This window comes from Cervus elaphus, chromosome X (genome assembly GCF_910594005.1).
Source record: "Cervus elaphus chromosome X, mCerEla1.1, whole genome shotgun sequence".
In the NCBI taxonomy this organism is placed as follows: Eukaryota; Metazoa; Chordata; class Mammalia; order Artiodactyla; family Cervidae; genus Cervus; species Cervus elaphus.
The window spans coordinates 113,449,371-113,593,549 of NC_057848.1; the positions used below are offsets into that span (position 1 = coordinate 113,449,371).

Genomic DNA, 144,179 nt, shown 5'->3' on the forward strand with positions numbered 1-144,179 from the left:
TGACTTCGGGTTATACTACAAAAAAGCTACAGTCATCAACACAGTATGGTACTGGCACAAAAACAGAAATATGGACCAATGGAACAAGATAGAAAGCCCTGAAATAAACCCATGTACCTATGGGTATCTTATTTTGGACAAAGGAGGCAAGAATATACAATGGGGCAAAGACAGCCTCTTCAATAAGTGGTGCTGGGAAACCTGGACAGCTACATATAAAAGAATGAAATTAGAACACTTCCTAACACCATACACAAAGTTAAACTCAAAATCGGTTAAATACCTAAATGTAAGATCAGAAACTATAAAACTCTTAGAGGAAAACCTAGGCAGAACATTCTATGACATTATTAAAAGCAACTAGAGAGAAAGCCCACAAGGCAGCAATGGAGATCCAGCACAATCAAAAATAAATAAAGATTTTAAAACATTATAAAAAAGACTAGTAAACAGAAATCCTCAAGAATATAACAGAGCTGAATAACATTATCAATCTGCATTTGCTTATTAGCTCAAATAAATTTTTGCTGATTCCTTGTAGTTTCACTTCTTTGATTTCAATCTGGATGTCTTTTCTCTTTTTCTTGCCTAGATTTCTCTGATAGAACCTCCAGTACAATGTTGAATAGAAGTGGCAAGAGAAGGGACTTCCCTGGCTGTCCAGTGGTTAAGATGCCAAGCTTCCAATCCAAGGGTCTTGAGGGTCAATCCCTGACTGGGGGACTAAGATCCTGCATGCTGTGGGTGTGGCCAAAGAAAGTGGCAAGAGCAGAAATCTTTGTCTTGTTCCTAATCTCTAGGGTGGGGAGATGGGAGGGGGCACTCAGTCTTTTATCAGTAAGTAAGAGGCTGGATGGCATCACTGACTCGATGGACATGAGTTTGAGTAAGCTCCAGGAGTTGGTGATGGACAGGGAGGCCTGACGTGCTGCGATTCATGGGGTCGCAAAGAGTCAGACACAACTGAGCGACTGAACTGAACTGAAGAGGGTAACAGGCAGGAGGGCTAGGGGCCCCCAAACAGAGGAAATAGGCTGCAAGGGTCAGACATTTTTAATCTCTCTTAAGCAGCAAGAGAAAACAAACTACAAGTGTCAGATTATACAAATTCAAAAGGGGGTTTCTTTTAAAATTCTGTGTTGCCATGATGACATCTGAACTTTTCTCAAACCTTGAGCTAACCAATGCATTTTTCTTATGGAAGTGTTCTTCTTAAGCCATGTTAATGAACTACACATTTACCTTAGACTCTATCTTTCTTCAAGTTGGTTCTGCCTAAGATTCAGAGCTGGCTTGACACACCAGTATGTTTTACTCAGCAAATCAGTATGTTTTACTCATGGAAATGTTCTCTTAAGCTATGTTAATGAGACTATGTATTTGCTTGGAAACCTGCTTTTCTTCAAGATTCATGTCAATCGTTTTATGGCCTGAGATAACTCACCTTGTGCCAATGTTATCTCAAAATGCATGTTGTGGGTGAGGAGCCTGGTGCCACTCTCTGAGTTTTGAGACATTTCCTTTCTCTAATTAACAGCATGCTAGTAGGTATATAATCTCCCACTAAAAACTAGCAGGGGACACTCTTTCTGCCCCCTTCTGATGTCTATGTCAGAAGCCTTCTCTGTCTCTTTTATACTTTAATAAAACTTTATTAAGCAAAAGCTCCTAGTGACCAGGCCTCATCACTGGACCCAGATTGAATTCCTCTCCTCTGGAGACCAAGAATCATGGTGTCTTTCATGGCTCAGTAGCAACCTTTCATCTTGGGGGCTCATCCGGAATTCTTCAGGACAAGGTAAGGATGCTTGGAGCTCTAGTTCTTTGTTCTCCTAGTGAACACGTTTTCTGCTGTACTTTACTAGTTCTACAGTGTGCTTGTGTGTGTGATTGAAAGAGACACACATGTGCTAACCAAGTGAAAGTCGTGTCTGACTCTTTGCAACCCCCTGGACTATACAGTCTATGGAATTCTCCAGGCCAGAATACTGGAGTGGGTAGCCTTTCCCTTCTCCAGGGGATCTTCCCAAGCCAGGGATCAAACCCAGGTCTCCTGCATTGCAGGCGGATTCTTTACCAGCTGAGCCACAAGGGAAGCCCTGTAGCTGTGTCCTAATCTATGGTTCAGAGGTGACCTCATATGGCTTATGGCAGAAACCCTGTCGGGGGATTATACCGACCTGATAATGTCAAGAGGTACCCAATGTCTCCTCCGGGGGAGTGGCCAGAGATGGACGAAGTGTGTGGACTGAACTCTCCTTTCTCAGTCAAACTTTCCAGTTTCTTTGACCATTTCATAACTTTCTGGGAATTAGAACTACTAACCTAATCTGTCAGATCATAGACTTTGAAGAGACTCATGATCTATGCTGTTACTGTGTACTGTTACTTAGGTCCCAAACTAGATTGGTAGTCAGGAAGCACGTAGCCTCACTAGGAGTTGAAAGTTCCGAAGCTAGATGGAGGTCTAGCTCCAACAGCATCTCTCAGGTTAAAGTTTACTCAGATAGGAAGTACAGTGGGCTTCTTCCTTTAGTAATGCTAGCTCTTAGTAGACCAGAGGAGGCTCTACAGTGGTTTTGTCCCAACTCCTTAGATATTCTTTCTGTGGAATTTATGGGAATGAACTGGAAGGACTGACCCTAATAACTTGAGGACCAATATCACTTTTTCCTCACTGGCCAGCCCTTCACTGTTTCTTTTGCTATCACTTATACTGGTGTAGTAATGCTCAGAAGGAATTTCTTTGCCTTATGTTTGTCTCTTTATGATTTACTGGTCTTATTGTGGTCAGGAATATACTCAAGGTTGTGCACAGGCACTCAGGAGACAAATGTTTCACTTAGTGGTCTTAGTTTGGGAGACATTCTGAAAGGTTACTCTGATTGCACCTCGGGTGGCATCAGAGGCAAGGAAAGGTTTTAATGATGAGGAACTGGACATTAGTCTGGGATGCCATCAGGTTTACCCCTGATGCATCTCCACCCCACCCCGGTGGTATAACGGAGGGACAGTAGTGGCATACCTGTGTCAGTAAGAGACAGGTTAACTCTGGCCAGGGAAGGAAGCTTAGGTGGAAGACCTGTCTCCACCTCCATCTAGAGCAGGGAGGGACGCCTCCAATAGAAAGATGGCACTGGTCGCTTTTTTTTCTCTCTTACAGATGGGAGCTAACAATTCCAGCCTCACTCCTTTGAATTGTATCCTGAAAAACTGGGATAGATTTGATCACCAGAGCTTAAAGAAGACACACCTGATCTTCCTATGTGATACTGCACGGCCACAGTATCCACTGGAAGATGGCAAACACTGGCCGGTTGGAGGGTCTCTTAAATATAATACTGTTTTACAATTAGACAGGTTCTGTAGAAAACAAGGGAAATGGGTAGAAGTAGCATACATGTTGCCCTTTTTCTCTCTGTGAGACAAGCCAGATTTACGTCCTAAGGGTATAGATTTGGGTATGAAACTTTCAGCTCCCTACTCTGCTTTATGATCTTACTTGGAGAGAAGTGATGTATATCCTGGGACAGACACTAACTCCTGACTCAAAAAAATCGAATTTGGGGGAAAGCTGTTGCCTATGGAGATGAATGGTTTGGTAATAAATCAGTAGGAAAGAGGGAGGATGAGATAGCCGCCCTCCACCCTGGGAATAAGGTGGTCCCGACTATAGAACCAGGTTGGGACAATACCGTGGTTAAATGAAGATGGGATCAGAGTCATTTTGTCAGATGTGTTATTGAAAGACTCAGGCAAGCATGTGCTAAGACATTATGCCAAAGTGGCAAACATAGAACAGGAAGAGAAGGAAGCTCCTGATAAATTCCTAGATAGCCTGCTGCTGCTGCTAAGTCGCTTCAATCCTGTCCGACTCTGTGCGACCCCATAGGCAGCAACCTACCAGGCTCCTCTCTCCCTGGGATTTTCCAGGCAAAAACACTGGAGTGGGTTGCCATTGCCTTCTCCAAGATAGCCTGAGGGAAGCCCTTTGCAGATTCACTGAGACTGATTCCAAAAGTTAAGAGGGAAGAGTGATCTTCAAAGATAGATTTCTCGCTCAGTCGGCTCCAGATATCTGCCGTAAGCTACTAAAACGGGCTTATGGACCAAATCAGTCTTTAAATAATCTGTTGCAACTGACCCAGACAGTCTATTACAACAGGGAATATGAGGAAAATAAAGAAAGGCAGAGAAAGACCAAGAACAGGCGGAAGCCCTTGTAATGGCTGTCAGAATCGTTCTTAAACAGCCTGAGGAAAAAGGCAGGAGGGACCTAGGTGAAAACGGATGAGCTTACTATTACTGTGGAAAAGGGGCACTTCAAGTGGGATTGCCCTCAGGCATTTAAGCCGCCCCTGGCTCCATGTCCAGTTTGCAAGGGACCACCCTGGAAGAGAGACTGCCCCCAGAGGCATAGGTCCCAGGGATCGGACTCTCAGGACAATCAGAACTGAATGTACCTGGGGATCCCCACACAAGCTTCTATCCTAATTACACCTGAGGGACCCCAGGTATTAATGACTATGGGGGGTGTCAATCTGTTGATTTCCTTTTGGACACCAGGGCAATTTACTCTGTGCTTACTGGACCCCCTGGCCCACTTTCTCCCTGATTCGCTTCCATAATGGGACTGTCTGGGTGAGCCAAACATTATTATTTCAGTCATCCTCTAAGCTGCAACTGGGACTCTGTGCTATTTTTCACACGAGTTTCTGATCGTGCCAGAGTCTCCCTCACCCCTTTTGGGGAGGGATATACTGAGCAAGGTCCATGCCTCTGTTTTCATGAATATGGAACCTTCCCTTTCTCTCTCATTAATTGAACAAAATGTAAATCTTAGAGCATGGGCTAATGAAAAAACTGTGGGCCAAGAACAAAATGCTATTCCTGTAGTTGTCAAGCTCAAAGACCCACACGTATTCCACATCAAAAGCAGTATCCTCTGAAACCCGAGGTTAAGGAAGGGTTGAAACCCATCATTGATCATTTAAAGGAGCAGGGGCTATTAATACCCTGTAACAGTCCATGCAACACTCCTATATTGGGTGTAAAGAAGTCAAATGATAAATGGAGGCTAGTTCAAGATTTACAAATAATAAATGAAGCTGTAGTTCCTTTACACCCAATAGTGCCTAATCCTTATACTCTATTGTCTAAAATTCCTGAATGACCCAAATATTTCTCAGTAATTGATTTAAAAGATGCCTTCTATTCTGTACCATTGGTGGAGGAAAGTCAATTTTTACTTGCCTTTGAAGATCCTACTCAGCCAGCTTCTCAGTTAACCTGGACAGTTTTGTCCCAGGTATATCAAGACAGCCCCCATCTATTTGGGCAAAGTTTGTCATGGGATCTACAAAAGTTTAGTAGCCCCAAGGCAGTGGTGCTACAATATGTAGATGATATTCTGCTCTGTGCTGAGACAGAGGAATCTTGCTCACAAGCCTCAGAAGACTTCCTAAACTTTTTGGCTGGCTGCAGTTATAAGGCATCAAGGGAAAAGGCTCAGCTTTGTCAATAATCTGTTAAATATCTGTGCCTGATCATATCAGAAGGGACTAGGGTCATAGGCCCCGAGAGAACTAAACCTATACTAGGTCATCCTCTACTTATGATTTTGAGACCATTGAGAGGGCTTTTGGGAGTCACAGGCTACTGCTGCATTTGGATTCTGCATTATGGAGAAATTGCCTGGCCTTTATATAAACTTATAACTGAAATTCACCAAGCCCAAACTGACAAACTGGTTTGGTCTCCAGATACTCAAAAGGCTCTGAAGGCTCTTCAGACTGCTCTCCTGAAAGCTCCTGCTTTGAGCTTGGCCATAGGGTCAGAATTTAATTTGTCACTAAAAGAAAAGGTATGGTCTTGGGAATTTTGACACAACCTCAAGGGCCTCACCAGCAGCCTATTTCCTCTGTTTGGGGGTCCTTAGTCTTCCTGCCCAGTTGCACTCATCACACATGCTATTAAAGTAATTCTCAAAATTCTCCAAGCCAGGCTTCAGCAATATGTGAACCGTGAACTTCCAGATGTGCAAACTGGTTTTAGAAAAGGCAGAGGAACCAGAGATCAAATTGCCAACATCCACTGGATCATTGAAAAGGCAAGAGAGTTCCAGAAAAACATCTATTTCTGCTTTATTGACTGTGCCAAAGCCTTTGACTGTGTGGATCACAATCAACTGTGGAACATTCTGGAAGAGATGGGAATACCAGACCACCTGATGTGCCTCTTGAGAAGCCTGTATGCAGGTCAGGAAGCAACAGTTAGAACTGGACATGGAACAACAGACTGGTTCCAAATAGGAAAAGGAGTACGTCAAGGCTGTATATCGTCACCCTGCTTATTTAACTTATATGCAGAGTACATCATGAGAAATGCTGGGCTTGAAGAAGCACAAGCTGGAATCAAGATTGCCAGGAGAAATATCAATAGCCTCAGATATGCAGATGACACCACCCTTATTGCAGAAAGTGAAGAGGAACTAAAAAGCCTCTTGATGAAAGTGAAAGAAGAGAGAGAAAAAGTTGGCTTAAAGCTCAACATTCAGAAAACTAATATCATGGCAACTGGTCACATCACCTCATGGGAAATAGATGGGGAAACAGTGGAAACAGTGGCTGACTTTATTTTTCTGGGCTCCAAAATCACTGCAGATGGTGATTGCAGCTATGAAATTAAAAGATGCTTACTCCTTGGAAGGAAAGTTATGACCAACCTAGATAACATATTAGAAAGCAGAGACATTACTTTGCCAACAAAGGTCCATCTAGTCAAAGATACAGTTTTTCCAGTAGTCAAGTATGGATGTGAGAGTTGGACTATAAAGAAAGCTGAGCGCTGAAGAATTGTTGCTTTTGAACTGTGGTGTTGGAGAAGACTCTTGAGAGTCCCTTGGACTGCAAGGAGATCCAACCAGTCCAACCTAAAGGAGATCAGTCCTGGGTGTTCACTGGAAGGACTGTGACTGAAGCTGAAACTCCAATACTTTGGCCACCTGATGCGAAGAGTTGACTCATTGGAAAAGACCGTGATGCTGGGAGGGATTGGGGACAGGAGGAGAAGGGGACGACAGAGGATGAGATGGCTGGATGGCATCACCGATTCAATGGGCATGGGTTTGGGTAGACTCTGGGAGTTGGTGATGGACAGGGCGGCCTGGTGTGCTACGATTCATGGGGTCACAAAGAGTAGGACATGACTGAGCAACTGAACTGAACTGAACTGAACTGAGTCTTCCTGCCTGTTACCCTCTCATGCATATGGTATTAGCTGTGGATATCTTGTATATGCCCTTTATCAGGTTGGGGATGTTCCCTTCTACTCCTCATTTATTGGGTTATATTTTTTCTTAATCATGGAGTGTTGGGTATGTTTATTGACATGATTTTTGTTCTTTGTTCTTTTAATATGGTACAGTACATTTACTTTTGTATGTTGAACCAACTTGACTGGGATAAATCCCACTTTGTCATGGTCCTTCTACTTAATCTGAGGGTTAAAGTCATGAAATTTGTGTTGTATTAGCAAAAGGAAAGTCACAAAAATCAACAGTACTAAAGTGAGTCCAGAAATAGATGACAGAAATATGGCTGATTAATTTTTGATAAAGTTATAACAGCAATTCCATAAAAGGTAGTTCTTTCAATAAATATATGGATATCCATATGCAAAAAACTGAAAATTGACTTAAACTGACACTTTATACAAAGTTAATTAACAATTTATAGCCAAATAAAGCTGGGAATAAATTAATTCAAAATCTGTCATAGATATAAATCAAAATTTCATGAACCACACAAAATTGCCCCTGATTAAGAACCACTGATACAGATATAAAATGTAAAGCAGAAAATACAGGAGTAAATATTCATGACCTGGGGTTATCCAAATAGGTCTTAGACATGTCACCAAAAGTATAATCCATAAAATTAAAATCTGATAATTTGGACTTCATAAAAATTAAAAACCTTTGCTCTGTGAAAAATACTGCTAATAGAATAAAAAACAGGCTAGAGATCACGACATAATATTTGCAAATCATATCAGACAAGTGATCTTTGTCTGGCATATATAAAAAACTCTCAAAACCGAACAGAAAAAAATACAAGCAATCCAACTAGAAAATGGGCAAAATACATAAACAGACATTTCACAGAAGATATACAAGTGGTAAATAACCACATGAAAAGATGTTAAACATCATTTGCTCTTAATGAAATGCAAACAAAGTCACACATGAACTTTAACTACAAACTTACTAGAATGTCTGAAATTAAAAAAATACTGACAACACAGGGTGTTGACAGCATGCAAAGCAACTAGAAATCTCCTATATTGCTGGTCAGAATGCACAATTTTATAGCCATTTTGGAAAACAGTCCAGCAGTTTCTTATAAACTAAACCATACATTTACCATATGATTCAGCAATCCCTTTCCTAAGTAATGCTATAGAATTTAAAACTTATGTTCACATAAAGATTTGCACAGGGATATTCATAGCAGCTCTATTTATAATAGCACAAAACTGGAAAACAACACAAATGTCTTTCATGTGGTGGCTGGATAAACTGTTGTATAATACTTACAATGAGGTGGTAATCCACAATGAAAAGGACACATTCACACAACTTAGATGAATCTAAAATGTATCAATATTATGTTAACAATGATAGAAGTCAGTCTCAAAAGATGATAGGTTGTATGATCCTGTTTACATACTATTCTCTGTAAGACAAACTGTAGCAACAGAAAACAGCTCAGTAGTTGCCAGTGTTTGGGTTGGTGGAGGGTATCATAGGCTATAAATGCACAGCACTATGGGGATATATTTTGGTTGAAGGAAATATTCTATATTCTGATAACACAAATTTATTTCTATGTATACACATAGAACTGTATACCCCACAAAAAGGTCAATTATTACTGTGAGTGAAAAAAAAAAAACAAATCTGGCAACTGTAAAATATCTGTTCCCATTGTCAAATATCCTAGACAAAGCAATACACTCCAAAATTACATCACAGTTTATTACAAAGTGCTTTCACATAATATAGTCCACTTAACCTTCACGATGAATTCAGAAACAGGGATATTATATTCCCATTTCACATAAGCGGAATATGTGACTTACTGGAATTGACTCCCTCCAAGTTGTTTATATAGTATATATATCTATAATACAATAATATAAACAATTATATATGTATATATAGCCAGTCTATATATCAAATATATGTGTGTATACATATATATATATGTGTGTGTGTGTATACATATATATGATGTATATTATATGAATATATTATATAAATTATTTATAAATATATTATATATATTAATATATTATATATATATATATATATATGACATAGTCAGTGGCCAAAGCCAGGGTGAAATCCAAATCCAGTTTATCTGATCCATAGTCCAGAGCTTTGTCCACTTTTCATGCTGCCTGTTCCAACTCAGACTTCCAACATTTTAGGTGTGTAATACAGAGCACATCACTTTATCTTAGTGTCTTAATTTGTAAAATGAAGATGATAATGCTTATTTGACATAGATGAAGTGACGTCTATTATGTTTTTGATTCCTCACGTCTCTTTCTATTAGGGACCTGTCCCTCATCCACTGTGTGATTGCCGACAGTTATCAATGTGCAGGAGTCCATCTCCACCACCACAGAGAGAGACACTTAAAACAATTAATTGGATTGCTCTATTCCCCTGGACACAGTGTTCCAAGGGAGTGCAAGTTACCCAGGCCAGCTTCATCCTTGTTGCTATGAGAGAAAACGCCTGTCCTTCAAAGAGCTTGATTTGAGCTCTAAGGACCATGTACACTGTGAGCAGCTGAAGGCCATATTTGCAATTATACACTGCAGATGGTGACTGCAGCCATGAAATTAAAAGATGCTTACTCCTTGGAAGGAAAGTTATGACCAACCTAGATAGCATATTAAAAAGCAGAGACATTACTTTGTCAACAAAGGTCCATCTAGTCAAGGCTATGGTTTTTCCAGTGGTCACGTATGGATGTGAGAGTTAGACTATAAAGAAAGCTAAGTGCTGAAGAACTGATGCTTTTGAACTATGGTGTTGGAGAAGACTCTTGAGAATCCCTTGGACTGCAAGGAGATCCAACCAGTCCATCGTAAAGGAAAGCAGTCCTGAATATTCATTGGAAAGACTGATGCTGAAGCTGAAACTCCAATACTTTGGCCACCTGATGCGAAGAGTTGACTCATTTGAAAAGACCCTGATGCTAGGAAAGATTGAGGGCAGGAGGAGAAGGGGACGACAGAGGATGAGATGGTTGGATGGCATCACCAACTCAATGGACATGGGTTTGGGTGGACTCCGGGAGTTGGTGATGGACAGGGAGGCCTGGCATGCTGTGGTTCATGGGGTCGCAAAGAGTCGGACACGACTGAGCGACTGAACTGAACTTAACTGAATACAGTCTATCAGAGAATGAAGCCAATCCCCAGGGCTGACAGATGGGTGAAGACACACAACAAGTCTTAAAGACATTGTTTGAACATGTGGATGATTCAGTTGTGCCAGAAGTTAGGCCAGCCCTCTGGACTTCCAGGTAAGTGAATATGTATATAGCTTAAGTTAGTTGATTTTCTGTTACTTGCAAACAGTTTATGAATATTGTAAAATCAAAGAGATTTTATATATATATATATATGTATATATAAAATGTCTAGTCCCAGGGTCTGGCACATAGCTGCCACTGAATAAACATTAATACTGTTATTTAAATCTCCATCCACCCCAATCACCTCCTTATTTTTTAATACACTAAATTAACAAATATAGATCAAATACTATGGAATTTTTTTCCTCTTGCTATTCAGCTCATCTGAAGACCATATTTTGCTTATTTTCCCAGCATTTCTGCATGTATTTAGATGAAAGCCTCAAAAAAAAAGGAGGGGGGAGACATGGCAGAGCAGGGCAGGTCTTCACATTCTTGTCCTACCAGGGACCCATTTCCTACAAAAAATTGCCAATTATTTACTTCATAGAGAGCCAAGGATTTACATATTCTGGATATTTCATGTAAATATATTTTCTTTTGTGCCTGTTTTCTGTTATTTCATATAACGTTTTAAAGTACATGTTCTACCATTTAACAGTACTTCATTCCTTTCCATGACTGAATAATGTTTCTATTTTTATTTGAGAGTCTTATCTTAGTTATATACTTGTTCATTTACATCTCCATTTATTTAGCATTCCTTACAGCATTAATTTCATTCCTTTTTCTACCTAATGACTTAATATTTTTTCTCACGTCTTCCATTCTAGTGCTAGGCATCTCAGATAGTGGAAAAAGCACAGGGTTTTTACTCAGACATGTCTAGGGTCAAACTGTGGTTATGTAAGGGATAAGAAGATGGTAGTCAATGACACACTGCTACACAAGCACTAGGATAGCTAAAATTATTAACACCAAGTTTATAAAATGAGAAATACCAAGTGTTCAGGAGGATGTAGAACAATGGAACTCTCACACACCCACTTGGTAAACTACTTGGCAATTTTTTACAAAGTTAAAAATACATACATTTACCATGTAACTCAATAATTTCCTTCCTAGGTATTTACCCAAGGTAAATGAAAGAACAGCTCATAAAACGACATGAAAGACAGCCCTCAGATTGGGAGAAAATAATAGCAAATGAAGCAACAGACAAAGGATTAATCTCAAAAATATACAAGCAACTCCTGAAGCTCAATTCCAGAAAAATAAATGACCCAATCAAAAAATGGGCCAAAGAACTAAACAGACATTTCTCCAAGGAAGACATACAGATGGCTAACAAACACATGAAAAGATGCTCAACATCACTCATTATCTGAGAAATGCAAATCAAAACCACAATGAGGTACCATTACACGCCAGTAAGGATGGCTGCTATCCAAAAGTCTACAAGCAATAAATGCTGGAGAGGGTGTGGAGAAAAGGGAACCCTCTTACACTGTTGGTGGGAATGCAAACTAGTACAGCCACTATAGAGAACAGTGTGGAGATTTCTTAAAAAACTGGAAATAGAAGTGCCATATGACCCAGCAATCCCACTTCTGGGCATACACACTGAGGAAACCAGATCTGAAAGAGACAGGTGCACCCCAATGTTCATTGCAGCACTGTTTATAATAGCCAGGACATGGAAGCAACCTAGATGCCCATCAGCAGACGAATGGATAAGAAAGCTGTGGTACATATACACCATGGAATATTACTCAGTCATTAAAAAGAATTCATTTGAATCAGTTCTAATGAGATGGATGAAACTGGAGCCCATTATACAGAGTGAAGTAAGCCAGAAAGAAAGAACATTACAGCATACTAACACATATATATGGAATTTAGAAATATGGTAATGATAACCCTATATGCAAAACAGAAAAAGAGACACAGATGTACAGAACAGAGTTTTGGACTCTGTGGGAGAAGGCGAGGGTGGGATGTCTCGAGAGAACAGCATCGAAACATGTATATTATCTATAGGGAAACAGATCACCAGCCCAGGTTGGATGCATGAGACAAGTGCTTGGGCCTGGTGCACTGGGAAGACCCAGAGGAATCGGGTGGAGAGGGAGGTGGGAGGGGGGATTGGGATGGGGAATACATGTAGCTCCATGGCTGATTCATGTCAGTGTATGACAAAACCCACTTCAATATTGTAAAGTAATTAGCCTCCAACTAATAAAAATAAATGAAAAAAAAAAGAAAAAAAGAAAAAAAAACGACATGAACAAAAATGATCATAGCTACTCTATTCAAAATAGCCAAACACTGAAAGTCATGTGTGTGAGTCTGAGTCCTCTGATAGGGCTGGGTAAAATGTGCTAGATATGTATCAGGGAAAATCCCGAGAGAAAAAATGAGGACAGAGTTAAGGGAGATTAGAAGAGCCATCAGATCATCATGCAGGTCTGATATCGACTGAAGAAGAGAGAGAAGGAAAGTTGGCTGAAAGCATTTTTGACTATAGTGCTGTTCTAAGAACAGTATAGTGAGCCAGTCCAGGAGTCCTTAAACCAAAATCGCCCATCAGAAAAATCCCATCGTCCAGGAATGAACCTGTCTTGGTATTCATATCACACTCTCATTGCAGGAAGCACCCTGTGGGAAATGTGGCTTTGGTGACAAATTACAGAGTGCAGATGAAATGTTCCTTAACAGGAGAATGGACTTTACTTATTTTTAATTTGAAAAAAATTTCCACATACAAGAAAGTTCTCTATTTTTTCTATATATGCTAGCTTTTATTATTATTATTTTATTGGAGTATAGTTGTCCAAGTGGATAGTACTGTTGTTTAGTTTCTACTGTACAGCAAAGTGAATCAGTCATACATAAACTTATTGGGTTGACCAAAAAGTTCCTTTGGTTTTTAAGTAAAAATAAGACACATTTTTTTCTCATTTTCACCAAGAACTTTATTGAACAACATATTCACCATTTTGTTCCACTACTGTTTGCCATTTTTCAGGCAACTTGATAATTCCATCTTCACAAAACTTTTTATCTTTTTGAGCAAAGAAATGTTGCAGGTGCCTTTTACAGTCTTCCAGGGAGTTGAAAATTTTTCCATTAAGAAAATTTTGTAAAGATCAAAATAAATGGAAATCTGAAGGTGCAATGTCCAGTGAATACAGCAGATGAATCAGAACTTCCCAGACAAGCTTTATCAGTTTTTGCCTGGCCATCAAAGAAACATGAGGTCTTGCATTATCCTGATGGAAGATTATGTGTTTTCTGTTGACTAACTCCAGACACTTTTCATCAAGTGCTGCTTTCAGCTGGTCTAATTGCGAGCAGTACTTGTTGGAAATCATCCTTTGGTTTTCTGGAAGGAACTCATAATAGAGGACTCCCTTCCAATCCCACCATGTACACAACATCACTTTCTTTGGATGAAGACCTGTCTTTGGTTCATTTGTCCCACAGTCTCTTCTGTTCCACATTATTGTACAGTATCCACTTTTTGTCACCATTTGTTTTAAAAACAAAATGTTTTAGTTACATTTCGGTAGAGAATCACATTTGGAAGTATGGTCAAGAAGTTTTGTTTTGTTTTTTTCTGCTTATGTGGAACCCAAACATCAAAGTGATTGACATAACCAACCTGGTGGAAATTATTTCAATGCTTGATTTGGATATTCTGAATATGCCAGTGATCTCCTGCATGACATAACATTGACTGTTCTCAGTTAATATCTTGATCACTATCAACTTCAACTGACCTACCCAGCCATGGAAAATTGTCACACAAGAAATCTCAGCACAAAATGACATGTTCAATCACACAGAGCACCTTCTCCATACATGGCACATTTTTTTGTGTGTTTCACTTGCATTTTTAACTTTCTTGATATAATAAAGCATAATATGCCAAAAATGTTGCTTTTTCCTTCCATCTTCAAGATTAAATTCACTAAATTTTGTACCTTTTTAAATGCATGGTGACAAAACAGCTGCATTCTAACAAAATTGTTAGAATGTTAAAACCAACTAGGCCATACTAGAGACATATTACCAAAAAAAGAGAATGAACTTCTTGGCCTTCCAGAACTCTTTTTTAAAGATTTCCTTCCCATTTAGGTCACCACAGAGCACCAAGTGATTTATAGTAGGTTCCCTGTGCTTTACAGTAGGTTCTCATTAGTTATCTATTTTATACATAGTAGCTTATATATGTCAATCCCAATCTTCCAGTTCATCTCCACCCTCCCCCCATTACCCTTGGTATCCATACATTTATCCTTGATGTCTGTGTCTTTATTTCTGCTTTGCAAATAAGTTCATCTACACTATTTTTCTAGATTCTACATGTATGGATTAACATAGGATATTTATCTCCTTCTGACTTACCTCTGTGTATGATACTCCCTAGGTTCACCTATGTCTCTGCAAATGACACGATTTCATTCCTTTTTATGGATGAGTAATATTCCATTGTGTATATGTACCACATCTTTATCCATTCCTCTGTTGATGGATACTTAGGTTGCTTCTATGTCCTGGCTATTAGAAATAGTGCTGCATTGAAAACTAGGGTGCATGCATCCTTTTGAATTATGGTTTTCTCTAGGTATATGTCAAGCAGTGGGAATCCTAGATGATATGGTAGTTCTTTTTAAGGAACCTACGTGATGTTCTCCATAGTGACTCTATCAATTTATACAATTTATATTCCCATCAACAGTGTAAGAAGGTTCCCTTTTCTCCGCATTTATTGTTTGTAGATTTTTTGATGATGGCCACTCTGGCCCACGTGAGGTGATACATCATTGAAATTTTGATTTGTATTTCTTTAACAATTAGTGATGTTGAGCATCTTTTCATGTGCCTCTTTGCCATCTGTATATCTTCTTTGGAGAGATATCTGCTTAGGTCTTCCACCCATTTTTTTGATTGTGTTGTTTGTTTTTTTGGATATTGAGCTGTGTGAACTGTTTGCATATTTTAGAGATCAACCCCTTGTCAGTTGCTTCATCTGCAAATATTTTCTCCCATTCTGAGGGTTGTCTTTTTGTGTTGTTTATGGTCTCTTTTGCTGTGCAAAAGGTTTTTAGTTTTATTAGTTTTGTATTTATCTCATTTGTTTATTTTTGTTATTCTCATTACTCTAGGAGGTGGGTCAAAAAAAGATCTTTATGTGATTTATCAAAGATATTTATCAAAGATTTATCAACACTCTTGCAAATAGTATTCTGCCTATGTTTTCCTTTAAGAGTTTTAGTGTCTGGCCTTCCACTTAGGCCTTTAATCCATTTTGAGTCCATTTTTTTATGGTGCTAGGGAATGTTCTAATTTCATTCTTCTATATGTAGCTATCTAGTTTTCCAAGCACCACTTATTGAAGACACTCTTTTCTCCATTGTATGTTCTTGCATCCTTTGTTGTAGATTAATTGACCATAGGTGTGTGGGTTCATCTCTGGACTTTATATCCTGTTCCACTGATCTGTATTTCTGTTTTTGTGCCAGGGCCATACTGTCTTGGTTACTGTAGCTTTGCAGTATAGTCTGAAGTCAGGGAGCCTGATTCTTCCAGCTCTGTTTTTCTTTCTCAACATTGCTTTGGCTATTTGGGGTCTTCACTATTTCCATACAAATTACAAAAATTTTTTGTTCTAATTCTGTGAAAAAATGCCATTGGTAATTTGATAGGGATTGCACTGAATCTGTAGAGTCCTTTGAGTAGTAATTTTCACAATATTGATTCTTCTAATCCAAGAAGATGGTATATATCTCCATTTGTTTGTGTCATCTTTTATTTCTTTCATCAGTATCTTCCACTTTTCAGAGTACAGGTATTTTGCCTCCTTAGGTAGGTTTATTTGGAGGTATTTTATTCTTTTTGTTGTGGTGGTAAATGGGATTGTTTCCTTAATTTGTCTTTCTGACCTCTTGTTGCTAGTGTATAGGAATGCAAGAGATTTCTGTGTTTTGATTTTGTATCCTGCAACTTTACTATATTCAATGATTAGCTCTAATAGTTTTCTGGTGGCATCTTTAGGATTTTCTATGTATAGTATCATGCCATCTGCAATCAGTGACAGTTTTACTTCTTCTGTGCCCACTTGGATTCTTTTTCTTTCTTTTTCTTCTCTGTTGTGGCTAAGACTTCCAAGACTATGTTGAATAGTAGAGGTGAGAGTGGACACCCTTGTCTTGCTCCTGATCTTAGAGGAAATGCTTTTAGCTTTTTAACACTGAGAATAATGTTTGCTGTGAGTTTCTCATATAAGGCTTTTATTATGTTGAGATAGATTCCTTCTACGTCCACTTTCTGGAGAGATTTTTTTTTTAAATCATAAATGGGTATTGAATATTGTCAAAAGCTTACCTATTAAGGTGATCATATGGATTTTATTCTTTAATTTGTTAATATAGTGTATCACATTGATCAATTTGTGTATATTGAAGAATCCTTGCATTCCTGGGATAAATCTCATTTGATCATGGTGTATGATCTTTTAATGTGTTGCTGGATTCTGTTTGCTAGTATTTTGTTGAGGATTTTTGCATCTATGTTCATCAGTGATATTGGCCTATAATTTGTGATGTATTTGTCTAGTTTGGTATCAGGGTGATGGTGTCCTCATAGAATAAGTGTGGGAGTGTTCCTTGCTGTAATTTTTTGGGAAGAGTTTGAGGATAGGTAGGTGTTAACTCTTCTAAATTTTTGATAGAATTAGCCTGTGAAGTCATCTGGTCCTAGACTTTTCTTTGTTGGAAGACTTTTAATGATGGTTTCAACTTCATTACTTGTGATTGGTCTGTTCATATTTTTATTTCTTCCTGGTTCAGTCTTAGAAGGTTATACTTTTCTAAGAATTTGCCCATTTCTTCCATGTTGTCCATTTTATTGGCATATAGTTGTTTGTAGTAGTCTCTTATGATCACTTGTATTTCTGTGATGACAGTTGTAACTTCTCCTTTTTCATTTTTAAGTTTATTGATTTGAGTCTTCTCCCTTTTTTTTCTTGATGAGTCTGGCTAAAGGTTTATCAATCTTGTTAATCTTCTCAAAGAACCAGCTTTTAGTTTCATTGATCTTTGCTATTGTTTTGTTTGACTTCATTTATTTCTGTTCTAATTTTTACTTTGGGTCTTTTGTTCTTCTCTCTCTAGTTGATTTAGGTGTAAGGTTGGGTTGTTTATTTTTCTTGTTTCTTGAGGTAGGATTAGTTTGCTATAAACTAAGAAATGCTTTTGCTGCATCCCATAGGTTTTTAGGTCATCATGTATTGGTTGTCATTTATTGCTAGGTATTTTTTTTAATTTCTCTTTGATTTCATCAATGATCCATTGATTATTTAGTAGCACACTGTTTAGCCTCCATGCATTCCTGTTTTCTACTTTTTTTTCCTGTAATGTACTTCTAATCTCATTGTACTGTGCTCAGAAAAGATGCTGGGTATGATTTCAACTTTCTTACATTTACCAAGGCTTGATTTGTGACCCAAGATGTGATATATCCTGGAGAATGTTCCATGTTCACTGGAGAAGAAACTATATTCTGCTAATTTTGGATAAAATGTCCTATAAATAGCAATTAAATCTATGGTGTAATGTGTCATTTATGGCTTGTGTTTCCCTACTGGGGCTTCCCTGGTGACTCAATGGTAAAGAATCTGCCTGCAATGCATTTTCTGTCTGAATGTTCTATCCATTGGAAAATGGGATGTTAAAATCCCCCACTATTGAGTTACTGTCGATTTCCCCTTTTATGGCTGTTACCATTTGCTTTATGTACTGAGGCGCTCCTACATTGGGTGCATGAATATTTACTATTATCTTTTTCTTGGATTGAGCCCTTGATGGCTATGCAGTGTTCTTCCTTGTCTCTTACAATAGTCTTTAAAGTCTATTTTGCCTGATACAAGTATTGTTACTCCTGCTTTCTTTTGCCCGGAATATCTTTCTATTCCTCCACTTTCAATCTGTATGTGTCCCTAGGTCTGAAGTGGGTTTCTTGTAGACAGCATATATACTGATGTTGTTTTTGTATCCATTCAGCCAATCTGTTTCTTTTGGTTGGGGCATGTAATCCACTTAAATTTATCAATATGTATGTTGCAATTACAATTTTCTTAATTGTTTTTGGCTTGTTTTTGTATATCCTTTTGTGTTACCTACCTATAGAAGTTCCTTTAACATTTGTTGTAAAGCTGGTTTGGTGGTACTGAATTCTCTGAGCCTTTGCTTGTCTGTAAAGCTTTTGACTTCTCTGTCAAATCTGAATGAGATCCTTGCTGGGTAAAGAATTATTGGTTGTTGGTTTTTACCTTTCATCACTTTAAATACATCAGGCCACTCCCTTCTGGCCTACAGAATTTCTGCTAAAAAATCAGCTGATAACCTTATTGGGATGCCTTTGTATGTTATTTGTTGCTTTTCTCTTGTTGCTTTTTATTTTTATTCTTTGTATTTAACTTTTGATAGTTTGATTTGTGTCTTAGTGTGTTTCCCCTTGGCTTTATCCTGTATAGGACTTTCTGTGCTTCCTGAACTTGGGTGACTATTTCCTTTCCCATGTTAGTTGTCAACTATAATCTATTCAAATATTTTCTCAGACCATTTCTCTTTCTTTTCTCTTTCTGGGAACCCTATACTTCAAATGTTGGTATATTTAATATTGTCCTAGATGTCTCTGAGACTGTCATTTCTTTTCACTCTGTTTATTCTGCTCATCTGCAGTTATTTCCACCATTCTATCTTAAAACTCACCTATTTGTTCTTTCTCCTCATTTATTCTCCTGTTAATTCCTTCTAGTGTATTTTTCATTTCAGTTATTGTTTGTTCTCTAGTTCTTCTAGATCCTTGTCCCTCTAGGTTTCTTGGATCATCTTGACATACGTCCATTTTATTTCCAAGGTCTTGAGTCATCTTTACTCTCATTACTCTGAATTCTTTTTCAGTTATATTATTTATTTCACCTTCATTTATCTTTTTCTTGTGGGTTTTTACCTTGCTCCTTCATCTGAAACATATTTCTCTCCCATCTTATTTTGTCTAACCTACTGTTTATGGTATCCTTTCTCCAAGCTGTAGGGTCATAGTTCCTCTTGCTTCTGTTGTCTGCCCCCGGTGGGTAAGGTTGGTCCAGAGGCTTGGGTAGGTTTCCTGGTGGGAAGGACTGGTGCCTGCACTCTGGGGGACAGGGCTGCATCAGGTGTTGTGTTCTGGGGTGTCTGTGAGCTTACTACAGCTTCAGGCAGCCTGTCTGCTAATGGTTGGGACTGTGTTATTATCTCTCTGGTTGCTTGCAGTGAGGTGTCCAGGACTAGTACCTGCAGGCAGTTGGAGCTGGGTAGTGATGTCAAGATAAATACCTCCAGGGAGCACATGCCAATTAATATTCCCCAAGTCAGGGAATTCTCCAGCACTCCAGTATCTTAGACTCAGTGCTCCCACCCTGGAGACCAAGGCCCAACTCCTGCCTGGGGAACCAAGAGCCTGTAAGCTTCATGGCATGGTTAGAGAAAAGGGAAAAAAGTAAATAAAGAAACAAAGCCCAAGACAAATTATAAAAACAATCCCAAACAAACAGAAACAACTCAGCAAAAAAAAAAAAAAGAAAAAAACCAAGAGGACAACCAAAAAAATGACCTCCAAAATGAAAACAATCAATAAAGACTAAACTAATAAAAACAAAAAATAAAAAACATAAAATAACAAAAAAGTAAAAAGAAACATAAAAGACACATTTTAAAAAGACATATTAAATATCTTTAAAAGAATAAATAAAACAACTGAATAAGATCAAACAATTGTAAAAGAATAGTAATAATATTTTCCTGTGGCTTCCACTATCAGTGTCCTTGCTCCCATAGTGAGTCACAGCCAACCCTCATCTCTCCAGGAGGCTCTCCAATACCTCTATCTAGTTCTCTGGACCTGCGGTGGGTATTGTGGGGTAGCTCAGACACTGAGCGCTGGGCTTATCTTTGGTTTTGGCCTCACCTCTGCATGTGCACTACCCTCAAGTGTCTGTTCCCCACTCAGCTGAGAGGGAGTAAAACCAGGGGCTGATTGGGGCACACTTACTTACTCAGGAGGGGCATGGCACCCACAACTGGGGTATGCACATAGTGCCTGTGGCAGCAGACAGCAGCATGCAGTTGCAACAGACTGAGGCATGGTCTCTCTGGTGGAAGTCTCTCCCAGAGCCCACAGAGGCAGGAGTTGGCATGTGGGGGTGGTGGTGGTCCCACCCTTTGTGCACCACTCAACAACAGCTCCTTATTTCCTAGGCAGACCACACTTCCTCTAGGAGCATTCCTGGCCACGGAGCCCCTAATTCCTGTTCCCTCTGTTGTATCCATGCAGCCAACAGCAGTCTTTTCCCCAGATCTGATCTCTCAACCCCACACTTTAACACTCAGTCCCCTCCAGCATTGGCTGAGTTTCCCAGGGCTGATCTCTTGAGATGTCTTTGGCATGGGTGGTACTCAGGACCTCAGAGCCTACGTGGGTAGAGGCCTTGGCTTGAGGGGTGGGTGACTCTGCTCAGATGAGTGCCCTTCCCAGTGCCTGCAGAGGCAGAAGCCAGCAGGTGGGAAAGGGGGTTGCAATGGTGGCTCCAACCCTTGCATGCCACTCAACAATGATGCCTTGGCTCTATGGTGTTCCAGGCATCTTCCACAAACTTCTCCTGTTGTGGAGCTCCTCACTCCTGTCCCTGCAGGCTGTCTTTTCACACCCAACAGCTGTCCCCTCCCTGGATCTGCACTCCCAATCCCACTTTCCAGCACCCAGTCCCCCTCCATAAGAGAAGACACATGACTCAGTCTGGGGTGTGCTGGGCTGTGACCCAGACCATGCACACAGTCCTTACTTTGTCCTGCCTTCCACATACCATTTACTGCATTCCCCTTCAGTCCCCCAAAATGTCCCAGCAGATTTCCCCACTGTGAGGGAGTTTTTCGTGCAGGGACCTCTCCTCATCTTCAGCTTCCTGCCAGGCATGCTGGTCCCTTCCCAATTCCTCTTTTCTTTTTTTCTTTCATCCTATCTGGCTGCAAAGGGATTTTTCTTATTCTTTGAGGTGTCTGAAGTCTTATGTTAATGTTCAGCAGGTGCTCTGTGAGAATTGTTCCATTTGTATATGTATTCTTGATGTATTTGTAAGGAAAGCTGAATATTGCATCCTTCTATTCTGCCATCTTGACTGAGAATGGGTTTTTAAAACCGTGGGATATTTATACCATACAATACTCTTCAGCCATAAAAAGGAACAGACTATGGATACATACAACAAAAAGAATCAACTTATAAAACATGCAGAGTGGAAGAAATCAGACACAAAAGACTACATGAAATTCTATTGGGTTGGCCAAAAAGTTCACTCAGGTCTTTCCCAAATGAACTTTTTGGCCAAACCAATAGAATGGGAAAAACTAAAGTGACAGCAAATCGCTGATTGTCTGGGAACAGGGATTGGAGGACATTGCTTACAAGGGGACACAAAAGGCCTTTTAGAAATGATAAAAAATATTTAATATCTTGATTGTGGTGCTGATTATACAACTACTTACACTTGTCAAAACTCATCAGCTTGCACATTTAAAATGAGCACTTTATTATATGTAAATTATTCCTAAAATGTACTGAAACAATATTTTTACAGAGATTGCTTGGTGCACTCAATGCCTAGTCCCTCTTTTTCTTTAATAGCAATAGTCCACCTTTATTTGGGGCAGCAAATTCACTTAGCTGAAAGAGTGCATTTCTCCAACCCCACCTCCCCACCCCAGCTATATATGCCTGATATAAGTTTCCTAGCAAGGAGATATAAGCAGAAGTGCTGTGTGTAACTTCTCAGAAGATAGCTTAAAGGGAGCTGACTTGCCTGGGGAAAAAAATTACTCTTTTGTTTTCCCCTACTTCTAACTGCTGCCTGGTATGCATATATAATAGACTAGGCTCAGCAGCTGTCTTAGACCATGAGGTAACCTCCAGGAAGGAAACTAATACTGAGGATGGTGGCACCAAGAAATTGGAGCTTAGGTCCTAGGTGATGCCAGGGAATCACCATACCAACTCCAGACCTCCCACCTCTAGACTTTTTTATATGAGAGGGAAATAAATCTCTATCTTATTTAATACATTCTTATCTGGCATTTTTTTCTACTATATGCAGTTGAACCTAATAATAACTGATTATGCTGTTTAGAATCAGACCTGGGCTCAAGTCCCAGCTCTGCCACTTACTGTGTGGCCTTGGATAAATAATTTCACTTCTGAGTCTCTGCTTTCTCATTAGTAAAATGGTACTAATTATACACAATTTGCAGGGCTAGTGTGAGGGAGGACTCAATGAAAGCATACACTAAACATCAGCATATAATCTCTCCATTATAGTAGAGCAGCAGGCTTTCCCCTTTCCAGAAAAGATTGCTAACCATACAGAATGAATAGCCTCATGGGTCACCAACTACTTCAATACACTGCATAAAAACACATCTCTGGGCTCCCATAGCCTCTACTAACATGCTTCCCACATTGTAGTCAAATTTATCCCTTTATCTCTCTCTCCAGTCTCTCTTTCCCTGTCCCCCCTGGGATCAGACCTAACCCTACTCCTGTTTCCCTCCTACCCGTCTTCTGGAATGACCCTCCTGAGTCTAAATCAACCAACAAATATTGAGTGTCTATCATGTACCAGTTTCCTGGCCAGGTTCTAAGGATAAAAAGTTAAATTAGCCATGATTTTTGTCCTTTTATATCTCATGATCTAGCAGAAAAGTCAAACAGGTGAGTATAATTCAACTTAATTCAGTATAAAGTGCAGTGACTGATATGAACTTTACCACAAGGCAAGAAAATGTTACCTCCATGAAAGGAGAGGCTATCTTGTTCACTTTAATCAGCACTCAATAAATATTTACTGATGGAATGAAGGGTATTATGGTAGCACAGAAGACAATACCTAAACCAGGTGGAATAGGGCAGGAGTTAGAAACTGCCCAGGAGGAGGGCAGTTAACTTCCTGAAGAAGTAAGGGTGGGCTGATTTTTAAAGGAAAAGGCGGGTATGGAGAGGAAACAGCATGAGCAATGGCACAGAGGTGAGAAACAGCACAGTGGGTATTTGGGAACAAGTAGTTCATTGTTGCAAGAGCACAGAATTTAAGGCCAGGAACTGAAGCTAGAGAGGAAAGCTGGGTCAGATAACAGAAGGCCTTATAATCCATGTTATAAAGACTTTCAGCTTTATCCTAGAGAAGATGGGGAGGCAGTGGAAAGATTTAAATTGAGGAGTTGTTGTTCAGTTGCTCAGTCTTATCCGACTCTGCAACCCCACGGACTGCAGCATGCCAGGCTTCCCTGTTCTTCACTATCTCCCGGAGTTTGCTCAAACCCATGTCCATTGACTTGGTGATGCCATCCAACCATCTCATCCTGTCCTCCCCTTCTCCTCCTGCCTTCAATCTTTCCCAGCATCAGGGTCTTTTCCAATGGATCAGCTCTTAGCATCAGGTTGCCAAAGTACTGGGGCTTCAGCTTCAGCACCAGCCCTTCCAATGAATATTCACGGTTGATTTCCTTTAGGATTGACTGGTTTGATCTCCTTGTTGTCCAAGGGACTCTCAAGAGTCTTCTCCAGCACCACAGTTCAAAGGCATCAATTCTTTGGCACTCAGCCTTTTTTTAAATATATATATTTTATTGAAGTATAGTTGACTTACAATGTTTCAGGTGCACAGCAAGGTGATTCAACTATATAAATACACATATATTATTTTTGAAATTATTTTCCATCATAGGTTATTGCAATGTATTGACTACAGTTCCCTATGCTATACAGCAAACCTTTGTTGCTTATTGCATATCTATTTTTTAATTAGAAATCTAGCATTCTATTCATACTAAGTCAAACAAGTGGAATCAAATGTCATAATTTTTTAGTTAGGCAAAAATTTGTAAGTTTTCTAAAATATATATTATACATATTTATATCTATGTATACAAAAGCTTTTTACTACACTTGATAAAGGCTTGAGAAAGAACATAAAAAAAAGAGATGGAGAGATTGGAGAACATAAACTAAATGAAATGGGAGCACTGAATACAAAATAACAAATGTGAAACAAAGTAGATAAAAGTAAAAGATCATCATATAGTCCGGTTGTTTTTAAACATGACTATTCAGACACAACTCAGTGACTGAACTAACTAACTAACTAATTTATTAGAAACATATCTGGAGCTCTGGAGAAAAAAAGCCTTTTTTATTGCCCAGCTCTCACATCTGTACATGACTACTGGGAAAACCATAGCTTAGACTATATAGACCTTTATAGGCAAAGTAACATCTCTGCTTTTTAATAAGCTGTCTAGGTTTGTCATTGCTTTTCTTCCAAGGAGCAAGCATCTTTTAATTTCATGGCTGCAGTCACCATCCACAGTGATTTTGGAGCTCAAGAAAATAAAGTCTGTCACTGTTTCCGTTGTTTCTCCATCTATTTGCAGGAGAGCTGTGGTCAAATCTATAAAGGAGGTAACTCTGACAACAGTATGACAAATAGATTTGAGCAGGTCAACTATATAGAGGTTTCTTGCTATAGTCCAAACAAGAGAAAATGAGGACTGAAACCAAACTGTAAGTGAGGATAGACAGGAAGAGATGGAGTCGAGCTGAGTTCAGTGAGTAAAACTAGCAATATTGTTGAGAATAAATATAGGAAAGTAGGAAGAAGTTTAGGGCAAATTTTTAGATTTTTAACTTGGGTAACTGGATATAATGGTAATGATCTTCTCTACAATAAGGAACATAGGAGGAGGAGCAGACTTTGGGGGGACCAGTCAAATCCAGTTAAGACATGACAAGCTTAGAGACCATATGGGACTTTCAAGTGACCATCCAGCAGGCAATTATTTCTATGTCATGTTAGATATCATACATCAAAGTTCTGGATAAGATTTCAAATTTATCAGAATTCTTCAAACTAATTATTGGCTCATCCATCCAGGAGTAGAGCTTGCTGTGTTTGGACACAGCTAGATTCAGGGCTCAAGCCTCCTGAAGTGTTCCTCAGTTGTCAGATTCTCTTTCTATAACTCATATTCTTTTGCTGTCTTCCTCCAGGTGGAGAAAAAGTTGGCCACTGACCACCCTAGGCCTGTATCTTTACAACTCACTATCCAAAAGGAAGACAGTCTTTCCTACTTTTTCTAGCAGAAAAGACTAAGGAGGCCTCTGATTAGGCCAACTTGGACAGATACTCATCCTTTCATTAATTACTGTGTTGAAGAAAAGGAAATAACTTGATTGGCTCAATTGGGGCTTCCTAGGTGGTGCTAGTGGTAAAGAATCTGCTTGCCAATGAAGGAGACATAAGAGATGTAGGTTCGATCGTGGGTCAGGAAGATCCCCTATAGGGTATGGTAACCCACTCCAGTATTCTTGCCTGAAGAATCCCATGGACAGAGGAGCCTGGAGGGCTACAGTCCACAGGGTTACAAAGAGTTGGACACAATTGAAGTGACTTAGCATGTGCACACAGGTCTCATGTCTACTTCTGTGGCAGGGAGGATATGAGCACCACAGATGACACCTCACAGTACCAGTGAGGGAGGAATTCTTCAAAAGAACTAGAAAGAGGATGGAAACGCACTTTGAACAGGCAATAGCCTACTGTGGCAGTTGAAATTATGAGAGTAGATTTCATTGTGTAGGGAGTTTGTAGATTGAGAAGAGCAGCAGGCAGAAAGGAAGAGGAGCCCATTAGTAAGAAATAGATGATTATGAGAACCAGCAGTTTGATTATCATGGACAAAAAGAGGAAATTATTTCCAGGAGAAATTAGGAGTGATAGTGTCAATGCAGAATAGTAATGCAAGGACTTGGCAATTAGGAATGAGAACACTAAAGTGAGCATAAAAGCCAGACTGCAGTTAGTTGAGGTGTTAGTTACATGTGAGTGTAGACAAGTTTTTTTGAGAAGTTTGTATGACAAGCTCTAAAGCTTAACCTATCAACTATATTCTGAATCAAAGTCCTTTTCATCTTTGGGGTGTTACTCCCTCAATAAACTCTTTTCCTTGGAGCCTATAACTCTCATGTGCTCCTTCCTATTTCATTGTTAAATATGCACCTATCCACTGACCAAATAAAGTGCTGGTTTCCTTTTTTCTTTCTTTTTTGATATCAAGTTACAGTCCTATTTAGGTATTCTACTCTCTGATGTTATAGAAAGAACAGACGACCAAAAGCAAAGAAAACTAGGTTATATTCTGATTCCTTTCAGTAACGTTGGATAAGTAACTTTCCCTCTCTGGGACTTAGCTTTTCATTGGTAAAATGAGCAAATTGAATCAAAATGAGCAACTTGAATCAGTTACCTCTTAAATTCCTTTCATGTCTAATGTTCTGTGCCTGAAAAGACCCCTCCTTCCTTCTCATCTTTCTTTTTGCAGCCCTGCCCTCTATCAACTATGCTTGTCACCAAGACTGAGACAACGCACTCTCAACATGCATCACATCTGTCAGCTCAAACCTATGTATCTATGATTTCTACAACTCTCCAGACTCCCATTTCCAGTTGTCTTTAGGATATAACCATTTTGATAGCCAAACTTGGCACCTCTACAACTGTTCTCAGAAACATGGCATTTTCCCAAACATACAGAAGAGCATCTTTCTTGCTCCTGGCACTTTCTTCCACCTTTCTCCCAATCCAATTTCTCGTGTTCTCACTTATTCCTTCAAAGTCACTCTCATCAAGACATTACCATTTCAGAACATTTGGAGATGCCTGATTTCTTACCATGAGACCTAGCTTATGATTTCCTACTTTTCAATACTTTCAATAATTTGGTCTCACCTTATTCCACTAACTTCATTTCCCAAATTCAGTTGAATTCACTTCATTAATGTGAGTTATTAGAAAAATCACTGTATTAACAACTTTCCAATTGTGTTCTTAAGAGACTGGCTGGCTTTGTAACCCAAGGCATACTACTTCATTTCCCAAGCCTATTTCCTTAACTACAAAATAAGCTTAGTTTTACCTACCTCACAGAGTGAAGGAAGATGTATAAAAACAGCTAGAAAACTGTCACAAAGCACTGTGATTGTGTACAGGACAATGTGCCACACTCACACGTGCACACAGATGGCTTTACAGGCTTGCCTGCTCCCTCTCACCTTTGCTCATCAGTATTCTCTGCCATCTGGAATGCTCTTCCTCCTCTCCTCTTGGATGAAACATTCTCAATATTTCAAAGACTTTCCCCTAGTCTTACCGACGACTATGACATCTTATGTGGTACCAAAAATAAGAATCACCATGTATTTCAACTATTATGTGTCAGTGGAGTAGGGAATATAGTTTCTCCACACAGACTGTATACTGAGGGGGGATAGTCTACAGCACAAAGCTGAAAGCTGTTTCTCACCACACTCGTTTAAGCTGCATGATTGATGTGGTTTAGTTTCATTTACGTGGGTAAGCATATATTTTAGTTTGGCAAGAAACTGATATAGGGGACTATGGAGTCATAAAACGTGAGTCTCAATCCTGGTTGCACCACTATGTCCCTTTGGGCAACTTTTTTAACCTCCTTGAGTCCCAGTTTCCTCAACTGTGAGATTAATGATAATACCATCAACCTCAAAAGACTGCTGTGTTTAAAGATACTGTTGCAGCAGGCAGGTAGCTAGATATGAGCAGAGAAATGGGGGCAGGAACCAGGGTGCAAAAGACCATGCAGCTTGTAAACAGCAGGGGTCCATGGACAGACAAAGTAAAGCAGACTGACAGGAAACCATACCTTTTGGGTGATAAGTGTTGGAGAAGCAAAGAAAGGTGGGGAATCTCCTATGTTCAAATGTGACCTGTTGCTCATTAGGCTCTCATTACAATAAAATTGGCCTTATATATAAGGACCCATCATGAACCAACACCATGACAATTACAAGCTAAATAAGGACAAAAATCCCTCCCACCCTCTGAAAGATGAAGCTGGGATGAAAATCAGGGACTACTACCCCGAAACCCCTCCTTCCCCAGTAATTATTCCATCCCTTCATTTGTATACCTCTCATAACTGGCTTGCCAAAGAAATCCAGAGCAATAGCTCTGTCTGCCCACTCCTCCTGAGAGAGTATTCTTGCTCAAAGTCACTTTACTTTCTTAACTTCTCTGCTTGTCTCCTAATTCTTTTGCAATGAGGTAAGAACCTAACTTCACTGGCAACAATAGTGATTACAAAACAACTATTATGGAACTTTCCTGGTGGTCCAGTGGTTAAGACTCCATGCTTCTAATGCAGGGAACACTGGTTCCATCCCTAGTCAGGGAACTAAAGTCCCACATGCCCGCGGAGTGGCAAAAAAATTTTAAAACAAAACAAAACAAAAAAAAAAAACAGCACCTGGTAAATATTCTTTGATCAGTAAATGCGACTTCCTTTCTAACTTGCTGGCTGTGCAATCCTACACAGCATTTGATATTTTCTGATGACAGTATATCTGAAAATACTATGCAGCAAATATCCCACTGCCTTTCAGCACAAGAAAGGCACATGCAAATTCTCCATTTCCAGTGTTTTTTATTTGTACATTTAATATTCACAAATCATTTTACAGATTTATTCTTTTCACAGGTTCTTTATAGGAAAGATGAGGATTAAAACAGCATATTGAAGAAGACCAAGAAATACCAGCAGTGATGATGCAGAGTACAAATGCTCTGAAAGAGAACAGAGTGAACAAGAGCAGCATGTGGCCACTTCCTAAGAGGCTGGAACACTAAATTCATTAAGGCAAAACCTTTATTTACTGTGTTATTTCTCCCTCCCACCTAGTTTACCCAAGTAGAAATGCATTCTATTCTCATACTACTGCTCTCTGAGGTCTTAGGAATATAGCTGGTACTATATGTGACCAGCGGCATCTCTTGACTATAAACACCTGAATAGACAAGTTAAATTTTGATGTGTTAACTATCCCTCTAGAAAAAATAAAACAAAGAGGCAGAAGCTGCTTGATTATTAAGACCTGATTCTTAAGATTCTTAAGATCCCTTAAGGGGGAGGGATATGTGTGTCTGGTGGTGTGAGGAGGGGAGGGGCTCAAGGAGTGAGGGCAGCAAACCTAACTTCCCAATGTACAACTGCTCTTGTGTTTTCCTCAGATGCTGCTAAATGTACTGCTCTAGTACTCAGAAAAAAAAGAACAGGTTATTGACCACCTATAGCTGTAGGTTGTAATGGCTAATAATGGGGAACATACCCTGGGGAGGGTTTATTTCATATGCATAACAATGCAGTTCAAAACTATTGTCCTACTATGATCTCAGATAATGTGTTTTCCTATTTTAAATCAATTTACTGTGTGACCTTGGATGATTTAATTAATCTTTCTGTGCCTCAATTTTCTACCAGTAAAATGAGGATTTTGGAAAAGACCCTGATGCTGGGAAAGATTGAAGGCAGAAGAAGAGGGCGACTGAGGATGAGATGGCTGGATGGTATCACCAATTCAATGGACATGAACTTGGGCAAACTCCGGGAGACAGTGAGGGACAGGGAAGCCTGGCATGCTGCAGTCCATGGGGTCATGAAGAGTCGAATACTATTTGGTGACTGAACAACAACAACAAAATGAGGATTGTACCACTTTATGTTGAAGACTGGAGGAGACACACTGGCCAAATCAACAGACACAGAAAGAAGACTGATAGCTGCCAGGGGGTGGGGAAAAGGGAAACAAGGAGTGACTGCTAATGGATATGGGGTTTCTTTGTGGAATAATAGAATGTTCTAAAATGAGATAATGGTGATAGGCGCACTATTATGTAAATATACTGAAAAATCACTGAACTGTACATTACTTTAAAAGGGTGAATTTTGTGGTAAGTGTATCCCAATAAAGATGTTATAAAAATTCTTAAAAAAATAGAAGTGTTTGGTACACAGTAAGTGCCCAATAAATGTTAGCTATTATTAGTAGTAATATTATTGTTACATTATTATTTAGCCATCCTATGGCCTAAGTAAATCCCTAGAAATTATTTTTAATAAAAGCCCACAGAATCCAGAAAAGTATTTCTATTTTACATATATGATATATGGATTAACATTCACACATTTATTCTATCCAAATTGTCTGAGAAATGAACAGTTTAAGAATCACAATTTCAGTATTCTAATCTGGAATGAAACAACTGCATGCAATGGATGTCTGATCATATCAGGATAGGTTTTAGGTAAATTTCAATGACCTGAAGCTACCCAAGAATCTGAAATGATGGGAGATTTTCATTTTCATCTCCAGGAATAAACAAGAAGTCCAAATACAGTTAAGTGCTTAGATTATGTAGTGTACACAGTTAAACTTTCAAATATATGCTTACTAGCCTTCTAATCACTTTTTGGGGACACTTTATAAAAAAACAACTAAACAGTATAATGTTTACCATGCCCTGTGGTCCCCCTCACTTTGCACAAAAGAAAATCCCCAACACAACAAGAAGATACAACTCAACTCACGCAATAAGTCACTTAAGAGGCAAAAGGCAAAAGATCTGACAATTAGTGACTGAATTTTAACACTACTGCATAAAGATATTTGCATCAATTGAGTTTTTTATAATCTGAACAGCAATTAAATCCAATCTTCAACTTTCCTATTGCTAGAAGAATATGACAACAGTCAATCTCAGAAGTAGGAGCAGCAAGTGATAAACCACAATGGCAGTAATGCACCACATTAGGCAATGATGCTCACACGCTTGAATTTCATCTAAAACATGAAACCTTCCAATTCTTGGAACAGAGTTTCCTTTGTTCGAGTCCTTTTCCCTTCTGGTCTTGCTTTCTATAATTAGCCATGTGCCTCTGCAGCAAATCAGGGAAAGTTGTTTTGAGGGTTACGACTTCCAGATATTCAGATCTTCTGTGCCAGAAAGCAATGCACTTTTTTGCATATATTAATATTTATTTATGCCCTCAAACTGACCACTCATTTTCAGAAAGATAATTTCAAATAAAACTATTCCCTAAGTCACCCAAAACCAACAGATTAAAACAGAACAAGTTACCTTAACACCCAATATGTGTAATACCCTCCCTCTACCCCCAACCACACACAGACCCCCACCAAAGTTGTGGCCTTAGGAATTTCTGATCAAATATTTAGCCTGAGTAAAATTCAGTAAAGATTTAATTCCCTTTTAAGAAGCATGATTATTTCTTTCATTTTACATTATAATCATTGGGACAGATTACAAAACAACTTTGGAAGAGAGTGTGTTTCGTGAGAAGTTAGAAAATTTCAGACAGTGGAAACAGATGACAAGTTAGGACCAATTTCAAACTTAGAACCAGTTTCAAAATATTTCAAAATATAAATATTTACCAGTTCAAGAATGAAATATTGGCTTTGTCCTAACAGGATTTATTTTGAAATTGTAAAGGGAAATTGAAACAAATACATAACCAAAATATCTGGACAAGACCGGGACAGAGAGACCCACTTTGCAATGCTCTATAATTGAATATCATTCCAAGGACTCATTTGTCCTAGTACTGTTCACTTGGTCTTGGTTAATCCAGGGATGAGGAAAATATGCTTTTAAAATTACATATCAATGTGTAGGTCATCTTCAAATGCAAATGAATAAATATTTAAATTTCATGATAAAGAAAAAATGTGGAATAAGAAATTGCTATATTTGTAAGTAACTGTATATTTACAATGTTTTCTGCCTGACTCCTAATTTTTGTCTATTAAGAGTTCTTCACTGTGCAATTTACAGAAGTCAGCAGCTCATATTAACTTAAAGGAGCCCCAATTAGCTCAGAATCAGCCTGTCTCAGACACTCTGCTCCCTTCAGACTTGTGTGCATAAACAGCTGAGAATACAAGTAGGTGCACATGTGCAAAAAAGTAGCTGTCTAAAAGAAATCTAACTAGCTTTACAAATAGAAGTTTAAAACCAAGAAAATAAACCATTATTTCCCAACCTGAAAAACGCACCTAATCAAAAAACTGCTAAGCCCATTAGTAGAAAAGGTGGCAGCTGTAAACTCAACTCATCCTATGTAATGCTTTAAGCATGTAGCTGTTCTGTCAATCAGCCATCAGAACACTAAATCCCTCCATGTTCACATGGTTGAATGCAGCCTTCTGATTTAGCTTTACTTTCTAGTTAGAGGCCAGACCACACAGAACAGCAAGAAATTCCTTAGAGTTATGTTGTATCCAAACTGCCTCATTCTACCCTGAATAGAAGGTGCCCACATGATAATATGCATCAGGGACCTACCAATCTAAATTTCTGAGGTCTTCTACTTGGGTAAGTTCAAGCATTGGTCCACTAAGAGCTTCAGTCGAAGAAAAATTACATGTTCACTGCTAATATCTTAGCTTGCAAATGCAGAACTTGGGAGTAAGATTAAAATTAAAGTGTCACTGAGAAAATTAAAGTGTCACTGAGCTGCTATTTAACATGGCAGAGAGGTGACTATACAGAAAGACTAAAAAAACTTATGCTTTAGATGTCCTTTGATTTTTTTTAAGCAACAAGTGCAGAATTGTCTCTAATCAAAATCTGAATTTTGGTTAGTGCATGTTTTCTCCTCCCACATCTATGAACCCCCTTCCCAACCTCTGTCATTGTCTTTTTATGCTTAAGAGAAATAAAATAGACAGGCTATCCCTTCTTATTTATGAAAAGAGAGGAATATTCTAATAGTCATAAGGCAATATGTTTAAGAGCTGCACCTGAACTGGTATTCTCAAAACTGAAAATATAGTTACCAACTCTATTCAACTTGCAGAATGAATCCATGTTGCTTTCCAAGTCATTGGCTGTCACCCAAATGAACCACAGTGATCCCATCATGCCTTAGGAGGCATTATATTGTGTGTACTATGCACACATATTTTAAAGAAGTAACATTAAGAGGGAAAGGACAGCTTTTCAAACAGTTCCTTACATAAACTGTGACAGTGCTTTATGGCTCCCTTTAAATCACCTCACACACCCAGTTACCAAGTAACTCCAAAATAGACAAAAGAGGGCCAGAGGCAAAGCTTCGTGGTGAACTGCATCTTTGAGATGAGTTTTGAATTCCCTGGTTTTTAATTTCCATTTACTGAGGAGTGAAGGTGAGAATCATCCAACTGATGACAAAATAAAACAAGAACACAGGATAAACGGCAAGGGCTTTGCGGTTTGGAGGCTGGCTATCAGCAAGAAAAGCTGTAGAAGCTAAACAAAACAAAACAAAAGGAATATTTAATACAATACGAGTGCCACAACTATTAACATTTACTAAACTTGAATGTGCTTGGCATAGTCTGGGACACAGACTTATATACTACAAGTTCAGTTGTATTTGTGACCTTAAAACTGCATTTGGCAGCAGCTGAGAGCTGCTTGGTTCAAGCATGGAAAGCTTCTTTCCAACCATTTTAGATAGAAACCTTTCTAAAAAGGGGTTTCTTACACTTTTCTGAGAAGCTACTGAACTGTGCTAAAAAGGCTTACAAAGCTCCTATGCCAAATGGTCTCACACTGTTGTTATTTTTTGAGTAACTGCTCTTATTATCAACTCTTTTATTATCTATTTCTCTGGCTGTGCCAGGTCTTAACTGCAGCACACTGGATCTTCACTGCCACATGTGGGATCTTCACTGTAGCATGTGGGCTCTTTAGTTATGCCATGCAGGCTCTAAGTTGTGGGATGTGGAATTTTGTTCTTTGACCAGGGATCAAACCCCAAGCTCCCTGCATATGGAGCATGGAGTCTTAACCACTGGACCACTAGGGAGGTCCCTATCAGCTCTTTTAGATGCCAACCCTCCTGACCATTCAGGAAACACCTACTCACCTTTTTATTCAATAATGATCCTTCAAGGAAATCTTTCCTGAACAACCATCTGGCATCCTACCACCCCAGGTAGAACCACCCACTTACCTCTTCTGTGTCCCCACTATACCTGGCACAGACTTCCATTGCCCACCTGGAACACTTCATGGCCCTTAAGTGTTTACATGCCTAGATTGTGAACTCAGAGGATAGACACCATGCCTAGCACAATGCCTGACACATAGTTTGTGCTTAATACACATTAGCTGAATTACAAGTACCTTTCTCTCTTCTAAGATTCTACTTGCTGAACCCTGGTGGGCCTGGACACTGCACAACTAAGCTATTGAGAACTACATGTACAGTAAATCATCAGACTCTAAGTGAGGAAATGAGGGGTTTTTCCATAGGCAGTTGAAGTGCTCAAGCTTATAGTCTTTGGGACAGCAGTTCTGGCATTCTCAAACCTTAGTTTGGGTCACTTCTTGGCTTTTAACCATTTTCTAAAACAAAGGGATGTTACTGCACACAAAAATATTAGGCAGCCTATCTATCCCATTAAAAAGAAGCTAGTGAACACTTTCAGTTTAAGGTGGGATTTCAAGAGAATTTTAGGGATGTACAAATAATGAATAAACAGCATTCATCGCCACTGCTATAGGCTCTCCTTAATCTTTAGCAGAATTTTCTACTGAAGCAGAAACGTACTATGTAATGATATTTAACAACCTATACTGGGTGGTGCTATAGTACAGTTCTAAAAAGGTATGTGATCTACTTGGGTTTGACACTTGACTCCCCTATTCTCTAGTTATGTGTCCTAGGGCAAGTTGCTTAACCTCTCTGTGTCTGTTTCTCATCTATAATTATGGGACCAATAATAACACAGTTTTTATTTATTACAGTTGTTGTGAGGGTTAAATGAGATGACATAAATCAAGTACTTATGACAGTTCCTGGCCTATAATAAGTAATCAGTAAATGCTAACTATTATCATGATTAATTTGTCTGGAAAAGGCTCAAGTCATTTCTCAAGTCACCTATGCCTCCTATATGCCAGGACTAAGCTAGTTCTAGTGTAATGTCCTTTCCCAACCCTATCCATTATTTAAAGACTGAAGAAACAAGAAAGATGTGACTCCACATCTCAGATGTCCAGATAGTCAACTCAGATAAGATGGATGTTATCCCTACTGAAAGCAGATGGTTCTATGGATGACATTAGCAAGAATCATACCATTAATGTGACTTATAAGTTACACTGCTCCTCACCTGGTCTTCATCTCTAACCCATATTTTCAGTCTGCTCTGCTACCACAGAGATTAAGTACATTCTTACCTACTATAGACCAGGCAAACATGATGATCACCACAAAAAGCCGGACCATGAAGTTTATTGGTCCTGGCTCAGCCAAAAGTACCAGCCGGCAAACCAGCATTGCCATTGTCAGGGGAAGTATACAGTATCCCAGCACACAAAGGCTCTGAAAAAAAGATCTAAAAAACAACATATATCCATAAAGATCATAAATATAGTTGATCTATATCATGATGCAATTTATTATACAGATTTCTATGTATCATGGATCATTACTTTCCTCCAGATAGATATTACCTATACCCTAATGTTCATTTTATGAGGATAGGCCTCTGTATTAAACATATGCCTTAGTTTTTCTCTCCCCATACTCTCCTCCTCTCTACTTGAATGCCTTAACAGTCAGCCATTTAGGATCTAGATGATCTACTCTAATTCCTAGAGACCTCTTTCTCCCACTAAACTGCTAAGATTTTGTTTCTTAATCTTTTCTGGTTTATAGACCTATTTGAGCATTTGTTGAAAGCTATGGGGCATCTGTTCCCAAAGACAAATGTAATCTTCTAACACAAAACGTTCTGCACATAATTTCAGGGGCTGGAGAGAGAACATCTGAAGCTTATCAAAGGACCCCAGATAATTTAACATAATTTAATTCAACTAGGTTATTTCTGTTCAGTGTCTTTAAGAGAATTTTCCTTTTGCTCTCATTTATTTTGATTTTTCTTTTTGAAAAATACATAACAAGCCAGACTTCCTTAAAAAATCTAAGATATGCAACCTAGAAATGGAAAAAGGATGCATTTTAATAATACTCACATGTTTCCTCCAAGAAGTTTTGAGTTGAGGGTGATGGTAACTGCACCAAACCAGACAATGACAAACACTTCTGCAAACTGGGGCCCTCCATCTTTTTCGCTATCTACAGAGCCTCTTTGAAGCATTCTGTGACAAGGAAATGGCATGAGAATTGCCTAACCTTATTTAGAGCAACACAGTTAAGGTACGGGTTCTCAAACTTTGAATCAGGGTGCTGCTCTATATCTTACCTGAAGATCTCTTATAGGTTGTACAAAAGGAAAATGCCACAAGCATATAGCAAGGTTCCTTTATTTCAAATTCCAAATCCCTCAGGACTATAAGGGATGCCCCCTTTGATCCTGTGGGAATGTTTAAATGGATTACTGAAGACCTTTTTTGGTTAAGCAGAGGATATAAACTGAAGGCCTAAGTGTGACTTATGGACACGAGGTTGCTGGTCCATATAATACTTTTAAAAGGTCTTAAATTCAACTTGATGTTATTTTAAAATTGGGAGATTTCACATAAAAATATGTCTATTTCTGGATTTTCTTAAAAAATCAGAAGAGTTTCTTTCACCGGGCCTGCATTTCTACATGGCAACAATCAGGTGCAGTTGACACAGCAGCAGATTCCTTCACAAGGGCTTTTGGTCACCAATTTGCAACACACGCATATACACATTTGAATTTGTAATTCTTGGGTTAAGGTTCTAGTTCTGGCATTTAAAAATGCAAACAGCCTATCTATTTAGTTGTTGATCTTTTAAAAATCAAAACATACAGATTACCACTAAAAAGCTTTCTTTGAAACTGAGTAATTGAACAGTCACTTAAATCTTAAAAATTTAACACATAAATAAACTGTTTTGAATTTTGGACTTACACTTGTACTCTGTGTCATTATTTTCAGTAACAGAATAAATAACATCACCTCAAAACTTCTTTTTTAACAACCTCTTCTTATTACAAAGTATAGACAAATCACACTGTAAGTCTTGTGCTGCTATGCTATTTGCCAGCACAGGCTTTTGTATTCTATGGTTCTGCATACTCCATTCCGAGTCCTGACAATTTGATGAGAAGAATGCTAGCCCTGATCACTTGTTCTCTGGAACTCCTATTACTTCAGCATGGTATGATAGAAAGAGGATTAACTGGCCTGGAAGGCAGGAGACTCAGATATTGATCCTAATTCTGTCACCAGATATGTAAACTAGAGCTAATCACTTGATGTCTTGGGACTCCGATTTTCTTCTCTGCAAATAAGCAGGATTAAATTCCATAATCTCTAATCTTTCAAAACTAAAAAAGTATATGCTCAGAGCTTTTAATATAAACACTTACATCAAGGCACTGGATTATGTCCCTTGATATGGTTATTAAAAGTATAAGATAGAGCACTCCACGTTTTTACCTAAATTACCAGGCACTTGACTTTACATTTAAAAAGGGTTAGAGAAGCCAGTAAGAAGTTTCAATCTACAGTCACAATAGGTTAGGCCTGGAAAGGACCCTCAACCATCTACTTTTATAGATATGGAAAAGGAAACCCAGAGAGGTTAGGTAGGAAGAGATGTGTAATAATCACAGAGGTAGAGAATGGGCAGTCAAGGAAACCTGAAGTGGAATTCCAGGTCTACCACTGATTGATTATGTGGTGTTTAGTTCAGTCCTCAATCTCTTTGAACCTGAGCTTGTCTGTCAAAAGAGGAGAATAATATTCACTTCTTGTTATGGGGATAAGAGAAGGTATTTAAAAGTTTTTTTTAGAGGTCCAAAGTTACTCTGCTGATAGCAAAGTTAGTATTAGAACCCAGAAATGGATCCTAGTGTAGTATTTTTTCCACTCTACCAGTGGTTATATTACCCTCTCCAGCAAACTTTTGCTTTCCTTTTTCTGTCCTCTTCCCCTTTACATACAATGAGTATGAAAAATACAACACTTTGTGAAACAAGATCTTGCTTTGAACTCAACCACTTCTACTTTAATCTCACTTATACTTTTAGTAAAATTTTAATAGAATTATGTTTGCAAATAAATACTACTTTAATTGTTTAGTACTTAAACCTTTAAGATACTTGATTCACTTAGCTTAATGATGGGGAGGTAAATGAGTGTGAATAAATATTGAATAGAAATGACTAAAACAGGGTAAGAACTCACTGATAAATGAGGGTGGGCATAATTTTCATATCTTTAATTCCATCACTCTTTGAACTGATCTAGAAAGCTACTTGACTTTTTAGATTTAAATGCATAAGGAGTATAATTTGTCAAAGTCCAAAATGAAAAATTCAGTCAAAATCCCCTTCAATTTTGAAACTCCATGAAAAAAGTTTAGTCTATCTCAAATGACAAAGAAAGGAAATATAAGTACTTACAATGCAAGCGTCACACAAAGGATCAAAGGGCCCCATAAATCCCCTACAAGAAAAGAAAAGACAGAAAATTGTTAAGACACAGGCATACATTAACCTAGAAGTTTTCTTATCAGGGCTGTATAGTTGGAGAAGTCCTGAGACTACAGGAAGAATAAAACTGAAATCCAGAGGCAGGAGACTTAAGCCCAAAACCTGAGAACACCAGAAAACTCCTGACTACATGGAACTTTAAGTAATAAGTGACCGCCCAAAAGCCTCCATACCTACACTGAAACCAACCACCACCCAAGAGCCAATAAGTTTTAGAGCAAGACATACCACGCAAATTCTCCAGCAACGCAGGAACATAGCCCTGAACATCAACATACAGGCTGCCCAAGGACACACCTAACACATAGACCCATCTCAAAACTCATTACTGGGCACTCCATTACTCTCCAAAGAGAAGAAATCAAGTTCCACGCACCAGAACACTGACGCAAGCTCCCCTAACCAGGAAATCTTGACAAGCCAATCGTCTAACCCCACCCACTGGGTTAATCCTCCACAACAAAAAGGAACCACAGACCTCCAGAATACAGAAAGCCCACTCCAGATACAGCAATCTAAACAAGATGAAAAGGCAAAGAAATACCCAACAGGTAAAGGAACATGAAAAATGCCCACCAAGTCAAACAAAAGAGGAGGAGATAGGGAATCTACCTGAAAAAGAATTTAGAATAATGATAATAAAAATGATCCAAAATCTTGAAAACAAAATGGAGTTACAGATAAATAGCCTGGAAACAAAGATTGAAAAGATTCAAGAACTGTTTAATAAAGACCTAGAAGAAATAAAAAAGAGTCAATTAAAAATGAATAATGCAATGAATGAGATCAAAAACACTTTGGAGGGAACCAAGAGTAGAATAACGGAGGCAGAAGATAGGATAAGTGAGGTAGAAGATAAAATGGTGGAAATAAATGAAGCAGAGAGGAAAAAAGAAAAAAGGATCAAAAGAAATGAGGACAACCTCAGGGACCTCTGGGACACTGTGAAACGCCCCAACATTCAAATCATAGGAGTTCCAGAAGAAGAAGACAAAAAGAAAGGCCATGAGAAAATACTCGAGGAGATAATAGCTGAAAACTTCCCTAAAATGGGGAAGGAAATAGCCACCCAAATCCAAGAAACCCAGAGAGTCCCAAACAGGATAAACCCAAGGCGAAACACCCCAAGACACATATTAATCAAATTAACAAAGATCAAACACAAAGAACAAATATTAAAAGCAGCAAGGGAAAAACAACAAATAACACACAAAGGGATTCCCATAAGGATAACAGCTGATCTATCAATAGAAACCCTCCAGGCCAGAAGGGAATGGCAGGACGTCCTGAAAGTAATGAAAGAGAATAACCTACAACCTAGATTACTGTATCCAGCAAGGATCTCATTCAGATATGAAGGAGAATTCAAAAGCTTTACAGACAAGCAAAAGCTGAGAGAATTCAGCACCACCAAACCAGCTCTTCAACAAATGCTAAAGGATCTTCTCTAGACAGGAAATACAGAAAGGTTGTATAAACGTGAACCCAAAACAACAAAGTAAATGGCAACGGGACCACACCTATCAATAATTACCCTAAATGTAAATGGGTTGAATGCCCCAACCAAAAGACAAAGATTGGCTGAATGGATACAAAAACAAGACCCCTATATATGCTGTCTACAAGAGACCCACCTCAAAACAAGAGACACATACAGACTAAAAGTGAAGGGCTGGAAAAAAATATTTCATGCAAACGGAGACCAAAAGAAAGCAGGAGTCGCAATACTCATATCAGATAAAATAGACTTTCAAATAAAGGATGTGAAAAGAGACAAAGAAGGACACTACATAATGATCAAAGGATCAATCCAAGAAGAAGATATAACAATTATAAATATATATGCACCCAACATAGGAGCACTGCAATATGTACGGCAAACGCTAACGAGTATGAAAGAGGAAATTAATAGTAACACAATAATAGTGGGAGACTTTAATACCCCACTCACAACTATGGATAGATCAACTAAACAGAAAATTAACAAGGAAACACAAACCTTAAATGACACAATGGACCAGCTAGACCTAATTGATATCTATAGGACATTTCACCCCAAAACAATCAACTTCACCTTTTTCTCAAGTGCACACGGAACATTCTCCAGAATAGATCACATCCTGGGCCATAAATCTGGTCTTGGAAAATTCAAAAAAATTGAAATCATTCCAGTCATCTTTTCTGACCACAGTGCAGTAAGATTAGATCTCAATTACAGGAAAAAAATTGTTAAAACTTCAAACATATGGAGGCTAAATAACACGCTTCTGAATAACCAACAAATCATAGAAGAAATCAAAATATGTATAGAAATGAATGAAAATGAAAACACAACAACCCCAAACCTATGGGACACTGTAAAAGCAGTGCTAAGGGGAAGGTTCATAGCATTACAGGCTTACATCAAGAAACAAGAAAAAAACCAAATAAATAACCTAACTCTACACCTAAAGCAATTAGAGAAGGAAGAAATGAAGAACCCCAGAGTTAGCAGAAGGAAAGAAATCTTAAAAATCAGGGCAGAAATAAATGCAAAAGAAACTAAAGAGACCATAGCAAAAATCAACAAAGCTAAAAGCTGGTTTTTTGAAAAAATAAACAAAATTGACAAACCATTAGCAAGACTCATTAAGAAACAAAGAGAGAAGAACCAAATTAACAAAATTAGAAATGAAAATGGAGAGATCACAACAGACAACACTGAAATACAAAGGATCATAAGAGACTACTACCAGCAGCTCTATGCCAATAAAATGGACAACTTGGATGAAATGGACAAATTCTTAGAAAAGTATAACTTTCCAAAACTGAACCAGGAAGAAATAGAAGATCTTAACAGACCCATCACAAGCAAGGAAATCGAAACTCTCATCAAAAATCTTCCAGCAAACAAAAGCCCAGGACCAGATGGCTTCACAGCTGAATTCTACCAAAAATTTAGAGAGGAGCTAACACCTATCTTACTCAAACTCTTCCAGAAAATTGCAGATGAAGGTAAGCTTCCAAACTCATTCTATGAGGCCACCATCACCCTAATTCCAAAACCAGACAAAGATGCCACAAAAAAAGAAAACTACAGGCCAATATCACTGATGAACATAGATGCAAAAATCCTTAACAAAATTCTAGCAAACAGAATCCAACAACATATTAAAAAAATCATACACCATGACCAAGTGGGCTTTATCCCAGGAATGCAAGGATTCTTTAATATCCGCAAATCAATCAATGTAATACACCACATTAACAAATTGAAAGATAAAAACCATATGATTATCTCAATAGATGCAGAGAAAGCCTTTGACAAAATTCAACACTCATTTATGATTAAAACTCTCCAAAAAGCAGGAATAGAAGGAACATACCTCAACATAATAAAAGCTATATATGACAAACCCACAGCAAGCATCACCCTCAATGGTGAAAAATTGAAGGCATTTCCCCTGAAATCAGGAACAAGACAAGGGTGCCCACTCTCACCACTACTATTCAACATAGTGTTGGAAGTTCTGGCCACAGCAATCAGAGCAGAAAAAGAAGTAAAAGGAATCCAGATAGGAAAAGAAGAAGTAAAACTCTCACTGTTTGCAGATGACATGATCCTCTATATAGAAAACCCTAAAGACTCTACCAGAAAATTACTAGAGCTAATCCATGAATATAGTAAAGTTGCAGGATATAAAATTAACACACAGAAATCCCTTGCATTCCTATATACTAACAATGAAAAAACAGAAAGAGAAATTAAGGAAACAATACCATTCACCATTGCAACAAAAAGAATAAAATACTTAGGAGTATATCTACCTAAAGAAACAAAGGACCTATAAATAGAAAACTATAAAACACTGATGAAAGAAATCAAAGAGGACACAAACAGATGGAGAAACATACCGTGTTCATGGATTGGAAGAATCAATATTGTCAAAATGGCTATTCTACCCAAAGCAGTCTATAGATTCAATGCAATCCCTATCAAGCTACCAACGGTATTTTTCACAGAACTAGACCAAAGAATTTCACAATTTGTATGGAAATACAAAAAACCTCGAATAGCCAAAATAATCTTGAGAAAGAAGAATGGAACTGGAGGAATCAACCTGCCTGACTTCAGACTCTACTACAAAGCCACAGTCATCAAGACAGTATGGTACTGGCACAAAGACAGAAATATAGATCAATGGAACAGAATAGAAAGCCCAGAGATAAATCCACGAACCTATGGACACCTTATCTTTGACAAAGGAGGCAAGGATATACAATGGAAAAAAGACAACCTCTTTAACAAGTGGTGCTGGGAAAACTGGTCAACCACTTGTAAAAGAATGAAACTAGAACACTTTCTAACACCATACACAAAAATAAACTCAAAATGGATTAAAGATCTAAATGTCAGACCAGAAACTATAAAACTCCTAGAGGAGAACATAGGCAAAACACTCTCCGACATAAATCACAGCAAGATCCTCTATGACCCACCTCCCAGAATATTGGAAATAAAAGCAAAAATAAACAAATGGGACCTAATGAAACTTAAAAGCTTTTGCACTACAAAGGAAACTATAAGCAAGGTGAAAAGACAGCCCTCAGATTGGGAGAAAATAATAGCAAATGAAGCAACAGACAAAGGATTAATCTCAAAAATATACAAGCAACTCCTGAAGCTCAATTCCAGAAAAATAAATGACCCAATCAAAAAATGGGCCAAAGAACTAAACAGACATTTCTCCAAAGAAGACATACAGATGGCTAACAAACACATGAAAAGATGCTCAACATCACTCATTATTAGAGAAATGCAAATCAAAAACCACAGTGAGGTACCATTACACGCCAGTCAGGATGGCTGCTATCCAAAAGTCTACAAGCAATAAATGCTGGAGAGGGTGTGGAGAAAAGGGAACCCTCTTACACTGTTGGTGGGAATGCAAACTAGTACAGCCGCTATGGAAAACAGTGTGGAGATTTCTTAAAAAACTGGAAATAGAACTGCCATATGACCCAGCAATCCCACTTCTGGGCATACACACTGAGGAAACCAGATCTGAAAGAGACACGTGCACCCCAATGTTCATCGCAGCACTGTTTATAATAGCCAGGACATGGAAGCAACCTAGATGCCCATCAGCAGATGAATGGATAAGGAAGCTGTGGTACATATACACCATGGAATATTACTCAGCCGTTAAAAAGAATTCATTTGAACCAGTCCTAATGAGATGGATGAAACTGGAGCCCATTATACAGAGTGAAGTAAGCCAGAAAGATAAAGAACATTACAGCATACTAACACATATATATGGAATTTAGAAAGGTGATAACGATAACCCTATATGCAAAACAGAAAAAGAGACACAGAAATACAGAACAGACTTTTGAACTTTGTGGGAGAATGTGAGGGTGGGATATTTCAAAAGAACAGCATGTATACTATCTATGGTGAAACAGATCACCAGCCCAGGTGGGATGCATGAGACAAGTGCTCGGGCCTGGTGCACTGGGAAGACCCAGAGGAATCGGGTGGAGAGGGAGGTGGGAGGGGGGATCGGGATTGGGAATACATGTAAATCCATGGCTGATTCATATCAATGTATGACAAAACCCACTGGAAAAAAAAAAAAAAGACACAGGCATATAGCATTTTCTGTCTTATATTCTGCCATTCTTGGCATTCAGACATCAAGGCTTTCTCTGTCTGCCCAAAGCTTCCACCTCTCCTATCCCTCTATTGGCCTTCTCTGCTCCCCAACTCTGAATGCCCTTCTTCATATATCCTTTAAATTTTGCTCATTTCATACAACACAAATAACCCCTCTCCCCAGCTACTATGTTAAAGAATCTGCCTGCAATGCAGGAGACCAGAGTTCAATTCCTGGGTCAGGAAGAGCCTCTGGAGAAGGGAATGGCAATTCACTCCAGTATTCTTGCCTGGATAATCCCATAGACAGAGAAGTCTGGTGGGCTACAGTCCACGGGGTTGCAAAGAGTCAGACACGACTGAGTGACTAACACACACACCACCTACTAAGCCACATTCCAGCAAGCTATCATTAAAGACCAATAGGCAAGGAGTCAGAAAACGTAAATGCCCCACCCTGCACAGTCGGAAAGAAGACTAAAGCCAAGTCACTTCACCAATCTGAGACTACATTAGACAAGGCAAGTATAATCAGGCTCACCTCAAAAATATGAAAAATGAAGTTGAGAAGAAGAGATGTGCCCAAGTTAATATAAACAGTTAAGTGTGTGGGTAGGACCAGAACCTAGAAACAAAACCAGAATCTTCTGATTCCTACTACAAAGTCCTTTCTACTCTACAATACAGCTTTCCTTTCATAATTACTACACTGAACCAGTACAGAACTGCTGTTCTCATAAAGTGAGAAAACAGCCCAACATTGGTAATTTCATAGGGTTAAATGTTAACAAATAACATGAAAACTTTTTGAAAACTATAAAGGCTCTGCCAATATCAGATCTAAGCACGCTGGTTCTCAACCAATAGCTGTTGGGTGATTAATACACCAATAGTTCAGTAACATAAAGCTTAAAGCACAATTATCTTCCTCAAATAATATGAAAAAGGGTACATACTACTTCCAACTTTAACTTCACTTGTACATAACTTTACCTGAAAGAGTAATTTTGACACCACTGTGGAATGTTTGTAAAAGATGTAAAAAAAAAAAAAAGAAAAATCACAATCCTAATACTCTAATAGACTATGTTTACTAGGTAAACAATAAAATTTTCATCTCCCAAACTGAAACTCCAACCCATTAAACAATAACTCCCCAATATCCCCTCAGTCCCTGACAACCATTTTACTTTCTGTTTCTATAAATCTCACTATTTTAGGTACCTAAGTAGAATAATACATATTCTTTTGTATCTGGCTTATTTTACTTAGCATAAAGTCTTCCAAGGTTCATCAATGTTGTAGCATGTATCAGAATTTCACTCTTTTTAAAGGATAAGTAATATTCCATTCATATATGATATATACCATGGTGTATATAACATACTTCATTTACTCATCCATCCACTGATAGACATTTGAGTTGTTTTCATCTGCTGCTATGAACATGGGTATACAAATATCTCTTTGAGTCCCTGCTTTCTATTCTTTTGGGTATATACCCAGAAGTGGAAGTACTGAATCATGTGGTAATTCTCTACACAATTTTCCAAGGAACCACCATGCTGTTTTTCACAGTGGCTGTACCATTTTACATCCCCACCAGCAATGCACAAGGGTTCCAATTTCTCTACATCCTTACCAATATTTGTTATTCTCTATTTCTTTGAAATAGAATTTGTTATTCTCTATTTCTTTGAAATAATGGATCTGAAGTGGCATCTCATTGAATAATACAGCTTTTGTGAGGAAGAAACTTCAACCTCAGAAAAGTTAACTGTCTTATCCAGGATCACACAGCTTGTGATGGAACCACTATCCAAAATCACACAGCTAGTGACAGAATCACTATTCAAAACCCAGATTTGCCCATGCTCTTTCCACTATATACCAGCTGTAGCAAATCCTGTGTTAGCTTCAACCCACAATGTACTTTGCTGAAAAAGTATTCTGACACTGCAGCCAAACACCACAGTGATGGCACATTTGCCACATATTTGACATCCCTATGTTACAGCAGAAATGCTGCCAAAATAGAAGGTACACTCATATCCAACATCATTGTTACTATTCTCAAACAAATGAGTCATTTTTTTTTGATAAATGGTACTAAGAAAAACCAAGAATGTTTGAAAAGGAAAACTAAAAGTCTAACAATTTTGAGAATAAATTCTAAATAATAGCATAATTTTCTGCAAAAACTGTTTTGAAACTCTTAAAGCAGTCAACAATGATCATTCTGAAAATAGAAATGTCAATAAAGTACTATTAATTTGTTAATCCTTAGTGGGTATTAGCTATTACTCTTACTCTAATGTAACATTTTAACATTTTGTCTTTCCCTTGGAGATCATTAAGTTTCTTGGCTGAACAAAATCACTACGTGTTTGCCATTTACAGAAATACTTTTTGCAGGGTCTAGTACAGCAGGTGAAAATATACAGTCTATATTTATTGATGAAAACAATATATTAAGCAAAATCTTCCAATCTCTGAAATTCCATCCTCAATTTTTAACTTTGTTCAAAAATGTCATCTATAATATATTCATTTACATATTTTTCATCCTGCGAAATGATATCAGTTTTATTATCACAAAGCCTTATAAACGCTTATGATAAGGTATGATGAAAAATAGCAAAGCCTCGAAAACCACACATACTTACAATCTCTCAAAAGAGTATTACTTTTCCTTGGGTACAAAACATGCATGAATTTTTTCCCAACAGCTTTTAGATCACGCATCTGAAAGATAAAAACAATATGCTGTACTGTAATAACCAAGGCTGCTAAGTAGCCACTTCAATTTGCTCAAGTTTTTTATTTCAATCCCCCTAGGAGCCCTTCATTGAATTTTAGAGCCATAACTCCAGTCTAACTCCTTCACCATACAAACAAACCAGAGAGGTGGGGTTTTTGTATTAACTCCTTTTTCTATTAACTTTTCCTTTAACTCCTAAAGCCAACATCTAACTCTACTACATTCATCAGTTCTGCTGATTTTGATTTTTTAAACTCTGCAAAAGAGAAATATAGCCCTCTTAATATGCTACTTAAAGAAATGAAAATAATAGCACTAGTAAAATCTGTTCTGCAAAACACAGCATCTAACTTTCAGTTCATACATAAGGTCATAAGAGCCAAAGGGCCTGCTCCTAAGCTACCACACTCTTCACAATATGTAAAATCAATTAATTTTCAACATTCCCATTCATTCTGGCAAAAGAATCCTAGAAGTCAGATTTTAAAAAATCAAGACATTTTAAAAAAAAATCAAGACATTTGAAGAAGGGAACAGTCATTTAACTTCTCAAAATATAGTTGAGGTAATTCTGTCCTAATTTTTTCACCTAGAAATTTCTTCACATCATTAATATTCTTTGAAAACATGATTTTCAATGGTTGTTTACCATTCTACCACATAGATGTAACATAATCTACTTAGCCGATTACTCTTCTGTTCAACTTTTCCCCACTATAAAGACTGCTGTAACAAACATCTTTGTATAAATATTTTTCTTTTAAAATTATCTTTGTATTGAATTTTTTCTCCTTATACTATACAGAATTATCACCTTAAAAAATGTGAACATTTTAAGTTCCTTAATATCCATTACAGCCAAACTGATTTCCAAAAAGGCTGTATCAAATTATTCTCTAGGGGAGAATCTTAAATTTCAATAAATAAAATACACTGAAAATTAGTGAACCAAACAAAAATATTACAAAGTGCTATTAGTTATTTAGCATATGACACTGAACAGAAATTCTTTCAACTCATCTAACTTACAATGGTATTCTGAACAGACTCATTTAATGTGGAGCTGTCAAATTCCCGAACGCGCGATCTCACAGGAATGGTGATTTCTCCTTCCACAGGGATGTCTTGTGGGATAGATATATCAGAAAGGCCTGCAAACTGAGAAGAGTTAGGGAAAAAAATTTAAAGCCTGTAATATACTGCAGGATTCCCCCAAAGATATCATTTCCCAGTGAGCAGGACTGTATCTTTTTATAGGGTTTTATACAGTTTTTAAAGTAAGGTGTTAGTTCACCAAGCATTGACCAATACACTTAACTAAAATTCTCAAATACTTGCTTCTTTTAAAGGAGATGGAATATCTTTTTTTTCCCCAAAGTTTCTGTATCTTTATGTTTTTTTTTTCATTTATTTTTATTAGTTGGAGGCTAATTACTTTACAATATTGTAGTGGTTTTTGTCATACATTGACATGAATCAGCCAGATGGAATATGATGAAAAAAATTATCAAGTAAATGGCATAGATATTTTATGGGCTTTCCTAGTGGTGCAGTAGGTAAAGAATCTGTCTGCCAATGCAGGAGACACAGGTTTGATTCCTCAGTCAGGAAGATACCCTGGAGAAGGAAATGGCAACCCATTCCAGTATTCTTGCCTGGGTAATCCCATGGACAAAGGAGCCTGGTAGGGGGTCAGTCCACAGGGCCACAAAAGAATCAGACACGACTTAGCAACTAAAACAACAACAATAGATATTTTCTTGGCCTCAAATAGTTTCTTTCAAGCATGAAATCTTAACAGGACATAGCTGGTAAGATTGTAGAACTATTGAAAAAAAGTGACCTTTCAGTGATCACATCTTAGCACTGTCATGATTCTTTTACACTTCTGCTCTTTAGTTAGCTCTAGTGGCCTCTGCTGGCTAAGAAGGAGCATTATGTAAAATCTAAAAGAAAACTGGGAAGAACATAGAAACAGTAAAGCACACTATTTATCCTCTTTTTTTTTTTTTACCAGATTATTGGCAACCACAGATCAAATAACATTTCCAAAGTGAACTGCAAGACTGTAAACTTTTAAACTCTTACATTCATATGCCAAATTTGATTATTGTGATTGAAACTCTAGAATCTTCAAGTTTCTAAGAGAACAGAAGCAAACCCTCCTCATATGGTTCTTGGTCCAATGGGTCTAATGTTTAGTGTACAACAGTTGCAGATAAATGAAAAGACAGTACAGTAAAATTCTAGAAAGAATGAGGTTGTTCAAAAAATTTATTAAAAAAACAACTTTTTGATCACAGTTTTATTAAACGTACTTGAAAATTCTTCACCCATTAGACTGGCAAAAATCCAAGTTTGACAACACACTCTGCAAGTAAAGCCGAGGGGAAAGAGCATTCACGGTTGGTGGGAAGGCAAAATGGTACTAGGCCCTACTGAAGATGAATCTGGCAATATCTGGCAAATTTACATATGGATTGCTCACCACTTTTAGGAGTCTAAAGTGGTAAATATACAAAAAGACATATACACAAGGCTCCTCATTACAATACTACCTGTAAAAGCAAAAAAAAAAAAAAAAAACCCTGAGAATAGCCCAAATGTCCATCAACAGAGAATTAGTTGAATAAAGCATGGTATGTCATAATGGAAAGCTATGCAGCTGTAAGAAGAATGAGGATATCTCTAAAGAACCATCTGGTTGGCCAAAAAGTTCCTTCAGTTTTAAAGTGAAAATAAAAGACACATTTTTCATCTTCACCAAGAACTTTACTGAACAATGTACTCACCATTTGTTCTACTACCTTCTGTGATTCTTCAGGCAACTACATAATTCCATCTTCCCAAAACTTTTTATCTTTTTGAGCAAATAACTATTCTAGGTGCCTTTTATAATCTTCTAGGGAATTGAATTTTTTTTCCATTAAGAGAATTTTATAAAGACCAAACTAAATGGAAATCTGAAGGTGCAATTTCTGGTGAATACAGTGGATGAATCAGAACTTCCCAGCCAAACAATTATGTTTTTGTCAGGTCATCAAAGAAACCTGAGGTCTTGTGTTACCCCGAGGAAGATTATGCATTTTCTGTTCACTAATACCGGACACTTCTCCAAGTGCTACTTTCAGTTGGTCTCACTGGGAGCAGTACTTGATGGAAGTGATCCGTTGGTTTTCCAGAAGGAGCTCATAATAGAGGACTCCCTTCCAATCCCACAATGTACACATTGACTTCTTTGGATGAAGACCAGCCTTTGGTGTGGTTGGTGGTGGTTCATCTCATTTGCCCCATGATCTCTTCTGTTCCACACTGCTGCACAGTATCCACTTTTCACTGCCCAAAACAATTTGTTTTTATTTTTTGTTTTTTTATTTTTTCATTTATTTATATTAGTTGGAGGCTAATTACTTTACAATATTGTAGTGGTTTTCACCATACATTGATATGAATCAGCCATGGATTTACATGTGTTCCCCATCCTGAACCCCCCTCCCACCTCCCTCCCCATCCCATCTCTCTGGGTCATTCCTAGTGCACCAGCCCTGAGCACTTGTCTCATGCATCAAACCTGGACTGGCGATCTGTTTCACAATTGATAATACACATGTTTCAATGCTATTCTCACAGATCATCCAACCCTCGCCTTCTCCCACAGAGTCCAAAAGTCTGTTCTATACATCTGTGTCTCTTTTTCTGTCTTGCATATAGGGTTATAGTTACCATCTTTCTAAATTCCATATATATGCATTAGTATACTGTATTGGTGTTTTTCTTTCTGGCTTACTTCACTCTGTATAATGGGCTCCAGTTTTATCCACCTCATCAGAACTGATTCAAATGCATTATTTTTACTGGCTGAATAATATTCCATTGTGTATATGTACCACAGCTTCCTTATCCATTCATCTGCTGATGGGCATCTAGGTTGCTTCCATGTCCTGGCTATTATAAACAGTGCTGCGACGAACACTGGGGTGCACCTGTCTCTTTCAGATCTGGTTTCCTCAGTGTGTATGCCCAGAAGTGGGATTGCTAGGTCATATGGCAGTTCTATTTCCAGATTTTTAAGCAATCTCCACACTGTTCTCTATAGTGGCTGTACTAGTTTGCATTCCCACCAACAGTGTAAGAGGGTTCCCTTTTCTCCACACCCTCTCCAGCATTTATTGCTTGTAGACTTTTGGATAGCAGCCATTCTGACTGGTGTCTAATGGTACCTCATTGTGGTTTTGATTTGCATTTCTCTGATAATGAGTGATGTTGTGCATTTTTTCATGTGTTTGTTAGCCATCTGTATGTCTTCTTTGGAGAAATGTCTGTTTAGTTCTTTGGCCCATTTTTTGATCGGGGCATTTCTGGATGTTTCTGGAATTAAGCTTCAGGAGTTGCTTGTATATTTTTGAGATGAATCCTTTGTCTGTTGCTTCATTTGCTATTATTTTCTCCAATTCTGAAGGCTGTCTTTTCACCTTGCTTATAGTTTCCTTTGTTGTGCAAAAGCTTTTAAGTTTCATTAGGTCCCATTTGTTTATTTTTGCTTTTATTACCAATATTCTGGGAGATGGGTCATAGAGGATCTTGCTGTGATTTATGTCGGAGAGTGTTTTGCCTATGTTCTCCTCTAGGAGTTTTATAGTTTCTGGTCTTACGTTTAGATCTTTAATCCATTTTGAGTTTATTTTTGTGTATGGTGTTAGAAAGTGTTCTAGCTTCATTCTTTTACAAGTGGTTGACCAGTTCTCCCAGCACCACTTGTTAAAGGGGTTGTCTTTTCTCCATTGTATATTCTTGCCTCCTTTGTCAAAGATAAGGTGTCCATAGGTTCGTGGCTTTATCTCTGGGCTTTCTATTTTGTTCCATTGATCTATGTTTCTGTCTTTGTGCCAGTACCATACTGTCTTGATGACTGTGGCTTTGTAGTAGAGCCTGAAGTCAGGTAGGTTGATTCCTCCAGTTCCATTCTTCTTTCTCAAGACTGCTTTGGCTATTTGAGGTTTTTTGTATTTCCATACAAATTGTGAAATTATTTGTTCTAGTTTTGTGAAAAATACCGTTGTTACCTTGATAGGGATAGCTGAATCTATAGATTGCTTTGGGTAGTATACTCATTTTCACTATACTGATTCTTCCAATCCATGAATAGATTCTCCATCTATTTGTGTCCCCTTTGATTTCATCAGTGTTTTATAATTTTCTATATATAGGTCTTTTGTTTCTTTAGGTAGATATACTCCTAAGTATTTTATTCTTTTCATTGCAATGGTGAATGGAATTGTTTCCTTAATTTCTCTTTCTGTTTTCTCATTGTTAGTGTATAGGAAAGCAAGGGATTTCTGCGTGTTAATTTTATATCCTGCAACTTTACTATATTCACTGATTAGTTCTAGTAATTTTGTGGTAGAGTCTTTAGGGTTTTCTATGTAGAGGATCATGTCATCTGCAAACAGTGAGAGTTTTACTTCTTCTTTTTCAATCTGGATTCCTTTTGTTTCTTTTTCTGCTCAGATTGTTGTGGCCAAAACTCCCAAAACTATGTTGAATAGTACTGGTGAGAGTGGGCACCCTTGCCTTGTTCCTGATTTCAGGGGAAAAGCTTTCAATTTTTCACCACTGAGGATGATGTTTGCTGTGGGTTTGTCATATATAGCTTTTATTATGTTGAGGTATGTTCCTTCTATTCCTGCTTTCTGGACAGTTTTTATCAAATACATAGCTTTTATTATGTTGAGGTTATGTTCCTTCTATTCCTGCTTTCTGGAGAGTTTTAATCATAAACGTATGTTGAATTTTTTCAAAGGCTTTCCCTGCATCTATTGAGATAATCATATGGTTTTTATCTTTCAATTTGTGGTGTATTACATTGATTGATTTGCAGATATTAAGGAATCCTTGCATTCCTGGGATAAAGCCCACTTGATCATGGTGTATGATCTTTTTAATATGTTGTTGGATTCTGTTTGCTAGAATTTTGTTAAGGATTTTTGCATCTATGTTCATCAGTGATATTGGCCTGTAGTTTTCTTTTTTTGTGGCATCTTTGTCAGGTTTTGCTATTAGGGTGATGGTGGACTCATAGAATGAGTTTGGAAGTTTACCTTCCTCTGCAATTTTCTGGAAGAGTTTGAGTAAGATAGGTGTTAGCTCTTCTCTAAATTTTTGGTAGAATTCAGCTGTGAAGCCATCTGGTCCTGGGCTTTTGTTCGCTGGAAGATTTCTGATTACAGTTTCAATTTCCGTGCTTGTGATGGGTCTGTTAAGATCTTCTATTTCTTCCTGGTTCAGTTTTGGAAAGTTATACTTTTCTAAGAATTTGTCCATTTCATCCAAGTTGTCCATTTTATTGGCATAGAGCTGCTGGGGTAGTCTCTTATGAACCTTTGAATTTATGTGTCGTCTGTTGAGATCTCCCCATTTTCATTTCTAAGTTTGTTGATTTGATCCTCTTCCCTTTGTTTCTTGATGAGTCTGGCTAACAGTTTGTCAAAATTGGTTTTAAAAAATGGAATGTTTTCATTATGTTTCAGTAGACAATCACATGTGGAAATATGGTCAAGAAGTTTGGGGTTTTTTTCTGCTTAACTTATGTGGAACCCAAACATCAATTAACATAACCAAGCTGGTGCAAATGATTTTCAATGATTGATATGGATATTTTGAGTAGGTCGGTGCTTTCCCACCTGATAATATAACTTTGATTGTTCTCAATTAATCTTGATTTGGTCACTTTCAAGTTCAACTGTTCTATCCAACCATGGAGCATCAACCAGCGCACAAAACTTCCCAAACCACTTTTGACATGTTCTATCAGTCACAGCACTTTCTCCATATACTGCACAAATCTTTTTGTGTTTCAGTTGCGTTTTTACCCTTCTTGAAATAATAAAGCATGATATGCCAAAAATGTTGCTTTTTCCCTCCAATCTTCAATATTAAAATGGCTATACAAAAATTCACCATTTTGGTAAGTTTTTACAAAATGAATGTGATATGACAGCAGTCACAAGCTAACAAAATTGGTTCAAATGAAGTTAAAGACAACTAAGCATTTCTTCTCAGCAATCATCCTCTCTGTTTTTTTCAGTCTAACCTTATTGAATCTTTTGATGGCTAAGTTTAAGTAATCTCTCTTGGTAAATGTCAAAATGCACTTGAAAAATGTGGATTATTTTCAAATATCTTTTGATATTGATTTCTAACATAATTCCACAGTGAGTGAAAATGGCAACCCACTCCAGTACTCTTGCCTGGAAAATTCCACGGACAGAGGAGCCTGGAGAGTCCATAGGGTTGCAAAGAGTCAGCCACAACTAAGTGAGCACAAGAGAACAGATTCTGTATAATTTCAATACCATTAGACCATGATAATTTTGCACTTTATGTCCCTGGATATGTTCCAGTGTCTCTGAGTCTATAGTCTATGGGAATGTGAATAGAATTTGTATCCTACTGTTGTGTGAACTGGTTCACAGTGCTTTTCAGATCTACTATATCCTTCTACTTCTCTGTATATTCATTTATTAATTTTTGAGAGTTTGATATTGAAACTCCAAATAAAAATCATAGTTTACTTAAAATAATTGTAATATACAGTGGAACTATATGCAATCTTGTTCTGTATTTTCCAAGTCTCCTATAAATGTGTTATCATACTTTCATAATTAAAAAAAAATTAAAAAAGACAATGATGCACTCCTTGGGGCCATCTTACAGATAAAACCAAACAAACTTTTTCACCACCTCAATATTATGGCGTGTTAAAGAAGAATGTGAAGAAAAGTTTGTATACATGCTACCTCTAAGAAAGGAAGGGATACACACACACACACATATCTGAATGTTAACTTTTAAAAATAAGAAATAAATCATGCAATATGACTTAGAAATGATCCCTGAAAATACAGTATTCCCTCGTGGCTCAGACGTTAAAGAATCCGCCTACAATGCAAGAGATCTAGGTTTAATCCCTGGGTTGGGAAGATCCCTTGAAGGAGGAAACAGCAACCCACTCCAGTATTCTCACCTGGAGAAATCCATGGACAGAGGAGCTTGGCAGGCTACAGTCCATGGGATCACAAAGAGTCAGAATGACTGAGAGACTGAGCATGCACACACAAAGTGACTTAAGTCACATGTAATGTAAGTAGTATTTATAGATTTTTTTTTAAAGCTTCCTATTTTGGAAAGGAGGGGGAAAGGTGGAGGAAACAAGGAGACAAGTTAGGCTTCTTAGAATACACACTGTTCTGTATTTATGACTTGAAATCATATAAATACTTCACAAAAGTATTAAACAAAATTAAAATTTAAAAGTAGTCCCTAAAACTGAAAGAAAAATGGAACAAATGAACCTGCTAAATTAAATACATAACCACACAAAGAGTAACTATCTCAAGTGAGCTTACAGCACTGTAGTTTGATTTCTAATCAGGATATAGAAAGCTGGAATAAGCATTCCATCCACTAGAACAATGAAAAAAAGCCAGATTAATTACAAAATCATAATTTTCCTTGAACCCATCTGAGCTGAGGTTTTAGGGCAACCAAGTAGCATGAAAGAAATCTAAGCAAAGACAGGCACTTCCAAGGAGATGGGACATGAACACTTGCTCATCTGCAGCAAAGCATGAGAACAACACTGGGCAACACAGATGGCACTCAGCTTTCTTTATAGTCCAACTCTCACATCCACACATGACCACTGGAAAAACCATAGCCTTGACTAGATGGACCTTTGTTGGCAAAGTAATGTCTCTGCTTTTTGATATGCTATCTACGTTGGTCATAACTTTCCTTCCAAGGAGTAAGCGTTTTTTTTTATTTCATTGCTGCAATTACCATCCTGCAGTGATTTTGGAGCCCAGAAAAATAAAGTCAGCCACTGTTTCCCCATCTATTTCCCATGAAGTGATGGGACCAACATTTAGTTTTCTGAATGTTGAGCTTCAAGCCAACTTTTTCACTCTCCTCTTTCACTTTTATCAAGAGGCTCTTAAGTTCTTCTTCACTTTCTGCCATAAGGGTGGTGTCATCTGCATATCTGAGGTTACTGATATTTCTCCTGGCAATCTTGATTCCTGATTGTGCTTCTTCCAGCCCAGCATTTCTCATGATGTACTCTGCATATAAGTTAAATAAGCAGGGTGACAATATACAGCCTTGATGTACTTCCTTTTCCTATTTGGAACCAGTCTGTTAGTCCATGTCCAGTTCTAACTGTTGCTTCCTGACCTGCATACAGGTTTCTCAAGAGGCACATCAGGTGGTCTGGTATTCCCATCTCTTTCAGAATTTTCCACAGTTTATTGTGGTCCACAGAGTCAAAGGCTTTGGCATAGTCAATAAAGCAGAAATAGTTGTTTTTCTGGAACTCTCTTGCTTTTTTGATGATCCAAAAGATGTTGGCAGTTTGATCTCTGGTTCCTCTGCCTTTTCTAAAACCAGCTTGAACATCTGGAAGTTCACGGTTCACACATTGCTGAAGCCTGGCTTGGAGAATTTTGAGCATTACTTTGCTGGCGTGTGAGATGAGTGCAATTATGTGGTAGTTTGAGCATTCTTTGGCATTTCCTTTCTCTGGGGTTGGAATGAAAACTGACCTTTTCCAGTCCTGTGGCCACTGCTGAGTTTTCCAAATTTGCTGGCATATTTAGTGCAGCACTTTCACAGCATCATCTTTTAGGATTTGAAATAGCTCAACTGGAATTCCATCACCTTCACTAGCTTTGTTCGTAGTGATGCTTCCTAAGGCCCACTTGACTTCACGTTCCAGGATGTCTGGCTCTAGGTGAGTGATCACACCATCGTTATTATCTGGGTCGTGAAGATCTTTTTTGTACAGTTCTTCTGTGTATTCTTGCCACCTCTTCTTAATATCTTCTGCTTCTGTTAGGTCCCTACCATTTCTATAAGAGTCAAATGGTAATGCTAGAAATAAAAGAACATAGTAACAGACTCAACAAGGTCAAATAAAGAAATCAGCGATAGGTCAGTGAAAATTATCTAAACAGAAACAAGAGCTGGAAAAGAAAATAAACACATATATCAAGTCATTCTATTGTATACCTTAAATTTATACAATGTTATATGTCAATATTTCAATAAAACAGGAAAAAAAAACATAAGACCACCCCAAACAGAATACAGCATGCAAGAACTGTGGGGTTGATATTAAATAATCTAATTTGTATATTATTGAAATCCCATGAGAGATAATGGATCTGAAAACATATCTGAAAAGGTAAAGGCTGAATTGTTTTCCAGAATGACGAAGACCTCAAATGATAGATCCAAGTCCAGAAAACCCCAATCAAGATAAATACCTAAAGACAAAACAAAAGCAAAAATCCACAAACCTAGACACATTCACACTACTGAAAACCAAAGATAAAGAGGAAAACCTTAGAGGTAACCAGAGGAAAAAAGACATTGCGATCAAGAGAAAGACACAATAGACATCTCACTCAAAACAATGCAAGAAAGAAGACAAACACACCTTTAGAGTGCTGAATGAATAAAACTTTCAACCCACAATTCAAAAAACAAAAATAGCTATTAAAAATGAAAGGCAATACATGTCTCAGGTTCATGGGAGACCACCAGCCACATCCATGGACTATGGGGCTCTGTGCAAGACATATCCGCCTGTGCCTTTGGCCTCTCCTCCAGAAAGAGGAAAAAAAAAAAAAAATGGAGCAGAGGGAAAAGGCCCTGAGGTCATCCATACTAAACTCAAAGGCCCAGAAACTTGGAGCCTTCCAGAATATCCTTGACTTCCTGTTCTTGATGTCCTGTCCCAAGTAACAGGACATCAGTGAAAGTTGAAATGACAGCTGTCTTTTCAGGCATATGTGATTTTGCCATGCAAAGGAGCCAGAATCACAGATAACAAAGATGCTTCTCAGGACTGCAAACTCCAAACACTTTTATTCATTCTCCCAGTATGATCTCAGAAACAAGCATGTTTTGAAAACCATCTACATACTTAAAATGGGTGATTTTTACTGAACAGGCATTATACTGGAGTAACACTGATTGAATTAAAAAGCCATTTAAAGAGGGACTAGTTCCAACTTCTTTGAAATGACAATGCTGCTGTAAAGCAATAATTGACTATTTCCTGCCTTGGATGAGGGATAACTGCTTTCCCTTTTTGTTTCTCAAAGAAAACTGTAAACCTCTCCTGCTCCCTAAAATAAAATGAAATAAAATTAAAGTTTAACAGCATCAAAACATGAATTATGACTTTATACACTTACAACATACTCTAACCAACTCTCAAGGTAACACTGTCTTTGCTGAATAAAAGTCTTATAATAACCCCCTCCCAAAAAAAGGCAGCAAAATAATGACTTTTCTCAGATGAGCAAAAAGCTGAAACATGCATTCCAAGAAATGTTAAACAATAATCTTCAGAAAGAAATATGATATCAGAAGAAGGTTTGTATTTCCACAAGGAAATGAAGATCTCCAGAAGCGGTTTAAATGAAAGTCAACATAAAATGCATTTTTTCTTATTTTTAATGATCCTAAAAGGTAACTGCCTAAAGCAGAGGTCACCAAACTTTTTCTGTGAAAGATCCAAATGTAAATATTTTAGGTTTTGAGAGCTAAATGGTTTCTGTTGGAACTACTCAACTCTGCTTCTGTAGCATGAAAGAAGTCAAAGACAATACATTAAAAAATGAAGTGCAGCTGTGTTCCAATGAAACTTAGGTGGTGGGTCAAAATTATAAAAATACAACATTTAGGAGAGAGCTGGAAGTTTGAACACTGACAAGATATTTGATATTAGGGAAGTATTGATTTTTTACATGTACTGATATTGTGGTTATGTTCTTTAAAAACAGAATTCTTATCTTTTAAAGATACATATTAAATATTTATTAATGTAATGGTGCTTTGGATTTGTTTTAAAATAGTATAGAAGGGAGGTGGGAAGGGCTACAGAAGAAAGAAGACTGGCCATAAACTGGTAATTATTATTGAAGGTTGGGTACACAAGAGTGCACTTTACTATTCTACTTTTGTATATGTTTGAAACTTTTCTCAACAGAAAGTTAAAAAATAAACAAGAAATCCTAATTTTAGGGGCCACCTAAGTTTGTTTTTCTTTCTGCCTCCCCTACCCAAGCCAAAATGAACCTAAATATAAACAAATCTCTAGATCTTAAGAGTTTACAGGAAATATGTGGACAGAGGCACCTACTAAAAATAGAAGGATACAATAGGCCAAATACAGAAAGTGGAGAATTCTATAAGACAAATGACTTTAAACAAATACATTACATCAAAAAGAGGACACATATATTAAAAGAAATTTATTATCCAAATGCAATTTGACCTTGTTTGGATCCTGATTTGCACAAATTGTAAAAACACATTTTTTTTTAGAAAATTGGTAGATGAACTGAGATTAGATAATATTAAGGAGTGATTATTATTATGTTATGTGTGATAACCAAAGAAAACAAACAGTCCTTACCTATTAGAGAAACATACTGAAGTATTTATGGGTAAAGGGATACATCTGGGATTTGCTTTAAAATACTCATAAAAGATCATGAAAGACAAGGAAATACTGAAGAACCATTACAAACTGAAGAAAACTAAGGAAAAATAACAATTAAATGCAATGTGAGATCCTGGACAAGATCCTGGAAAGGGCATTCGTGGAAATCCTAATAAAATTCAAATAAGAACTGTAGTTTAATAGTGTTGTATAAACATTAGCTTCCTGGTTCTGATCTTTGTACTATGGTTATATACAATGTTACCACTAGAGGAAGCTGAGTGAGGGGTATACAGGAACTCTCTGTGCCATTTTTGCAATTTTTCTATGTCTAAAATTAGCTCAAAATAAAAGGTTATTTTAGAAAAAAATGTGGTAAGGGAATAAATGAAATAATAGCAGAATGCTGAAAGTTATATGAGATTTGTTATACTACTCTTTATTTTATTTAAATGTTTGAGGAACTCTCCTGGTGGTCCAGTGGCTAAGATAAGACTCCCAAAATAGGGAACCCAGCGTTCCATTCCTAGTCAGGGAACTAGATCCCACATGCCACAACGAAGACCTGTCACAGCCAAATAAACAAATATGTAAGCAAACAAATAAACATTTTTAAAAATAAAAGTAAATATATGAAAGCTCAAATAATAAAATGGTAAAATATTTCACTTTCTTGCTTCTTTTACCACCTCAAACTGCTCTCCTTCTTCTCCTCTTCTCTGATCAAACTGCTCTTCACTCTCTTACTTGCTTAATCCTTTGTAATCTGTACTGGTCTTCCCACAACTTTAGTGACACTGCTAACAGTGACCTCACAATCAAGAAGTATATGAATCCTGGGATTTCCCTGGCAGTCAAGAGTACTCTGTGCTTCCAATGCATGAGGCATGGGTTTGATCCCTGGTCAGGGAACTAAGATCCTACACACTACAGGTTGTCCAAAATAAATAAATAAATAAAATCTGCAATTAAAAAAGGGAAACATAAGAATCCTTTCTCAGTTTCATCTTCTGAATATTCTTCAGCACTTAATGTGTAAACCATCCCATTTTGAAGTCATTATTCTCTCTTCACTACTATGATACTGTCCTTTCAAACTCCAGGATTTCGTGTTTTGAGTTATCTTGTTGCCTGCTACAGCTAGGGTAGGCAGGGCAGTGCAGAACCAATGGGCTTTGAAGCTGAATGGCCCTTCCTTGGACACAACACTGCTATGAGAATTAGGTAACACCTGCAAGTCATGTAGCACATAATCAATGCTCAACATGTGGCATGTGGACAGCCTTGGTTAAGGGTGCAATTCTCCTGGAGGCTGCAAGAGTTCTAATCCTAACTTCTTCATTTACTACCTGTGTGACAATGAGCAGGTTCCTTTTCCTCTCTGTGCCTCAGTGTCCTCATCTGTAAAATTGAGATTATGGTACCATCATCACAGCGTTGTCCTGAGGAAGAAATATACTAATAGAAGTAAAGCACTTAAGTAGCAGGCTCACAGCAAGGACTAAATAAACATTAGGAGCTCAGGGTCCCAGGGAGTCAATTCAGGTTCTGTCACTGTTGTAGAATAAAGTATTTGGCTAACCTTTGTTTCCTGTTCCTGGGAGGTAGACTCTAAACTCTTGGGTTTTCCTAAAGGATAGTAATGTTTTCATTATTCACAATGAGCCTTAACAGTTTAGCTAACAAGTGAGTCCTGGTAGATCCTTACTTTATGCTAATAGATGACTCAGCATAGGGGCTAACCACTCCTAAAAGACCAAACGTAAGATTAGAGGATTGAGGTTAAGTTTGAGTACTGTGAGGACTTCCCTGGTGGCTGAGATGGTAAAGCGTCTGCCTACAATGTGGGAGACCTGGGTTCGATCCCTGGGTTGGGAAGATCCCCTGGAAAAGGAAATTGCAACTCACTCCAGTACTCTTGCCTGGAAAATTCCATGAATTGAGGAGCCTGGTAGGCTTCAGTCCATGGGGTCACAAAGAGTTGGACACGACTGAGCGACTTCACTTGAGTACTGTGATACAAACCTGGTCTCTTGGGAGTGGAAGAAAAAACGATCCAGTCAATCACACCTATGTAATGAAACCTCAATAAAAACTCTAGGTATGTGGGTGAGTTTCCCTGGATGGCAATATTCTGCCTACTGTCTGTCATACATCAACGTATCAGGAGGGTAACAAGGTCCTGCCTTTACTCCCCAGAGAGAAGACAAGGAAGCTTTGTGTTACAAACTATCTCAGACCTCAACCTACACATCTCCCCCTCTTGCTGGTTTGGACTGTACCGTTTTGCTGTAATAAAAGTGTAATTTTAAGTATACCATTGTCCTGAGTTCGGTGAGTCATTCTAGTGAATTACAGAGCCTGACCATAGGAACCCTTGAACTTGTAGGCAGTAGTTCAGAAGTGAGGGTGGTCCTGGGAACCTCCAAACCTGTGGCTGGTATATGAAGTGGCCAATCTTTTGGAAGACTGGGCCCTTAACTGGGGAAGTTTGGCCTAACTCCAGTTACTTGGTTTTGGAAGTGACTGTAGTCACTAAAGTGCCATGTGATTCCCACTCACCCCTCATCCCAACCGTTCCTCAATATCTCTTCTCCAGAGAATCAGTAACATTGCTCAGTGAACTGAGCCAGGATATGAAGCTCACCAGCCCCATATATGAGACAGTGCTACCAGGCCCTCAGCTAGTGGACCTTGCTCTCTGACTAGCCCCTTGGTGAGGATGAAAGGTGACTTGGACCTCAGGTCCTTCCCCTTCCTCTGTGCTGGCAGGCTTGTGCACATACATACATATGTGTATAAACACATGTGCACACTTTGCTGCCTGGCTTGGGCCAATGAGGGGAGCAAGTAAAGGCAGGGCCAAAAACACACAATAAATGTGGGGACTGCAGCCTTAAGAAAGCACTTGGGAGCAGATGGGTCATACTACTGGACAAAATTCTGAAGAGAAAAAAAAGTCAACAAGGTCAACAAGTGGGCTGGGGCGGATGAAATCAAGCAGGAAACAACTTGGTCCAAGCAGGCGGGAAGGGGCTTAGTGGCATGGTCCACCTGGGACCAACATCCTTCCAGACCCTGGGCTACAGTGATTATTATGGCTCTTTTTTTCTGCTCCTTAAATAGATAGGCAATAGACAAGCATTACCCAAGATTCTATATTCTCAGCTCTATATAGATGATTCCAAATCAATCTCTCTAGTCCTGACCTCTTGTGAGCCCTGAAGTCCAGATTTTAGTGTCCAACTACCTGCTGGATATCTATTGGATGGCCTGCCAATATCTGGAACTAAACACTTTCGAAAGTGAATGAATGAATCAACATTTAGGGCCCTCATCCTCTTCTGTATTTCTGTTTAGGGTATCACTTTCCTCCCATTTATCTATAGTCTTGTTTTTCAAAATGTGATATTGGGAGCAGCAGCACCATCTGGGAGCTTATTAGAAACGCAGAATCTTAGGCCTCATCTCAGACATACTAAAAGAGAATCTGCAATTTAATAAGATTCCCCAGATGATTGCTAGCATGTTAAAGTTTGAAAAACACTAAGACACATTCTCCCTAGCACTGTAAATCCTCGAGGATTCTGCCTTTCTCAAATCTTCACATCTACCACTGCTATAATCCAGGTAGCCATCACTTCATCCCAGAACTACTGCAACAATTGCACTGGTATTCTAGATTCCACACATTTCCCATGGCAACTTTTCCTTTGTTATGCTGTCAAATTCATGATTTAAAACCCTTCCCTCCTCAAAAATTTCCACTGACTTGTTGCCTGTTAAACCTCCCAGCATAGTAGTCAATAAAAGGAAATAACACTTATTGCATGATTATTATGTGCCAGGCACTCCACTAAGGGTTTTATGTGTATTAACTTATTCAATCCACCGAACAACCCTGTATTACTTTATCTCCATTTTACAGATAGGGAAACTGAGACATGGAGAGATTTTGGTAATTTCCCCAATATCCCACAGCTAGTTAAATAACAGAGCATAGAACCAAACCTAGACAATTTGACTCCCAGAGCACACAAAGCCACTGTTCTATACTGCTTCTCTACTTCAGTAGCTTTATCTTTTAAGGCTTCTTTTCTAATACTTCCCTGTGCTTCAACTAAAGTAACCTCTCTGTTGTTCTACAAATACATTAGTATCTCCTAACCTCTGTATCTTCACCGATGAGAGTCTGTGTAGCATTAATGGTAATAGTCTTGGTTTCAGAAGCAGACCCAGGTTCAAATTTCAGCCTTGTCACCCTACAGAAATCATCAAATCTCTCTGAGTCTCATCTCCTCACCTACAAGTAAAACATAGTCTAAAAACCACCTAACTGAAATAGTTGCTATAAAGTTTAGAAAATATGCAAAGGATGTCTAGCACAATCCTGGCACATATCAGGTAGTCAATCATTCATAGCTCTTATGTTCACATCCTACCCATCCTTTGAGGCTCCCTCAAATATAACTTCTACCATGTTGCCTGCTTCATCACCTCAACAAGACATGATAGCATCTTTTAAATTATGTTAAAATGTTATTTGTAACTTTCTTACATACTGTCTTATGTTAGCATTGTATGTTTGTCTTATGTCTAAAATCAGACTGTAAGCACCATAAGGACAGGCCATTTGTATTTCTTAAAGCAACTAGCATAGTGTATTACACTTTGTGGGAGTTCAACAAACACGGCTGAATAGAATTGTATCAGATACTGAGTAATGAGTAATCAGAACCACTAAAATTAATTGGGGGAAAGCTTCATAAAAGAGAAGTGGGGCAGTTTAGATGAAAAACAGGAACTAAAAACATCTAAACACCTGTAACTATGGCATACCATGCCCTATGCTTATATTAGTTCATTCAGTACTCTGACTCTGTGGTGACTTACTATTATTTTCCAAAAGGCAAAACGGGTTCAGAGTTATTTCCTCAGGGTCACAAGTACTCCATGAGAACTTGGACCTACTCACTCTCTTTCACTGTTGTATCCACCATGTCTAAAAGAGTGCCTGGATCATAGTGGATGCTCAATAAATATTTGTCAAAAGAATGAAGAGATGAACAAATAAAGCTAGTAAGCAGAACCATAACTGGAATCAGTTTCACCTGACTCCCAGGTCAGTCCTCTACTATGTTGACAATTTAAAACAGAGAAAAGGAATGTACCATTTATTGAGCACCTACTCATAAACACTATTTGGGACATGACTAAACGTTGTTTGGGAGGTGGGATGGGGGGCAGAATGTTGAGTTGACACTACTCAATTATGGTACTAATTTTATTAGACACTTCACATAAATTATGTCATTTCAACTTCCTAAAAACTCTTTGAGGCAGGTATTTTTATCTCCATTTTACACATGAAGAAATACTCTCCATTAAATGACTTGCCCAAATTCACACAAGTGCCAGAATGGGTGATTCCAGGCCAAGTAATTTTAACTCCAAACCCTGTGTTCTTAAATACATGTCCAGGCTTTGGACTTGTAGTACTTGCAATAGAAATTCTGTCCTCTGCAGAGACAGGCGCAAGAGATCATCATGAAGAGGACTGCAAGGAGCTGTGACAAGGGAGGGCAGGGATTAAAACAGGACGACTGGGGTTCACTGAGCAAATAAATAATCAAGTTATCATGTCCCATGAGAATCAATCTCTCATTAATCTCAGAACGCTGCTACTCCATCGAGGACTAGTGACAAGTCTCGATAAAATAGGGGATAGCAGATGCAGATACTTAAATCGCCTAAAGCTCAGCATTTAACAAAATGAAGGGGAGGAGGACAAGTGGTGAGAGCCTGCGAAAGGAAAGTGAATGAGAGTTTCACAAGAAAGCGTGGAAAGAAGTAGAGGGGCGGTGGCGAGGGGGATGAGGGGGCAGTTAGCCCAAAGAACAGGTAGAGGGTTGGGACTGGATCTGGCATCTGATACAGGAAGGGCCTGTCGGGAGGAAGGAATTCCAGTACTCTCAAGTACAAGCCCGTCATCCTACTTCCTTAAGGGGCACTTTGCCTCACCCTCGGTCCCCTTTGTCGCAGATCCCAAGCTCACCAGGGGCCTGGGCGTTGTTGTCCCCGGGTCTCCTGGAGACTCCACCGCTTCTGCCATCCTGGCCCTCCTACCGGTCGCTCCCACAGGCCTTTGCGGAACCTGCGACGTGGAATTCCGTGGCCCGTCACAGCGTCTGCGCGCGGCGGCCGCGTCACCAAAAAGCGCCTAACAGCTGCTGGCGGCCCTGGCACTGGTCTCTCGTCTTCTGGGTGTTGGACAGGGGGTTCGTGTCGCCTCAGTTCCTTTCTTCGGGGCCAGGAGTGTCGCTAAATACGCTCCCTTTTTAACATTCAACCCTGATTTTCAGCTGGCTCCGTATGCCAGAAGACTGCTGCTTCCTTCTCTCACTCCTCCCCCGGCTCAGCGCCACTCCCCTTCCAGCGCATGCTTCCGGCTCTCAGGCGGAGGCTCGGTGTGCCGCCCCCAACCTCACACCACAACTGCACTTTAGGGAAAAACCCTGCCCCTCCCCCAGCGGCCGAGCGGCTGTTTCCCAGCTGCTGAATAAAAGGATGAAGCCTTCCCTACCAACTGCTCCTTCTACTGTTGGCCCTAAGCGATCTGGGGCAAGTACTGAAGATGTTCCAGGCTGAAAGAGGATGAATATTAAAGTAACTTTTTAAAGAATACTCCTACATGTCCCTATCTCTTTTTCTGTCTCATCTCGGGACTTTCTCAGTGTTTCAGACTCCAGTTCACCTCGCCCCAGGCTAAAATGAGATCAGGCAATGCATCCATTGTTGATGTGAGCAATACGCTAGAGTGCCTCTTGGGGCAAGTAAATACTAGTTTTCCACTTTTAACAAACAGGGTAGGGGATGATGTGAAATAGGGAGTTTTATTTTTGGGGGGCAATCTAGGAAAGCACACAAGTAGTAAACGTAAAAGAATGTGGCTATAGTGTGATGAAATTCCCAAACTAATGAGGGGTGTGTGTGTTGTTCTGTTTTGTTTAAATATTCTTATAACTCACCTTGTAGGACCAAGCACATTTTCAGTACTTGGGCAAATACTGATGGGAATAATATTAAAAATTAGGCCAGTAGATATGAAACTTTAAAAAAATGTTACAAGAGAATATTATGTACAATTCCCCAGGCCCCGCTTCAGCCTCTCATACCTCCTCCACCATCCCTGCCAGTACCATTCTCACCCCCCAATGCCACCCCTACCCTGTCCTGACCTCAGCACTCTTATCAGGTTACCAAGTCCCTTCTGGCTTCCCTGAGGCCTTTAATAACCTTTTCTGTTTCCTTGCCAACCTCCAAAGTTAGTTATCTCTCCCCAACTGAAAACCACAACTATAACACCTAACCTTATCTCTTGGCCTCTTTGCCACTGATTTCAGGATGGCCTTGGTGCTGGCTTAAGAGGAGGACAGGCCATACAACAATTGTTGAGAAAGTCAGTGTTTGGCTTACCTAGGCGTTATTTCAGTCTGAAAATGCCAGTGTTCCTCATTTAACTAATAGGGTACAAGTTGAATGTGAGATAATATGCTATGAAGAGAGAAACTCAGGAAAGAAAGTTGAAGAGGAAAGGGGTGGCATAGGGTTACACTCCCAAAATAGTAATTGTTTTATGTTCTTAATTGCAACCATATCTTAACAAAATTTCCAAACTGATTCATTACTCTAATATGCTACATTCATTACCCTCTGTTACACTGTGAACATTTACCCTACATCACCAGTCACAGGACTTGGCCCAAATTGCTTAGAAACTTTGTAAGTGGTGGAAGTGGGATTAACAGACCAATGGGTATGAAGAACTTTGTTAGTTGTTCTAACTCTGAAAACAACTGGAAAATATTGAGGGAACAGGCAGTTTCCTGAAGAAATGGTCAAAATTAACTCAAAAAAGAAACAGCTTATTTCATTAGGACAAAATTTTGGAAGAAAATAAATTTTAATATAAAAAACAAGGTGCAGAACAGTTTACATGGTATGCTATCATCTCTGTAAAAAAATAGAAGGGAATGTATATCCATGTATTTGAATATTCAGACTATGTCCCAATGGCTACAAAGAAACTGTTAACAGTGGTTGCCTCTGAGGGAGAAACTGGTGGACTGGCAATAAAGTGGGAGGGATTGTTTATTGACTTTCAAGGGAAGGCTATTCATTGTATGAACTTTCATCCAGTTTGAAATTTTTACTATATACATGTGTTATGTGTTACTTAAAAAAAAAAAAAGAGTTGACAAAGAGCTATCCTCCCCTCCCACCCCCAAGGTACTGAATGGATTTGAAGGCTACTGTCAGGGAGGAAGAAATTTTCCTCTATTCATCTACATTCTTCTGGCTTGTCTAAGAATTAAATTGACAGGAGAAAGATTAACAGGAGAAAATAAAACAAGGTTTAATAACATTTCTGGGAAGAGACCCAGAAAAACTGGTAACTCACCAAAATGGCCAAAACCGTCACCTTAAATATCATCCTCAGCTAAAGACAAAATAGGATTTTGAGGGTGGGGAGAGTGAGTTACGGGAGGTTACCAGGAAAAGCAACAGTAAACAAGGGTGATTAAGGAAGATTTAAGTAATTCATATTTATGACCATGGTCAGAACAAGTATGATTGGTTGTCCAAGTGAAGGCCTCCGATCTAGCAATATCAAAAGTGGCTCAAACAGAAATATAACTTCTTTCTTCTAGAGTAATTTTTCTAAGGGTTGTCCAATCAGAGCCTTGGAGAAATGCACCAAGAAGTTCTTGATGTAGGTAACTGACCATAAATCCAACAATTGGATTAATTTTTAAACTCTACATGGGACTTGTGCCCCTGATATAAAAACATTTGAGTTATGTGCAAAAGTCAAAGAAATGAAAAAAACACTATAAATAATCATGTGGGTCAGATCCAGCATCTGGGCAAAGCTATCTCCTTCTAATGTCTTCTTCTTATCTTGGGGTGGAAGTAGTTTCTCCTCTGTTTGAGTATTATTATAAGGTGAGTTTGAGGTCAGCAGTCCTCTCTATTGACAAGTCCAGTGCAGGGTCCCTTTCTAAGTGGGAAATAGGAATCCAAGAATCAATTCTCTTCAGTTATGCTGTGCATAACTGGGGCTTCCCTGGTGGCTCAGATGATAAAGTGTCTGCCTGCAATGTGGGAGACCTGGGTTCTACCCCTGGGTCAGGAAGATCCCCTGGAGAAGGAAATGACAACCCACTCCAGTACTCTTGCCTGGAAAATCCCATGAACAGAGGAGCCTGGTAGGCTACAGTCCATGGGGTCACATAGAGTCAGACAGGACTGAGCCACTACTTAAGTAAATAAGTAAGTAATGCTGTGCAAGAGTTAATTAAGAGAATCTGACAAGGGTCCTTTAATCTAGGCTGGAGAGAGTCATTTCAATGATCTCTTTTATATTATACATTATCTCCTGGGTGTAGGCCATAGGTCACCCAGTCTTCATTCAAAAATAGATCCATGTGATAAGCTTCAGAAAGAATCTTAGTATATCTTTTAAATAATTGGACTAAACTTTTGTCACAATGCAACATAGTGACAAGGATATCCATGAAGTGAGTCTTGGGCAGTAAATACAAAACCTCAAAGACAATTAACAACATTAGAACTCAGAATTCACAGAAACAATCATTTTCTCTCTAAAATTACCCTCATTTCTACAAAATATACCCAAATGAAATGAAGACTAACTTGTTTGCAAAAGAAGTCTGGTTTCAGTAAATTTTGCCTGATTATTTGCATAACTAATCATGCAGGCTTTTTTAAGTTGGCTCTGCTGGAACCTTCCATAAGGAATCTCAGATTGAATTTTAATAAAAGGCCTCTTAAGATCAGAAAAGTCATACCAAAGACTTGTCATCAGATCTGCCTGTACTATTTATATTTATATAGATACATATAGATCAGGTGAATACCCGTCTGCTTGGGGTCCTCAAAATATTTTGAGGTTCTTGGCCTTCAAGGATGTAACCTTTCTTATTTACCTGGTAAGGCTGCTGGGCTCCCTGTAGTAAGGTAACAGGTTGTTTTTCCAAAGGGCTTTGTTATGGTTGTTGTTCAGTCACTCAGTCGTGTCCAACTCTTTGCATCCCCATAGACTGCAGCACACCAGGCTTCCCTGTCCATCACCAACTCCTGGAGTCCACCCAAACCCATATCCATTGTGTCAGTGATGCCATCCAACCATCTCATCCTCTGTTGCCCTCTTCTCCTGCCCTCAATCTTTCCCAGAATCAGGGTCATTTCCAGTGAGTCAGCTTTTCACATCAGGTGGCCTAAGCATTGGAGCTTCAACTTCAGCATCAGTCCTTCCAATGAATATTCAGGGTTGACTTCCCTTAGGATTGACTGGTTCAATCTCCCTGCAGTCCAAGGGACTTAAACGAGTCTTCCCCAGTACCACAATTCAAAAGCATCGATTCTTTGACACTCAGCGTTTTCCACAGTCCAACTCTCACGTTCCACTGGAAAAAAAGCACATGACCACTGGAAAAAGCACAGCTTTGACCATATGGTCATACTCATTGGTTTTTTCCAGTGAGTTGACCCTTTGCATTGGATGGCTGGCGTGTTGGAGCTTCAGCTTTAGCAATAATCCTTCCAATGAATATTTAGGATTGATTTCTTTTAGGATTGACTGCTTTGCTCTCCTTGAAGTCCAAGGGAATCTCAAGAGTCTTCTCCAACACCACAATTAGGGGCATCAGTTCTTCAGTGCTCAGCCTTCTTTGTGCTCTGGCTCTCACATCTGTACATGACGACTGGAGGAACCACAGCTTTGACTTTGTGGACCTTTGTCAGCGGGGTGATGTCTCTGCTTTTGAATATGCTGTCCAGGGAATATAGCTGAAGATGTCAAAGAAATTAGAAGAGTGTGAAAAGAAGTGGAAACAATTTTTTAAATGTGTGGATTGAAACTTTATATAAAATTTTTAAGTATAATGTGAATTAACAAACAATAATGGGAATCCTTGTGCACTGTTAATGGGAATGTAAATTGGTGCAGCCACTATGGAACACAGTTTGCAGTTTCCTCAAAAGAGGAAAAATAGAACAACCTTATGATCCAGCAAGCCATTCCTGGGTATATATCTAAAGAAAATAAAAACAGATATAAAAAGATATCTGTACTCCCATGTTCATTGTGTGTTCACAACAGCTAAGGTAGATTCATAGGTGTAGCAGTGCTGGACTTTCTCTGCTCTCAGTGTAGCAACTTATCTGATTCATAATCCTCAAGATGGCAGAGTAGAAGGATGTGCACTCACCTTCTGTGAGAACACCAAAATTGAAACTAGCTGCTGAACAACCATCAACAAGAGGGTGCTGGAACCCACACAAAAAAGATACCCCATGTCCAAGGACAAAGGAGAAGCCACAATGACATTGTAGGAGGGGTGCAATCATGTTAAAATCAAATCTCATACCTGCTGGGTGGTGACCCACAAACTGGAGAACAATAATACCAAAGAAGTTCTTGCACTGTTGGGAAGGTTCTAAGCCCCACACTTCAGACTTCCCAACCTGGGGGTCTGGCAAAGGGACTGGGAATCCCCAGGGAATCTGACTTTGATGTACAGTGGAATTTGATGACAGAACTTCCACAGCACTGTGGAAACAGAGACTCTTGGAAGGCACAAACAAAACCTTGTGTTCACCAGGACCCAGGGGAAAGGAACAGTGACTCCACAGGAAACTGAGCCAGACCTGCCTGTGAGTGTTTGAGGGTCTCCTGCAAAGGTGTAGGTCAGACTTGGCCTGCTGCGGGGACAGGAACTCTGGCAGCCATAGTCCAGAAAGGTGCATGTTGGCATAAGTCCTTTTGGAGGTTGCCTTTAGCCCTACCATAGAGCCTGTCGACTCCAGTACTGGGCACCTCAGCCAAACAACTAACTGGGAGGGAGCACCGCTCCACCCATCAACAGAAGACTGAATTAAAGATTTACTGAACATGGCCCTGCCCACCAGAGCAAGACCCAGTCTTCCCCACAGCCAGTGCCTCCTGTCAGCAAGCTTGCACAATCCTCTTACCTTCTTCTTTCATCAGAGGGCAAACAGAAGAAGCAAGAACTACAATCCTAATGGGCTTCATGGCTCCATAAAGTTCACCTTAGTTCTTTAAAGCTATCTGGTCACATCTGATTCTATGGATTTTCTCAAATATGACATTCCAGTCAAAACCATGGTAATGTAACCCCAATGTTTCCAGTATGTCTTGTTCTAAGAACAGATTCTTATCAAACTTATGCAAATAATTATATTGCCATAAAAATAAGAATCCTCACTAAGAGTTTCTAAATTCTGTAGGAATTTAGAGAGAAGAGATGAATGTTACAGTTCTGCTTACAAAGTTATAATGTATCAATTGCTGTAAGTCCTAGTTAACTTAAGGGGAACAGTTTCCTTATATTTGGACAACAAAGATTAAAAGCTAGTAATATTTCAGACAAAAAGTCATACACACTAACATTCAGCCTATGTAATTAATTCTTGTTGATCATGATCTTCTGTTAACAGTCTTATGAAGTCATCAGTTTCCATTATAATTATTTAATTTCTTAACTAGTTCACTGGTATGAGCTGAAAGTTATCAGAAACCTGATGTGTCAAAAGGCCCTTTCTATGAATATTTTTGAACATGAAACATTTTTGCAAAAGCATCAGAGTACAAAAATGACTATCTATTGAAGACAAAAGACTTAAAAAGCAAGGTTAAAAACCTGTTTACAATGAAATTGTCAAAGAAATTTGCTATTGTAGTGGCATATAATATTAAAATAATAGCTAGAATTATGATTGATGACATCACACTGGGACATATTTAAATTTTAGAAATTTCATTTGATTTCTAGAACATTTATATTAATGACATTTATCTATACAATGCAACCTAAGAAGGTTTATCACTATTCATTTAACAATTCTTCCCATGTAATTTAACTTACCAAATAGGTCTTAATTAGTTTAATGTCTTTCTTTGATAAGCAGAGAAAACATCTTGAGGTGTTCCAGGGGTGTTCTAGAAAACCTCAAAGTTAGCTAGAGGTAAAAAAACTTCATTTAGAATTTGATTTGGGGGAAGTTTGTCAATTATATTAAAAGTGTTAAAACAATCAAATAGGATCATAGGTCACTATGTAACAATACTTAGTTATCCACCCAAAAGTGATGAAAGATTTCAAATGCAAATACAGAAATTACAACAGTTTACTCAAAAGGTAACAAAAAAAACTTTACATATATACATATATATATATATATACATTCTTTTACATGTTCTTTTTCATTATGGTTTATCACAGGATATTGAATATAGTTCTCTATACTAGACAGTTGTTTACCTGTTGTTTACCATTCTATATATAATAGTTTGCATCTGTTAATAAAAATATAGAATGCTTCTGAAATTTGTGTGTCATCCTTGCACAGGGGTCATGCTAATCTTCTCTGTGTGATTCCAATTTTAGTATATGTGCTGCCAAAGCCCGCACTCTCTCTTTCTATTTTAAAACTACCTTTAGGAACTAAACAGACATTTCTCCAAAGAAGACATACAGATGGCTAACAAACACATGAAAAGATGCTCAACATCACTCATTATCAGAGAAATGCAAATCAAAACCACAATGAGGTACCATTACATGCCAGTCAGGATGGCTGCTATCCAAAAGTCTACAAGCAATAAATGCTGGAGAGGGTGTGGAGAAAAGGGAACCCTCTTATACTGTTGGTGGGAATGCAAACTAGTACAGCCACTATGGAGAACAGTGTGGAGATTTCTTAAAAAACTGGAATTAGAACTGCCATATGACCTAGCAATCCCACTTCTGGGCATACACACTGAGGAAACCAGATCTGAAAGAGACAGGTGCACCCCAATGTTCATTGCAGCACTGTTTATAATAGCCAGGACATGGAAGCAACCTAGATGCCCATCAGCAGACGAATGGATAAGGAAGCTGTGGTACATATACACCATGGAATATTACTCAGTCATTAAAAATAATTCATTTGAATCAGTTCTAATGAGATGGACGAAACTGGAGCCCATTATACAGAGTGAAGTAAGCCAGAAAGAAAAACACCAATACAGTGTACTAATGCATATATATGGAATTTAGAAAGATGGTAACGATAATCCTATATGCAAAACAGAAAAAGAGACAGAGATGTACAGAACAGAATTTTGGACTCTGTGGGAGAAGGCGAGGGTGGGATGTTTCAAGAGAACAGCATCGAAACATGTATATTATCTAGGGTGAAACGGATCACCAGCCCAGGCTGGATGCATGAGACAAGTGCTCGGGCCTGGTGCACTGGGAAGACCCAGAGGAATAGGGTGGAGAGGGAGGTGGGAGGGGGGATTGGAACGGGGAATACATGTAACTCCATGGCTGATTCATGTCAATGTATGACAAAAACCACTACAATATTGTAAAGTAATTAGCCTCCAACTAATACAAATAAATGGGGGGAAAAAAAACAAACTACTTTTAGGACAAAATTATTTTATCTTCCCAGAAATAAATGTGTTTCCATTCCTCATATCTTCTTTTTTCTTGAAAGCAAAGATGTTTTCTTTATTAATTTTAGTGGTTTTAATTACATATTTTAATTAGAATTCTCAACTCTTAAAAACCTTCATTTCTAACAAAAACTAAGAAGTAAGCCATTATGAATATTTACATTCTGTAGATTGGCAAACTTCTAAATACTACTTATGATTTTTTAAAACTATGTGCTTTTTTATAGAAGATATCCCCAATGGGCACCAAACATATTTACTAAATAGCCCTCAATATCTTTAGTTTCTCTGTAAAAGGAAGCTTATGTTTAGTAATTAATGTTACAGTATCTTATTAGGGGATGATCTAGATAGTCAATAAACTTCTGTCATTTACCTTAAATTAGCAAAACTCTAAAGTTTGAAGTTGCCAAAAATATTTAGAGAAACTCTTAAGTAGACACACCATAAAACATGATTACTCTTAAAGAGTTCGCTTAAAAACTCTGAACACACACTTAATTTACTATTAAAAATTTTATTATATCAAGTCATTTTTCTGGCTGACAAATTTTCAACAGATGTAATAAGATCTTATTTAACTTCTTATAAATCTAGGTACAACAAAAGTATTATATTTAATGCTGATAACTCTAAAGACATATCTATATTAATAAAGAACTAAACTATCTAATACCAAACATTAATTCAATACTGAATATTTCCCAAATCTTGTGAAACTGAAATTCATTTTAGTTTCTTTTATATTTCTGAGAATTTATCTAAGTGCTTAATTTTCTTTAAACCAACCAAATAGGACTCTTTTACAAATTAATTTTGACTATACCACACATCTACAACATACACATATATGTAGACACACACAAATAGAGATCCCTTAGTTCCAATTCCAAATTTTCAGCCTTGTCAGGTACAATAAAACAATACCCATTCGTTATGGAAAAGGTCAGATTTGAATTGGGTTTCTGGCAGATGGTCACTTATTTAGGTGGCTAAACCCACCCTTTTTTTTTTTACTAATATTTATTGAGAAGACACTGAAGACTTATATTTGTCCTTGACAAGTCAAGTTCCAAATGACCTATCTCCCCATTCATTTTCTTTCCATAAAAATTACATTCTTGAAATTTGCACTTTAAAAAGATGGCCTAGATAAAACCTTCTGGAGAAGACCAAGTTTTACATCTCAAAGGCTCAGGGAGAGAAATGCAAGATCCTTCTAGGAGGGCTTTGTTCCCATAAGGCCAGAATTTTTTTGTCTTTTAATACTTACAAACCTCTGAAGATAAATAGGGGAAATTTGGGTTAATTAGTGTTGGTTGTTGCTCCAACCCTTTGTGTCCAACCCTTTGCGATCCCATGGACTGTAGACCACCAGGCTCCTCTACCCATGGCATTCTCCAGGCAAGAATACTGAAATGGGTTGCCATTCCCTTCTCCAGGGGATCTTCCCAACCCAGGAGTCAAACCCATGTGTCCTGCATTGCAGACCGATTTTTTTTTTTTTTTTTTTTTTTTTTACCATCTGAGCCACCAGGGAAGACTAGGAGATGTTTGAAGGAGAGAAAACAACAACAAAAAAAAGATTGATGGGCTTTGAATTGTTTCTCAAGCCATTCCTCTGGTCCTGAAAAGAGTATATCTGTAAAATTGAGTACTGCTGTACTCAAGGAATTGAGTGCATGCATCCTTTGCCCAGCCACTTCAGTTGTATCTGACTCTTTGCGACCCTATGGACTGTAGCCCACCAGGCTCCTCTGTCCATGGGATTCTCTAGGCCAGAATACTGGAGTGGGATGCCATGCCCTCCTGCAGTGGACCTTCTCAACCCGAATCTGCCTGTATCTGCCTACATCTCCTGCACTGCAGGCAAATTCTTTACCACTGATCCACCTGGAAAGTCCATCAAGGAATTGAGTAGCCACATCCTTGGTGGCTCAGCTGGTAAAGAATCTGCCTGCAAATGAGGGAGATTGGATTTGATCCCTGGGTTGGGAAGATCCCCTGGAGAAGGGCACAGCTACCCACTCCAGTATTCTGGCCTGGAGAATGCCATGGACTGTATAATTCATGGGATTGCAAAGAGTCAGACACAATTGAGCAATTTTCACTCACTTTCATAAACATCAAAGGATGGACATACCCGTCCACCTATGTTGGGATGCTTTTCTTTCCCTCTGGGTATGTTTAGCTTGGGGGAGAAGGCCAAAAAGTTCCTTATCAGGCTGTGAATATCAGCTGTGTTCACTAGTTTAATCAGACCAATGGCCTCCCATCAAGGTAATCCATTTACAAAAACTTTTGAGGATCCTCTCTGCATTTAAGGAATTCTTTAACTATGGCCCTCAGTTCACCCCTTGACCCAAAGAGGATTTTCCTACAGCCTCAAGTGGTCCCATTTCTAAAGGTAACTGCTTAACAGTCTCTTCAGAGTGGAAAAGCAATTCACACAGAAGATTAGAAGAATGAGTACTCAAATAAAGGAGGATAGAGGGGACTAGGAGCTATGTCAAACTTACAGTCTTTTGTTTTAGATACTTTTTATATCTTTAATCATTCATTAGCCTTATACCCACAAATCCTTCAAAGAAGCTGTTTTGGAAATTAGAAGTCTTTGGGGACTTTGCATACCAATTAAAATAGGTACAAGTGTTTAAGATGAGCACTTTCTAAAATTTTAACAATTTCAAAGTCTTTCAAATTCTGAGGATCCTGTTGTCTATTGATGTTGTTCAGTCAGTAAGTCATGCATGCCAGGCTTCCCTGTTCTTCACTATCTCCTGGAATTTGTTCAATTTCATGTCCGTTGAGTTGGTGATGCTATCTAACCATCTCATCCTCTGCCACCCTCTTGTCCTTTTGCCTTCAATCTTTCCCAGCATCAGGGAAATGAGTTTTCCATTGAGTTGGCTCTTTGCATCAGGTGGCCAAAGTATTGGAGTTTCAGCTTCAGCATCAGTCCTTCCAATAAACTTTCATGGTTGATTTCCTTCAGGATTGACTGGTTTGATCTCCTTGCAGTCTAAGGGACTTTCAAGAGTCTTCTCCAGCACCACAAATCAAAAGCATCATTTCTTCAGTGCTCAGACTTCTTTATGGTCAAACTTTCACATCCATACCTGACTACTGGAAAATTCATTAACTGTGACTGTACAGACCTTTGTTGGCAAAGTGATGTCTGTTGGAGTAGGATCTTAATAGCGACTCAACTCAATAAGCCTTTTTGTAGCTAAACCAAGTATGTAAGAGGCTTCCTGCAAGAGATCACAAAGGATGCAGCCCTCACAAGATGCAGACATTTCACTCCCAAGGATGTTCTAAGAAAGTAAAGACCTTCATTGTACAAATGGAAACAACAAAGTTTGAGATGACAAAGGTTGCTTATGGACTGAGATCCCTTATGACAAACTCCCCTGAGAGCTGACTCTGTCAGACAAAGAATTTCTCAGTTTGGAATTCCAGTATACTGAGTGACTGCCAAATGTACATGCACCTTCTGTATTTTAGAGACAAGTCTTCAGGATATATAACAAGATTAAAGGAAAACCTAATCAGACCAATAATTTTCCTCCATATGACCAAAGACACAAAAGACAGAAACAACAACAAGAAAACCTGACTGTGTCTGGGAGGAAAAGGATTAACAAACCTAGAATACTCTCCCACGTTTCAAACCAAAAGTCACTGAATCCAAGGAGCTAACTCTACAAAAATTTATTCCCACTAACCTAATTTTAGAAAAGAGAACTCTTACCACTCTAATTTCCAGCAAACCCTGCAGGCAGAGGTCAAAGAAACTGACAGATACGGTAAGAATTTTTACCTTCTGCCAGCTTTCTCTAACTGCATGCATAGAAACTAAATTTGGAATGTCAACCGAGTCTCATCTTGGCCATTTCAGGGCAAGAGTTCCTTTAATTCACAGTGTAAAAGGACTTGTGAATATAAATTCTCTAAACTGGGAAAATCCTCTTCAGTGTCTGTTAACTGAGGAGTCAGGTACCTTTTTATTCACAGCCAAATAAAACTCAGGATTGTCAACCAATAATTGGTAGATCTGAGAATAAGAGACGCTTATTCAATTTCATCTGGACATACATAAACCTGGCTGGGGTATTAAGTCAGAGGTTTTCTGACTCCCCTCATTTCACTGTTTGGGAAACTCTTACCCACTTGAAAGTTGGTTTGTTGGAATGAAATTGTTAATGAAATTATATGGTGAACCCGTGTGCTGTTTGTGAGTTGAACTCCTCTAGATGTCACCCTAGAGTCTTTTCAGCTCTTTTATGTGTCTCAGCTTCTCCCTCATTCAGTCTAAAGCCACCATGGGGTGCTTAGAGTACTGCTTGGTCAACTTTTACATCGTGTGTCACTAGGTGAGCAAGTTTTTAATTAATGAGTGGTTTTCCCCATCGGACCACTGCATGGTATGAGGACTTGCCTTCACCACTCCCATAAATTTCTCAATTTCTGAGAAAGCCATAATTGGCCAGAAAGAGCTGTGTCCCCTTTCCTTTTTTTTTTTTTTTTTAAAGCAGAGAACTCTCATATGGTGTCTTCACTTTAATTCTGACAAATTCTATTAAGGTATTCAAATTGAGAAAAGATGTTAGGCCTGTCTCCTACATAATCACCAAGTCCAAACTACTCAGTGTCTTTCAACTGAGCAAATCTTCCCATTGTTTCCCAACTACACACTTTTTCCAGTGTCTCTAAACTGGGAAAATTCTCACTGGTCTGGACTTGCTGAGGAGGAGGATGATCACAGGACCAGGGCTCCTAGGATAATATAGTTCAGGTGGGAAGTATACCTTGGGTCCCTTCATGGTTGCCAAAATCATCAACAACAAAAAATCCCCAAACAATGTGAGAACTATAAATTTCAGTTTTATTTTGGAACTTAACTGAGTACTATAGCCTGGGAGAGACAGCCTCCCAGATAGCTGTGAGGAACTGCTCCAAAGAATTAGGGGAGGAGCCAGTATATATATATATGATTTGGGGGGAAGGCTGAGAAATACACATAGCTGTGGTTGTCTGAGGAGGACTTACAAATAGGTGAGAAGAGAAGCGACATGAAAAACAAGGGAGAAAGGGAAAGATATACCCAACTGAGTGCAGAGGTCCAGAGAATGCAAGGAGAGATAAGAAAGTTTTCTTAAGTGAACAATGTAAAGAAATAGAAGAAAGCAATAGAATGGAAAAGATGAAAGATCTTTTCAAGAAAATTGGAGATATCAAGGGAACATTTCATGCAAAACTGGGCATGATAAAGGAAAGAAACAGTAAGAGCCTAACAGGGGCAGAAGAGATTAAGAAGAGGTGGCAAGAATACACAGAAGAACTATATAAGAAAGATTTTAATGAACCAGATAACCACAATGATGTGGTCAACTTATCTAGAACTGGACATTATAGAGTGTGAGGTCAAGTGGGCCTTAGGAAGCATTGCTATGAGCAAAGCTAGTGGAGGTGATGGAATTTTAGCTGAGCTATTGAAAGTCCTAAATGATGATGCTGTTAAAGTGCTACACATATTGTCATCAAATTTGGAAAACTCAGCAGTGCCCAAAGTACTAGAAGAGGTCAGTTTTCATTCCTATCACAAAGAAGGGCAATGCCAAAGAATGTTCAAACTACCATACAATGTTGCTCATTTTACATGCTAGCAAGGTTATACTCAAAAACCTTCATGCTAGTCTTCAACATTACGTGAACCAAGAACTTCCAGATGTACAAACTGGGTTTAGAAAAGGCAGAGGAACCAGAGATCAAATTGCCAACATTCTCTGGATCATAGCAAAAGCAACGGAATTCCAAGGAAAATCTAATTCTGCTCATTGACTATGCTAAATCCTTTGACTGTGTGGATTACAACAAACTGTGGAAAATTCTTCAAGAGATGGGAATACCAGAGCACCTTACCTGTCTCCCGAGAAACCGGTATGTAGGACAAGAAGCAACAGTTAGAACTGGATGTGTAACAATGGACTGGTTCCAAATTGGGAAAGGAGTGCATCAAGGCTGTACATTGTCATCCTGCTCTTTTTTGCAGAGTACATCATGTGAAATGCTGGGCTAGTTGAATCACAAACTGGAATCAAGATTGCTGGGAGAAATAATCAACAACTTCAAAAAAGCAGATGATACCACTCTGGCAGAAAACAAAGAACTAAAAAGCCTCTTGATGAGGGTGAAAGAGGAGAGTGAAGAAGCTGGCTTGAAGCCCAACATTCAAAAAATGAAGATCATGGCATCCAGTCCCATCACTTCATGGCAAATAGATGGGGAAACGATGGAAATAGTGACAGATTTTATTTTCTTGGGCTCCAACATCAATGCAGATGGTGACTGTAGCTATGAAATTAAAAAGACACTTGTTCCTTGGCAGAAAAGCTATGACAAACTGATAGAGTGTATTAAAAACAGAGACAATTACTTTGCCAACAAAGGTCCATATAGTTGAAGCTATAGTTTTTCTAGTAGTCATGTATGGATGTGAGAGTTGGACCATAAAAAAGGTTGAGTGCTGAAGAATTGATGCTTTTGAATTGGGGTGCTGGAGAAGACTGTTGGGAGTCCCTTGGGCAGCAAGGAGATGAAACCAGTCAATCTTAAAGGAAATCAACCCTGAATGTTCATTGGAAGGACTGATGCTGATGCTGAAGTGCTGATATTTTGGGCACCTGATGTGAAGGGCTGAATCATTGGAAAAGTCCCTGATGCTGGAAAATTTGAGGTCAAGAGGAGAAGGGGGCAGCATTGGATGAGATAGTTAGATATCATCACTGACTCAATGGACGTGAGTTTGAGCAAGTTCTGGGAGAAAATGAAAGACGGGAAAGCCTGGCATACTGCAGTTCATGGGGTTGCAAAGAGTTGGTCACAACTTAGTGACTGAACTACAAAGTATACAGCTCAGTAAAATGTTACTTCTAGTCATGAAGTTCAGGTATCTCAATTATTTTAGTGCTTTTTTTATGTATGGGAATATGCAAGAATATGGGGTCAATGAAATTCTTCCTTAGATATGCATTGCATCTTAACTATCTAGGGGCCCTTATATACAAAATACAGAATGCTTCATCCTAAATTCCTTTCAGTGTGTGCTGTAGGTCAGTGACTGCAACAGCTAATGACTTGGTACTTGATAACTTGAATGGCGGGTGATTTTTTTTTTTTTTTTACAAATTAAGTATATTAATAAAGTATGAATAGAAATATGCTTACTTAACATGGTAAAGAAATCTGTATCAAACCAAAAGCAACCTCTTGCTATACCTGGCATTCCCATGAAACACAAGAACAGAGAATGTTTATTATCACAACTATTTGATACTGTTCTGGAAGTACTAGGCAATGCAATTAGACTTTCCTCACTTTGGGGCCAAAGCCAGCCTTGCTCATTCTCTCTGAGGCAATTGGTCCCCATGGACATCCTCGTCCATTAACCATATCTTAACCCTCTCTCTCTAATGTACAAGCAACCTTCCAGCTCTATAAACTTTAGGCATGTTTCCCACTTTCAGTATTTTCCTTTCTTGGCACTTACCTCTTCCAAAGTATAGCATTTCTCTGTATAAACACTCCACCCTTCCTAGTGTAAATATAGTTTCTCTTTTCTCCTGTTGTAAAAAATTAGTGATAAACCTTCCCTAACCTCTCTATTTACCTCCACCTCTTTCCCTGTTGCTGTCTTGCCCCAGCCCTTCCCTAATTCCATTCTCTAATCCTTTCCTCTTCCCTGAGGTTTTTATAATTCTTATCTCTACATCAGTCTCCAAAATAAGTTATCTTTCTAACTCCTCCACCGTATACTTTATCCCTGAGCTTTCCAAGAGCTTTCCAACTGGGCTAGGAAGAGGTCAGGTTAATAGTGCAGTTGTAGATTTAGTCAGTATTCAGGTTACCTGGTGGGGAAGGCAATGGCACCCCACTCCAGTACTCTTGCCTGGAAAATCCTATGGACGGAGGAGCCTGGTGGGCTGCCGTCTATGGGGTCGCATAGAGTCGGACACAACTGAAGTGACTTAGCAGCAGCAGCAGGTTACCTGGATGCCTTTTCAGGCTACACACACCTGTTCCCTGTTTAACAAATACGGTAGAAGACTGGTATAAGGTGGAGTACTTTATGTTTTTGGATAGGTGATCCTTAAAAAATCCACAGTTACTCTTGAGATAAAAAGTTGTGAAAACATGAACAAACTCACGAAATAGTAATTGACATACTTTTTCAGGTAGGAGTATATCTAGCAAAATTTATAATTGTGTATACCTATATTATTTTTATTTTATTTTTTTTAGCATAGTTGTTCACATTAATTCTTTATCATTCTTTTAGTATCTGTGCAATCAGTACAGACTTCTTTAAATTCTGATGCTGGTAATTTGTGTCTCTTTTTTTCTTGGTGAGAATTTCTTGAGATTTATCCATTGTATTGATCTTTTTCAAAGAACCATTTTTCTTTTTTATTTCATTCATTTCTTCTTTATATACTTTTACTTTTCTGTTTGTTTTAGATTAACTTCTTTTCTATTCTTATTTTCTCTAATTTCTTAATTTGGAGACCTAATTTACCAATTTAAGATCTTCTTTTCTAATTTAAGAATTTAATGTTATAATCTTTTCTCCAAGCACTTTTATAGCTGCATCCTAAAAAATGTTACATATTTCATTTTCATTTAATTGAAAATATTAAAAAATTTCCCTTAAATCTGTTTTCTCTTAAATCTGTAAAGTTATGCTCAAAATCCTTCAGAGGTATGTGAACCAAGAACTTCCAGATGTACAATCTGGATTTAGAAAAGACAGGAACCAGAGATCAAATTCCCAACATTCGGTGAATCATACATAGATAAAGCAGAGGAATTCCAGAAAACCCTCTACTTCTGCTTCAATGACTACGTTAAAGTCACAACAAACTGTGGAAAATTCTTTAAAAAATGGGAATACCAGACCACCTTACCTGTCTCCTGAGAAACCTGTATGGAGGTAAAGAAGCAATAGTTAGAATTAGACATGGAACAACGGACTGGTTCAAAATTGGGAAAGGAGTATGACAAGGCTGTATATTGTCACCCTGTTTATTTAACTTATATGCAGAGCACATCATGTGAAATGCCAGACTGCATGAATCACAAGCTGGGATCAATATTGCCAGGAGAAACATCATCAAACTCAGATATGAAGATAATATGATTCTAATGGCAGAAAGTGAATAGTAATTAAAGTGACTCTTAATGAGGATGAAAGAAAAGAGTGAAAAAGCAGACTGAAAATTCCACATTAAAAAAAAAAAAAAAACAAAGATCATGGCATCTGGTCCCATCACTTCATTGCAAATAGAGGGAGAAAAGGGGGAAGCAATGACAGATTTTATTTTCTTGGGCTCCAAAATCACTGTGAATGGTGAGTGCAGCCATGAAATTAAAATATGCTTGCTCTTTGGGAGGAATGTTATGACAAATCTAGGCAGTTTATTAAAAAGCAGAAACATCACTTTGTTGACAGAGGTTCATATAGTCAAAGCTATCGTTTTTCCAGTAGTTATGTATGGATCTGAGAGGTAGACCATAAAGATGGCTGAGTGCTGATGAATTGATGCTTTTGTACTCTGGTGCTGGAGAAGACTCGTGAGAGTCCCTTGGATAGCAAGGAGATCAAATCAGTCGATCCTAAGGGAAATCAACCCTGAATATTCATTGGAAGGACTGATGCTGAAGCTGAAGCTTCAGTACTTTGGCCACCTGATGCGAAGAGCTGACTCATTGAAAGAGACCCTGATGCTGGGAAAGATTGAAGGCAAAAGGAGAAGAGGGCGGCAGAGGATGTAATGGTTAGATAGCATCACCAAGTCAATGGACATGAATTTGAGCAAAGTTCGGGAGATAGTGAAGGATAGGGAATCCTAGCATGCTGCATTCCATGGGGTCACAAGAATCAGATACAACTTAGTGACTGAACAATAACAACACATTAAGGATTTTATGTCTTCTTGGAGAATTATCCCTTTTATTATTATGTACTATCTCTATTTTTGATAATATTACTTGTTCTGAAGTCTATGTTTTCTGAAGTTAATATAGACACTCCAGCCTTCTTTTGTTTAGAGTTTGGTTGGTACTTCATTTGCTATATTTTTTACTTTAAACACAGTAGATTTTTATATTTAAGATGATTTTCTTATAAACAGCATACAATTGGAACTTTTATCTACAGTTTTTTATCCATTCATGTTTAAAATTGTTATTAGTATACTTGCAGTTACATATACATCATCTTGCAGATTTATTCTATGTTTGCTCCATCTGACTTGTGTTTCACTTCTCCTTTTTTACAATTTCTTTTTCATAGACTTTTGTATTATTCAATGTTTTATCCTTTTTTGACTTATTAGCTATAACTCTTTGCTGTGTTGGTTTAGTGGTCACTTTGGGGTTTATATTAAATATCTTTAACATATCACAGTCTACTATACTGTTTTATTTATAGTATGAGAACTTAACATTTTGCTGCCATTTCCTGCTTCCATTTGTCCCCTTGTTTTCATATATCTTACTTGTATATACATAATAAACTCCATCATACACTGCTGTTATTTTTTCTTTAAACAGTCAGCTATCTTTTAAAGATATTTAAATAGTAGAAAAGAACATTTTTATATTAACATATGTAGTTACTTTTTTTTGTCCTCTTCATCCTTTGGTGTAGACCCAAGTTTTCCACTGATATCATTTGTCTACCATTTAAAGGAATTTCTTTAAAATTTCTTGTAATGATGATTACAAGAAATGTTAACTGATGATAAATTATTTCAGCTGTTTTATATCTGGAAATATGTTTATTAAAGCTTCAGGGGGATTTGTAACAGTTTATTGAAATATAAACTCAAACTACCCCACAATTGCACTCATCTCACACACTAGTAAAGTAATGCTCAATATTCTCCAAGCCAGACTTCAGCAATATGTGAACCGTGAACTTCCAGATGTTCAAGCTGGTTTTAGAAAAGGCAGAGGAACCAAAAATCAAATTGCCAACATCCACTGGATCATTGAAAAAGCAAGAGAGTTCCAGAAAAACATCTATGTCTGCTTTATTGACTATGCCAAAGCCTTTGATTGTGTGGATCACAATAAACGTGGAAAATTCTGAAACAGGTGGGAATACCTGGCAGACCACCTGATCTGCCTCTTGAGAAACCTGTGTACAGGTCAGGAAGCAACAGTTAGAACTGGACATGGAACAACAGAATGGTTCCAAATAGGAAAAAGAGTACATCAAGGCTGTATATTGTCACCCTGCTTATTTAACTTATATGCAGAGTACATCATGAGAAATGCTGGGCTGGATGAAGCACAAGCTGGAATCAAAATTGCTGGGAGAAATATCAATAACCTCAGATCTGCAGGTGACACCATCCTTATGGCAGAAAGTGAAGAAGAACTTAAGGGCCTCTTGATGAAAGTGAAAGAGGAGAGTGAAAAAGTTGGCTTAAAGCTCAACATTCAGAAAACTAAGATCATGGCATCTGATCCTATCACTTCATGGCAAATAGATGGGGAAACAAACAGTGGTTGACTTTATTTTGGGGGGCTCCAAAATCACTGCAGATGGTGATTGCAGCCATGAAATTAAAAGACACTTACTCCTTGGAAGGAAAGTTATGACCAACCTAGACAGCATAAAAGCAGAGACATTACTTTGCCAACAAAGGTCCGACTAGTGAAGGCTGTGGTTTTTCCAGTGGTCATGTATGGATGTGAGAGTTGGACTATAAATAAAGCTGAGCACAGAAGAATTGATGCTTTTGAACTGTGGTGTTAGAGAAGACTCCTGAGGGTCCCTTGGACTGCAAGGAGATCCAACCAGTCCATTCTAAAGGAGATCAGTCCTGGGTGTTCATTGGAGGGACTGATGTTGAAGCTGAAACTCCAATACTTTGGTCACCTGATGTGGACAGCCGACTCATTTGAAAAGACTCTGATGCTGGGAAAGATTGAGGGCAGGAGGAGAAGGGGACGACAGAGGATGAGATGGTTGGATGGCATCACTGACACAATGAACATGGGTTTTGGTGGACTCCGGGAGTTGGTGATGGACAGGGAGGCCTGACATGCTGCGGTTCATGGAGTCGCAGAGTCGAATACGACTGAGTGACTGAACTGATTGAAATATAATTCACATATCACATAATTCACCCATTGAAATATATAATTTATTTACTTTTAGTATACTCAGAATTAAGCATTTATCACCACAGTCAATTCTGTAACACTGATAATCTCAAACATAAATCCTGCACCCTTAGCCATTTCCTGTCAATATCTCCAGCCCTTGGCAAACTCTAATCTGCATTCTGATTTTTTTGATTCTCATGCTCTGGACATTTAATGTAAGTGTAATCATATGACATGTGGGTTTATTTCACTTAGCATATTTTCAAGGTTTAGGCATGTTGAAGTGTGCATCAATATTTCATTCTTTTCTATGGCTTAATATTCCATTGTACAGATATGCTGCTTTTGGTTATCCATTATCCATTCATTAGTTCATTGAGATTGGGTTAGTTTTCTTCTTTTGTCTACTATGGATAATGCTGCTATGAACTTTTTCATATGAGTCTGAATGTGGACATGAGTTTTCATTTCTCTTGTATATTTACATAAGAGTGGAAATACTGAATCATATGATAACTGTATGTATTAACTTTTGAGGAACTATTAGGCTGTTTGACAAAATGGCTATACCATTTTGCATTGCCACCAACAATTTATGAAGGTTTGAAATTTTCCACATCCTTGCAGACAATTCTTCACTTGTTATTGTATATATATATATATATAAAATATTGTGTATATATATATATTTATATTATATAATAGCCATCCTGTTGTGTATGATATGATATCTAATTGTGGATTTGATTTGCATTTTCCTAACAATTATTGATGTTGAGAATCTTTTCATTTTTCTCTTTGGCCATTTATGTGTCTCCTCTGGAGAAACATCTATTCAAATCCTTGACCCATTTTAAAAATAAGTTATTTGTAATTTTTATTGTTGTATTATTTATATATTATTGATATATATTCCCTATTAGACATATGATTTGCAAATATTTTCTCCCATTCTGTGGGTTCGCTTTTCACTTTCTTGAATAGCACTATCTGATGGACAAAACTTTTAAACTTTGATGATATGAGATTTATATTTTATCTTTTGTGGCTTGTGCATTTTGTCATAGCTAATTCAAAGCCATGAAGATTTGTTTTATATTTACTTTTTACAAGTTTCACTCTTACTTTTACTATGATCTATTTTAAGTTAAAATTTCTGCATGATGTAGATATTTATTTTTCTAGATTTGAATCTCATTTATCTAAAACTATTTGTTAAGTTCTGCCTTTTTCCATTGAATCATCATGTACCTTTGTAAAAGATCATTGACAAAAGATGTATGGGTGTATTTCTGTACTCTCTATTTTCTATTTATCTGTGTCTATTTTTCATCACTATCAACTGTTTTTATTACTTTAAGTCTATATTTAATATTGAAATAATGTCAAGTAAGTTCTCCTATTTTTCCTTTTTAAAATATGTTAGATTATTCTAAGTGTTTTGCATTTCCACATAAATTTTAGAATTGTTGTATGAATTTCTAAAAATAAAAAGCCTGTGAAATTTTTGATTGGGTTCTCATGAAATTTATAGATCAGTATAGGAAGACTTACCATCTTAACAAAATTGAGTCTTCTAATCCAATAAATATGATATTTAAATCTTCATCTTATCAATGTTTTAAAGTCTCTATTGTATGTATCTTAGATGTCTTTTATTAGATTTTTTCCTAGCCATTCAGTTCAGTTCAGTTGCTCAGTTGTGTCTGATTCTTTGCTACCCCGTGGACTGCAACACGCCAGGCTTCCCTGTCCATCACCAACTCCTAGCCATTAAATACTTAATATATTTGCATTTTGATAAAGTTTTGACTTTCTACTTGCTTATAGAATGCAACTAATTTAAAAAAATATTTTCTGGTATTCTCTGAGCTTACTAGATTCATTTATGTGAATTATTGTTCTAATAGTTGCTTTATTTTTGTTATACTTTTTCCATTCTTGTGGATATGTAGCAGTATTTCACTGAAGTTTTGATTTGCATTTTTTATAATAATGCTGCATACTTTCAAAATTTACTTTCTTTTTACTTGGATATATTATGAGTCATACTTTTTACAAAATTTTTTCTTCAGTTTTCTTTTCCTGTTTATTGACGTAAAACTGACATAAAATTTATATGCTTCACTCTAAGTTTAAGGTTTAAAGCATAATGATTTGACTTACATACGCAGTGAAATAATTATCTCAATAAGTTCAGATAGCATCTATTTTCTTATCAGATGCAAAAAAGAGAAAAAGAAAAAAATACTTCTCATGTGACAAGAACTCAAAACTTACAGTTTAAACAACTTTTATATGTATCATACTATATACATAGCATTAGCTGTAATCATGATTTTGTACATTATATCCCATTCATAGATTTAAAAAACTCTTTATAATTGACATGCAATGTTATATTAGTTTCATTTGTACAACATAGTGATTGAACATTTATATACACTATTAGATGATCACCAGGATAAGCCTAATTGCTATTAATATCTGTCACTATTTATAGTTATTACAATATTATTGACAATATTCTCTATTTAGTATAGTATATTCTCATGACCTATTTATTTTATAACTGGAAGATTGTGCCTCTTAATCCTCTTCATCTATTTCATCAGTTCCTCAACTCCCCTCCTCTTTGGCACCCACCAGGTTGTTCCCTATGTCTATTAATCTGTTTCTGTTTACTTTTGTTCATTTGATTTGCTCTTCAGATTTCACATACAAGTAAACTTGTATTATATTTGTCTTTCTCTGTCCAACCTATTTCACTTAGTGTATACCCTTAGGCACATCCATGTTATTTCAAATGGCAAGATTTTATTCATTTTTGTGGCTGAGTAATATCATATGAGGCTTCCCAGATGGTGCAGTGGTAAAGAAGCCACCTGCCAATGCAGGAGACACAAGAGGGGTTTGATCCCTGGATTGGGAAGATCCCATGGAGGAGTAAATGACAACTCACTTCTGTATTCTTGCCTGAAAAATTCCATAGACAGAGGAGTCTGCCAGACTACAGTCCATGGGGTTGCAAAGAGTCAGACACAACTGAGTGACTATATATATATATATGTGGTTCTATACACTACATATATATCTTTATCCATTCTTGTATCAATGGACACCTTGGCTGTTTCCATATCTTGACTATAGTAGATAATGTGGCAGTGAACATAGGGGTTTTGAATTACTGTTTTCATTTTCATTGGGTAAACACCCAGAAGTGGAATTGCTGGATTGTATAGTAATTCTATTTTTAATAACTTAAGGAACCTCCATAAGATTTTTCATAGTAACTGTACCAATTAACATTCCAAGAGTGAATGAGTTCCTTTTCTCCATAGTCTGTCCTGTAAACATTTGTTATTTTTGTCTTACTGACAATAGCCATTCTGACAGACATGAGGTGATATCTCATTGTGATTTTGATTTGCTTTTATTTATTTTTGTATTAAAGTATAATTGATTTAAATATATTAGTTTCACGTGTGCAGCATAGTGATTCAATATTTTTATAGATTATACTCCATTTAAAATTATTACAAAGTAATGACTGTTTTTCCCTGTTATACAACATATCCTGTTGCTTATGTATTTTATACACTAGTTTGTATCTCTTAATTCCATATTCTTATCTTGTCCCTCCCTCTTTCCTCTCCCCACTGGTATCCACTAGTTGGTACTTTATAACTATGAGTCTGTTTCTTTAGTATCCATTTATTTGTTTTATTTTTTAGATACTACACATAAGTGATAAAACAGTATTTGTCCCCTTGTCTGACTGATTTCACTAAGCATAATAGTCTCTAGGTCCATTCACGTGACTTTCCTGATAGCTCAGTTGGTAAAGAATCTGCCTGCAATGCAGGAGACTTTGGTTTGATTCCTGGGTTGGGAAGGTCTGCTGGAGGAGGGATAGGCTACCCACTCCAGTATTCTTGGGCCTAATTGTGGCTCAGCTGGTAAAGAATCCGCCTCTGCCTGCAATGCGGGAGACCTGGGTTTGACCCCTGGGTTGGGAAGATCCCCTGGAGAAGGGAAAGGCTACCCACTCCACTATTCTGGCCTGGAGAATTCCGTGGGCTATATAAATGGGGTTGCAAAGAGTCAGACATGACTGAGTGACTTTCACTTTCAAGGCTGGATAATATTCCATTATATATATAATATATACATATACAATATATGTTCTATATATAATACATATATATACAGCAGCATTTTTGCAATATTTCATTGTGTTTTGATTTGGATTTCTCTATTAATTAGTGATGTTGAGCATCTTTTCATGTGCCTGTTAGCCATCTGTCTTCTTTGGAAAATGTCTATTCAGGTATTCTGCCCATTTGTATTTCTTGCTTTATTTATTAATTGAAGGATAATTGCTTTACAGTATTGCATTTGTTTCTCCCAAACATCAACATGAATCAGTCATAGGTTGACCCATGTCCCCTCCTACTTGAGTATCCCTCCCACCTCCCTCCTCATCCCACCTCTCTAGGTTGTTATCAAGCCCCAGTTTGAGTTCCCAGAGTATTCCCATTATACAGCAAATATACAGCAAATTCCCATTGTATTCTTCCCATTTTAAAAATCAGGTTGGAGTTTTTTGATATTTAATTATATGAGCTTTTTATATAGTTTCAATATGAACTCCTTATTGGTCATATCATTTGTAAATATCTTCTCTCATTCAATAGGTTGTCTTCTCATTTTGTCAATAGTTTCTTTACTGTGCAAAAGCTTTTAAGTTTAGTTAGATCTTATTTATTTATGTTTGCTTTTTTCTTTTGCTTTAGGAGATAGATCAAAAAATATATATTGCTACAATTTATGTCAAAGACTGTTCTGCCTGTGCTATCTTCCAGGAGTTTTATGGTTTCAGGCCTTATATTTAGGTCTTTAATTCATTTTGTGTTTATTTATGGTGTAAGGAAATGTTTCAGTCTCATTCTTTTATGCATAGCTGTCAATTTTCCCAGCACCACTTATGGAAGAGACTATCTTTTCTCCACTGTATATTCTTGCCTCCTTTGTCATATATTATTCGCCCATGTATGTGTTGACTTATTTCTGGGCTCTTTATTCTAGTCCACTGATCTATTTGTCTGTTTTTGTGCCAACACCATACAGTTTTGATTACTATAGTTTTATGTTGTAGTCTGCAGTCAGAGAGGGTGATACTTTCAGCTTTGATCTTTTTGCTCAAGATCACATTAGCTATCTGGAGGCTTTTGAGATTCCATAAAATTTTTAGAATTATTTTTTCTAGTTCTGTCAAAAATTTCATGGCTATTTTGGTATGGAGTGCATTACAATACCAGGTAGATTGTTTCAGGTAGTAAAGATATTTTAACAATATTAATTCTTCCACTCCAAGAACATGGGTATCTTTCCATTTCCTTCATCAATGATTTATTGCTTTCAGAGTATAGATCCTTCACCTACTCGGTTAAATTTATCCCTAGGTTTTTAATTTTTATGATGTGTTTTCTTGCTTTTTCTTTCTGATATTTCATTACTAATGTATAGTAAAGCCACAGATTTCTGTATATTAATGTTGTATTCTGCAAGTTTATTGGATTCATGTATTAGTTCTAATAATTTTTGGTGGAGACTTTAAGGTTTTTTATCTATATATAGTATTATGTCATCTGTGAATAGTGTCAGTTTTACTTATTCCTTTCCAATTTGGATGCTTTTAATTTCTTTTACTTCTCTGACACCAATGGCTAGGACTTCCAATACTATGTTAAATAGAAGTGGTGATAGCGGACATCTGTGTCTTGTTTCTGATTTTAAATTAAAATTTTCAGATTTTCACAATTGAGTATAATGTAAATTGTGGGTATGTCATAAATGACCTTTATTTATGTTGTGATATGTTCCCCCATACCAACTTTGTTGAGAGCTTTTATCATAAATAGCTGTTCAATTTTCTCAGATGCTTTTTCTGCATCTGTTGAGATGATCATATGATTTTTTTACTTATTGTTATTGTGTTGTATCACATTAATTCATTTGCAAATATTGACCCATCTTTGAGTCCTGAATAATCTCATTTGATCATGGCATATGGTTCATTTACATACAGATTTAGTTTGCTAATATTTTTTTGAGGATTTTTGCATCCATATTTATCTAAAATACTGGCCTGTAATGTTCATTTTTGTAATATCTTTGCCTAGTTTTAATATCAGGGTACCATAGTTGAAAATGACACATGTAGCTCAGTGTTCATTGCAGCACTATTTACAATAACTAGGACATGGAAGCAATCTAGATGTCCATCAACAGATGAATGGAATAAAAAAGCTGTGGAGCATATACACAATGGAATATTACTCAGCCATAAAAGGAATGTATTTGAAACAGTGCTAATGAGGTGGCTGAACCTAGAGCCTATTATACAGAGTGAAGTAAGTCAAAAAGAGAAAAATAATATCATAGTTTAATGCATATATATGGAATCTAGAAAGATGGTACTGATGAATCTATTTGCAGGGCAGCAATGGAGACTCAGACATAGACAACAGACTTATGGACCCAGGAGGGTTGGACGAATAGAGAGAATAGAATGGAAACATACACTACTATATGTAAAATAATGGGAATTTTCTGTATGACCCAGGGAACTCAAACTGGGGTACTGTGATAACCTAGAAGGGTGGGATGGGGTGGGAGGTGGGAGGGAGTTTTATGAGGGAGGGGACATATGTATACCTATGGCTGATTCATGTTGATATATGGAAGAAACTCAGCTTTCCAGGTGGCTCAGCAATAAAGAATCTGCCTTCAATGCAGGAGATGCAGGAGACACAGGTTCAATTCCTGGGTCGGGAAAATCCCTTGAGGGAGGGCATGACAATCTACTCGAGTATTCTTGCCTGGAGAATCCCATGGACAGAGGAGCCTGGCAGGCTGCAGTCCACAGAGTAACAAAGATTTGGGCACAACTGAAGCAACTGAGCATGCACACGCATGGCAGAAACCAACACAATATTATAAAGCAATTATCCTTCAATTAAAAATAAATTAATGTTAAAAAATCAGGGTAATTGTGTACTCATAGAATGTATATTGTCACCCTGCTTATTTAACTTATATGCAGAGTATATCATGAGAAATGCTGGGCTGGAGGAAGCACAAGCTGGAATCAAGATTGCCGGGAGAAATATCAATAACCTCAGATATGGAGATAACACCACCCTTATGGCAGAAAGTGAAGAGGTGCTAAAGGTACTCTTGATGAAAGTGAAAGAAGAGAGTGAAAAAGTTGGCTTAAAGCTCAAATTTCAGACAACTAAGATCCTGACATCCAGTCCCATCACTTCATGGCAAATGGATGGGGAAACAGTGGAAACAGTGGCTGACTTTATTTTGGGGGGCTCCAAAATCACTGCAGATGGTGATTGCAGCCATGAAATTAAAAGACACTTGCTCCTTGGAAGGAAAGTTATGACCAACCTAGTTAGCATATTAAAAAGCTGAGACATTACTTTGCCAACAAAAGTCTGTCTAGTCAAGGCTCTGGTTTTTCCAGTGGTCATGTATGGATGTGAGAGTTGGACTGTGAAGAAAACCGAGCACAGAAGAATTGATGCTTTTGAACTGTGGTGTTAGAGAAGACTCTTGAGAGTCCCTTGGATTGCAAGGAGATGCAACCAGTCCATCCTAAAGGAGATCAGTCCTGAGTGTTCATTGGAAGAACTGATGTTGAGGCTGAAATGCCAATACTTTGGCCACCTGATGCAAAGAGCTGACTCATTTGAAAAGACCCTGATGCTGGGAAAGACTGAAGGCAGGAGGAGAAGGGGATGACAGAGGATGAGACAGTTGGATGGCATCACCGACTCAATGGACATGGGTTTGGGTGGACTCCGGGAGTTGGTGATGGACAGGGAGGCCTGGCATGCTGTGGTTCATGGGGTCGCAAAGAGTTGGACACGACTGAGCGACTGAACTGAACTGAGAATGAATTGGAATGCAGCGTCCTCTTAAATTTTTTGGAATAGTTTGAAAATATTGGGTGTTGTTTTTTCTTTTTTTTGTTTGTTTTTGTTGTTGTTGTTTGTTTTTTTCTTTAAATGCTTGGTAGAATTTCACTGTGAAGTCTTCTGTTCCTGGACTTTTGTTTACTTAGAGATTTTTCAATTAAAATTCAATTTCACTACTAGTGATCAGTCTGTTCAGCTTGTCTGTTTTTTCCTAATTGAGTCTTGGCAGGTTGTAGGCTTCTAAAAATTCATCCGTTTCATATAAGTTGTCCAATTTGTTGACATATAACTATTCATAATATTCTCTTATGATTTTTTAATCTATAGTATCAGTTGTTACTTATCGCCTCTTTCATTTCTTATTTTATTTGGGTCCTCTTACTCTTCTTCCTGATAAACTGGTTAAAGGTTTATCAATTTTGCTTGTTTTCTCAAAAAGCTAGCTCTTGTATGAATGGATAAACGAGATTCCCACTATCCCTACCTACTATCTTGCAAAACCATAGTTAAGGGAATGGGCTTGGTGGAATCAGCAGGGAATGAAGACCCTGTTGAGTTTAACTCTAGCCTGGCATGGTCAAGAGACGTGAGAGGTGTAGAATAAGTGGGAGGCCTTCAGCGCCCCCACCCCCACCCTGTCCTCATGAGGGAGTAGAGTGGGGTCTGCCAGCCTTGCGGCCACCAGTGAAATACCACTACTCTGATCATTTTTTTCAGTGACCCGGTGGTCATGGGGTCAAAAGGGCAAAAGCTCGCTTGATCTTTATTTTCAGTAGGAATATAGACTGTGAAAGCAGGGCCTCACAATCCTTTTGCCCTTTGGGGTTTTAAGCAAGATATGCCAGAAAAGTTAGCACAGGGATAACTGGCTTGTGGCAGCCAAGTGTTCATAGTGATGTCGTTTTTTGATCCTTCAATATCTGCTCTTCCTATCATTGTGATGCAGAACTCACCAAGCGTTGGATTGTTCACCCACTAATAGCGAAGGTGAGCTGGGATTAGACCGTCCTGAGACAGGTTAGTTTTACCGTACTGATAATGTGTTGTTGCCATAGTAATCCTGCTCAGTACTAGAGGAAATGCAGGTTCAGACATTTGGGTATGTGCTTGACTGAGGAGTCAAAGGGGCAAAGCTACCATCTGTGCGATTATGACTGAATGCCTCTAAATCAGGAGAAGGAAATGGCAACCCACTCCAGTATTCTTGCCTAGAGAATCCTGTGGACAGAGGAGCCTGGTGGGCTGCTCTCTATGGGGTCACACAGAGTTGGACACGACTGAAGCGACTTAGCATGCATGCATGCTTTGGAGAAGGAAATAGCATCCCACTCCAGTATTCTTGCCTGGAGAATCCCAGGGAGAGAGGAGCCTGGTGGGCTGCCATCTATGGGGTCGTACAGAATCAGTCAAGACTGAAGCGACTTAGCAGTAGCAGCAGCCTCTAAATGAGAATCCTGCCCAGGCAGAAGGATACGGCAGCACCGCCAAAGACTGAGTTGACCTTGATAGCCGGTTCCCCGCTGTCCCACAGGTAGGCTGCCACACCGGCCCTTTGGGACTGGGGTCCAGTGCAGAGAGCCCTTAGTCTTGGGACATGGGGCATGGCCAGAAAGGCGGCTGACCCCTCACCCATCACACACCACACATTTGTGGGCAACCTAGTGCTAAACCATGCCTAGATGACCTGCTTCTGGGTGGAGGTTTCTTTCATAGCAGAGCAGCTCCCTCCCTGCTATCTATGGAAAGTCAGTCCTCGACACAAGGGTTTGTAAAAAAAAAAGAAAAAAGGAAAAAAAAAGAAAAAGATAACAACTACAAAAAAGCTAGCTCTTGGTTTCATTGATCTTTCATGTTTTGGACGGTGGGTCCTCTCTGATATTTATTATTTCCTTCCTTCTACTGATTTTGGACCCAGTTGGTTTTTCTTTTTATAATTCCTTTAGGTAGTCAATTAGATTGTTAGTGGTTTTTCTTGTTTACTGAAGAAGGCCTGTATCTCTAACTTCCCTCTTAGAACTGCTGTTGCTGCATCCTGTAGGTTTTGGAACATCGTGTTCCCATCTTCATTTGTCTCAAGGTAGTTTCTGATTTTTTTATTGATCCACTGGCTTTTAGCAGCATCTTTAGTCCCCACATGTTTATGCTTTTCCATTTTCCCTTCCTATAATAAATTTCTAGTTTCATATAGTTTTGTTATTGTTTTTCTGTCTGGATGATCTGTCCATTGATGCAAGTAGGGTTTACAGTCCCCCACTATTAGTATGGGGCTTCCCTTGTGGTTCAGATGGTAAAGATTCTGCCTGCAGTGAGGGAGACCTGGGTTCAATCCCTGGGTCGGGAAGATCCCCTGGAGAAGGGAATGGCAACCCACTCCAGTATTCTTGCCTATAAAATCCCATGGACAGAGGAACCTGGCAGGCTACTATCCTTATGGTTGCTAGGAGTCGGATATGACTGAAGTGACTTAGCACTATTAGTATATATTGTCAGTTTATCTCTTTATGTTTGTTTATATTTGCTTTATATATTGTTGGGTGCTCCTATATTGGTTACATATATATTAATAAGTATGATACCTTCTTCTTGTATTGATCCATTGATCATTATATACTGACCTTCTTAGACTTTTTTATAGACTTTGGTTTAAAGTCTATCTTTTCTCATAGGGGTATTGCTATCCTTGTTTTCTTGTTGCTTATATTTGCATGGCATATCTTTTTTCATCCTCTCATTTTCAGTCAGTGCCTTTAACACTGGCATGAGCCTCTTATAAGCAGCATGTAGATGGGTCTTATTTTTTAGCCAATCAGACACTCTATATCTTTTGATTGGAGCGTTTAGTCCATTGACATTTAAAGTAATTATTGATAGGTTTGTACTTATTGCTATTTTGTTACTTGTTTTCCAGTTGCTTTTGAGTTCTCTGTTCATTTCTTCTTTTTATTTTCCCTTGTGGTTTGATGATTTTTTTAAATTACCATGCTCATTTTATTTTCGGAGAAGGCAATGGCAACCCATTCCAGTACTCTTGCCTGGAAAATCCCATGGATGGAGGAGCCTGGTGGGCTGCAGTCCATGGGGTCGCTAAGAGTCGGACATGACTGAGCGACTTCACTTTCACTTTTCACCTTCATGCATTGGAGAAGGAAATGGCAACCCACTCCAGTGTTCTTGCGTTGAGAATCCCAGGGTAGGGGGAGCCTGGTGGGCTGCTGCCTATGGAGTTGCACAGAGTCGGACACGACTGAAGCGACTTAGCAGCAGCAGCAGCATTTTCTTTTCTTTTTAGATTTTGTGTTCTATTATAGTTTTTTATTTGTGCTTACCACGGAGTTCATATATGTTGACCCATAGCTATATCTAGGTTTAAATTGGTAGTCATTTAAGTTAAAATATTTTCTAAAAGATCTATACTTTTTACTTCCTTCATACACATTTTGTGTTTTCAATGTCTTATTTTATATCTTCATGTTTATAACTTCATTGCTTATTCTAGTTATGGTTACAATGACAACTTTCTATTTTTCGAGCTTTGTACTAGTTTATTTAAGTGGTTGATCCTCAGATCTTACTATATATTTGTCTTTCTTGGTGGTATTTTTCCTTTCCTATGGATTTTTACTTCTTGTTATAACAATATCTTTTCCACTTAAAGAAGATCCTTTAACATTTCATTTAGGGTAGGTTTAGTATTGCTTAATTGTTTTAGTTTTTGCTCATCTGAGAATTTCTTTATCTCTCCAATTCTAAATAATACTCTTACTGGGTAAAGTAACCTAGTTTGCAGGTTTTTTTTTTTTTTTTCCTTTTCATCACTTTGAATATATCATGTGACTCCCTTCTGGCCTGAAAAGTTTCTGCTGAAAAATCAGCACATAGTCTTATGGAGGTTCCCTTGTATATGACCTTGTTTATCTTTTCCTGCCTTTATAATTTCTTTTGTCTGTAACTTTTGCCATTATTATGATTTATCTTTGGGTTAGTCTGTTTGGATTCATCTTGTTTGGGTTCTCTGTGTTTCTGTATCTGGATATCTGTTTCATTCCTCAAGTTTGGGAAGTTTATAGCCATAATTTCATCCAGTACTTTTGACTCTCCTTTCTCTCTCTTTTCTTTCTGGGACCCCTATAATGTGAATGGTTGTATGCTGCATGTTATCCTAAAGATCTGTTCAACTGCTCTCATTTTTTAAAGTTTGTTTTTATTCTTGCTTTACTGATTGGGTAAAATTTTCTACTATTCTATCTTATAGATCACATATGTGTTCTTCTGTGTCACTTAGTTTGCTATTAATTCCTTCTAGTGTGTTTTTCATTTCAGTTATTGTATTCTTCATTTCTAATTCCTTCTTTTATCTTCTGTTTACTTTTAAAATTCTCACTGTATTCATATACTCTTTTCCCTAATTCAATTAACATTCATATTACTAATGCTGTGAATTCTTTATCTGATTGTTTATTTCTGTTTCATTTTTTGCAGGGGTTTTCTCTTCCTTTTCGGTTGAGACCAGTTCCTGTGTTTTCTCATTTTGCTTAACTTTCTCTGTCCCTATGAATTTAGGTGAAACAGTTACCTGTTGTGTTCTTAAGGGGATGTCCTTAGTAGAAGCATCCCTATGCAGATTGTTTGTGCCCAGTGCCTTTGGTGGGAGAGCTGGATTTGATGTTAGCACAAGTCATAACTTTCCTCATGGTGTGCTGGAAGCTATCATCTTGATAGGAACTGGACTGGAGATTGACTTGTGCTAGAATCAGGTGTGTGATAGGGCATCCCCTCTTCTTCAGTTCAGTTCAGTTCAGTCGCTCAGTTGTGTCCAACTCTTTGTGACCCCATGAACCGCAGCACGCCAGGCCTCCCTGTCCATCACCAACTCCAGGAGTCTATGCAAACCCATGTCCATCGAGTCGGTGATGCCATCCAACTGTCTCATCCTCTGTCATCCCCTTCTCCTCCTGCCCTCAGTCTTTCCCAGCATCAGGGTCTTTTCCAATGAGTCAATTCTTCACTTCAGGTGGCAAAGAATTGGAGTTTCAGCTTCAACATCAGTCTTTCCAATGAACACCCAGGACTGATCTCCTTTAGGATGGATTGGTTGGATCTCCTTGCAATCCAAGGGACTCTCAAGAGTCTTCTCCAACACCACAGTTCAAAAGCATCAATTTCTCAGCGCTCAGCTTTCTTCACAGTCCAACTCTCACATCCATACATGACCACTGGAAAAACCATAGCCTTGACTAGATGGACCTTTGTTGGCAAAGTAATGTCTCTGCTTTTTAATATGCTAACTAGGTTGGTCATAACTTTCCTTCCAAGGAGTAAGCGTCTTTTAATTTCATGGCTGCAACCACCATCTGCAGTGATTTTGGAGCCCAAAAAATAGTCTGACACTGTTTCCACTGTCTCCCCACCTATTTGCCATGAAGTGATGGGACCAGATGCCTTGATCTTAGTTTTCTGAATGTTGAGCTTTAAGCCAACTTTTTCACTCTCCTCTTTCACTTTCATCAAGAGGCTTTTTAGTTCCTCTTCACTTTCTGCCATAAGGGTGGTGTCATCTGCATATCTGAGGTTATTGATATTTCTCCCGGCAATCTTGATTCCAGCTTGTGGTTCTTTCAGCCCAGCGTTTCTCATGATGTACTCTGCATATAAGTTAAATAAGCAGGGTGACAATATACAGCCTTGACTTACTCCTTTTCCTATTTGGAACCAATCTGTTTTTCCATGTCCAGTTCTAACTGTTGCTTCCTGACTTGTGTCTATTTTGTTTAGTTTCTTTTCTTAGGATTTGTCTTTAGCTCTCATTTGGAACATATTGTTTTGTCTCCTCATTTGCCTAACTCTGTTTCCATGTATAAGGTTTCTGTGTATCTATTTATCTTAGCCTTGAAGGAGTGGCCTTATGTAGAATGTTTCCTGTGTGGCCCAGAAAAGCAGTCTCTTCTGGTCACCAGAGCCAGGCTCTCCCAGAATATCACCTGTGTAGACTGCATGTACCTTCCTGTTGTGGTAGTCCCACAGTTGCCGCAGGTGCATTTGTGAGTGGGGCTGACAACCAAGCCAGCTGGATGTGAGACTAAACCATAACTGTTGTGGATGGACTTGTGGGTGTTACTGACTCCTGTTTGGAGGGCTTTCTGGCCTGGCCAACAACAGTGCAGGTGTGCTGGTTGGCTGGGCTGGCTCCCTGGGTGGGAACCACTTTGGATGTACACAATTCAAGCTGACTCTGCCCTCCGGGTGTTACAGAGTGAAAGCCACTCTGAGGGGTCACTAGTCTTGGCTGAGTTCACCCACAGTAAGTGTGGCATGGTGGGAGTTGCTTTGGGACTGTGCCAGAACTCTTGAGGCTACTCGCTGGGTGTGGTAGCATGAGAGCCTCTTTGGACCCAAATGTGGCTGCCCACCAGGTCTGCTATTATGGTAGCCAATTTGAGAGAGGAGGGGCTGGATCTGACTGAGACTGCTCAGCAAGTGTAGTGAGGTGGGAGCTGCTTTGGAGAAGTGTGGGTCCCTATTGAGGCTTACCACCAAATGTGCCAAGGTGGGGATGTTTTGTGCTTTTTAATGTGCTTGTCTCTCATTTCTATATTTGCATTTATAAGTTATCTGTTAAAATATTTTGCATGTTTTTATTTAGGTTGTTTTTACTTTATTATTGAGGTTATTACTTCCTTACATAGTCCAGATATCATTCCTTTGTAAGTTTTATGTTTTGTATATATTTTCCCTAGTCTGTGGTTTGTCTTTTAATTTTCTAATATCTTTTGATGATACCTCTTTATTTTCACTGTAATGACTCTAGTTAATTACTTATTTATTTGTCCTATTTTAGATTTGTGGGGCCTCCTGAATCTGTTCATTGACATAGTCATCAGTTCTAGTAGATCTCTATTATTATGTCTTTATTGTCGCATTCTGTGTCTTTTCCACTTGTCATCCAATTAAGCATGAGCTAGACATTCTCATTGAGTTCTCCATTCTCTTACTTTCCCTTCTGCCTGACACTTTGGCTCAGATGGTGAAGAATCTGCCTGCAATGCAGGAGACCCAGGCTGGATCCTTGGGTCTAGAAGATCCCCTGGAGAAGGGAATGACAACCCACTCCAGTATTCTTGCCTGGAGAATCCCATGGCCAGAAGAGCCTGGCATGCTACAGTCAGTCCACGGTGTTGCAAAGAGGCAGACAGGACTGAGTGACTAACAATTTTCTGTATGTATCACTTCTTCTAACTTCTCTTCCGGATTACTAATTTTTTCTTAACTCCTTAATCAGTTGTTAAATCTGTTCATGGAGTTATTTTTTCCCTTTCCTTTTTATTTTGAAACAATCTCAATCTCACATGAAACTTGAAATTACAGTACAAAGATGTTTTTTCTAACCTATTTGAGATCAAGTTGCCAACAGGATGCTTTACCAGCTCTCAATATTTTAGTGTGTTTTCATAAAAGCAAAGGGCGTTCTTTTACACAAGTACCATTAAAATTAGGGAATCATCTTTAATACATTAATCCTCAGATCCAATTCAAATTTCTCCAGGTTCCTAATATCTTTCTTTAGAGCAAAATGACCCAGTGCAGTATCATGTGCTGAATTATTGGTTTCCTTAGATTTTTTTTTTCCTGTCTGGAATAGTTTCCCAGTCTCTCCTTGACTTTCATAAGCTTGCTGTATTTGAAGATTAATGAATGGTTATGGTGCAGAATGTTCCCTGATTTGGATTTTTCTATTTTCTTCATGATTATGTATATATTATGCACCTTTGACAGTAATATCACAGAGATGATGCTGTATTCTTATTAAATCCTATCAGGTGTCACTAAATTTTACTTAACCAAAAATAGAGTTATCATATGAGCCAACAATCCTACTCCTGGGCATGTATCCTGAAGAGATTAAAACTTTAATTCAAAAAGAGATGAAAGATTGTTGCTGAACCTCTAAAAGATGCCAGGATTCTTGGCCTCTGGAAGAGAAGAATTCAATCTGGGGCCAGAGACGAGGCTTGATTGCTCAGAGCTTTTGTGTAATAAATTTTTATTAAAGTATAAAGGAGATAGAGAAAGCTTCTGATATAGACACTGGAAGGGGACAGAAAGAGTACCCCCTTGCTAGTGTTAGCAATGGAGTTATATACTCTCCAATGAATCCAAAGAGTGTCTGGAGGTTGTAAATACCTTACCAGACCTACTTTCATAATTTACATTTTAAGATAACAGAATTAGCCAGAAGGTTGAATCCAGAGACTGTCCTCAGGCAGGATACATTATTGTTATATAATCCTTTGTAAAGACCAGACCTACTCCCATAATTTACATTTTAAGATAACTGGATTAGCCAGAAGGTTTACTCCAGACACTATCCTCAGGCAGGATGCATTATTTTATATAATCCTAAAGAATGTAGAGGAAAGGGAAAAAAAAGTTTGTCCTTTCTTCCTCCTTAAGAATTCCAGACCCCTCTCTCCTTGGGGACCCCTAGACTTCTTATCAACCTGCCTAGGAAATGACTCAGATACATGCATCCCAATGTTCATTGCAGCATTATTTACAGTAGCCAAGACACAGAAGTCACCTAAATGTCCATTGACAAGAAGAATGGATAAAGAAGATGTGGTACATGTATGCAACAGAATAGTACTCAGCCATAAAAAATGAAATAATGCCATTTGCGGAAACATGGATGGACCTAGAGACTGTCATACTGAATGAAGTAAGCCAGACAGAGAAAGACAAATATCATATGTTACCACTTATAGGTGGAATATAAAAACTGATACCAAATGAACTTATTCATGAAACAGAAATAGACTCACAGACATAGAAAACAAACTCATGGTTAACAAAGGGGATAGTGGTAGTGGGGGAGAGATAAATCAGCAGTTTGGGGTTAACATATACAAACTACTATATATAAAGTAGGTAATCAGCAAGGACCTACTCAATACCTTGTCACAATTTATAATGGAAAAGAATCTGAAAAATCATATATATATATATATATATATATATATATATGTATGTATATGTAAATGTATGACCAAATTACTTTGTTGTACACTTGAAACTAAGATAACATAGTAAATTAACTATACTTTAATTTAAAAATGATACCAGGACTTCCCTGGTGGTCCAGTGGCTGACTCTGCACTCCCAATGCAGGGGCCTAGGTTCAATGCCTGGTCAGGGAACTAGAATCCACATGCTGTAATTAAAGATCCTGCATGCATCTATGAAGACCCAGTGTAGCCAAATAAATAAACAGATAAAAATAAACATAAAAAACTACAAAAAACTTACAAAACTCTCCTAGTATCTCTAATAACTAGTTGTACATTCTTCAAGATTTGTCTTATAGAGACAAATCATATGAAAATAATGACAATTTTATGTATTCTTCTGTGCTGTGATTGTGCTTAGTCGCTCAGTCATGTCTGACTCTTTGCGACCCCATGGACTGTAGCCTGCCAGGCTCCTCTGTCCATGGGGATCTCCAGGCAAGAATACTAGAGTGGGTTGCCATGCCCTCCTCCTGGGGAAAATTCCCAACTCAGGGATCGAACCCAAGTCTCCCCCATTGCAGGAAGATTCTTTACTGCCTGAGCCACCAGGGAAGCGCTTAGCAAATCATTAATTTTTCTTGTTTTTTGCTGATTTAAACTATGAATAGGAAATGGTGATTGTGGATCTCACTGCCTTTTTCTAATTTTAGAGACAATACTTCCAACATTTCCTCTTTTAAGACACTGTTGTATGATTTTTGTTGTTTCCCTTTTTTCAGATTAAGGAAGTTCCCTTCCAGTCACAGTTTGCTAAAAGTTTTCAATTAAAAAAAAAGTTGACTTTTTGTTAAATACTCTTGTATTTATAGTGATAATCTTATGGTTTTTTTTCATTTATTCTAACAAGTAGTAAATGTCATGGAGAGATTTCCTACTATGAAATTACCTGCATTGATGGAATAAACCCTGCTTGACAATGGCATATTGCACTTTAGGACACTGTAAGATTTAGTTTTCTACAACTTTGTTTAGACTTGATATATCTATATTCATAAGTTAAATGGGCTTTTCCTTTTCCTTTCTTGTACTGTTCCTTTGTGGTGTTGATATCAAAACTAGTCTCATAAAATGAGAAACTGGAAGATCTTGCCCAAAATTGGAATATTTTCCTTAAGTATTTGGAAGAACTCTTCTATAAAATTATCTGGTTTTGGGAGCACAGAGAAGATGGTGGAGGAGTAAGACAGGGAGATTGCCAGCCTCCCCCAAATACATAAAAAACTCATCAAGATATGGAACAACTCCTACAAAGCAGCCTCTAGGCGACAGCAGAAGACCACAGGCCTCCAGGGGGACAGGCTAAGCTCCCTGAAATGAGGTAGGAGAGATGAGGGAGACATAAAAAGGGAAAAGATGGAGAAATTTTGGGCAGTAGCTTGTGCCCCAAGAGAGGGAAGGAACCCTGAAACAGGAGTTCCCACACACAGGGAAACTCCCTAACGGGCAGGCCCAAAGGGGAGCTGGGAAGTCTTCCAAAACCAGGCAAAGCAGGGACTTGAAGGGCAGTAAACAGAGAAAGCTGTGCTTCTTAGCCCATTAACAGCTCATGGACTGTGGCCCCAAACAGACAGTGGGTTCGGGCTCCGGGAACCGAGTGGTGTGGCATACAAACCCAGCCAGCGCACACAATCCTTGAAGCACAGAGGGCAGGCCCAGGTAGCCTAGTGTGATGGGGCAGACAACCCCAGCCAGTGCGCACAACCCTTGCAGTACAGAGGGTGGGCCCAGGTAGCCGGCAGACAAACACAGCCAGTGCAAAGAGTGGGACTGGGGTGCCGATAGAGGGGAGACATAAAAACTTGGGCAGCACAAACAACCCTCCCTGCACAGCCAAAAGAAGAACAAATAACCCCCGCGACAAAGAGTGCAGGCAGTGAGACGAAACAAATGCACATAAACCCCGTGATGCAGAGGGCCAGCATGGGAAGCCGAAACAAGTCCACACTAGCCCAGTGATGCAGAGGGTGGACCTCGGGAACTGAGAGTCAAATGCACACGGCCCTGCGATACAGAGGGTGAGCTTAGGGGGGCGAGGGAAGCCCACACAAATCGCCATGATACCGAAGGATCCACACAAGCACCTACCTAGCAAGTTTCGGCCAGCAGCACAGGGCGGGACAGGGAAACAGAACCACTGGCAATGATCCCAGGGACAAGTAGGGAACTGGTGGCACTGCAGTTATCCTGAGAGAGCCACTTTGAAGCAGTTGCAGAAATAGACTTGCCTAATAACATGAAAACTAGAATGACTGCCCAAAGGCATACTGAACCCACAGACACTCCAAAACCTACTACTGGACACTGCACTGCCCTTCCGAGAAATGTGATCCAGCTCCATCAACCAGAATACAGGCACAAGCTCCGCCAACCAGGAAAACAACACAGGACACTAACCCAACCCCATCCACAGAGTCAGACTCCACAACTAAGAACTATGACCTTGAAACCCGTTTAAAATTTTTTCCCTTTTTTTTCTTTTTCTCTCTTATAAATCATACTGTTTATTCCCCCAGCATATCTCCACCTTCACACTAGCATTTAGCTGTGCTGTGGAGTTTTCCTCTTTGTTTCTCTTATATATAAAAAAAATCCAAAAAAAAAAAATCACTTTAAGATTCTTTCTTCTTATAAATCACACTGCTTATTCCCCAACATATTTCCACCATCACATTAGATTTTTGTGGTGCTGTGGAGTTTTCCTCATTAAAAAAAATTCACTTTAAGATTTTTTCTCTTTTTTTCTGATAAATCACATGGTTTATTCCCCCTACATGTTTCCACCTTCATATTAGCCTTTGCAGTGGTGTGGAGTTTTCCTCTTCGTGTTTATTGTCCAAAAAAAAAAAAAAAAAGCAAGAAGAAATTTCATATTAGGTTTTTCTTCTTTTTTTCTCCTCATTTTCTTTTTCTTTTTACTTGAGTTTTTTTAAATTTTGTTTTGGATATATTCAACTGCTTTCCCTACTGTTTTTGCTAGCTGTAGCTATTTCTGAATATATAGAAACCCTTTCCACACATATCTATTCATCTTTGCTTTTCTATTTTTCTTTTTCTCTCTCTCTCTTTAATTTTTTAATCCTCTTCTCCACCCCTTCCTTTTCTCTTTTACCTCCCTTCTCCTCTTTCCTTTTTCTCTCTCTTTTTTTATTCTCCTCTTTTCCCTTTATTCTTTCTTCTTTCACCAAGTAAGTTAATTGTTGAGCTCTTTATGTTATATTACCCAGTTGGCCTTCTGCTAATGCTCAGATTTCCAGATTGAGCATTAGCTAACTCTGCTTTCAAATGATTGATATCACCTCTGGTTTCCCTTGCTCATCAAGTCAATATCCTGTACTCTTTTCTTTAGAATGCTTTGGTTATAACTGTATGTGTGGAAGTGTGTGTGTGTATGTTCCAGTATTTCTGTAATTACCTACGTGATCTCCTCCCACTAGAACACAGAACAAGTCACCCAACAAGAAATCAACACAAACCACCCAATCAACATTTCCCTCCAAGGGCAAAAATCAAAAGGAATAAGTAATACAACCCTAAAACCTGGGAAAAGGAGACCTCAAATGAGTCAAGTTAGAAACAAAAGATGATGAAAAGACAGAGAAATACAACACAAATGAAAGAGCAAGGTAGAAACTCACAAGACCAAATAAATGAAGAGGAAATAAGTAATCTCCCTGAAAGAGAATTCAGAATAATGATAGTAAAGATGCTCTGAAGACTTGAAAATAGAATGGAGAAAATTCAAGAAGCATTTAACACAGTTAATACAATCACAAAGGACATAGAAGAAATAAAGAATAAGCAAACAGAGATGAATAACACAATTACTGAAGTTAAAAATACTCTAGAAGGAACCAATAGCAGAATAACTGAAGCAAAGGATCAGAAAAATGAGCTGGAGGATAGAATGGTAGAAATAACTGTTGAAGAGCAGAATAAAGGGAAAGGAATGAAAAGAAATTAGGAAAGCCTCAGGGACCTTTGGGACAATCTTAAATGCACCAATATTCGAGTCATAGGGGTCCCAGAGGAAGAAGAAAAAAAGAAAGGCAGTGAGAAAAATTTTGAAGAAATTATAGTTGAAAATTTCCCCAACCTGGGAAAGGAAACAGTCAATCAAGTTCAAGAAGCACAGAGAGTCCACCAAAGGTTAACCCCAAGGAGAAACACATTGAAACACATATTAATCAAGCTAACAGAGATTAAATATAAAGAAAGAATATTAAAAGCAGCAAGGGAAAAGCAACAAGTGACATACAAGGGAAAACCCATACGATTAACAGTGGATCTTTCAGCAGAAACTCTGCAGGCCAGAGTATGGCAGGATATATTTAAAGTACTGAAAGAGAAAAACTGACATCCATGATTACTATACCGGGCAAAGATTTCATTCAAAATTGACAAAGAAATCAAAAGCTTTACGGACAAGAAGAAATTAAGAGAATTCAGCACCAACAAACCAGCCTTGCAACAAATACTAAAGGGACTTACATAGCCAGTAAACACAAGAGAAAGGAAAGACCTACAAAAACAAATCCAAAACATCAAGAAAATGCCAATAGGAACATATGTGTCAATAATTACCTTAAATGTAAATAGATTAAATGAACCAACCAAAAGATACAGACTGACTGAATGGATACAAAAGCAAGACCCATATATATGCTGCCTACAGGAGACCCACTTCAGACCTAGAGACACATACAGACTGAAAGTGAAAGAATGGAAAAAGACACTCCATGTGAAAGGAAACCAAAAGAAAGCTGGAGTGGCAATCCTTATTTCAGACAAAATAGACTTTAAAATAAAGAATGTCATAAGAGATGAAGAAGGACTTTACATAATGATCAAGGGATCAATCCAAGAAGAAGACATAACAATTGTAAATATCTATACACCCAACATAGGAGCACCTCAATACATAAGGCAAACACTAATAGGCATAAGAGGAAAAATTGACTGCAACACTATAATAGTAGGGGACTTTAACATTCCACTGTCATCAATAGATGGATCATCAAAACAGAGAATCAATTAAACACAAACCTTAAATGAAACATTAGACCAAAGGGACCTAATTGATATCTTCAGGACTTTCCATCCAAATGCAAAAGAATACACTTTCTTCTCAAGTGCACATGGAACATCCTCCAAGATAGACCACATCTTGGGCCACAAATCAAGCCTCAGTAAATTTAAGAAAATTGAAATTGTATCACATATCTTCTCTGACCACAATGCTATGAGACTAGATATCAACTACAGGGAAAAAAACAGCAAAACCCACAAACTCATGGAGATTAAACAATACATTACCAAATAACAAAGAGGTTACTGAAGAAATAAAAAAAGAAATCAACAGGTTCCCAGAGTCAAATGACAATGAAAACATGATGATCCAAAGCCTATGGGTCTCAGCAAAAGCAGTTCTAAGAGGGAGGTTTATAGTGATACAATCATACCTCAAGAAGCAAGAAAAGCATCAAATAGACAGCCTAACTCTACATCTAAAGTAACTGGAAAAAGAAGAACAAAAAAACCCCAAAGTCAGCAGAAAGAAGATCATAAAAATCAGAGCAGAAATAAATGAAAAAGCAATGAAGGAAACAATAGCAAAGATTAATAAAACTAAAAGCTGGTTCTTCGAGATTAACAAAATTGACAAACCACTATCCAGACTCATCAAGCAAAAGAGGGAGAAAAATCAAATCAGTAAAATTAGAAATGAAAAAGGAGAGGTTATGACAGACAACACAGAAACACAAAGCATCATAAGAAAATATTATGAGCAACTATATGCTGATAAAATGGATAACCTAGAGGAAATGAACAGATACTTAGGAAAGATCAGCCTCCCAAGACTGAACCAGGAAGAAATAGAAAATATGAACAACCCAATTACAAACACTGAAACTGAAACAGTGATCAACTGTCTCCCCCAAAACAAAAGCCCAGGGCCAGATGACTTCACAAGGGAATTCTATCAAACATTCAGAGAAGAGCTAATGTCTGTTTTGCTGAAACTCTTCTAAAATATTGCGGAGGAATGGAACACTCGCTAACTCATTCTTCAAGGCCTGATATCAAAACCAGGAAAAATCACGGAAAAAGAAAATTATGGGCAATATCACTGGTGAACATAGATGCAAAACCCCTCAGCAAAATTCTAGCAAACAGAATCAAACAACACATTAAAAAGCTCATAGTCATATCCGACTCTTTGCCACCCCATGGACTGTAGCCTGCCACGCTCCTCTGTCCACGGGATTTTCTAGGCAAAAGTACTGGAGTGGGTTGCCATTTCCTTCTCCAGAGGATCTTTCTGACCCAGGGATCGAACCCAGGTCCTGCATTGTAAGCAGACACTTTACTGTCTGAGCCACCAGGGAAGTCCTACACCATGATCAAGTCGGGTATATTCCAGGGATGCAAGGATTCTTCAATGTATGCAAATCAATCAACATGATATACTATATCAACAAATTGATAAATAAAAACCATATGATCATCTCAATAGATGCAGAAAAAGCCTTTGACAAAGTCCAACATCCATTTATGATAAAAACACTTCAAAAAATGGGCATAGAAGGAACCTACTTCAGCATAGTAAAGACCATATATGAAAAGCCTACAGCAAACATTATTGTCAATGGTGAAAAACTAAAAGCTTTCCCTCTAAGATCAGGAACAAGACAAGATTGTCCACTCTCACCACTATTATTCAACATAGTTTTGGAAGTCTTAGCTACAGCCATTAGAGAAGAAAAAGAAATAAAAGGAATCCAGATCAGAAAAGAAGAAGTAAAACTCTCACTGTTTGCAGATGACATGATACTATACATAGAAAACCAAAAAGAAACTATCAGAAAATTACTAGAGCTAATCAGTGAATTCAGCAAAGTCACAGGATACAAGGTCCATATGCAGAAATCACTCGAATTCTTATATACTAACAATGAAAAATCAGAAAAAGAAATTAAGGAATCAATGACATTCACCAATGAAACAAAAAGAATTAAATATCTAGCAATAAACCTAAGGAAACAAAAGACCTGTATACAGAATACTATAAGACACTAATTAAAGAAATCAAAGATAACATAAACAGAGAGATATTCCATGTTCCTGGGCTGGAAGAATCAATATTGTGAAAATGACTATACTACCAAAGGCAATCTATAGATTAAATGCAATCACTATCAAATTGCCAATGGCATTTTTCACAGAACTAGAACAAAAAATTTCACAATTCATATGGAAACACAAAAGAGTTCGAATAGCCAAAGCAGTCTTAAGAAAGAAGAATGGAGCTGGAGGAATCAACCTGCCTGACTTCAGACTCTACTACAAAGCTACAGTCATCAAGACAGTATGGTACTGGTACAAAAACAGAAATATAGACCAATGGAACAAGATAGAAAGCCCAGAAATAAACCCACGTACCTATGGGTACCTTATTTTTGACAAAGGAGGCAAGAATATACAATGAGGCAAAGACAGCCTCTTCAGTAAGTGGTGCTGGGAAAACTGGACAGCTACATGCAAAAGAATGAAATTAGATCACTATCTAATGCCATACACAAAAATAAAATAAAAATGGATTAAAGACCTAAATGTAAGACCAGAAACTATTAAACTCTTAGAGGAGAACAAAAGCAGAACACTCAATGACATAAATCAAAGCAAGATCTTCTATGACCCACCTCCTAGAGTAATGGAAATTAACATGAAAATAAACAAGTGGGACCTAATTAAACTTAAAAGCTTTTGCACAACAAAGGAAACTACAAACTGGGCAGATCTTTGGTCTTCTTTTAGTGGAATGATGTGCATATATTAGGAATTCAGATATCTACATTTCTAATAATGAGAGATGTTGAGCAACTTTTCATGTGTTTGTTAGCCATCTGTATGTCTTCTTTGGAGAAATATCTCTTTAGGCATTCTGCACATTTTTTTTAATGGATTATTTGTTTTTCTGATTTTGAACTACATGAACTGCTTGTATATTTTGGAGGTTAACCTTTGTCAGTTACTTCATTTGCAGCTATTTTCTCCCATTCTGAAGGTTGTCTCTTCATCTTGTTTACAGTTTTCTTTGCTGTTCAAAAGCTTTTAAGTTTAATTAAAACTTCAAGGTCCAATTTGTTTAATTTTGCTTTTATTTCCATTACTCTAGGATGTGGGTCAAAGAGGAATTTGCTGTGATTTATTTATGTCAAAGAGTGTTCTGCCTATGTTTTCATCTAAGAGTTTTATAGTGTTTGACCTTAGATTTAGGCCTTTAATCCATTTTGAGTTTATTTTTGTGTAGGGTGTTAGACTTGAAGTGTTCTAATCTCATTCTTTTACATGTAGCTATCCAGTTTTCCCAGCGCGACTTACTGAAGATGCTATCTTTTCTCCACTGTATATTCTTGCCTGCTTTGTTAAAGATAGGGTACCCATAAGTAGATTTATCTCTAGGCTTTGTATCTTGTTCCATTGGTCTACATTTCTGTTTTTGTTTCAGTACCATACTGTCTTGATGACTGTAGTTTTGTAGTATAGTCTGAAGTCAGGAAGGTTGATTCCTCCAGCTCCATTTTTCTTTCTCAAGATTGCTTTGTCTATTCAAGGTCTTTTGTGCTTCCATCCAAATTGTGAAATAGTTTGTTCTAGTTCTGTGAAAAATGCTACTGACAATTTGATGGTGAAACTTGCTTGTAAAAGAATATGAACCTAGAGATTTATGATAGGGAAAATTTTTACTACTGCTTCTTTGTCTGTATAAGTTATCTTTCTTTTTGTTCCAATTTTGGCATTTTATAGATATATATTTGGTCATCTACTTCATTTATGTTTTCAAATCTATTAGCATGTAATACATTTTATTGTTTTAATCTCTATTGTATCTTATTTAATCTTCTTCTCATTTACCTTATCCTAATCCTTTAAAATATTAATTAGTTTTGCCAATTTTTATCTTCTTTTTTGAGAACCAGTTTTCATTTTGTAAATCTTATCTATTGTTTTCTCTTCTCCATTTCATTTTCTCTCATTCTTATTCCTTCTCTATACTTTCTTTATGCACTTTTTTCCAGTTTATGAGTTGAATGTTTAACTTCTTTTGTTTTTACCATTTCTTGTTTCCTGATCAACTAATACCATAAATTTTGACCTGTATGCCTGTATAACATTTCTGAGTGTGGTCCCCAAATTCTGGCATGTGTAGCTTTATTATCATTCTATTCTAGCACTTTTAATTTTTTTTACATTTCCTTTTTAAACAATGGGATTATTTTTTAAATTAATTTCTGTTGGAGTATAGTTGATTTACAATGTTGTGTTTCTGCTGTACGGCAAAGTGAATCAGTTACACATATACCCACTTTTTAAAAAATTCTTTTCCCATATGGGTCATTACAGGATGTTGAGCAGAATTCCCTATGCTGTACAGTGGATTCTTGTACATTATCTATTTAAAATATGTTAGTGTGTACATGTCAAATACAAATTCCCAATCTATCCTTCTCCTCATGTTTCCTATAACAAAGGAGTTATTTATCAATATGTAAATTCATTTCCAAATATATGTGAAGCTGTTAGCTGTCCTTTTTTTTTTTTTAACTAATTTTTCACCTTACTGAATGAATTTTCATAGCAGCCTTCCTCATAATAATCCCAAAGAGGAAGCAATCCAAATGACCATCAACTCATGAATGGAAAAACAAAATGTGGTGTGTTTATACAATGGACTTTTATTTGGCAATAAAAAGGAATAAAATGCTGATACATACTATAAAATGGATGCACCTTGAAAACGTTATGCTATGTGAAAGAGGCGAGACACAAAAGTTCACATAGTTTATGATTTTACTTATAGGCAATGTCTGGGGTAGGCAAACCTATAGAAGCATGGTAGATTTATGGATGATGGAGGCTGTGAAGTGGTGGGTTTGGAGGGTTTGGAGGGCATTTTTTTTTTTGAGATGGTGAAAATATTCTAAAATTTATTGTGATGACAGTTGCTCAATTTTGTGAATATACTGAAATACATTGAATTGTACATTATAAATGTATTGTATGAGAGCAGTGAAAGTGAAAGTCACTCAGTCGTGTCCGACTCTTTGCAACCCCTCTTTGGACTATACAGAATTGTCTAGGCCAGAATACTGGAGTGGGTAGTCTTTCCCTTCTCCAGGGGATCTTCCCGACCCTGGCATCAAACACAGGTCTCCCACATTTCAGGCAGATTCTTTACCATCTGAGACAACCAGGAAGCTGAAACCAAAACTAAAAACAAAAACAAAAACAACCCCCTCTCCCTCCTCCAGAGCTTCCCTAGTGGCTCAGATGGTAAAAAATCTGCCTGCAATGTGGGAGACCTGTGTTTTATCCCTGGGTCGGGAAAGTCCCCTGGAGAAGGGTTTGGCTCCCCACTCCAGTATTCTTGCCCAGAGAATCCCATGGACAGAGGAGCCTGGCAGGCTACAGTCCATGAAGTTACCAAGAGTCAGATGCAAATAATACTTTCACTTTTCATGAAATCATTTTAGTGAGTAGTGACAAAAGTTTTTAAAACAATGAAATAAAGTAGAATAGAAAATAGTAAGGCACAGTCTATGCTGTATTTTGTGAAACTTGTTTTCGTTATTTATATGCATATTCTGATCTCTGATGTACTGTATTTCTTACTGTGTTCATCATAAAAAAGTTCTAATTGTACTGAATTAAATGATGCTCCTTGAGATTTTGTTTTTCTTTTTTGTCTTAATTTCATTCTTAATGAGATATGCTCATAGTAACAATTCAAACTGTTCAGAAGGGTGTAAAATGAAAGGTCCTCTCTCTCTTGATCCCATTTCCACTTCCACAGATCAAGACCATTAAAATTATTTGTGAATAAATACATATACAAACGTACCCAGTCCCATTTTTATTGATTCAATTTATATATATTACCAATTATAACATATAATATAAAGCACACAAAATGATAATTCTCTAGATACTAATATGAAACTAGTTTTCAGTTTTATTCAGTTATATGCCTTGAACCATACTAAATAATTAGTTTTATGTGTGCATAATCTCCCATTGCATGCGTGTACATCGTTTGTATATTCAATTCCATAATTGTCATTTCAGGGATTTCCCAATTGGCTACTACAAAATAACGCTATAGTGAATGTGTTTGTCCATATCTTTTCATACTTTGATGAAATCTATAGCACAAATTCCTAAAAGTAGAACTACTTGGTCAAGGGGAATATGCATTTAGAATTGTGGTGGATATTACCAAATTGCTTTCCAAAACATTCATACCAGTTTAAATTTCCACAATCTGTCTGTGAGACCTCTTGTCTCTCCTTGTCAGCATCAGTGTTCTGCAAGACTTTAAAGTTTGCCCAGTGTAATGAAAATGATATCTCAGCACAGATGCAGGCTAGCATAATATTTAAGAATGAGGTCCTGGGGTCCCAGCAACTAGATTTAATTTCCAGGTCAACCACTTCCAAGCTGTGTGACTTTGGATGAATTAGTTCATTTTTCTAAGCTTCAGTTTCCTCATCTGGAGAATGAGGAATGGCACTATTACTTCAAAGGATGATTGCTGTTACAATGGTTAGGTAGGTATCTTGGATGGAGAAGGCAATTGCAACCCACTCCAGTACTCTTGCCTGGAAAATCCCATGGATGGAAGAGCCTGGTAGGCTGTAGTCCATGGGGTCGTGAAGAGTTGGACACGACTGAGCGACTTCACTTTCACTTTTCACATTCATGCATTGGAGAAGGAAATGGTAACCCACTCCAGTGTTCTTGCCTGGAGAATCCCAGGGACGGCGGAGCCTGGTGGGCTGCCATCTATGGGGTCACACAGAGTTGGACATGACTGAAGTGACTTAGCAGCAGCAAGTATCTTGGATATAATAAATGTTAATGTTTTCCTCTACCTTTCAGTAATTCACATTAACTTAAACTTCAAAGTTGTTCTTAAGACTAAAAGTAGAGTAACATAGTGGCCTAATTAAGACTTTTGGAAATTGAAATGTGAATTCACCCACAATTCATTTTTAGTAAGTTTTTGAAACCACTTTCCTTCCTGTGGTAATGTTGGTTTAACAAAGAGAGAAAAAATGATTAGCATGTACTGGGTCCTTGCTGAGCATTGCCAACGTACTGTTGCCTTCTTTAGACAACCATCTTGGTGTCCACTGTGTGCAGTGTCCATTTATAAAATCACTAATATTACATTATTGCTAATTTTAGGAAAAGGACAAATGTATATTGTTTTGGAATACTTTATTAAAGTATTTTACTTTAAGTATGAATGCATATTCATTTGCAGTCACTGACAGATTATTCTGAACATTTGTATACTACTTCTTTTTTGATGAAAAGATAAGAGATAGAAACATTCTTTGCTAGGCTTGATTGTCTGAAGGCTTCTTCATGGCATATAACACTTGAGACCAGAAACCTGTTGAAAAAATATTTTAATTGTTTTATTTTTCCTAATTTATCATTCTAACAATTCTGTTAAAAAGTATGTAACATGCTATGTGCTATGAGCAAAACCGACCACATATAAAATGTTACACAAATACAAAGATCTTACACAAATGTCATAGTTATTTAATCACATTAACTTAAGCATTAGCTTAGAATCAGATGTAAGTGGAATTAGTGTGGAAGCTGGAAAACCTAACTGTTGCCAAAATGTGGAGTAGAAACTTGTACTCATGTTATTAATCAAAATCGTTATTGTATGAGGACTCTCATTTCTTAACCAGTGTTTAATAGATAAAACCCCATATCAATGCATAAGATTGGATGACTGTATGTGGACCGCCTGCATCAGAATCAACTGTGGTACTTGTCTAAAATTAAGATTTCTCAAAGATTCACTTATCCACCCCCCCCTCACCATTTTCTGATTCCTTATTGTTTCTAGGCCTCAGTCTGTATTACCTGGCCTCAGCCCATACCTGAATCTGTATCATGTCATCAGATTCACTGTGAGAGAGGTATAGGAAAATCTACATTTTCAACAAGTACCATAGGTGATTCTTATGCAAGCCAAAATTCAAGGATCTTTAGGAGAACCTTATGATTTAGGTTCCACTATGCGCTAGTCATAGCAAACACCCTCTTCCAACAACACAAGAGAAGATTCTACACATGGACATCATCAGGTGGTCAATACTGAAATTAGATTGATTATATTCTTTGCAGCCAAAGATGTAGAAGCTCTATACAGTCAGCAAAAACAGGACTGGGAGCTGACTGTGTCTCAGATCATAAACTCCTTATTGCCAAATTCAGACTTAAATTGAAGAAAGTAAGGAAAATCACTAGACCATTCAGTTATGACCTAAATCAAATCACTTACGATTATATAGTGGAAGTGACAAATAGAATCAAGGGATTAGATCTGATAGACAGAGTGCCTGAAGAACTATGGATGGAGGCTCGTGACATTGTACAGGAGACAGTGATCAAGACCATATCCAAGAAAAAGAAATGCAAAAAGGCAAAATGGTTGTCTGAGGAGGCCTTACAAATAGCTGAGAAAAGAAGAGAAGTGAAAGGAAAAGGAGAAAAGGAATGATATACCCATTTGAATTCAGAGTTCCAAAGAATAGCATGGAGAGATAAGAAAGCCTTCCTCAGAGATCAATGCAGAGAAATAGCAGAAAACAATAGAATGGGAAAGACTATAGTTCTCTTTAAGAAAATTAGAGATACCAAGGGAACATTTCATGTAAAGATGGACACAATAAAGGACAGAAGTGGTATGGACTTAACAGAAGCAGAAGATATCAAGAAGAGGTGGCAACAATACACAGAAGAACTACACCAAAAAGATCTTCATGACCCAGATAACCACAATGGTGTGATCACTCACCTAGAGACAGACATCCTGGAATGCAAAGTCAAGTGGGCCTTAGGAAGCATGACTACAAACAAAGCTAGTGGAGGTGATGGAATTCCAGTTGAGCTATTTCAAATCCTAAAAGATGATGCTGTTAAAGTGCTGTACTAAATATGCCAGAAAATTTGGAAAATTCAGCAGTGGCCACAGGATTGGAAATGGTAAGTTTTCATTCCAATCCCAAAGAAAGTCAATGCTAAAGAATATTCAAACTACTCACTCATAGCACTCATCTCACACACTAGCAAAGTAATGCTCAAAATTCTCCAAGTGAGGCTTCAGCAGTACATGAACAGTGAGCTTCCAGATGTTCAAGCTGGATTTAGAAAAGGCAGTGGAACCAGAGATCAAATTGCCAACATCTTTTGGATCATCAAAAAAAGCAAGAGAGTTCCAGAAAAACATCTACTTCTGCTTTATTGACTACCAAAACCTCTGACTAGTGAATCACAAAAAAACTGTGGAAAATTCTTCAAGAGATGGGAATATCAGACCACCTGAACTGCCTCCTGATAAATCTGTATACAGGTCAAGAATCAACAGTTAGAACTGTACATGGAACAACAGACTGGTTCCAAATAGGGAAAAGGGTACATCAAGGCTGTATGTTGTCACCCTGCTTATTTAACTTATATGCAGAGTACATCATGTGAAATGCTGGGCTGGATGAAGCACAAGCTGGGATCAAGACTGCTGGGAGAAATATAAATAACCTCAGATATGCAGATGACACCACCCTTATGGCAGAAAGTGAAGCAGAACTAAAGGGCCTCTCGATGAACATGAAAGAGGAGAGTGAATAAGTTGGCTTATTCAACATTCAGAAAACTAACATCATGGCAAATAGATGGGGTAATAATGGAAACAATGAGAGACTTTATTCTATCGGGTTTCAAGATCACTGCAGATGGTGACTGCAGCCATGAAATTAAAAGTCACTGCTCCTTGAAAGTAAACCTATGACCAACCTAGACAGCATATTAAAAAGCAGAGACATTACTTTGCCAACAAAGGTCAGGCTAGTCAAAGCTATGTTTTTTCCAGTAGTCATGTATGGATGTAAGAGTTGGACTATAAACAAAGCTGAGCACCAAAGATTTGGTGCTTTTCAACTGTGGTGTTAGAGGCTGCTGAGAGGCCCTTGGAGTTCAAGGATATCAAACCAGTCAATCCTAAAAGACATCAGTCCTGAATATTCATTGAAAAGACTGATGCTGAAACTTCAACACTTTGCAACCACCTGCTGCGAAGAACTCACTCATTTGAGAAGACCCTGATGCTGGAAAAGATTGAAAGCAGGAGAAGGGGTAGACAGAGAATGAGATGGTTGGATGACATCACTGACTCGAGGGACATGAGTTTGAATAAGCTCCGAGAGTTGGCGATGGACAGGGAAGCATGGCGTGCTGCAGTCCATGGGGTTGCAAATAATCGGGCATGACTGAGTGACTAAACTGAACTGAGACAATTTTCAAAAGAACTCATTTCACTTTTTCATATGTGGAGAAAAGTAAATGATTAACAAGCATTGTAAAGAAATATTCTAATGAATCTAGCTATGGTCCCACATGGGAGAGATGAAACAGAAACTGGAATATTAAGTTAATACTGGGTATTTATTTTGCTTTCTTGGGCAAGTACATTGCCTTTCCTAAAAATCTATAACATCTAATTTCTTTACTTTCCCTCTCTTCTGATTCCCTCTGGTTCTGGTTCCAGCATGAAGGATGGACAGACAGACACATCAAACTAATAAGCTCTTATCCTGGATGACCTGAACTGAACATTGTTGGCCCTTACAGCTGTCCTGCAACTCCACCTTTTGTTATCCACTAAAATGATTAACTCAATTTCATGTTCTAGTTCTTAAACTCTGAGAGTCTTTGCCATGTTACAAAGCTGCAGACCCTGTCAATGTCCTGAAAGTTGAGATAGTATATTAATTACACCACAAATCAGATTAGAGTTTCTATGTGAGCTGAAATATTAATTACTCTGAATGTGCCTCTTTAGTTTCCTATGATGATGATGAACAGGGATCAAGTTCTGTTATTTTACATATATATATATATGTATGTATACACACACACACACACACACACACACACACACACACACACATATATATATATATATATAGAGAGAGAGAGAGAGAAATGTTTTCTAGGAATATCATTGTGAATAATGACTCCTCCCTGCCTCTGATGCTATCCATCAGAACAAGAACAATGAAGAAGCATTGAATTCAACCAACATTTATAAAGGAGTTATTATGTGCCAGGGACTTTCATATACATTACCATGGTTAATCCTTAGAAGAAGGTACTATTCCAAGGACAGTTTACATGAGTTGTTCAAGGTCACAGCATTTCTAAAGAGTGGAGTCAGATTCAACTTCAGGCCTCTGTTAGTTGTATTTCTTCAAACTCAGTATTCTTTCCACAGCATCACAGCTGAAATAGGATGATTCTTTAGGGATGAGGTATTTGTTGTGAATTAACACTGTGGAGGTGTTGTTACTTTGATGTACAAGATGCATGGGAAATAGGATTTCTGTCCCCTCCACAAAAGTTTAAAGACTTTATTTTTAGGGTAGTTTTAGGGGCACAAAAATTGAGAGGGAGGTACAGAGATTTCCTCTATATTGTTGCCACCAACATATGCATAACTTCCCCTCATTATCAACATCCTCCACCAGAGTGGCACATTTGATGAACTTACATTGAAACTACATCATAATCACTCAAAGTCCAAATTTTACACTAGGGTTCACTCTTGGTGTTGTACATTCTATGGGTTTGGACAAATGTATAATGAAGTGTATCCACCATTATGATATCATACAGAGCATTTTTACTGCTATAAAAATCCTCTGGTATTCTACCTATTCCTTTCTCTCTCCCCTCCTCACAATCCTGGCAACAAACGATCTTTTTACTGTCTCTGTTCAGTTCAGTCGCTCAGTCGTGTCTGACTCTTTGCGACCCCATGAATCGCAACATGCCAGGCCTCCCTGTCCATCACCAACTCCTGGAGTTTACTCAAATTCATGCCCATCGAGTTGGTGATGCCATCCAGCCATCTCATCCTCTGTCGTCCCCTTCTCCTCCTGCCCCCAATCCCTCCCAGCATCAGGGTCTTTTCCAATGAGTCAACTCTTCGCATGTGGTGGCCAAAGTACTGGAGTTTCAGCTTCAGCATCAGTCCTTCCAATGTCTCTGTAGTTTTGCCATTTTCAGAATATCACATAGTTGGCATCATTTAGTATGTAGTCTTTTCAGATTGACTTCTTTCACTTAGTAATATGTGCATGTGTTTCCTCCATGTTTTTTCATGTCTTAATAGCTCATTTCATTTTTTAAAAATTTTTATTGGAGTACAGTTGATTTACACTGCTGTGTTAGTTTCTGCTGCACAACAAAATGGATCAGTTATACATATACATCCACTCTTTTTTATAGATTATTTTCCCATATAGGCTATTACAGAGTACTGATTAGAGTTCCCTGTGCTATATTACATATCCCAGGACAAGTTCCCTGCCCTTATTTTATATATAGTGGTATGTATATGTCAATCCCAATCTTCCAGTTTATTCCCCCTCCTACTTTCCACCCCACCCCTGTAACCATGTTTGTTTCCTACATCTATGACTCTATTTCTGTTTTGTAAATAAGTTCATTTTTATCATTTTTTTAGATTCTGCATATAAGTGATATCATGATAGCACATTTCTTTTTAGCCCTGAATGATATTCCATTCCATGGATGTATCATAGTTTATTTATCCATTTACAAATTATGAATAAAGTTGAAAGGGAAACAATTTTCAAGTCACTAAATTCATTTAGTACTATTTGCTAAATGATGTTTGCTAAATATTTGCTAAAAATAATTTACCTTTCCCACTTCTTTTCCCCACCTCTTTTCCCCAGTCTTTAAAAAGAAAAGCATACCTTTCAAATGTCAGGAATCTTACTGTGATACTCTGACTCAGGCTGTATAAACCCTTGGGGCTAAGTAAAACAATTCATATATTCACATCCAGGAATCTTCTTTAACTCAAGACCCTGTAATTTACCTCTTCCTCATCCATCTCACTAACAGATGCATTTCAAATAAAATTTTATATTTTATGTTTAATAATAATCATGATGTATAATATCTTCATGCTATTTTTACCTATTATGTATGTACAACAATTGCAACTATAGCTCAATCTAGAAGACTTTTTATAATTAGACACTTATGGCTATAAGGAAATAAAAATAATTCAGTTTCTATTTATGTACCTATTTTGTTGCAGAAAAATTCAATATGGAGTTCAGTAGGGGACTTTCTACTATAAAAATATATTATGATAGGCTATGATTCTGTAGGAAGAATGTAATGGATATTTGATTTCAAGGAGAAAACAGAAACAATGCATTTTTCCTGATGGTTAAAGAAAAGTTTACACTTTCAAGTTTAATGTTTGATGATAGACATCAATTTCCCTGGTTTCTAGAATCCAATGAATATCTTTAAATATGTAATATGTTTTATTTTAAATTGTCAATATGTATAGTATGCTAGAAATTATACCTTTTTCAACTGTTTAAACATGATGAAAAAATTTAGATGTTAACTTAGAAATGAGTGAGGGAGTAAATAGCTTCTCAAAAAACTTTTAGGAATTATGTGAACAAACATTTGAAGATACCAATACTATAGGGGGTGTGGTCAGGGTTAGGTTTAGTGTGTGGAAAGCATCTAGGATAAGAATTAATACTGCTATTAACTGAAGGACTAAGTTCTAATTTTAACCCTCTTTCTTCCTTGGTATTTGGTCTAGGACACTTTTATTTCTCAGCACTTTAGCTTCATTGTCTAGGTAAAGGATAACACAGATGACTGTAAAACACTTTGAGTGCAGGGATTAGATGATAGCTAAACATTAGTAATGTTAATGATAATTTTCATCATGATGAAAATCTAGGCCTAGGCTCTATAAATCAAGAAATAAAGCAGGTGTTCAATAAATGTTTGTTGAATTAATTGATGAATGTTATAGGGAATCTTCCTACAATGAAAGACCATTTACCCATTCCTTGGGCATCTTCCTTTAGTATCTGCATTGGTATTTTTAAAGAAAATGGACATTTTCTCATATAGAAAAATGTGTAGGAAATAAAATCTTTTCCTGGGACGTGGCTACCTATTAATTCTCAGAAAGTTTCCTCATTGGACTCTTGTCCATTACTGTGATATAGTGTAGTGGTTAAGAGCAAGGTAGGCTCCACATGTAGGACAGATGGCTAGTGGGAAGCTGCTATATAGCACAGGAAGTTCAGCTCGGTGCTCTGTGATGGCCTAGAGGGGTGAGATGGGTGATAGGAGGGAAGCTCAAGAGGGAGGGAGTTCAAGAAGGAGTATATATATGTATACATATATCTGATTCACATTGTTGTACAGCAGAACTGTATACTTGGCACTCTAGAGCAATTATACTCCAATTGAAAAAAATAATTTTTTTTTGAAAAAAGCAGGGTAGGCTCAAGTTTAAACTAGCTGAGGTTAAGTCACTTAACGTCTCTTCAACTCAGCTGTGTCATCTTTAAATGGGTATAATAATAAATAATAATACTAACTTCATAAGATTGTTTTGAGGATTCATGAAGTGGGTTATGGGCTTCCCAGGTGGCTCTAGTGGTAAAGAATCTGCCTGCTGATGAAGGAGATGCATGTTTGGTCCCTGGGTGGGGAAGAGCCCCTGGAGTAGGAAATGGCAGCCCACTCCAGTATTCTTGCCTGGAAAATTCCATGGACAGAGGAGTTTAGTGGGTTACAGTCTATGGGGTCCCAAAGAGTTGGAAACGGCTGAGCCACTGAGCATGCACGCCCCTGTACATGTGCGAATTGGGTTATGGGATTATAGACTGTGTGGAAGGTAAATATTTCTCCCATAGACATCCATGTCACAATCCCTAGAATATGTGACTGTATTGTCTTACATGACAAAAGGACTTTGCAGGCTTGTTAAGTATCTCGAGATGGGGAGATTATCTTGGGTTATTGGTGGGTCCTTAGAAGAGAAAGAGGGAGGCAGGAGGGTCAGTGTCAAAGTGATGCAGCGGGAGAGAGACTTGACTGGCCACTACTGGCTTTAAAGATGGAGGAAGGGGGCTATGAGCCAGGGTATGTGAACAGCTTCCAGAGGCTGGAAAAGGCAAGGAAATGGATTCTCTCTTAGAGTCTCCAGAAAGGAACACAGCCTATTTGACATCTTGATTTGGCCTACAGAGTTCTATTTTTAATTTCTGACTTCCGAAAGTGTAAGATAATAAATTTTTGCTATTTCAAGTCATCAAGGTTGTGATAATTTGTTACAGCAGCAATAAGATACTAATACAGGTAGGGAAGCTGTTACTACTCTATTTACAATCTCCTTCAGTTCTGGCTTTCTTGGCTTTCTTCACAAGGCAATGTAATCTAAACACTTTCGCAAAATTAAATTCAATCTTTTTGCTCATGTACACACTATTTTCCAGCCCCTAGCTACTGTTAGTCTAAAGGCAGCCACCTGTAAGAGTAGCCCTAATTCTCCTACAATAGACAATGGACAAGAGGCCTCTCAGGGAAGCTGCAAGACAGTTTATAATATCCTTTTTATAGCTTTTCTACTTACACATGGAAAATCACATGCTTTAATCAACAGCCAATGCAATGAGTTGGATCACAAAAACCACACTTTGTGGTCCTATTCAGGGAAAAATGAATTCCTAATTACGGCCTCCTTTTCTCTGGCAGGGGGTTCTGAGCTTAACACAGAGATCCAAGAGCAGAAGTCAACCCTTCAGGTAAAAGGCACATGGGAATTAGAGCTCATAGAAATGGGAAAGGGAGGAGAAATAGAAGTGGGTCAGTCAGAGGGAAGCTGGAAAAAGAAAGGAAAAAAACAACAAACAATCCAGCCAAATAAAGAGAAGTGAGAGACATCATCCCACAGTTGATCTCTCCTGGGTTCTCACTGCCTCCCATTTTGGAAGCTTTCCAGGTATACTCTAGGGGTTTCCCAGGTGGCTTAGTGGTAAAGAATCTGCCTGCTCATGCAGGAGATGGTGGAGAAGATCCTCTGAAATAGGAAATGGCAACCCACTCCGGTATTCTTGCCTGGGAAAGCCCATGGACAGTGGAGCCTGGTGGGCTACAGTCCATTGAGTCGCAAGAGATTTCCACACGGCTTGGCGACTGAAAAACAACAACTAGTGCGGGCGCCACCTGCCCCTGGAGGCTGCGCTGGGACAGCTATTAGCTGGGGTGGGCTGGGAATACTCTTTGTGAGAGCCGGCGCCCTGGTGCGGTAATGCGGAGATCGCAGGAAGGAGTCACAGGGCGCGAAACGGAAAGACTACATCTCCCAAGCCGCCACGCTTTCCAGCTGGAGTCTAGGGAGCTGACTGCTCCCCAGTTTCCGTAGGGAAGCGCCGGGCTACCGCAGCTATTGTGCGTCGCGCTGTTGCCCTCCTCTTCCCGTTCGGGCGTCTTTGGAGGAAGGCTACGTTTCATTGTCGCCCGGCTTAACACCTCTGGCGCTTAGCAGGACAACAGGCCGCTCCCTCGGACCAGGAAGAACTTTAGGAGACGGCAGATTCTGGTAAAGAGACCCTAGGGTGCAAGTAAGATACAGTTTAAGGAACCCGAGTATCCTGCCTCGGTACGTGGGCTTCGCCCGGGAAGGGCGGAGGCGCTGGCTTTAAGAAGGGGGAGGGGACTGCACTCCGGGTTACCCGCGGAGCTCGGCAAAGGAAATTTTCTGCTGGCTCGGCAGCTGGGAGCAAGGAGAGGCACCTCCCACCCTCAGTGCTCACCCCCGCCTACACCCTGGGCGGGCCGAAGTGTCACGTTTGCAGTTGCTCGGGAAGGATCCGGCCGCTCTCTGGAGGAGAGACGAGTTGGTTTCTGCTGCCTGTCAGGGGAGCGATGACTAGGGGTCATGTTGCTTGTTAAGCAGCACCCCGCCGGGCTCCAACTGCGTTAGTTAGCTCTCCCCGTCACCTGAAGCAATCGCCGGGCCGCCCGTTTCCGGTACAGACCAGCCAGCTGTCCCCAGGAATCTCTTCTGAACAGGTATCTGTCCTCTAAAAGGAGGGAGGCTACAGCTTCCTAAACGGGTCCTGCACTCTGCGCAACCCATCTTTTCCTCGTACTGTGCCACTGATGCTCTTGGTCTTTGTGTCTTTCCTTTCTCCTTCCAATCCCTGTCATCAGAACCATGGGGCATCCCCCGCTGGAGTTCAGCGACTGCTACCTGGACAGTCCTGATTTCCGCGAGAGGCTCAAGTGTTATGAGCAGGAACTGGAGAGGACCAATAAATTCATCAAAGATGTGATCAAAGATGGCAACGCGCTTATCAGCGCAATGAGAAGTAAGTGGAAGACTTTGATGAACAGTTTCCGTGAGCCGGTGGCTCTGGCCTTTGGAGATCTTCCACACCCCAGCCCAAGTGTCTGAGGCTCATGGTTTTCCGGATATTTTGGAAGTGGGGTCAGTAGAAGTGGAAGTTGGTGGCTACAACTAGAATTGGGGTTTTCCCCTTTAGTGGTTTTGGTTTTATGAGACAGGATCTGTAGCTGAGGGACTGTCTTGTTCGGCAGCTATCCTTTCTTGTCAGACTCCTGTTCTAAAGGGACAGGCCACTTGTACTGTTGGACATGTTTATACCCATGTATGAAAGGAACATCTAAGCTGACCAAGGAACTGCCCCACAACCTCCTAAAGAATTGGAAATTCAGGCCAGCAGCTTGAGTCAGGGTTTTGTTTCTGCTTGGCCTCTGGTTGCTGCAGATAAATATGGGGGTAGTAAAAAATTGCCAATGGCAAGTTATTTTCTAAGGAAAGCACCTTTGCCGTAGTGTTTTTTTTTTCTCTTTAAGTTACTGAGTTATGGTTGTGTTCAACGTTGGTCTAAGTTCAGAATTATTAAATGACCTCATGTGCCACTGAATTCTCCTTGCAGGTGGAACAAAGACCTGCCTAGTCCCTAGCAGGAGGAGCCCAGCTCCCTGGGAGCATAGTAGAGAGCTCAGGTTGGGAGTCACCAGGCTGAAGGAACCTCACCTAGCTTGGCTTTCCAGGTCCTCAGAACTAAGAACTCTGGGACCCTCCCCCGCTTCCCCACTGTGTATAGATTTTTTACTTCTGCTAGTTGGCAGAAGGTTTGGAGTAAGAGAAAGAATAATAAACATCCCCAACAAGAGTGCAGGCAGATCAATCCATTGTGCCAAAGTATATACCCAGAAAAATGGAAGATAGGGAATGGGTGGTGATAATTCATTTTTTCTCTTCTTGGTTGAAGGATGATTATGAAAAATAAAGTCAAAGTCACTGGCAAATATATTCTGTATACCTGTAATATTTTTTTCTGAGTGGATTTATCCCACAAATAGTGTCTGGTCCAGTGTGGGGACCTTCTTAAGGCAAATACAGCCAACCAAGTGCAAGGAGAAAGACTTGGCAGCCGCAGTGCAGTGGTGTTTGTCGTGCAGCTCTCCTGATTTTCCCCTTGGAGTCTGGGCTTTCCCTGTATATGTTGTCTGCCTACTTTGGTCATAAGTGTTGCAAGTTCCTACTTGTTGTTTCATTGAATTGGATCATGTGATGGTGTGTCTTATTTTAGTCTGAACAAGAGTAAACTCTTGGTAGCATCTTAAAGATGGGGTATTTGAAATACTGATCCTTAGAGACTTTAGCCCAGGGTTTGGGGTTTGTTGCCACTTAATAGACTTCATTGAGAGGTTAAAGATATGCTGGTTGTGCTACAAAAGTAGTTAGAAAGGTGAGGGTTCCTGAAAGGAAAAGCGGGAAATGTTTGAATTTTCTTTTTGTTTACTTGTTCCAGTAAACTACTTAGTGCAGTATTCATAGTTAAATGAAGCTCATCTAAGCCCCCAGAAGGGACTGACTTTGTGAAGTGTAGGATAAGCTGAAAGTATTTGTGCTAAAAAATGAGTTGTTAAGGCGTATCAGAGAGATTAAGATCCTTACGAAAAAAATACAGTTCAATAAAATGGTTGAGGAAGGGCGAAAGTTTTCTAGGCAAGTGGTAAGTTACGGTTTTTATTCTTTCCTTTTGGGGGATTAAAAGTGGTGAGAGTCGACAATTATGAAGGTTTAAACCTTTGCATATGGGCAAAAGATCCAAGAGTTATTTTGGCTCAGGGGGTTCTTGGTATTTATGGTGGTTTTCCTTTCCTGAGTATACACAGAAAACCAAAAATAGGACAGTTAGGAAATAAAACCCAGCAGCTAACCCAGACTCCATTTCTTTTCTTTAAGTTACATGATTCTAAAAACATGATTTGCTAGAGGCAAAGACAGGATGTTTCCCTCTGTCTTGACCACAGTAATGTTTATACTCCCACTGTGCTTCCTCAAAATGGGCTAGCTGGGAAACTTTTTCAGAGTATGTGAGGTAGACGCAAAACAAAGGTATACTTTTGCTTTGTATGGAGGAAAAAGGAAGAGAGAACACTGGATTTAGATTAGAAGACCTAGGTTACAATCTTGGCTTCACAATTTTGGGATAGGAAGGCACATATCATATATTTCAGATATAAAATGGGGGTAATTATATGCACCTCACAGAGTTGCTTTGAGGCTCAAAGGAGTTAATGGATTGTGAAAGTATTTTGTAAATGGAAATGGCTAAATATTTTAAGTTGTTGAGAATACATCTTCAGGTTAATAATATACTGGCTGAATATACTTTTTGGTAGGTTTCTAAAGGGAAATCCATAAACAAAAGTAGTTGGAAACATTTTTTTGCTGTCATCTTGTTGGAAAATTCATTCCCTATATTGGTGTGGCTCAGTGATTAATTTTGTATATGTGTGTGGATTCATTTTGTCATTTGGAATCTGGCATTACAAGTAAAGAATTATTGGCACTTTTTCATTTAATTTATTAAATTGACCATTAAATCAACTGGTTAGTGTTTCTAGTAACCAACAAAACCTGGTGCTTCATGCTTCAAAAATCAGCTGCAGTTTTTGTTTAAGTTGTTAAGCTAGTTGGAACTTGATTTCCTGCTTGTGTTTGATTTTGTCCAGAGCTCTAGATAAGGTTTTAGTCACAGCTGTGTGTGATAATTAGTTTATCAAATATGGATCCTATTTGAATATCTAGATTTCCTTAGATCTGTGCTCAGAGGTAATTGATGTTATGAATGATATTCAGTATGTCTTCTTTGGGAAAGTGACTGATTTGCCCCCTCCCCTTCATTGTGATCTATTCATAATCGTTGGAGTGAAAAATGGTGATTATAATTTAAATCAATGACAAATAAAAACATTGGCACTCTGAAAGGTGAATATACTGCCCACTTTTCTTTTTGTTCTTTTTCAAAAAATATTTATTTATTTGGTTGCACTGGGCATGTGGGATCTTTTGTTGTGGCTTGCAGGCTGCCCCATGGCATGTGGAATCCTAGTTCCCCCACCAGGGATTGAACCCATGTCCCCTGCATTGCAAGGTGGATTCTTAACCATTGGATCACTAGGGAAGTCCCTGTTCTTTGTTTTTATATTGGCAGCTTTGGTCCCTGATGTTGTATGAATATTTTCTATGCACTTAGGCTAGGTATTTACAACAAGTGAACATGATACACCAAATAAATGTTATATAATTCAGTGAACATGTATCATTCATTCAGTAAATACTCATTCACATACTAAATTCAAGCCATTGTTCTCAGGGTTGTTACAAATGTTACAGAGAAAGTCACAGATGGGATCCTGCCCTCATGGAGGTCCTAGACTGGTAGGGGAGATAAGGTATGTGTAGAGATCACTAAAGTATAAGGTAGTAGATATGGATCAGAGCCATAGAGTGGGACAGGTGGATATCATGGTATACAACATGACAGAGAGGTCATTTCCCTGTGGAAGGATAAGGGAAAGCAAAGGAGAAAGTAGCATTGTAGTTGGGCAGAATTGACTTATCACTTCTTTAGCTGTTCCTATATGTTGTTGTTGTTCAGTTGCTCAGTTGTGTCCGACTCTTTGCAATCTCATGGACTGCAGCAGGCCAGGCTTCCCTGTCCTCCACCATCTCCTGGAGCTTGCTCAAACTTGTGTCTATTGAGTCAGTGATGCCATCCAACCATCTCCTCCTCTGTCATTCCCTTCTCCTGCCTTCAATCTTTCCCAGTGTCAGGGTCTTTTCCAATGAGTTGGCTCTTTGCATCAGGTGGCCAAAGTATTGGAGCTTCAGCTTCAGCGTCCATTCTTCCGATGAATATTTCCTTTAGGATTGACTGGTTTGATCTCCTTGCAGCCCAAGGGACTCTCAAGAGTCTTCTCCAACACCACAGTTCAAAAGCATCAATTCTTTGGTGCTCAGCCTTCTTTATGGTCCAACTCTCACATCCATACATGACTACTAGAAAAACCATAGCTTTGACTATGTGGACCTTTGTTAACAAAGTAATGTCTCTGCTTTTTAATGTTCCTGTGTGCCAAGAATTAAAATCTTATAACAGACTTATGAGGCAAGGATTATTATTTCCACTCTTTATATGAGAAAACTGAAGTTCAGAGGGATTAAGTAACTTTCTCAGCTGATAGGGGCAGGAGTCTGAATTAGAGCCCAGATCTGACTCTGAGGTCCCTGAATTGCACTATATTCAGGACAGGGAATTTCATGTAGTAGGAATGACATAGAGAATGTAAAGGGATAGCAAATAATTCAGGCCATCTGGGTTATATGGTGTAAGAAGAGAAGTTTGGGAGATGACCTTGGAATGGAAGGTTGAGGGCCTTGACTGTGCATGACCTGTTAAGTATTTTAAGCTTTTCTTTACAGGCAGGGAGTATTCAAAACGTTTTTGGTAGCAGAGAGGCATGGTCTGAACTGTGTTTTAGGAAGATTCATCTGAGAGTGATATAAGATGTTCCAATTCTAAACAAATATTTGTGACTTTTCTGCAGATTATTAGGAACTTTAAATTTTCTTTGATATCGCTCAGGGGTCAGCAGACCTCTTCTGTAAAGGGCAATATTTTAGGCTTTGAGAGCATGTAGTCTCTGTGGCAATTACTTAATTGCCATTGTTGTGAGAAAGCAGCTATAGATAATATGCACACAAAATGAGAGTGGCTATGTTCTAATAAAACTTTATTTATTGACATTGAAAAGTAAATTTCCCATAATTTTCATGTCACAAAATATTATCTTCCTTTGAATTTATCAGCTGTTTAAGAATATAAAAACCATTTTCAGCTTAGCTAGAGCAGGGGCATACAGAAATAGCTGTGGGCTGGGTTTGATTCAGTGGTTGTAGTTTGCAGAACTTTAATATGACTAGTTAACCTAAGTGGATTTTTTTATTGGTAAGGCAGTGAATATAGTTATTGGTAAAACATAATGCCATATTTAATATTTTCCATTAGTTTATTTAGTTTACTTTATTTTAATTTGGTGTGCTGTTAATTATGCCTGCACTGGATTTAGGGTTCACAGGTTCCAGTGCTGTCTCCGTGGCCAAGGAGAAAACAGAAAAGTATGAAGCTATTGGAAGTGGGTTAATAGGACTGGAGTGATTGGGGTAAAATACAGCAGCTTCATCTCATTACAAAAGCCTTCACTTTCTTTAAAACTGTGATAGCTAAATGAAATGTATTCACAGCCTGGATTCAATCAGGTTGCAATTCCTGAGCTAGATGATCTACTTCTAGCAGTCTAGGAGTCTTGGAAATGGGCTAAGAAAATGAAAGGTGGTAGTCTCCAGAAAGAGATTTCTCTGGGAAAGCACCACTAGACACTGCAAATGAAGAGAGGCATAATGATGGTATAGTGGGAAAAAACCCTAGATGTGATGGGTATGGTGATGGTTCTGCTACTAAGAGGATCTGTGACCTTGGTAAGTCATTTTGCTGGGGTCCTTTGTCTGCAGTTTTACATAAGTGAGGATGGATAGGGGATATGTAAGCCCACTTTCAGATCTAACATTCCATGACTTTTTCATTGCATATTATAATTTAATCATTTGGGAAGGGAATGAGTAACTTAATTATATGATCTTATTTTATACCTACATAAATTTTCACATTATATTAGTATACTGACAGTATTTAATTAAATACAAAAAATAACATAAATTTAAAGTAATCATTCAAAAACCAAGGATAACATACTTTATATGTATAAAACAGATGTCAGAAAAAAGAATTATATCATTAAGCTCACTCATATACATGCACAAACCACAAACACATAGGCTGTATTGGACTAATGGAAACTTAGGTTTTAAAAGAATGCAAAAATGTCAATATCTTACATTCTGTACTTTTAAAGATAAAGAGTTTTAGATGTTTACATTAAGGTGACTTTTTGGGGTACCTGTTCAGCTCTTGCTTTGGCCACTGGGACACCTATTTGGTAAGTTTTTGTTTTCCTGAAAGGATGGGTCAGTTCCATCTTTGAGGCAAATTTCATTTTGAATATACTTTGTGGAGCCATCTCTAGCTTTACACACAGAGAACCTGGGTGCTGGTTCCAAATGTGCCACCTCCTAGCTGTATGACTCTGAGTAAGTCTTTAGTTTCATGAACCTGAGTTTTCCCATTTCTAAAATTAGAGTTTTGGTCAGTGAGCTTTAGGGTTCCTCCTGGTTTCCTCATTCTGTTTTCTGGGCTGCCACTGTATTGCACAGTCAAGCAACCTAAATTGATTCCATTGTAAACTTTGGAGCAAATTCGCCTTTCCTCTGAGAGAACAGACAAAAGGAAAATCAAACTGATATGTTTGATGTGAATAAATGACATGAATCATGCTAGCCTATTTGGTTATTCCCTTGATGAATGCTTCTTGAGAAGTGCCAACCTGGTGCCTTTCGATTCTGTCCTGAACAGCTCTATACTGAGGGAGACCAAAACTTTTAATCCCTTTGGAGTGGGTGTAGTGCTATGGTGTGCAGGGAGGAGTTGGTGATGTAAGATACACATTCTCAGTCAGCAGATGTCCTGTCATTATCCTGGTGATAGTTAATCAGTGCCTTGGAGGACATGGTGTTGCAGTCGGCTCTGTATCTGCAAGTTTTGCCTCTCTGGATTCAACCAACTGGGGATAGAAAATATTTGGAAAAAAAATTCCAGAAAGTTCCCCAAAGCAAAACTTGATTTGCCACATGCTAGCAACTATTTACATAGCATTTACATGAGATATTATAAGTAATAGGAGGATGTGGGTAGATTATATGTAAATACTACACTATTGTATATAAGAGGGGTTCTGGAACCAATTCCCCACAGATACTGAGGGAAGGACTGTATTTTAGATATTCTGAAGAGTAGCTCAGATCAATGTAATGAGTATGTTATACGGTATTGCTCTTAGTAGGTATGAAGTAAAGTCAAATGGAATTTCATAGAAGGCCCTCAGAAGACCACATTCCAAAGTAGCCAGACTGGAGTGCTGTGGGGCTAGGGTAAAAAAGTGAACCAAGCCAGCCTTTCAGTGTGTGACCATTTACAGGAAGCATTTTTTTTTTTAAATGGATGGTGAATGGTACAGGGAAGATTATGCCTTGATTTGCTTATTAAGAAAAGTTTTTCAGAGTTTAAAGTGATGAAGGAAAATTACTTTTCAACTTCATTTTTACAGCCTTGTTTTGTAAAGCATAGCCCAAACCTTTTGTTTAATCTGCCATCTGTTTCTCTAATCAGTTACTATAGAAATTTCCTAAAAGTCCATAATGATCTGGAAAGATACATGCTTTTCCAGAGGGTTCCTTGAAATCTTGAGCTGAATTTTTCACCTCCTACCTCCTTCGGGTGGAGGGCACTCATGATGCTTTACTGGGCTTGTATCAAGTGCTAAAGCCTTACATAATGTAAAGGTAATTAATTTTAATTCAAAAAGGATTTACAAAGCATCCACTATGTGTCCAGCAACTGGGCAACTGGAGATACAATGGTGAATAAGGCTGATATGGGCTTTGCCCTCTTGGAGCATACATTAAACGTCTGATTACTCACTTACATAATTTAATTACAGTTGTGAGAAGAGCTATGAAGAAGTTCAGGATATGATATATAGTCTATCACATATTACAAAAGTGGATCATTGTAGGGGAAAAATGAGCTAGACCATGGGGATACAACTGTCCATAGCAAAATAGAATAAACTGAAGGGAAAGAATTCTTAAGTCAAAGATATCTGCTCTACTGCTGTGGTAGTTAACAGTCCTAATAATGAGCAAGACTCTTTAAGTGAATGAAGAGTGCCTCTTAAACTCTCAATAGGGTGCAGTATTATCTCATGGTGTTTTGGTCACACTGCATGGCTTGTGGGATTTCAGTTCCCCGATCAGGGATTGAACCTGGTCCACAGCAGTGAAAGCATGGAATCCTAACCACTAAGCCACCAGGGAACTCCCCTCCTTCTCCTTTTATAATTATATTAAAAATGTTTTTTGAGTAAGTAACACATGAACATGGTAAAAATTTCAAAAGGTACAAAAGGGTAAGCCTTTTCTTGCCTCCTGTGTCCCAGTTTCCCAGTTCTTCACACTAGAGGTAACAATTGGCAATTTTTTGCTTACCTTTTGGAAAGACTTTTCCTGGTGCTTTTTTCAGCTTCCACCTACTCAGGAATGTGTTCATTGTAGGCAAGTTGTTAGTCATACTGGAGCAAGATTTCTTTAGGATTGTACTTGGAGGGAATGGTAAATTAAAGATCTCATAAAATCAGCTCCTCCATAAAAACAAAAAGGACACTGGCAAAAATTGTTAGAACCAACTTTTTCAGAACTCTGTAAATGAACCAAAAGGCTCATGACAATCTGAAGAGTGTTTATTGATGGAAACACATTGAGCCTTAGTGGCAGCAGCTTTTGTGGCATTTTATTTTATTTATTTATTTATTTATTTTTTATTAGTTGGAGGCTAATTACTTTACAGTATTGTAGTGGGTTTTGTCATACATTGACATGAATCAGCCATGGATTTACATGTATTGCCCATCCCGATCCCCCCTCCCACCTCCCTCTCTACCCAATCCCTCTGAGTCTTCCCAGTGCACCAGGCCCGAGCACTTGTCTCATGCATCCAACCTGGGCTGGTGATCTGTTTCACTATAGATAATATACATGTTTCGATGCTGTTCTCTCGAGACATCCCACCCTCGCCTTCTCCCACAGAGTCCAAAAGTCTGTTCTGTACATCTGTGTCTCTTTTTCTGTTTTGCATATAGGGTTATCATTACCATCTTTCTAAATTCCATATATATGTGTTAGTATGCTGTAATGTTCTTTATCTTTCTGGCTTACTTCACTCTGTATAATAGGCTCCAGTTTCATCCGCCTCATTAGAACTGATTCAAATGCATTATTTTTACTGGCTGAGTAATATTCCATGGTGTATATGTACCACAGCTTCCTTATCCATTCATCTGCTGATGGATATCTAGGTTGCTTCCATGTCCTGGCTATTATAAACAGTGCTGCGATGAACATTGGGGTGCACGTGTCTCTTTCAGATCTGGTTTCCTCAGTGTGTATGCCCAGAAGTGGGATTGCTGGGTCATATGGCAGTTCTATTTCCAGCTTTTTAAGAAATCTCCACACTGTTCTCCATAGCGGCTGTACTAGTTTGCATTCCCACCAACAGTGTAAGAGAGTTCCCTTTTCTCCACACCCTCTCCAGCATTTATTGCTTGTAGACTTTTGGATAGCAGCCATTCTCACTGGCGTGTAATGGTACCTCATTGTGGTTTTGATTTGCATTTCTATGATAATGAGTGATGTTGAGCATCTTTTCATGTGTTTGTTAGCCATCTGTATGTCTTCTTTGGAGAAATGTCTGTTTAGTTCTTTGGCCCATTTTTTGATTGGGTCATTTATTTTTCTGGAATTGAGCTTCAGGAGTTGCTTGTATATTTTTGAGATTAATCCTTTGTCTGTTGCTTCGTTTGCTATTATTTTCTCCCAATCTGAGGGCTGCCTTTTCACCTTGCTTATAGTTTCTTTTGTTGTGCGAAAGCTTTTAAGTTTCATTAGGTCCCATTTGTTTATTTTTGCTTTTATTTCCAATATTCTGGGAGGTGGGTCATAGAGGATCCTGCTGTGATTTATGTCAGAGAGTGTTTTGCCTACGTTCTCCTCTAGGAGTTTTATAGTTTCTGGTCTGACATTTAGATCTTTAATCCATTTTGAGTTTATTTTTGTGTATGGTGTTAGAAAGTGTTCTCGTTTCATTCTTTTACAAGTGGTTGACCAGTTTTCCCAGCACCACTTGTTAAAGGATCTTCTCTAGACAGGAAATGCAGAAAGGTTGTATAAACGTGAACCCAAAACAACAAAGTAAATGGCAACGGGACCATACCTATCAATAATTACCTTAAATGTAAATGGGTTGAATGCCCCAACCAAAAGACAAAGACTGGCTGAATGGATACAAAAACAAGACCCCTATATATGCTGTCTACAAGAGACCCATCTCAAAACAAGAGACACATACAGACTAAAAGTGAAGGGCTGGAAAAAAATATTTCACGCAAATGGAGAACAAAAGAAAGCAGGAGTCGCAATACTCATATCAGATAAAATAGACTTTCAAATAAAGGCTGTGAAAAGAGACAAAGAAGGACACTACATAATGATCAAAGGATCAATCCAAGAAGAAAATATAACAATTATAAATATATATGCACCCAACATAGGAGCACTGCAATATGTAAGGCAAATACTAACAAGTATGAAAGAGGAAATTAATAGCAACACAATAATAGTGGGAGACTTTAATACCCCACTCACAACTATGGATAGATCAACTAAACAGAAAATTAACAAGGAAACACAAACTTTAAATGACACAATGGACCAGCTAGACCTAATTGATATCTACAGGACATTTCACCCCAAAACAATCAACTTCACCTTTTTCTCAAGTGCACACGGAACCTTCTCCAGAATAGATCACATCCTGGGCCATAAATCTAGTCTTGGTAAATTCAAAAAAAATTTGTGGCATTTTAATTTAACTCTGCCTCTCATTCCCTTCTCCAGAGCTTCGTGGTATCCTTGAAAACTAACAGCCCTTTGACCACAGTAGCTATGGGAACCAGTAACCTTTTAACACCTTAGTGGGGAGACTGGGTTTGTAGTTCCTCAAAAACTCACAAACCTATAGTCTTGTCATTGGTGACAAGATGACATATTGTCATCTAATATGTCTTAAAGCTAGCTAGAGAAGCCTTATTCACACAGCTTCTCATTACTTCACCTGACTTAGAGCTAGCTCAGTGGGAAAAGTTCTATCTCCAAGATGTTTAACATCACAGGTGATTTAGCTTACCTGAAACTAAGTAGGGCAAACAAAAACCTGGCCAAAACATAAAAGGGGAATGAAACATATAATGGGGGCTTTGAAAAGACCTGACATATTCCTGGGATCTAGATGGCCACATGCATGCCTCGGGCTATGCATGTACCTAGAAAAGACCCGAGAAGGTCTTTTAATAATTTCTCTCCTATGACTGAAATTGAGGTAGTTATAAACTGTTTGGCTAAATGTTGAAGAAATGATCCAACATGCAACACAGAGCACCTCAGGAAAAAGTATAAGACTTAATGGTTCAAGACATTTAAGGAGATCTGTGAACAGTTATTAGCTGGCCACTTATCTAACCAGGCAGAGATTTCAGGGGCCACACACTACAAGGAATACAAATATTATAGAATCTGTTTAAGAAATATGTCTAAACAAACAGCGACAATGACAGTGACAAAACAATAACAACAAAACCTGGGGGAAATCTGATTTCCAGAAGAACCATATTATATTGTCTGTCTGAAACGTCCCATTTTCTACAAAAAAATGATCAGATATGCAAAGATACAGAAAAGTATGGTCCACACACAGGAAAAAAGCTGTCAGTAGAAACTGTCCCTGTTGGAGTCTAAATGTTGGAATTTAGACAGAAAAATGAAATCAGCTAATATGTGTGTTAATCTCTCAGTCATGTCTGACTCTTTGTGACCCCACAGACTCTAGTAACCTGCCAGGCTCCTCTGTGCATGGAATTCTTCAGGCAAGAAGACTGGAGTGGTTAGCCCATTCCCTTCTCCAGGGGATCTTCCTGACCCAGGGATCAAACCCAGGTTGCCTGCATTGCAGGCAGATTCTTTGTCATCTGAATCATGAGGGAAAGAACTAAAGGAAACCATGTCTTAAGATTTAAAGAAAAGCCTGAGAACAGTGTTTCACCAAAGAGACAAGGAAAGCCTGAGAACAGTGTTTCACTGATACAACATAAAGAGATGAAAATAATAAGGAAGAGTCAGATAAAAATTCTAGAGTTGAAAAATAAAATAGCTAAAATGAAAAATCCATTAGAGAGGTTCAACAGTGGATTTGAACTAGCAGAAGAGAGTCATAGAACTTGAAGAGAAAGAAAAGATGAAAAGAAAATGAATAGAACCCCAGAAATTATGTGACACCGTCAAGCGTATCAACATATGTATAATGAGAATCTCATAAGAAGATAGAAAAAAACAGAAAGAATATTTGAAGAAATAATGGCCAAAACTCTCCAAATTTGATGAGCAACACTAATATCCAGATCCAAGAAGCTCAAAAAACCCAAGTAGGATAAACTCAAGAAGATCCATACATAAGATACATTATAGTCAAAGTGATGAAAACCAAAGGCAAAGAGAGAATCTTAAAAGAAGCAAGAGAAAAATAACTTATCGGGTGAAAAGCACCCTCAATAGGATTGAGAGCTGATTTCCCATCAGCAACCACGGAGACGGGAAGGCAGTGGCTTGGCATATTCAAAATGCTGAAAGAAAAATGATGTAAACTAAGAATTCTTTATCAAAACTATTCTTTTAAAATAAGGGAGAACATTCAGAAAAACATATAGTTCTGCTTTATTGACTATGCCAAAGCCTTTGACTGTGTGGATCACAATAAACTGGAAAATTCTTAAAGAGATGGGAATACCAGACCACCTTACCTGCCTCCTGAGAAATCTGTATGCAGGTCAAGAAGCAACAGTTAGAACCAAACATGGAACTAGGGACTGATTCCAAATTGGAAAGGAGTATGTCAAGGCTGTCTATTGTCACCCTTCTAATTTAACTTCTATGCAGAGTACATCATGAGAAATGCTGGGCTGGATGAAGGACAAGCTGGAATCAAGACTGCTGGGAGAAATATCAATAGCCTCAGATATGCAGATGACACCACCCTTATGGCAGAAAGCAAAGAGGAAGGAAAGAGCCTCTTGATGAAACTGAAAGAGGAGAGAGAAAAAGCTGACTTAAAACTCAACAATCAAAAAACTAGGATCATGGCATCTGGTCCCATCACTTCATGGCAAATAGATGAGGAAACAATGGAAACAGTGACAGACTTTATTTTTTTGGGCTCCAAAATCACTGCAGATGATGACTGTAGCCATGAAATTAAAAGACACCTGCTCCTTGGAAGAAAAGTTATGACAAACCTAGACAGCATAGTAAAAAGCAGAGACATCACTTTGCTGACAAAGATCCATATAGTCAAAGCCATGGTTTTTAGTCATGTATGGATGTGAGAGTTGGACCATAAGGAATGCTGAATGACAAAGAATTGATGCTTTTGACCTGTGGTGTTGGAGACAACTCTTGAGAGTCTCTTGGACTGCAAGGAGATCAAGCCAGTCCACCCTAAAGGGAATCAGTCCTGAATATTCATTGGAAGGACTGATGCTAAAGCTGAAACTCCAATACTTTGGCCACCTCATGCGAAGAACTAACTCATTTGAAAAGACCCTGATGCTGGGAAAGATTGAAGGCAGGAGGAGAAGGGGATGACAGAGGATAAGATGGTTGGGTGGCATCACTGACTCAATGGACATGAGTTTGAGCAAGCTCTGGGAGATGGTGAAGGACAGGGAGGCCTGACATGCTGCAGTCCATGGGGTCGCAAAGAGTTGGACAGGACTGAGTGACTGAACTGAACTGAAGACATGCTCAGAATAACAGAAACCAAAACTGAGCTAGCAGAACTGCCTTACAGGAAATACTAATGGGAGTCCTTCAGGATGAATTAAACAATGATGTATGGAAATTAAAATCTGCACAAAATAAGAAGAGTGTCAGTAAATGTAACTATATAGGAATATATGAAAGGCAGCATAACTGTCTTTTTTTTTTTTTAGTAACTCCTTTCTTCTCCATCTGATTTAAATGACAACTGCCTTGTGCAGTAGTTAGAAAACTGTTAATCAGCTTACAATATATAAAAATGCAACATGCACAAAGGAGGGGGATGAAACAATTATATTGTAGTAACATTTCTGTTGGGTTCCTCCCTGTAGCTCAGATGGTAAAGAATCTACTTGCAATCGGGGAGATCCCGGTTTGATCCCTGGGTGGGGAAGATCACCTGGAAAAGGGAATGGCAACCCACTCCAGTATCATTGCCTGGAGAATTCCATGGATAGAGGAGCCTGGGGAGCTACAGTCCATGGGGTTGCAGAGTCAGACACAAATGAGCGACTAACACTTACTTATGTAACATTTCTGTATGTTTTCTAAGTTAAGTTAAAATTAATCTAAACAATATTGTAATTTTAATTCTGAAGTTAGTCACTAAGAAAATAAAAAAATATAGTGAAAGTAGTAATGAGAATCAAAATAGTACAGTAGACAATATTTGACACAAAGTTAGTAATGGGAAAGTAGAGGAAAAAAGATGACATACAGAAGACAAACTAAATGGCAGACAAATCTTATCAGGAAGATAAAATGTAAATGAAATACACACTTTTAGTAGAAAGGTACAGATTGGCAAATTGGATAAACTGATCAAAAATGGATTAATTGATTGAAGTACATGCTGTCTTTTAAGATACACATTTTGTGTTCAAAGATACAAATAGGTGGAAAGAAAAAGGATGGAAAAATGTACCAGGTAAACAGTAACCAAAGAGAATTAGAATGACTATATAAACATCAGACAAAATATATTTTAAGACAAAATTTTCATGACATACAGACAAGACATTTTATAATGGTAAAACCATAAATATATCAGGAGGGTATCACTTATAAACATATGTGCCTAACAATAGTGCCCCAAAATTCATGTAGCAAAAGTGGGCAGAAGTGAAGGGAGAAGTAGATAGTCTAACAGTAATAGTTGGAGACTTCAATACTGTACTTTCAGTAATGGATAGAACTACTAGACAGAGCTCAATGAGTAAATAGAGGAATTGAACAACACTATAAACAAACTAGATCTTCTATAGACATCTGTAGAATACTCATAAAGTAGTAGAATACACATTTTTCTTAAGAGCACATGGAATGTTTTCCAACACAGACCATCTGATAGGCCATAAAACTTGCCTGAATATATTTCTTTATACAAATTATGTTCTGTAGCCACAGTGGGATGAAATTAGAAATCAATAACAGAAGAACATTTATGCAGTTCATAAATATGTGCAAATTAAATATCACACTCCTGAGTAACCAGTTGGTCAAGGAAGCTATCACAAGGGAAATTAGAAAATATTTTGGAATGAATAAAAAATGAAAATTCAATGTGCCAAAACTGATGGAATGCAGCTAAGCAATGCTTAGGGGAAACTTTTATAGCTTTAAACAACTGTATTAGGAAAGAAAAAAGATCACAATTCAATAACCTGACCATTAAGAAACTAGAAAAAAAAACAAATCTGAAAGCAAGTAGAAGGAAAGAAATGATAAAATTACAGCAGAACTAAATGAAATAAAGATTAGGAAGATCTCTTTTCTCTATTTAAAACAGAAAAATTTAAAAATCAATAGTTGGTTTTTAAAAATAACAACACTGAGAAACCATTAATGAGACTGACAAGAGAGAAAAGACTCAAAATATTAAAAGCATAAATGAAGGAGGAGACGCTATTACCAAACTAAAAAAATAAAAATAAAAAAGAACAAATGGGAATATTATAAATAACTGTATGCTAATAAATTATATAATTTAGATAGAATGGGCAAATTTCTAGGAGGACCCAAACTACCAAAATTGACTGCACAATAAATGGAAAGTCTGTATAGACTATAACAACTGTAAAAATTAGTGGGTAGTATTTTGAATCAGTAATCAAAATACTACCCACAAAGAAAAGCCCAGCTTAGATGGCTTCACTGATGAATTTTTCCAACCATTTAAAGGAAAATTAATAACCCATTCTTCTCAAACTTCCAAAAGTTAGTAGTTTCTTAACACATTCTTTGAGGCCACTCTAATCAGGATACCAAAAACCAAAGACATCACAAATAAACTATTGACCTAATTCCCTTAAGAATATAGCAGCAGATTTCCCTGGTGGTCCAGTGATTGAGAGTCCAGCTGCTGGTGCAGGAGACATGGATTGAGTCCCTGGTCCAGGAGGATTCCACATGCCATGGGGCAACTGGGCCCAGGCACAACTACTGAGCCTGCACTCTAGGGCCTACCAGCTGCAATTACTGAGACTGTGTGCCACAGCTACTAAAGCCCTTGTGCCCTGGAGCCAATGCTCTACAACAAGAGGAGCCATAGCAATGAGAAGCCCACCCATCACAACGATGAGTAACCCCTGCTCACCACAATTAGAGAAAACTTGCATGCAGCAGTGAAGACCCAGCACAGTCAAAAATAAATAAATAAATAAAAATATTCAAAAGAATATAGATGCAAAAACTCTCAACAAAATACTAGCCAAACCAAATCCAGCAACATATAAAAAGAATTATACATCATAAGCAAGTTAAATTTATTCTAGGAATGCAAAGTTAGTTTAATATCTGAAAATCGGTCAGTATAATAGTGTAATATTTATATCATACAAAATAACTGGAATAAGGGGAAAACATCATCATATCAACAGATGCAGATATTTTTAAAAGTCCACTACCTTATTATGCTAAAAACATTAAATGAACTATGTATGTTAAGTGACTGGTTGTCTCGGGCTGAGAGAGAGGGTTAGGATTATTTTGACTACTAATGGATAAAGGATTTCTTTTGGGGATTGTGAAATTTTTCTAAAATTAGATTGTGATGATAGTTGCACAACTCTGTGAGTATACTAAAAACCACTTAATTGTACACTGTAATACATGAATTTTATGGTATGTGAGTCATATCTCAAAGCCATTTTTTTTTAAAAGACTGCTTGGAGAAACAGAGGTCCTTGGCTTATGTACCTACATCTTCCTTTGGCTCTTCCTTATAGAACAAAAGACCTGGGAAGTTGCTTAGAAAGCTTCACATCCATTCTGTTGAGTTTATATCTAGAGAAAGGAAGCAAAGAGAGAACTGCCAGGGATCTAGAGCTAGAGTATGAATTGGGACCAGAATTAGGTTTTCTGGTTTCCCATTCCAAGGCTCTTTCTGTACTGTACTCTAAAGTAGGTTCAGTTCAGTCGCTCAGTCATGCAACTCTTTGCAACCCCATGAATCGCAGCACGCCAGGCCTCCCTGTCGAGCACAAACTCCTGGAGTTTACTCAAACCCATGTCCATCGAGTCAGTGATGCGATCCAGCCATCTCATCCTCTGTCGTCCCCTTCTCCTCCTGCCCCCAGTCCGTCTCAGCATCACGGTCTTTTCCAACGAGTCAACTCTTCGCATGAGGTGGCCAAAGTATTGGAGTTTCAGCTTCAGCATCAGTCCTTCCAATGAACACCCAGGATTTATCTCCTTTAGGTTGGACTGGTTGGATCTCCTTGCAGTCCAAGGGACTCTCAAGAGTCTTCTCCAACACCATAGTTCAAAAGCATCAATTTTTCGGCACTCAGCTTTCTTCACGGTCAAGCTCTCACATCCATGCATGACCACTGGAAAAACCATAGCCTTGACCAGACGGACCTTTGTTGGCAAAGTAATGTCTCTGCTTTTTAATATGCTATCTAGGTTGGTCATAAATTTCCTTCCAAAGAGTAAGCGTCTTTTAATTTCATGGCTGCAGTCACCATCTGCAGTGATTTTGGAGCCAAAAAAAAAATGAAGTCTGACACTGTTTACACTGTTTCCCCATCTATTTCCCATGAAGTGATGGGACCAGATGCCATGATCTTAGTTTTCTGAATGTTAAGCTTTAAGCCAACTTTTTCACTCTCCTCTTTCACTTTCATCAAGAGGCTTTTTAGTTCCTCTTCACTCTCTGCCATAAGGGTGGTGTCATCTGCATGTCTGAGGTTATTGATATTTCTCCTGGCCATCTTTATTCCAGCTTGTGCTTCTTTCAGCCCAGCGTTTCTCATGATGTACTCTGCATATAAGTTAAATAAGCAGGGTGACAATATACAGCCTTGATGTACTCCTTTTCCTATTTGGAACCAGTCTGTTGTTCCATGTCCAGTTCTAACTGTTGCTTCCTGACCTGCATACAGGTTTCTCAAGAGGCAGAGCAGGTGGTCTGGTATTCCCATCTCCTTCAGAATTTTCCACAGTTTATTGTGATCCACACAGTCGAAGACTTTGGCATAGTCAAGAAAGCAGAAATAGATATTTTTCTGGAACTGTCTTGCATTTTCGATGATCCAGCGGATATTGGCAATTTGATCTCTGGTTCCTCTGCCTTTTCTAAAACCAGCT

General features: G+C 38.2%; 2 protein-coding genes and 1 non-coding gene across 9 annotated transcripts in view; 1 reads left to right on the forward strand and 2 right to left on the reverse strand.

Moving 5' to 3' along the window:
* Positions 1-29,081: 29,081 nt before the first annotated feature.
* YIPF6 (Yip1 domain family member 6) lies at positions 29,082-66,229 on the reverse strand. The gene is made up of 7 exons (XM_043896018.1): positions 65,929-66,229; positions 48,392-48,520; positions 47,268-47,346; positions 38,874-38,916; positions 36,508-36,633; positions 35,710-35,867; positions 29,082-33,768 (listed from the first exon to the last, which is right to left on the reverse strand). The coding sequence occupies exons 1-7, from the start codon at positions 65,983-65,985 to the stop codon at positions 33,650-33,652; spliced, it is 711 nt and encodes a 236-aa protein (XP_043751953.1). The 5' UTR covers positions 65,986-66,229; the 3' UTR covers positions 29,082-33,649.
* Positions 66,230-73,283: 7,054 nt separating this feature from the next.
* Positions 73,284-73,386, reverse strand: LOC122691007. The gene has a single exon (XR_006340257.1). It is a non-coding gene; the product is annotated as a U6 spliceosomal RNA (small nuclear RNA).
* A 51,547-nt stretch (positions 73,387-124,933) lies between these two features.
* OPHN1 (oligophrenin 1) overlaps positions 124,934-144,179 on the forward strand; it is a 630,229-nt gene continuing 610,983 nt past the window's right edge. For 2 of the 7 annotated variants that reach the window (XM_043895945.1, XM_043895942.1), the window contains exons 1-2: positions 124,937-125,683; positions 125,825-125,982. In XM_043895945.1, coding sequence (XP_043751880.1) covers positions 125,829-125,982 — 154 coding nt within the window. In that variant the 5' untranslated portion in view covers positions 124,937-125,683; positions 125,825-125,828. Of the gene's footprint in view, positions 125,684-125,824; positions 125,983-144,179 lie in introns of all 7 variants that reach the window. The other 5 variants (XM_043895949.1, XM_043895948.1, XM_043895943.1 and 2 more) reach the window with 5 other exon arrangements.

Excerpts from the sequence above, each read along its gene's own strand:
- YIPF6 (XM_043896018.1), bottom strand. The coding sequence starts at position 65,985 with ATGGCAGAAGCGGTGGAGTCTCCAGGAGACCCGGGGACAACAACGCCC. Across the intron at positions 48,521-65,928 it reads CAACAACGCCCAGGCCCCTG|TTTGCAGGCCTTTCTGATAT; the intron begins GTGAGCTTGGGA and ends AACTCTTCTCAG. Across the intron at positions 33,769-35,709 it reads GTTTGCCTGGTCTATAGTAG|CTTCTACAGCTTTTCTTGCT; the intron begins GTAAGAATGTAC and ends TGTTTTGTTTAG.